This window comes from Atractosteus spatula, chromosome 14 (assembly GCF_055471065.1).
Source record: "Atractosteus spatula isolate fAtrSpa1 chromosome 14, fAtrSpa1.hap1, whole genome shotgun sequence".
NCBI classification, from domain to species: domain Eukaryota; kingdom Metazoa; phylum Chordata; class Actinopteri; order Semionotiformes; family Lepisosteidae; genus Atractosteus; species Atractosteus spatula.
The window spans coordinates 32,300,707-32,439,583 of NC_142719.1; the positions used below are offsets into that span (position 1 = coordinate 32,300,707).

General features: G+C 36.5%; 1 protein-coding gene across 2 annotated transcripts; it reads left to right on the forward strand.

The window, feature by feature from the left end:
• The first annotated feature begins 36,543 nt into the window (after positions 1–36,543).
• gria1a (glutamate receptor, ionotropic, AMPA 1a) lies at positions 36,544–119,684 on the forward strand. 2 transcript variants are annotated; one of them, XM_088931994.1, is made up of 16 exons: positions 36,544–36,871; positions 37,113–37,247; positions 53,454–53,693; positions 64,248–64,432; positions 67,454–67,507; positions 77,775–77,933; positions 78,671–78,838; positions 80,200–80,304; positions 81,227–81,337; positions 84,802–85,008; positions 88,225–88,634; positions 105,101–105,299; positions 107,601–107,848; positions 110,120–110,234; positions 112,769–112,903; positions 114,397–119,684. In XM_088931994.1, exons 1-16 carry the CDS (start codon positions 36,790–36,792, stop codon positions 114,562–114,564), a joined length of 2,721 nt encoding a protein of 906 aa, XP_088788120.1. In that variant the 5' UTR covers positions 36,544–36,789; the 3' UTR covers positions 114,565–119,684. The 2 variants fall into 2 exon arrangements, with proteins under 2 accessions (XP_088788120.1, XP_088788121.1); XM_088931995.1 differs by lacking the exon at positions 110,120–110,234 and adding an exon at positions 110,788–110,902.
• Positions 119,685–138,877: the final 19,193 nt, after the last annotated feature.

The window sequence follows — 138,877 nt, forward strand, 5'->3', positions numbered from 1 at the left end:
ACTTAAAGAAATCAAGACCAAAACTCCTCTATAAAAAACACTATTTTTCCCATCCACCTCAGAGGCAGACTTATTAACAGGACAACCACGGCAGGCTCCTCCAGTAGCCATAATCCATAAGGTTAAAAATCAAAAAGGTCTTTTCCTGTGGACGGAAAAGCCAAACTCTCAAATGAGAGCACGCCTGTGCTCTGGTAAACCAATAAACCATACTTGTTCAAAATTCTCATCGATTTTGCCAAAAATTGATGTTACCCAATCATTTCCACCATTTAGATATCAAGAATGTGTTACAACATTCCATGTAAATCAACCTTTTAGTGTTCAGACATTCTACATTTGTCATCCAGCGTTAACATGCCTCTGCTTACAAACAGAACCATGGGAGTTTTAATGGCCGAGTAGTCAGACCTTCAGTTTAATGTCTCATCCAAAGAATGGCACCTCCTACAATACAGTGTTTCCAGTCATCGTACTGGGTAATTCTGGTCCAGAGGCAAGAGTGCCACCTACTGGTCCACCAAGACCAATTATAGCAACAACCTGAGTTTCCTCAGAAGACGTGTACTATGTGCCTGACGCATTGAACGCCAAAGTGTTTATGTCTACTCAACATGGAACAGGAACAGGAACACAACCCATTAGCATTCACCATGTGTGCAGTGTAGTTGAGATTTGAGCCGATGGTGAAGCGAAGATGCCTGAATGAATACTTTATAAATAAGCACCTCTGCTGGAGATTTTTTATTATCCAGCTTATTAAAGCACAACATGCATTAAAATTAAATTTAAATGCACAGAAATGTTATTTAATACATAATTAATGAGGATATATGGATGAAATGGAAATTCATAAGAAGGAAAACTTACTGTGCTGTGGCCAGACAATATTAAAGCACTCTACTATATTATCATAAGCCTATCATAAGCCAAGCCAAAAACCTTGGTATTGTTTTGTAGAGGGCTTTAAATGGAAATGTAAGACTTTTACTGTGTAAAAAAGTCAGGAGTGAATACACAGATCTGACTCTATTCTGAGTGCATACAGAGACCTGAGTCATAAATCCTCTCCTCTTTCTTTCTCCATCTGGAAAGCACCACAAATAATTAAGAAGGTCTGTCACAGTCAGGGGTATCTCTGACACACAGTCAAAGAAAAAAACAAATAAATAAATGTCATCTTTGCATGACATGCTTTTATTTGTATTTATCCAATTTTGTGCCTCTGCTCTTACAGTTCATGACTATTTTAATTAGAGAAATATTGATAAAGACTGCACTCGTGTTGCTATGCAACAGTCTTCAGCTGGTTCTGATATGTGTGGAAAGAAGTACACACAAAGAAAAATTAAAAAGACAATTTGAATTGATTTAGACAATACAAGACACCATAACTTTTCTTTGTCAATATTCACAAGTCTTTTTATTAAAAAATAGTGGCACCACTACAGTGAAGATTATTTAGATTTACAGAAAATGAATCTCTTGCACCAATGACATTTACTTTTTTGTGTCAATATTAGGTCGGCATTCAGCCATTCATTCTCTCATTTCAGCATTCTGCAAAATGGACAGTTGGTAACCCCATAGCGCTTCAAGCTGGCAATGGTGATCAATAAAAGCTCGTTTACTTTCAAATGAATGCATTTATTCCTAAAGGCTTATTTGTCTTTAACAAAGAACAAACAAAACAAATACCCCGTTATGGATAAAGTTTTGGTGAAAATACGGAAATGCTCTTGGGAGTAAATAAGCTCCAGGGAAAGGAGGATTATGTAGATGGGTTACTGTTATTTTTATGTAGTGGTTCATCAATATTTTAAAAACATCTAAGTAATTGAATATGAATGTGCTTTTTTTCACATTTAGGGAAGAAAAGTTAAACTTGAACGAGCTGTCTCCACCAATGGCCGTCTATCCAATTCCAGTAACCCCTGTATCTTTAGAGGGCCACAACCAGTCAGAGTCGAAGCCACCAGACATTGGGCACAGGGTGGGGCTACACTCTGGGTGGTCTGCCAGTCTGCTATATGAGCACATACAGTATACACACACACAGACTCCTTGGGCACCCAGGCCAAAAAATCAAATCCAGGAACCAGGAGCTCTGAGCTCTGAGGGCCCTCACCCCCTTAAACGGTCGATCGAATGTAATTAGCTCTTCCTTTTCTTTCCAAATATACAGTACAGGTAAGTTTAAGAATGCAAACTACAACACTACTAGGATATGAATAAAATATTTGATGAGCTTTAATGGAGCAAAGTAAAAAGCACATTTTCCTCTTCACATTTAATAGCATAAATACTCTCACTGGAATAGCTGAAGCACTTTATGCTCTTAAAAATATTTTGGAAGATGAAGCCCATTCACTTTCTACACTCTCTTAACAGATATGATCGTGAATTGTATGTGTTGTAACGCTCACTTCTGACCTAAGCTATTGAGCTGCTGTAGCACCAGTCTTTTAGGAAAGCAAGCAAAAGCTTATCAGAATTGCCAAGAGGGACCACACATACAGTATAAAGAAGGGAAATTAAGTTCAGTGGATGCCTCTTTAGTCAGTGACACAACCAGCAAAAGGTGTTTATTCACAGTGCAGGCTGAGGTCTGTAGTTCAGGCATGAAATGTTCAAGCCTGGACTGTTACATTAAGTGGCTTAATGTGATTCTCCAATTGGCAAAATGCTGTGAGCTGAGCCTGTAAGGGTGGGGTTATCTTAATTCAGACAGAATAAAACCTGAATGTCTGTAAATGCAGGCCAGGTGATTTTACATGTTTGGGGTGCTGTTAGTCAGAGCCAAGTAGGGCTTACTGTTGCTGGAAATAATCAACACATCAGTGGAGATGGAGCCCAAAGCTATGACAATCCTTTTATCAATGTTAAGTTTGCTGTGGGCACTTCAGGCTTGCAGTGAAAAAGAAGTATTCAAGTTGACAAATAGTTCTGCATTAAAAGCTGGTTAAAGACAAGAATATTTTTTTAATCGTAGTGAACTGCTTCTTTTCTTAAGCTACATTAATCATTAAGCTATACTTTACTTCTAGTATAGTTAGAAAAGTAGTCAAATGAGCAGATTATGCAAATACATTAAGATCAGTACTGTACTGTAGATTCAAAGAATTGGCAGTCCAGAGTGTGTAAGGACAGAGTGTTACATGCTGGTAGCACAAATATAAATTACTGGATAAATAAAACAGGGAAAACATTGAACTTGAAGAATTTACCTATAACAAAAGTATTAGATGTTAATATTTGCACATAATTTAAACTTTCTACATCTTCCTGAGAAAAGAAGAATTATAGTCTAAGGAACCTATCATTTCCAAACTATGAGACTGTAAAAAAAAAACAAGAATAATTGACAATTTCAGATAGAAAAAGACAGTTACAGAACTGTTACAGGATACATGTTTGTCACTTATGGAGTTTTGCATTGCTGCACATACTGTACTGGAGAGATCAAATCATCATTGTCTCGTTCCTTTTTGAAGTTTATTTTGAAACAAATCTGTACTTTTGCCAGGGAAAAAACATTCTTTTATTCTGAAAACAGGAGTTTAACAAGGATTTTTTTTTTCAAACAAACCTCAAACTCATCACGAATTGCAGCATCACAAATTATCCATTGCATTATTGTATGCATTATGCATCGGTCGGCAACTGCAGCACACCCTGATGTGCTGCTAACCAATGTACTTCCACTTCTGGCAAATCTGTTTTCATCTATCGACATGACCAGGCTCAGTTTATTTCTATCCCACACTTTTTGAGCACAGATGCCCATTTACAGTACCAAGTCCAGCTTTCATTTTTCTCAGGAATTGCGTTTGATTGCATTTGATTTCGTCAGTGACGGACAGTTAGCCATGAAAGTGCTTTCCGTCAGATGTTGGTACAGTACGTGTTTTTTTCGTGCTTAGTGTGTCATAAATCACAGTAAAAGAAAGTAAAAAATAAATACCTCAAGTACTGATGCTGACTTTTAACTTTAAGATGCTTAATTAGTTAGTTTGGTATAAATAGTAGCTTAAACAGAATAAAAGCACCTTATGGTATTTGCCGTATTTTCTTGAATAAGCTAGAATGCAAGCTGCAAAGGAACCCATGAAGGTTAATGTGAAGCTGAAAAGTGGAAAGACAACTATTTGGAGCTATGGAACGTCTTCATGTGTGTATTTATTTTTGTTAGTTTCTTTAAAAACATAATATTGAATTATTGGAAAATGACGTACTATTGGACAAGTAAGCCATTGCAAGATAATAGAAGGCAAGGCCTAGTTTCCGAGTTTCTGTATTCTGTGTGTCTAAGGATGCAGGAGAGGTAAATGAAGTCCGATGAAGCTGAGCCATTTTGAATGCCCATCATGCACATGTGACATACCTTTACATATGTACTGTATATGATGTGAACTGTCAAATTTTGAAAGTCTGTACATACAATTAAAAGCTCTTATTAGAGTATTACGGTATTATTTTCAAAGCAAACAATATATTCAAAGCATTATTCTTCAGCATCAGAACTTTGTTAACTTTCAGTACTCTAAAATATTGGCTCCAACAGTACTGATGTCTTTCTGATGTTATTGAACAGAAGATGGGGTGACAGTCAAGTTCTAGTCTCACACTTCTGCTTCCCTGCGCATAAAAGCTCCCTGACTGAACACCACTCCCCAGCTGAACACAGATCACTGGCTGAACACAGCTCCCTGACTGAACGCGGCTCACTGGCTGAACTGCTCCCTGACAGAACACAGCTCCCATGCTGAACACAGCTCCCCAAATGAACACAGCTTCCAGGCTGAACACAGCTCCCCAAATGAACATGCCACCCAGGCTGAACACAACTCCCTGACTGAACAGCACACCTCCACAGAGACAAACAACAACTTTGCCTAGCACAAGTATCACAAGAAAAAAATGCCTTGTGACATACAGCAGGACAGCCTTTTGACAATGTGTAAAGCTGAATAGATTTGTGTGTTATCTTGTTTTCGAGAACGCAGTCCTCCACTTTTTGCAATATCACAGATGGCTTGTTGTGAAAGCATTTGGACTTATAAATATAGCCACCCTTCATATGATTCAAGTGCACAATCACTGCCTAATGAATAATGTTCTGAAACCCTCAATATAGTAGGTAGATAAGACTACTTTGACTACATTAGTATCCAATGACTACTACACTCTGCTCTGTGGAATTCCTTCCTTACTGTGATCAGTGGTTCCTTCCCCCCTGATGACCTAGTTTATTGGAGATTAGGAGGGAAATGGGATGATTTCACCCCTCTTCTCCTCCTCTTCCTCTTTTCTGGAAGATTAGTAGTTTTTCAGTCAGTATGTTAGCAACCACTGCATGAATATTAAACTGCAATTAATATGATCAGACCTTAAACATGGCTATAATCATATGAGAGATTCTAAAGTAGGTAAGGGATTCAATTCTGTGACCATCTACAGTAGGCTGTATAAAGCCCCGTTTAATTAATGCCAATCAAAAAAGCTTTACGTGAGTTGTTCTCTTTCACACTGGCTGAAAGACTTAACGTCAAGGTGCTTATAATAATCTGAGGACATATAAAAGTTGCCTTAATCTAAAATGTCTTTGGAGAATTTCTCCTTTTATGTCTTAGGAAGCAGCAAAGGAAATGCCACTGAAATGAGGCCTGTAATTTCTATGTGGTAATTATACTGTCAGCACTCTTGTGAGAGTGGATACAAATAACACGATTCTGCTTCAGTGAGTTTTTTTCTTTACGGTGAGTACCTGTCTGTGCACAATACAAGCAGGACCACGAGCAGTTGTGTGTAGATTAAATGAAGCATTACCTGTAGTACATTTATTCATTTCTGCATAGCTCTTAACCATGAAGGGTGTTCTAATTTTGTAACAGGAAAAAATGGTTGAAAAGGTCATGTTTGAAGTTCTTCCATAGGTTTTCCATCATTAAAGAGCAGTAGTTTTACAAGATCTCTGACTTCACTTGAGCCTGACATCTTAATTTATTTTTAAATCTAAAATACAAAATGGAAAAACAAAATGTGAGGGATGTACATTTACTGTATATGAATATATAAGATAAGATCACTTTATTGGGCATATATTGTACAATTTCTTATATTAGGAATTTGTCATTTCGCATGCCCCAGCTTGCTCTCCATGAGACACACAGACAGGGAGAGAAGCTTGGGGTCAGAGAGCAGGGTCAGATCACCTGGAGCAATTGGGGTTAAGGGCCTTGCTCAGGGGCCCAATGGAGTAGGATTCCTCTACTGGCCACAGGATATGAACTGGCAACCTTCCAGCCACAGGCACAGATCCTTAGCCACAGAGCCACCGCATATACTGTATGTGCTTCTGATTACACATTCTCAAATACAATTGGCAATTATATAAGGTGATCTTGTTTTTCCTAAATGAATTTCACAAAAGGAATGGGATGTTTTTATTCACCCTGCAATGAACCACTCCGTTAATAAAGTTGACAGATCTCTGTGCTGCAAACCACTGTTTAACTTTCTCAATATCGTTAATTATCCTTAAACACACCATGCTTTTCTTAATCCTTTTTATAGTTCTTCTAACAGTCTTATTGTTTTTGCTCAATATTAATCAAATTCATGTCATTTAAATCTATTGATAATCACATTTGTATTTCCTCTGTGCCTCCTAAAGTTTACAATTAACATTGCTTTAATTTTTCCCCATAAAATAAAAAAGTACAATAACATAAAATACCTTATTGGCAGCTGGTTGGTAGTTTCACCTTCTTTGACAGATGTTGTTTAAATGAATGAATGAACTAATAACCAGAATGTAAAATGTTTGACTACAGCTGGTATGTCTGTACTAGTATGTACAGTTTTAATTAGGCATTTAACTAAAAATAAGACATATACATTTTTACACAGCACCTGAATCTTTGTACCATTGTAGTCATTGAAAAGTGGAATTTAATGGTTAACTTATGAAAGATGATGAAATGTTAATGCGCTTATAAGGTGTTTATAGTAAAGAGGCAAACACATTTTTATGAAGCGGGTAAAAGTGTCGGATTTCAATCAAGGAAGGCACTATTAAGGCTTTATTCAGAACACTGTGTACAATGTCAATCACGGTGTTACAGAAGAGAACAACCAAACAGGCTAAAATAAAATAATTTCTTTAGTCTTAGACAAAGACCATGTTGGGTTTTAAAGGGAACTGCAACCCTGCTTCTATATTTTGAGGCTAGGAAGAATTGGCATTGATGAGTGCATTTCAAACCACAATGAAAAGTAAAATTTACACATAATAAGGTGTAAAACCTCCAAGGTACATCGCAAAATATACAAACATTTCCAGGTATGCGCAATGCCGTATTACCGTCATTGCGATTCGGAAAGAGGCAACAAAACTTCCAGTGTGGTGTCGCAGCCCTATTGCATTGTAAACAAGGAGGCTTGTGAATACATCTCTTTTAATCCAATAGAAATATTGCTCTTGATTTGGAGACGATTTTACCGATAAATTGAATTTTTACTTGTTAACTCATGTTGGAACATTTCTGCGGTGAAATGTCTACTGCACAACCTGTACTTATTCGCTCATATACTGTACATCCCAGTACATTAGTCATTACAGGGACTAGTGAACAGGAAGGGTCGGTTTTATGACACAATTCGCGCAAACTCTCACTCTTGCCCATGGTGAGACCAGCGGTGGGTGATAACATGGCAACCATACCATTGACATATGGCTTAATTAGTTTTGCGATACTGTCAATTAATTTATACTGAAATTTAATAACCGGTCTGAGAAATTGGGACTGCAGTTCCCCTTTGATTCAATTATATAAAGCCTTAATAAGGCAATGTCAAAGTCAGTCCAAAGGACTGCGTCAGAATGTACAGCATTTTATTTGGGATGGCAGGAAGGTGGCAGGGACACCTATGGGGGTGGCATTTTTAAATGATAAATCAAATCAAATCAAATCAAAGTTTATTTATCAAATGCACGACAATACAGCGTGCAGCAGTAGTTGCTGGCAATGAAATGTCTTTTGTGAGCGAGCTCACAAAAATCACAAAAATCACAAAAACGCAAAAATTACAAAATCACAAAATTGAGGTTACATCATTTGCTTTCTAAAATAAAATGTACTACTATTCCTCTCTGCATCATAATTTAATTATAATTAAAATAAAAGAACAAACACTCATATCAGAGGACTGTCATTTGGCCAATTATGGTTACCCATGGTCATGATGTCATCATAGCCCCGAGCAGCATGGGAACAGTCTGATGGCGACACTGACCATTTATAATCTCGTCTACATGGACACACTTTCTTTAGTTGGTAAATTTAAGACAATATGGGATTTTAGGTCATGGCTAAAACGGGGGAGGGGGCAGCTGGGGTGACAAAGCCATATTTAGGTGTGACAACTGCCACCCTGTGTCCCCCTCTGGCTACGCCACTGATCTACAGTTAAATCAGAAACCAGAGAGCTCAAGTGGAAACTAAGAGGAAGTCGACTGAATAAATAAGAGGCACTTCTTTCCACAAAATGTTGTTGGAGTTGGGATCATGTTGCTGGAGCTGATATCCTGGTTTCTTTCAAGAAACAACTTGACGAGAGTCTTAGATCAACAAGTTTTAATAGCAACAAAGTAAGACACATTATGATTGTCTGACCTCCTTAGATCATATATTTTTAGGAGCTGTATGTTGTGCCTTAAATTTAAAATGTCATGGCTGAATGGGGATAGATAGACAGACAGGCAGGAAGGCTAATTTTTTATTGTTATATTATTCTATATTGCAGCTATATAGCATTTAATTTTCACAGAGAATCATCCCTTGCTGTTTGATATTTAACCATTAAGAAGACTGATTATCACATTTCAGTTCTTAGTAATGCTAAAAACCATTGTAGATAATGTGTTTTTTTTCCCCCCTAAATCCCGTAATGGTATAATTAAAGAATATGGGGTTTCAGCTTCAGGGGTAATTGTCAGAAATACATTACCAGGCTAATAGACAGTGAGCAGTCAGAGTCAGAAATTCAGGAATGTGAAAGTGCATCAGTGAGCCAGTTCTGCAAAAGACTCCAGCAGATCCAAGTACATTCTGTATTCATATTGAGCAGAGCAATCTATTCGCAATTGTTAGGCAATATCCCATCATGCCAGTTAATGACATCCCTTTTCGTTCAGTGCCGTAATGAATGTATCTGGCATTCCTGTACAAAACAGTCCCCAGCTACAAGTTTAACTTTTTTTAAATTGCTTAGTGGGGAAATGAAATTTAGTACAGACCCACAAGTACAGCCCAGATTCATGGCAATAACGATCAAAGGTGCTGTTAAAAGGCAATGAACGTATAAAGTGCTAATATAATGCTACCAAAGTGTGCATTTTAACCGCACAGTTCAATGTGCAACTTTCAAGATTTTTTTCAGCTGAAATGTGACATTTGAGACGTATGCTTTCACAAAGTGTTTTTTTTTAATTAATTAAATAACAAAGAAACACAAGCTGAGTTCAATCACTTACTGTACTGTACAATACATGGTGATATGGATACAGGAAGTAGTTATTTATTCAGGTTACATATCAGTATTTCTTTTTCATTTATTAGAAACAGAAATGATTGATATCAGTCCCTTTAGCTTATCAATTCATTAATTTCATCCCCAAAATACTACAGTGGTGCACTGTTGTGTTGCAGTCTGTTTATAAAACTGAAGAGCATGACACCAGCCCCCTAGAGTGCTGAAATCTGTAATGGCTTCAAATCGGAATGCAGTTTCCATAGAAACCAAATAAAAGCAATTAAATGTAGTGCAGGAAAGAGCTGATGAGCCATAATACTAGAATGGCCCTTGAAATACCAAGTGAAAGTGGCTCTTTTTTCCTCTTTACTACATTTACAAATTTCCAAAACTTTAAACAGAATATTGGCATCAGTATCCCATTGCTTTAGCATGTGTTGTCTTATTTAACTTCCTCTTTGTTTCAGGAGTCTTACTTAATTCCTTACAAACTTGTTCTCACAGAAATTGTTAAACCGACCCAACTATCCTTAAAATGAATAATAAGTGTGGAATAATTGTGCCCATTATGTAAAGACCATTAAAAGGTATTTGTATAATTCTACTGTTTCAAAACTTATCTTTTCTACAGGTGGTGAGGTGGTTTTGCTTGAAACCGCATATCAAAGCATTTAATTCATTCATACACTGTAAATTCTCTTCATATACTAGCTAAGCATAAAGGAATTTTTGGAAATAATTTGGCTTCCTAAATGAATTAGTTTTCACTTACCTTAAAAGACCGTATTTATGCAAGTCTTTAATTTCCATTGCATATATTCAGCTCACCTGTGATCATTATTTAATTGATTCAATTATATATTTTCAGATTACAGGCATTTGCATCAAATACATTGTATTAGAGATACATTCCCATCCAATAATGCTGAAAAGTAGACATGCTCACCTATACAGCAAATGTTTCAGTCACTTTTTTTATTTTAGTGAGTTATGACAATGAAGGGGTTTTAACAACTCTTATCAATGTCCTTAAGTACTGATAATATTCACATGTTCATTTGTATGCAATTGTCTCCTGTAGCTAGTCAATAAAACTTGTACAGTCTCTGATGCTTGGTGTGCATGCTCTTTTGATCAAAATTAAGTCTCATCTAATTAGAATTTTTTAATAAAAGGGGCGTCAGGTTTGGACACAGACACAAAAATTAACATTCTAAAATATTTAAACAAATCTTGTTTTACTCATTGAGCTACTGTATCTGACAGAAAATGTACCAACCTCTGGATATACTGTACAGTATTTTACCACTTTTGTATAGTGTGCACACAGCACATAAAAGTAATGAAAAAGTAATATTTTCCTCTTGGTGATATCAGTCATCAAAGTCTGACTTTCTCTCTCAGCTTTCTTCACTATATCTGGTATTCATTTATTAAAGTAATTTTCTCCTGTAGTCTGTTCCCTTGGACTTCACAACATCTGAGCAACATTACAGCAAATGACATTCATATGGCTGCCTTTATTACTGACTTTTTCCTCATTCATCTGAAAAAAAGGCAAAGAGACCCCTCTTTAACAGATGGCCCTGTCTCAATGTGTTTACAACACGAGCCTAAACTGATAATAGATTAACTCTGTTGGCAATTAAGAACCTATCCATAGGCGATTCAAAGTGATATTTAATAGCAAAAGAGATACATTTGCATCTAATAATGCATGAAATTTGCAAAGGCAATGTGAACAATGTGTGTTCAATTAACACATCTCAATGTAGAATAAAGAAATTAAATTAAATATGGATGCTAACAACGAGAAGTTGTTGTATGTAACTGCTTTTTTTAATTTAAACAGATATTTATGTAATATATTTTCCTATGTACAATATGTGATGTTAGCTGGTGTACTGGGGTCACACACTGTCTCATAAAGGAAACATGGATGGAATTATGAAATTAGTAGATGAATTCCTACACCCTGGATTGGTAAGGTTGCCAGATAAAGGCACATGTGGCATATAGTGGTGATTAGTATCAATGATAATAAACTTTATTTGTATATAGTGCCTTTAAAAGTGGCTTCTCAAAGCGCTTTAAAGAACAACAGTAAAATAAAACAAAAATACATAAAATATACACGTTTAATATACACAATGAAAGGAGACAGTAGAAGGTGGTACAGAATACAGTAGGAGCAAAGAGGCACACAGAACCAGTTAAATAAAAGCCCTGTAAAACAAGAAATTACACTATTACACCACAGGCAGGACGAGTCTAAATTTATCTGGGCTTTAATTTTGTAACAGCTCACTTTAAAGTCTCAAGGAGTAAATTTCGTCGCAAGAAGAAAATCCTGCGCTAACTGATCTGCACTGCCGGTGTAAGTGGGTTCGGTTTGGCAGAAAGCACTTTGCTCTGGGTGCTTCATGTTGTTTCTGGGACCATTAAAGACCAGCATCGGGAGAGGCAGTCGTAGCAGCGCCAGTACTCAGTTGCCTTAAGAGTTCATCCCCTGTTAGATGATGTTATCTTTGTAAAAAACACACACACACACACAGCATCTGTGTGTAATGCCTGAAGACAATTGTGCTTCCAAGCAGAGGTTTGTAATATTTCAGTTGCTATCACCAAAGCTCTGTCACCATGAAGGATACTGCAGATGAGTAACTACCATTTGTGGACAAACAGTCTTTCTGTCGATGAATATACAAGTGCTTTGTACTGTGCATATATATAGCAATACATTTAGAACACTATTTCCTTTTTCACTGACAGCACACTCTATGGAGGTACAAACATGATTCACGCAACAGATTAATCCTTCTTAGATACCCTCTGTGCCCACCCACGTCCTCTTTCACAGAGTCTTGATTTTGTTAGCTATGAGACCTGTGCTGTTGCAAGTTATTGATTATTCCTGATATCAGCCTATCAAAGCAATAGAAGGCTTCTGCTAATCACACTTCAGTCACAATAAAGGCAATCTGAAGAATAATACCTTCATCACAATTGTATTGTTTGCCCTCATTTTGACACTGCTAAATGTGCTGTTTTATAACCTGCACATTCCTACCTTCTAAATTAAATTCTGATATTGGTACCTTTCTTTGACAGGCATTTTATTTTTTTCTTGAAAAATAAGTTTTGCGGTATGATCCTGGCAAAAGCAGTGTGCATAATAAAAGCTTTTTTTTTAAATAAAAAGGAAAGATATTCTGAGAACGCTTTACATTCAGGAAGGAACGGAAAGGCAGGGGATTGTAAAACGTATGCTAGTACTAAAAACCTTATGTAGTGGTCTTCAAAAATGCAGCTTCTTCTTATTAACTCCAAAAAACACAGTGGAAATTTTACATTTTTATAAACATCTTTGTCTTTCTAATTGGACCTAAAGCGTTGTAATGACAAGAGGACTGCCACCAGGGGCCGACAAAACAGCGTCTCCACATTACAAGATTCTAATATTTTTAAAACAATGTCGTTTTTATTTTTATTTAATTATTTTCAGCATGCACTTTCCTTCTTGATGAAAATATAATGGAAGAAGAACCAAAAAAGTAATACAACTGATAATGTAAACCAAATATACTGTATACCAATGTGTTAATTTACTTAACAAGAGTAAGTAAATTAGCAAGAGTAAAACTAAATTACACATGAAAAGCTTGAATAAACACAGTCCCTAAGCAACTTTTTGAAGTTTTGTTGCAGAATATCTCATGGATTTGAGCAATGAGTACAGGGCATAGTTATATTGTCGTGCAATACAAAGCTTTTTCACGCATTGTATGGTGAATGTGTATTGTGTTTAGACAGGGTAGGGTCAGACGTCAATAAAAGAACCAAGTATCCTTTCTGCACTTTTGATTGCTTGTGTTATCAACATAATGAGGCCAGGATGCTTCCTTGAACTTGTGAATTTCACATGTTTTGAGGAGTGTTTTATGTGGTAAGTTCCCTAAGCTGTCACCCAGAACAGTACAGTATATCTGCTGTTCTGCTGCACATCTTATTATTTTACCTCTATACATGAACATATTTAAGTTCAATAATGTGTCCTATAGACTAGGGTAAATACTATTACTATATAATATAATACTATGAACTGTGGACTTTGTATTCACAATATTCCTGGATATTCCAAACACATGTCAAAGTGTGTGTGTGGGGAATCAGGTCAAACTAATAATTGCAATTTAACAATTTCAATGTATTCTGTATATTCAGTGATTCTTACGAGACATAATGATGGGAATAGAAGCCAGGCCAGCATACAAGATAAGCACACAAGCACACATACCGTAAATAATTAGCCTTATTTGAAACTAACATGTAATGTTCAGGGAGGCACACAGGCAGGCAAGTAGTATTTAGCATTGCTGTCTTGCAGCTGTGTGGCCCTGGGTTCAGTTCTGGACCTACCTGTAAGCTGTTATCTGTTGTCTGTGTGAAGTTTGTATCATCTCCTCATGTTCGTATGGGGTGCTCCAGTTTCCTCCCAGAGGCCTCAAGACCTACTGGTAGGTTAACTGGCTTCTGGGAAAAGTGGTCCGGGTGTGAGTGTGCGTTTGTGTCTGTGATGGACTGGCATCCTGTCCAAGGTGTACCCTAATTCCACCCGTTGCTTGCCTGAATTGGATGAAGAAGCTAAAAAATGCACACACGCATGGATGGATGTAGTGTTCAGACATGTAAACCTTCCACAAAAAAGTTGAATTAAAAAGGCATGAATTATGTATTGCAAATTGTATGGCACAGGGCCTTTTCTTTGTAAATGGAAAGTTCTCTAGTAACTTACTGTCACGCCCTCTGCAGCCAGAGGGCGCTCCTTCTCTGTCCTGTCCCTAGTTTCCGGTCTGCTGTCCTTCCTGTCCCTCTCCTTCCCTTGGGCTATATATTTCCAGGTCTTGCACTCTGTCCTCGCTCAGCATTGACGTTCGGATGTCCTGAGACCCGCCTAGCACCGCCTAGCGTCCGCTCCCTGAGGGCATAGGTTTCTATACGGCATTCCTGAACTCTTTGCACTATGAGCCCGGGCCTTTTCCCGTCTCGCCGCTACGCATATGGGTCTTTTTCCGCTCTCCTGCTCCCCACGGTTAGTCCCTTTGGACATCCGTGACACTTACCAAGTAAAGGTAGAAGAAGTGAGAAGAAGTTCAGGAAGAAGTGGGAGTTTATTTGCAATGATACAACTTCATAGCACCTTCAAGTGCTTCCAGCAGTTTGCTTTCTTGTGCACAGCAGTCACTTTTGATAACAGAAAACAATTTCGCTTGGAAAGATGAAATGCAATTGCACTGTATAGCACAGGTCTACTCATCTCTTCAGTCAGGCAGCAGATGAATTCTCCAGTGGGGTGGGGTCGCACAGCCTGCTTATATACAGTCCAGATCATTTGGCTTCATGTTTAGAGCTCTTTAGGTGCCAAGTGGGTGAGAGTAAAGATTTTCAGTGCATCTTTAATATGTTGCAAACTGGTGATTTGTTTAATATACATTATATCATTACACACATTTAAAATAAGATATCAATATAACTACCTAGATTCATACAACAATGAAATGAGTCTCTAATCAACAAAAAACAAAAAAAAATCATTTATCTACAGATAAATCCTGCCTGATGGTGTCATGAAGAAAATATGTATTTGTCAGTGAAAGCCCCTCCTGTCTGTGTTCCACCACAGCCTACACCATGAACCCTATACCAGTTATCCTAGAGCCTTTTATGAACATGTCTGAAAAACTGAATTGTATTAGTACTGGCTTTAGATTTATTAAGGCTTTACTATTAATATGTAATACATAAGTATGTGTGTTTTTATATGTACTGTCTCAGAGAGGGCAGGTTAAGAAAATACTTCTTTAGCTAAAGGTTATATGGCTACTATACTGTATGTTAGCATAAAGACTACTTTATACTAACATGTAGTCTAAGGTTATTAGCCACAGACTACGCCACCTGGTGGCAGGTAATGGGACCCCAGACTACAGAAGGGACTCTCTATTAGATGACTAGATTTAGCCTTTAGCCTTTCGTGTAAGCAAGAACTTTAATACATTCACCTTTGTTTAGACTTTAAACACGTCTTAATGCATTGAAATATTAAAACGAACATCAAAACTATAGAACCAGCTGGTCAGCCCATGTTCCTCTCTCCTCAAAAAGAAATGTCTCACATTTCCCACAAACAATATAAGACAGGATCCCTGCCAAGCAGAACAGTATCTCTGTCTTCAGAAAAAAAAAAACTTTTGCATGCTACAAAAAATATAACACTGAGGACAAAATCTCTCTCCCTCTCTCCACTTATACACCTGGGATCCACAGAAAACAAGCCAGCGAAAAAAACGTTTACAGGGGAGTTAGAACAATGCAAGTGAGACTCACCTCAAGCCTTTCCTTATTTCACATTTCAGCTGAGACATTGCATATATTTGCAGCCTGTTCCCACATTCGCATAGGTGACTATTCAGACATGTTTCTGTGCTTTTCACTATCAAATTATTTAAAACCCACACTGAGCACCTGTGCCACGCTGTTGTCAGCAACTCTCCGTCCTCTGTCTCCTTTTATTCCTTCCTTTCCTCTGCACACTAGAAGTGTATATATACAGTACACTATTATACTGTATGTTTCTATTCATATACTGTATAATATATTCACCTACAGTAAATGAAGGCTGATTACATCAGAACATCTGAACAGAGAGGACCACTCCTGAGTTTTAATGGAATGCAAAATATAGTGTGACCATCTGACATGGTCATGTTGAACAATTCCCATCAATTGACCATTAAATGAATTTCATCTATAGCTTTATTTCCTACTAACTACCTTTCCATGCATTGGATATCAGGTGTTATTCCTGGTAAGGGCTGCAGTTGTCCAAATTACATTTTACTATTCTAGGTCACAGAACACAGATTAGGATTACACCCTAGATGTGACACCAGTCTGATTACAGTGTACTCACACATACTGAAAAATTCAAAATCCTTGATTAATCAACCTAGACATATTTTGAAGGTAGAAGAAAATTGGACCACATGGATACAGGATGCAGACTCACACATAAGGCACCTGTGATGGAACAAGCTCAGGCTTAGTTAAAGCCTCTTCCTTCAACTGAAGTAAATTGGACACCCCTGGTCTGATTGACTGATTGGACTCCTGGGGATTGGAATTCCATTGGCAGATAAGTGATCATCTGATTGGCCCTGTGCTTAACTGGGACATTCTTTAGGAGTAACAGCAGTCACTGTAACAGCCATCAGGTGCAGAGAGCAGAGAGCAGAGAGCAGAGAGCAGAGAGCAGAGAGCAGAGAGCAGAGAGCAGAGAGCAGAGAGCAGAGAGCAGAGAGCAGAGAGCAGAGAGCAGAGAGCAGAGAGCAGAGAGCAGAGAGCAGAGAGCAGAGAGCTGCATCTAAACTCCTGCAGGTCAGGGAGGGTGAGTGTGTTACTTGTATTCTGAATTGTAGAGAATCTAGATTGTATGGAACTATTTATCTCCTGTGTTTTAACATCAGCCAGCCAGCCAGCCAGCCAGCCATCTGGCTATCCTAAATCCAGTTTAGGCTTGAGGAAATTGGAACCCTTGCAAGGATTTTGGTATGGGTGGGGTTTGGTCAAGAAAGGTGGATCAGTGTTTGTTATGCTTTCCTCAGTGGAATAGAGGACAGAGGAATTGTGAGAAGAGGAGTTGAAGATGTTTTGGAAATTTATATTTCTGTGAAGGACTAGTTTTTGGGACTGAGTAGGCTTCCCCAAAAGGGGACCAGTGGTACATCTTAAGATCCCAGAGGGGTTCTGCAAGCTAACTGTGTTGGATCACTGAAACTCCAACTATTAAAGTGAATGATATGCTGCCTCAGAGCTACGGTTGGTGGGCTGGGGGTCAATACCCATCATGGCACCCCATTCCAGAATCAAACCCTGAACTCAAGAATTGTGAGGCAGTAGTGCTGACCCCCCGTCCCACTATGTCAGTCACTGACTGCGCATTTGATATTTATGTGCTCAGGCAAAGCAAGTTACATTTTTCTTATGTCAAGTAAAAGTAAAGCACACATAAATCACACAAATAGTCTGTATTACAGTGGTGTTCACTGTGCTTCAATAATGAAATTTTGTGCACTGTCAAGAATGTATTACCAGGAGAAATTAAATATTTGGCAAGTCTAAGTTTTCTGAAGAACTGCTGTAAAATGCTTTGTACTCCCAGAAATTGAATAACATTAAAATAATTGTTTCCATTCCACTTATTGCTATATAAATATTCTGGAAACTCTGCATTCTGCCATTTGTTAAATTGCTGTATCAAGTTTTTCAAAACTCGTATTTTATAGCCTTATTGGAAAGCATAACTGTCGTCATACCTTTAGATATTTAGAAGCTGAAAGGTACTGTATGTTAAAATAATTCCCTAATGTGATACTTGCATTTAAAAAACATAAAATAAAATCTCAGCTTAGTTTTTCTGTCCTTTTTTTGACAGTTTTTTTTCTCTGTACTTCAGAAGTGAGATAAGAAAACCGGAGAATGTGGTATCCTCTAAAATTTATGCTGTTTTCGAACGAGGACAGAGCTTATGTGCCAAGCAGAGGAATGACACGTTTTAAATGAAAAGTCGTTCTCAATTTGACTTATCGGGTTGCATAAAGGATTAAAAAAATAAGCCAGTTCTATAGGTTACTGCAGTTCAGCCATTAACTGTGCTGAATTACAAATTTATCATTATCCAATAATTTAATTAAAAACATAAAAGTATGTAGTAGATGTATATGCATTTTAAAATTTATTTTATTGTTTTCACTTACTGTACATTCCATTATGGGCACAAGATGAGTTTGTCTCTAAAGAAACACTTTTGCAGTTTTTATTCCATACTTTATCATTTTTTTATCATTGCCATCAGTTTGAATGCATTTGTAATCAAGGTGTGGTTTGATATATACTGTATGTATAATCTCATGTACTTCTGAAGTATATGAGATATCTGAAAACACAAGCAGTGGATACATGGAGACAAAACAAAAGTTATAACAAAAGTTCAGGAGGGATGACAAGAGCCAAGTTCAATCAGCCTCAGTTGTCAGTATTTCACAATCAGTCCTGACACCATTTCCTCACCTATAGTATACGCTATAAATACCGTACGTGATCCTCCTTCTCTCCTCGCATACGTCATTCTGCATCCCAACTCCACCCCATCTCCACTCTGTAGCTGCCTCCCGGTCACTCCTCACTCTGCATGGGGGTCCAAGACTCCTTGTCCCCTGGCCAGGAGGTGAGCCCTCAGCCGAGTGGGTTCGGACACATTGTATTGTGACTAAAACACTCCATAGGCCTTTCAGTATGCTTAATTCTTGGGTGTTTGTTAATCCTAGAGAATTAGTACTGCGGTATGTGAGTGCTGTAGACATTACGTCTGAAACTCTGATCGGTGGGCACAAAAGTACTTTGTTGGGCCGTTTGTCGAACTAGACTCAGCACTGTTTTCTGCAAGAGCTGTTGAACAACACTTGGAGGACAGTGTGTCTGTCTTTCCTGCACTTTTAAGTCTAACTTGTATGAAAAGTTTCAGGTTTGATTTTTGCTCCTGTCTGAATTTGTAGAGCAAATAAAGAGAACAATATTCCCCTAAAGAAAAATAAACAACAATACATTACAGGAGGAGCAACTTTAGGAAGCTTCACAAAATGAGAGATGAGCTACAGTGACAAAAAAGACCCTACATAAAATTTAATTAAACTGAAGATCCCTTGCACTTTCATGAAAGAGCCGCAGGGTGTGCCATTGAGAGAAAAGGACCACAGGGGTTTTTACAGTCACATCACCATAGTAACAACAGGAACATACTGTATAAAGGCTGCCTTATGAAGTACATACTGTACAGTACTCACTTTAGAGAAAACTAAGCTAACATCAATGTTTATGAAAGTCCATAGGTCTTTTCAATGCTAAAAGTATGTGCAAATCAGAAACCCGATTCCATTAAATGAGTGTTTAAAAACGTATTTAGCTATTACAGACCTGTTTCATCTTGTATGGACATTTCATGGCCTGTCTGCTCTCTCGCTGGTATTTTTTTCTTGTAAAAATAGCTTTAGAAGCTCACTTGAAGGAAAGCATGTGGTTATGTTATAGTATTTTAGCATTTAAAATTTTTCATTAAATATATTTAATGAAACTCTTTAGAGACATATACAGTATTATACTTTTGTAAGTATTCTATGTTTTGAATTTTTTGTCTTTCATACGATTCCAGCTCTAATGTCAAAAGGGGGAAGAACGCCCTTTTAAACTATCCATTGCCTGAACAAACTGTGGTTTGTGGTCGTTTTGTGTTTTTGTTGGGTTTGGGTGTGTTATATTTTGAACTGGACTTCCAAACCACATAAAAATGTATTCCCTCACTTTGGAAAGGTACAGCTCTCAGATACCATGTGATTGTTTTCACCTGCTTCAGGAGGTTAAAAAATAAAAGTGCAACTAAAACAGAAATATTCAAGCCAAAAATAAGATGTAATGGTTATTTGATAAAACACCCAACAAAGAACCAAGCTCAAGTTTGGAATTACTGTAAACCAAAGTCAAAAGTTTCACTCCTGCACTGATTTAAGGAAATCTGTGGGAGTATGAGAATGTACTTATGATAAAAAATTGGCTGAATTAAATACGCCCACACATTGCTCTGTGCGTTCTGTACTTCTATCCCCACAACACCTGAATGTGTAATGTTCTTAATATGGAGTTTCAGCGTTTCTGTTCTGTATTTGAAGCAACCCAGCATTTCATGTGGAATACCAGAGGAGTTGGTTTTGTGTTATCACCATGCCTGTGTACGTCTGAGTAGTAGACCCGATTCTGAACAACATACAGTATGAGCTGACTGCTATGAGTAATGTAGAGGATGAATTAAAATATTTAATTTGAGCTTTATCATTTATTCTAAATGGTCTTCATCAATGTAATTTCAAATGCAGTATGAGCAAACGTGAGACTCCATTCACACTTGAAGATGGACAAAGGTTTTGTTTATTTGATTATACAGGGCTCAGCATTAGCTAGTGACTTGCTTACTACTTGGGCTTTAAGTTTTTTGCTCATAGTCATTTCCAAATTTATTTCTAAATATTCCGACAAATATCACTTAAAAAGAGTACAAAATCTATTAAACTCTGTTGAGTTTCATATAAGATCAAATGCTTTGATCATAAGGCATTTTAATACTGTATGTATTACGTATACTGTAGCTGCACTGATGTACAGTATATTCATTTCATAAATATCTGCGTGGCCTGATCACAAGACATATCTCATACAAATGTACTGTGATGTGCAGTATTCAGACAGTTAACAGCCACTGCAGCTGTCCTGCAAGTGACATTGTGGAGAAACTCAGGAGGCCATTGTACAGGAGTGAGTGCTGAAGTACTGTACAGCACAAACAGTTTCATATTGGACATTTGCAACGGGAGGCACTCAGTGTTAACTAGTGTCTTCCGAATCTCTCCATTCATTTACTGATTGATTCCTTCCACACGCCCTTGAATTTGACTCTTCAAGCACCTTCCCCACCCCGTAAATGCTCTCGCATATTCTTTCTTTTATCGGCATCTCCTCCTTCAGTTTGACCCCTGTATCCCCTGCTTTTCTCCCCCACCTGAAGCAGACTCCACATTCAAAATGCTTTTCTTATTCCTTTTTTCTTCAGAGCACGGAATTAACCTCTGCTTCTGCCTTCGTTACCCACAGTACATGTTCTTAGTGGGAAGAGGTTACAGAATGGCAGAGCCGTAAAAGGCAGGTGTGAAAGAGCTCAAACAGAACGTTTCCCTTTTTGTTGAACGCAGTGAGAAAAGCACCGTGGCTGTATCACTGGACTGACAATTTATTACCAAAAAAGAAACTAGATTAAAATATTTCACTGGACAAAATCTATAACAACTTCCATAGATTTTCCTGCTGGTTCTATTGATCTTACACTGTCAGGAAATCTTTTTTTTTTCCCTTCAACAGAGATGGCATTGAGAATAACACAAAAAAAAACATTCAGAGGAACAAAATGATGTTAGAAGGCACTTCCATGAATAATAAACAGCATGAATGTACTGCCAAAATCACACATATGACATGGGTGTCAAGTGGATATAAAATGCAGGAGTAAGTAAGAGGCAATTGACTTCCTTGTGGAAGCATGATGTTCTGAAATTGCTATTACAATTCTTCTTTTCAACTAGTAACATACAGGATTCTGTCGAACAGCTTATGCCTCCCACAAACAGAATAATGATCATAACATTGATTTACTTCTACTTTGTTGAAAGACAGCATAAATGCATCTGATGAGACTTTCAGCCAGAATCTATTATTTTAGTTCATAGTGTTCTTTGCAGCTTTATGATATGTAAAGTAATTATTGCGCATATGTTGTGAACACATTACTACATTACAGGAAGCTGGAAAAAGTTGCCGGTAGTTTGAAACGCATCTTACGTTGTGAAAGTAGCACTTAGCCCCTGTAATGGAATGCTTAGATGCCCAGCTGAGCCTTTGTTTGGTATTTGTCCAAAGAATCATTACATTTTATGTTGGCTTCTTAAAACCCATTCATATTTCCGTCTAGATTGCAGTTTATTAATTAAATCCTGAAGCAGCTGAACAAAACCAGTTAATTGATAGCTGTCCATTTCCATAGCAAGTACATTTTATGTGGTTTGGAAAGATAGTTAATAATTTATCAAAAACCAAAGTCACAAAACCATAACCACCTCTACCCACTGTAGGGACATAAAAAAATATCAGAGCTTACAGTATAGTCCTTTTTGCCCAGGGAATGCATGCTTAAAAGGGGGTTATTCCTCTTTTTCACATTAAAGAATTAGAGTGGGATTCCTTTGCATATTTTAGAGTGAAGAATCTTCAAAGTGTTCTCTTAATTCATTTGCATTTAGAGTGCTAATGACGGTGCCTAACCCACAGTTCCTTGCTACTCCCACACTCATCTTAAACAGATTCATGCAGTACAGGAACTCTATTTTCTTTTCACTTCCTATGGGTACCACTATTTTATCAACACAATTCAGAGTTTGAAAGAGCCTCTTGAATACCAGCAGAGTTACTTTCTCACACTGAATTTCAATAGCACTGGGCTTTGGTTAATTGGAATGAACATAAAGGACATCTCTCTTTAATAATGAACGTGGTTGTGGGAGGTGCAGGTTCAGTGAGATTGTAATTCATAAAATATGTATTTTCAAGGCAAGATACTATGTACTTTTTACCTTCTGTAACTTATATACAGTATATGTTTAAATTTGACCCAATGTATTAACCATTTTGTTTTCCTGCTGCTTTTATTATCTACATAAAGCCTTTGGACTCTATGCTGAGGAGAGTGAATACAGGAAGAGTTTTCTCTCTTCCGTTGCTATAGTTGCATTTCACTCATACAAAAGACTCGTCTGCATGAGTCAGTTCAAATTCAGGAGAACTTGCAACAAGATGGGAGACAAACAAGTGCTGATTATCTGCAGGGAAAGTGTCCCTTGGATTTCTTTCTTTTAACCCAAAAAACTGAATGTAGATAAGCAGGTGCCAAACAGTAAGACATCGTTTTATGACCCCAAAATTATTTTTTTTCATACAGTATTTGTGGGATTTATACCATAGAAGAACTTATAATCTCCCATTCATTTTCGGAGTATGAGGAATAAGAAATTATAAGCAAATCTTTACACTGCTGCATAAGTCACGGTACACCCAGTGCCCTGCATTTATTTATTATGATATTTCCCCTGCAATTTCTTCGTTATAAATATTTGTGTCACATTATTTTCTGGCAAAATTGCAAATGAATATAAAGGGAATGATGTATTTCTGTTCTTTATAATCATTGTGGTACATTTCAAGGGAAAATGGAAAGGACTCTCAAGATTATGTACAGTGCAATGTCCCCTTGATTCATTCATACACGTGTAAGAAGAGGAACAATTAACAGCAAAAACAGTAGCAATAATGTTATACTGTCATCATAACAACACTGCAGTGAGAAAATCCATATTTGTTTTATATAATTAACCGCATTCCAGAAACCAAGGGGGATTTACAAGGGTAAATCCAAAACTAATAATATGACATCTAAAGTACGCACTGGCATCTTTAGGACACAAAGTGTCTATGACAAGGCCTCAAAGTCACCTGTATTTATGTACCATTGATATCTGGGTTGCAAGAAAGAAGCCTTTTCTGGGGACAAATCACAAAAAGAGGCACGTAAAACATGCCAGACATTTGAATGACAATAGGAACGATATCTTATGGTCGGATGAAATGCAAATTGAGCCTTTTGGACACGTTGATGTATGTTAGGATTAAGCTCATGTTGAGAAAACACTCAGGTCCACTGTGAAGTTTTGTGAGGACGTGTATTTTCTTGTTTTTGTTTCTCTACAGGGCCTGGAGCCCTTGTCAAGATAATGGAAATCGTTAACTCCAATATGATCTAGGACATTTTGGCCAGACATGAGATTCTTTCTGCCAAGACGATCAAGCTCTGCTGAAATTGAACATTTAAGCTTGACAACGTCCCAGATCATACAGTACCTCCAGATCAGCAAACAAATACTGAACTGCAAGCCAAATGAATGTTCCTGACTGGCCGTCTTAATATTCAGACCACAGCTCAGTTGAATCACTGCAATCCAAGTTCAGGATGACCGTTTACAAGTGAAAAACTGTCTGAAGGAGTAATTCTGCATGGAAGAATGTTCCTAAATTTTCTTTCTGAAGTGCCAGAACAGGCGGCACCTACTCAGTGTCATCCCTGCCAGAGAAGGGCTTACAAAATGCGTAATTAGCGAATGCATGTGGCCCTCATGCTTAAGAACTTAAATTATTAATGAGAATTACTTTGACTTTGCTCTGCGCTGTACTAATAAGATTCCTGTACAACATTTTTAAATACGAAATATTATCCAATCTGTAAATCTTTCTGTTATTTGATATTTGATAGTCTTTTAACTAACCCCTTAAATCTTTATTACATGTTTTATTTCCTTTCGTGCTTCATTTTACTTTCAGAATTGTAAGAGCCTTTTATGATCTGTAAAATACGTACAGTATATATTAAAATTCCTATCACATGAGCATGCATAAAATGGGAGGGGGTTGTTTGAGCAGAACTTTTGAAAAAGAGTTTAATTGGAATAGCCCTCTGTCGAATAGAGGAATCACAACAGGCATGTCGGAATCATGAAAGAAGGATCTCGTGCTTCGTCTGAATTGGAAGGATTCTTAGTTTCACCATCCTACATTACACTGTAATCACATAACAGCAGTCATTTCCTGCTTTTCTTTTGTGTGTTAGTGGCTTGATGTCTACTGACCTGTCAAAGACGCATGAGCATGCTGAGGTGAACCTGAACAGAGGCAAAAAAAAAAAGATCGATAACTTGCCATGTAGCTTAAACTGCAGCTGATCACTTCAGGAACAGTGCAGAGTAGCTCAGGATATGCATACCAGCAGGTAGAATATTGATCTGTTGTATTCCTGTGTGACTACAACAGCAAATGCTGGAATTCAGCCACAAAAACCTTTTTGCTTGACATTGGTATTTTCACAGAAAATGTTCATATTATGAAATACTCTGTTATATAAAGTCTAGGCTGTCATTGTTAATACTGAAAAAATCAAGAGTGTCTCCTACATTTTTGGCTAACCGTATATGAATTCAACATCCATTCTTAACTTTTTCTTTCTGAAAGACGATTCTCAAAACCTTTCCTTCATTTTGCCTTCACAGAGGTTGAGATGCTATTTTGTATTGCTTTGGATCCCCGCAATCCTGTCTTCATGACATTTTAAGTCATTCATTTTCCTGTTTCACATTCTACTATTTCCTGGTTCAGCACAAGTGCAGAATTTCCTGTGCTTCTTTTGCTCTCATATGGTGTAACTCCCAAGAGAATCATTTTCTGTAAACTCTGTAATGATGTGAAAAGTCCTAATCTGAGGTTACAATTCCGTTTTCGGATGTATGCCTGAGTTTTTACATTTTTATTTTATTGCAATACGTTGAGCAACGTCAATCTGGTCACCTGATATGTGAGGGCTCCCTTCTGGCTTTTGGCCTTTTCAAAATCAGAATTCCTGAACCCAGGCTGCAACGTTGCCTAGGTTACATGTATAAATATTGAAAGAAAGATGGGTGGATTGATCGTTCACTAGTACGTTTGGGACATTCAGGCATTTGGTGAACACAGAAGTTATTCACTGCAAAAGCTTAGGCAAACAACAGTCAAGCAGAAAAGGAGAAAGTGGTTGCAATGCCTCAAGGCACTGACTTCATGGTTGACTGATCCAGGTTGTACTAAGTCTGGGGTAAGAAACGGGATATGCTCATTTAAAAAATGCATGTAGTTGGAAAGATGGTATTTGGTCTCTGCAGTGGTGATGGTCTGTAATGGTGTTTGCTTCATTCATTACCAACAGATGTATTGGCACGGAAAAAGGAGGTGGCCCATGAGGCTTGTGCTTGTGCAAATGTTGCAGAAATAGTATGGTTGACTGAGGTACTGAAATGTCAATCAATTTGAGCCAGTCGAACAAGGCCAAGAAATCAAGTCATGAAACTAAAAATCATCCTTTCAAACAGGGAGATGGAAAGTAAAAGTGGTACTTGCATACTGTACTGTACATTCACTATGCAATACACTTTAATATTTGTTCATATTATGAAAGATATAATTATTATAGATTTATCTCACTCCTAAATCTCGAGGTGGTACTGTATACCGAATAGCAATAACAACTTTAATTATTATATATTATCATTTTTTATTATTGTTATTATTTATTGTTGTTGTTGTTCAGGCTGATGATGTTCTTTAAACTTAACACGCAGAATAGCTGCTGTGTAACCAAGTCAGAAATTGGTTCTGGCACTGCAGAATGAAAAGAATTCTCAAGACTTCTTTTGCCCCTGCTGTGGTTTAAAGATGTGTGATGTTTACTGTGCACTGCAGATGACTTTGGTCTCCAGAAACATGTGTGGGGGCACTGTGGTAGCATAATGACATAAATAGGACACAGCTTCTATCTAAAAGTAAAATTTCTGCTGACATCTTATTTCTTTTTGCTCAGGATGTTGGTAATCATTCAATTTTATATCACAGTTCATCAAACATTACCTTGGTTGGTGTCTCATGTCACCGTGTTTTTAAGCTTAGTGCCATCTCTTGTCATTTGCTAAAACATGCAAGTTACTGACTTCTAGAGGGGTCTGCAATCAGTTCTTTACTTTCTAATGTCACTCTGCCTTTGTGCTTTATATTACAAAGATTACATCAGACTGGAAAGCTATCGAGATTATGATGTTCCTTTATACAAGAAATAACAAGAATTCTCCATCGTTGTTGAAAAGCAAGCATTGTATCCACATTAAACAAGTAATATATTGATTTTGCAGGTACAGATTTTCCCAGATGTACATTATGTACTGTATGACAAACATATCTGGCTAAGTAATGCAAAAAGACTGCTAACTGATATTCTTCTGCAGTTTTCAGGATTGGATTATTCAAATCAATATTGTGATTATATTTAATAATAAAAATGGCATTGACTTTAAAAATGTGCAGTACTTGCCCTGTGCTGTAGAAATCTGGCCCATTGCTATTTAACTGCAGCACTAAAGAATCAGAACAGTTTTTACTTAATCCCATCAAAAGCGAACCATAAAAGAAAATGCATAGTTCTGTGCCCCAGGTGTTTAGAAGTGTCACGAAATCTACTATTCTACTATTGATTGAGCCAGGCCATGCATTTGACAAAGTTCAGACATTCAAAACCTTAGCCTTGGGTGCATCTGGAAAAAGACTTCCAAATTTGTACGTTATGTTAATAAAGATTGAAAATCCAGATGTGGTGTAGAAATCCTTTTTGTTGCCATTATATTTTGTCTGCATCAAATGAAATCATATTAGCTTTGATATTTTAATGAGATTAAGAGGAAATCCCCAGGAAAAAAAAAGAATTACAACATAAGAATTTCTTTAGGCTGTTTTTCTATTCTTTTCAATTTCTTTGTTACTGTCTATGCAGTCTTATTATCCATTTTTGCCAGCTACAGTACACTTCCCCTCAATACAGCAGCTCTCCAACAATCAGGAATTATCTTGGTTATCCTGATGATAATGTGTTGTATTTCCTGCTGTGTCCAAAGGATTTCTGCAAAGGACAAAACTGTACAAAACGCTGGGAAAAGCAGGACAATGTCTTCTTATCTTTTAACTGTATCTGTTGTCTGCTCTGTAAAGATTTAAGATAAAGTATCTAATCACAGGCATCGGTTCTCTCCCATTCCCTGAAAGGCTTTAATTCCTCCTATAAAGATGATGAATCACGTTTTATTGGTGTAGTCAGAATTGGCTTCTACAACAAATACCCTTTTTACGGCCTTAGATTATTTGGAGATTTAGAATTCCTATTGCCGCCTGTTAAGAAGGTTTCTGCAGGACAATCTCAGAAATCAATGGTTATGATAAGAAATAATAACTTTTTATACCTTCTCATTTGTCTCAAATGAGCACTGATGATCTCAGCACTGATGTTCAAAAAATTAGATTTTCAAAAAGTTTTTGCTCTTTAAGGTTTTATACTCCATACAAGCACAAATAACAGATCAGCAAAGGTCTATGTCATCTTTCTTACACTGATGTTTTTTTTTTTGTAGTCAGATCTTATCCGGAGACATTAATATCTTACCTTGATATGTACATTTTTCTGTCACAGGTCAGAGTTACAGTAGCTATGCCACACCGATAAGCCCTGATAATGGCAAAGCAACTGTCTGTGGCTACTAACTGTGACTTTGTATGTGCAAATGCAAAGATTAAGAAGCTGTAAGACAGTCCTGTAATATTGTGACTGGATAAAGAACTAAGTACATTTCATACTCCTAATATATCGATAGACCTAAAATCTTATTTCCACACCCAACCTCTATTACTGTACCTAGAGTGATGGCACTTCTGTTGCAATGGTGATTCATTTCACAGTACAACTATGTGAAAGGTCATGATTCATGCTGGGAAATGGGTTGCTTGATACCTGTGTGTATCAGGTCCCACTATAAGCTGGTAGAGTGCCAGTAGAGGACCTAGACACATAAACCCCCATTACCAAGGTTAAAAAATGGACCAGTGCTGAGGTCGATTTCTGGAGTTATCAACCTTCCCAGCCCAGCCTTGGCCCACAGCCTGATGTCCTTCAATTTTCCATGGTGATTGAAACTGTATCCTTGCCGGCTGATGCTGTAGTTACACTTTGATAGAGCTTTTTTGTGCATTTGTACACTTTTGATTTATGGTTTCAATCTCTTTCAGGTCCCTTGCATCTTGATTTTTTTTTTTACACTGTTGTAGCTGCTTTAATGCAGCGTGTATTTTATCTCTGGCTTCAGTCGCTCCCTGACAAAGTCTCTGGCCTGCTATGCAAAATTTACCTTGGTAATAAATATCTTCTCTGTTGTACTTTCATGATATTACCAATGTTACAAGTAGAGGTGCTTGCCGTTTTAACGGTTTAGATTGGGCGCTCAGTCTAAAAAAGAGCACAAACAAAGATCGAAAATGGAAATGAAATTGATGCATCCTCCACATTTCCAAAACATGAAAGCCAAGTGTAGGGTGCGTCATATTCTTCACACCTTGTAACTCTTAGCGGAATAAAAATGATAGCATGACAAATATATGTGAAATGGACTTCTGAATTAAAGCCTTAAAAAAAGAGGTAAAATATCATGGAAAGGTCTCCATTTGTGGAGATAATGTTACACTCAAAAAAGCTGCTTCCAATCCACTATTCATGATAACATAAATGGCTTCAATTAAATGAAAATTAATACATTTGTTGATTTTAAAGCGAGATTTCTGTGGTTTGTTAGGAATGCCTGTTCTTAAGTATAATCATGATGAAATTGCTGTCTCCACCATTTATTCTCAACTGAAAAGCTTGCTGGTCTGGCACTAGTTTAGTATAGAGTCCATCAATCAGTATTACTATAGATGTGCTTTGAACACCTATGATTCCCTAGTGGAGGCAGTGAATTGAAAATGCAATTATGCAGTGAGCACGCAAGTGAGGCCAAACAGTGCGAAACTGCTTCCAAAGATTAGACACCTGATCTCTAGGAGGAATTGGTAAAAATATAGTTTGTGTTCTCCAGTCACAAAATCTCATGACTAAAATATGAGTTTTTAAGAAGTAAATGTGCATATTAGGATGAAATTCTACTGCTTCTTAAGGCTGAATAAGGTGACTTTGTTTAAAGTATTCATAAACTAATATTTAAAGGGAAGGGGTAGAGTTAGGAGAGTTAAGAGTTTAAAATGTGGAATTTGGAATGTACAGAAAAGCAATGATTTTGAAAGTTTAGGAGTTATATTTGATCATTTCTAACTAATATACTTTATGTAACATTAAAAATAGTAATATTGCGTGACTGAATAATCTGTGACTTCTTCTCTGGATATTATATTTCTTTTAAACTGGTGCATTATTTGATGGTAATGAATTGGTAAGGGAGTGGGATATTCTTTCTCTCAGAATCATTACTGTGTTGAACCACAAAGGAAATAGAGGAAAAATAATTACTTTCGACTAGGGCGCAATGAAAATGAAACAGTTGTAAGTGCAGATGGGAACCAAATCCGGTGAAAGACAATAGACTTGCGAAATCTTACCCTAAAATTGTCAGCATACTGTACACCAAAGGCTTTGTTGAAATTGAAAAGCAAATCAACAACAGAGAAATGGATTGTGTTTTTTTAATAAAATATTTTGTAATAATGCAGAATCTGATAAACAGAGACAAATCCAATAATGAAATACATTACCTATATTACAGAAATGTAAAATGTTTGTATTTTTCTGATATTCCATCCATTTTTAACTGCTTCTTTCAATTCAGGGTCACAAGGAGCCACAGCCTAACAACAGCAACAAAAACAATCGAGGAAACACCCTAAACAAGATGTCAATCCATCACAGGACACACATACTCACACTAGAACCAATTTTCCCAGAAGACCATAATTTCCCAGAATTAACCTCCCAGTAGATCTTTTCACTGTGGGAGAAAAGCCACACAAACACAGGGAGAACGTGCAAACTCCATATAGACAGCATCCCAAATCCAGAATTAAACCCAGGGCCCCAGTGTTGCAAGGTGAACCACTGCACCAACATGCCACCCTTCTGATACTCCGTTTTAGTTTATTATTCTTTCTTAATGACTTTAGAGAAATTCAGCATGAATAGGCTTTTACTTTATGGCATTTTCCTGAATAGGCCAAGACACCCTGCAGGATCTGTGGTTGCTGTGCTTGGCTATTCAAGAGTCACACTGCCAGATCTATCCAGCCCCATTACCTGCAGTCACCATGAAGACTCAGAGCAGCCACTGGGAACTCACCAAGCAGCCTGGAACTGAGGCAGCATTCCTCGGCATTCACCCTGTACAGCAGGCACAGGCTGTGTGCATCACCCGAGTGCTCCTATACGATACCGCTAAATCTAATGTTACATTGACAAATTTAAAAACAAACATTTCTGGTTTATGTACAGTATATAAAAGTGTGTTCACATTTTATTATATAATACCTCACATATTGGTATAAAACATACTTAAGTGGTATTATTCTTCAAAACATCATATGTGCTGCAAAACACTTCAGCTTTGGGAAGAAGATTTCTTTTCAACTGACATTCAGCCATGTTTGTAAACTGTAACAATTCACGATTTTCTTTTTCAAACTCCAGAGGTCTTACTGCTAATTTAGCTTTTGTTCCTTCCACTGCATATTCTCCATTTCTTTCTGTTTGCAATGTTTTTTCCTATACAATCAATCTGCTGCACTCGTTTAAAGCTTTCAAAGCTAGTAGATGTATTTGTGACAAAGGCAGACTTGAAATCACCCTTTTCTCTTCTGGAAACCTAATTGTATTTCTTTTGTAAGACTCACACTTGCTCATATCATTCCTAAAACCCAGACTCTGTTTTCTGTAATGTCTTCGGTGTGTTTAAGGAGAATTCATGCAGATATGAAGCATTTCAGTATCAGGGTAAAACAAAATAACAAAATATAAAATATAAAATTAGCAATGTGTGCTGTATGTACTTTTAGGCAGTGGAGAATTATCTGCACTGCGTTTAGCCAAAAGGTGGAAAATACAGTATCTCTGGTCCAGAAATTACTGCTTACTTTGATCATACAGCACATCATTAAATGACAACCATGTCCTTGACCTTTAAAGACTGTGGTGTGAATAATAAATTAGTTACAGTATTCCTGAGAGATGTTGGTCCTGGAATCAATACCTGCCTGGCGTGCCTTCTGGGTGGAGTTTGCATGTTCCTTCTCTACGGGTCCACCAGTTTCCTCCCTTCCTCCAACAAATATGACAAAAGCAGACTTGATAACACCTTTTTCTATTCTAGAAATCTGCTTCCATGCTTAGCCTTTTGTAAGACTAATACTTGCTTATATTATTCCTTGTAGCAGAGACAGGGCAGAGAAGTCAAGCATCTATTTTCTATAATGCCATCCAGGTTGATCGAAGTATTGAGTTTGTGTGTGAGACCTGTGAACTATGCAGGACATGGACTTCCTTGCTCTCTATACTTCCAGGATAGGCACTGTGCTGCTCTGATTCTTACCAGGTTAAGCTGCTTCCTGATATTTGATAGAAGGATTGATATTACAGAGTGTTATATCTGGTTTCCACCTGTAGCCTTTTAATACTGTTCTTATACGATGTTAATATTGGCATTAAACATATTTTTTAATAGATTATTAATGTAAATGTGTTTTGTACAGCTTGTATTTGCTGTGTTCTGAATCTGCTCCAATGCCATGTGGACATTTAACTTTTAGGAACAAGTAATAGGTTTATTCCATGCTGAAAAAAAGAAGAAAGAAAACACAACATTTCGGCCGTGGAGCCTTCTTCAGGTGTGAGGTGCTTTGCAGCCTATGCATGCTGACGCAGCTACCCACCTGAACACTTAACTTTTAGGTCCCGGTTACTTTTTAGGCTTTTTGTCATAATTCTGTTTAAGCTAAATTCCATGTAAGTTTTAATCGTCAGAAAAAAAAGATTTAATAATACTTTTTTTTTTGCTCAAAACAATTAATAAAAAACACATTATAGTTCAAGCCTGAAAAATGAATTGTCAAGTGTCTGATAAATGAGCTTATCCTTAATCCTTAGTGAATCGAAGTATTATAGTTAAGGATTTAGAACTTTATTCTAACAAATAACTGGAGCAATAAATGAATAATAGCCTGGATTGTAATCATCCATGTGTAGAAGTCAAATGTGTTACATAACCTTATACTGTAATTACAATAATAATCAAATAAAAAATGTATGAAATTCCTGTGGTATAAAAAGATATAAGTCCAGATTGGATACAGTAGGTACAGGTACAGATAAATTCAGAGACTACTTTGTTTTTTTAACTTAGTTTTTTAGTTTATTTAATTATTATTATCACTAAAATTATATTAATATTTGATTTTTAAACTAAACAATTTTATCTGAGGCTCTGTTGTTAATACTCAAAACTTGCTTGCTTAAACTGGACACTTATGGGACAAGAAGTTAAATGTGAGCAGAAACTACAAAGAAATGTCCAAAACTAAAATACATTGAGTGCATACTGTAAGTATTCACCCTCCTGAATTAATATTTGGTGGATATACCTCTGGCAGCAACTACAGCTGTGAGTGTTTCTGGATCTACCAGCTTTGCTCATCCAAATGGCACAAATTGTCCCCCTTCTACTTTGCAAGCCTGCTCAAACTCTGTGAAACTGGTTTGGCGATCACTGCTGGACGGCGATTCTTAAGTTTGCTGCCGATTTTCTGTTGGATTCAAGTCAGACTGAATCACGAGGACATTCACTTTCTTCTTGTTACGCCACTCCACTTTAGCCCGGGTTTGTGTTTTGGGTCTGTGTTCTGCTGAAAATTGAATTTTCAATCAATAAATCATCTTATTTGCTACAGTTCCCTTTGCAATACTTTGCCACATGATGCTTCACAGACTTCTATAGCAGTTAACAATATAATAACAATTGACCATTGGGCGTGGAGGTGAGGCAAAACTAAAACTATCAAAAAAGACCTCTGGGCCTCGCAGGCCCAACAGTTTCTCTCATACCATGTCATGGTACAATAATTATAATAGATTGTGATTCAGTTTTGTCTTGTTATTTCTTTAACAGACATAATCGGGGTTTCCTCCATTATTTGCCTTTACTTTCCTCTATAGTTTTCCCCCTCAATCTTGACAAGCTTCCCAGTCCTAGCAGGGGAGAATCAGCCCCATAACGCAATGCTGCCACCACCACGCTTGACAGTAGGGGTGGTGTTGACTGGTTGACTCAGAGAGCTGGGATCATGCTACAGTAGATGTAACACCTTGCAGTTAGATCAAAAAGTTCCAATGTTGCCTTTAGCTACATGTTTGCAGTGTCACTTTAATGTCACATTCCGATATTTTACACAGTTGTTCTCAGCAAAGAAGAAAACTGTAGGTACACTTTCACACATGGTAATCAGGTACAGCTTTGCGTTGAAAAGACCATTTTTACCTAATCATTTCTCGAGGGCTGCTGTTCTTTCATGTGAGTGTTACTTCAGACTTCATCTTAAAAGGCTAAGGTCTACAGTAGTTCAGATTCACTCAAAAGCTATATTTTGTGTCTGAGGGCTATTTTTCTCCTTACTAGACCAATTAGTGACTGTACTACTAACACTTCATTGTCAGATACCAGAACATTACCTTTCCATCCAAAACAGACCTAGAGCTGTGGGGTTTCTCTGTCTCATTCTTTCTTTTCAGTCAGTTCAGGCAGAGAACATTTGTCCTATATTAATGTGACAATGGAAATTTCCTTTATATCATTAATAAAAAACAGAACAAAACCCATAAAAGCAGATAGGAGGTACACTATTTGCATGACAGTAGAATTAAATGGACACTTTCCTGAGATATTAAGAATGGAAACACCAGCTTTGTAAGTCATATTGTGTATCAGTGTTTGTTTTTTTTTTGCTGTACAAGCAAAATCACATGAGTAAAATGGAAATATCAATGTTGCTATACCTCGTGTTTTACAGAATTGAATTATTCTTCTTAAATAATTTAGGTCAAAATGGTAGGTAATACCAAATACATCCATACTGCAGAGAAATTATATGCAACTGCCTCCTATACTCATTTAAACTCAAATTTTTAATCAATGTAATTACTTCATTATGCAAGCTTCTCTGTCCTCTTGACATGAATACACAGTGACAGTGTAGACTGGGATAGACTGGGAATATTTAAAGGTGCTATTATTACAGTATACTGTATGTGTGTTCATATTTTCTTATTGTAAGATACATGTATTTACCATGCATTACTTGGATATACAGTATTTAGTACATTTGCTATGCTAACTAATTCAAATGACACATCTTTACATCTCTCTTTAAATATTAATTTCATGTGTGGAGTTTACTGGTGGTGGGGATTTAATCCATCAACTCTCAGGATTCTCCCTTTACTCAAAGCCTCACAGCAAAGAACCAGATAAACAGGCCCAGTCAGCCAAAGTCCAGTCATGTGCCAAGCCCAAAGGGGTTATGTCGCCATAAAAAATATCATATACATTTTTCCACAATTGTCATTTATTCATGGCAGTTTTTGTATATACTGTATCTTAACCCCTTGTCTTATGCGGATTTCTGAGGTAAAGTCATGTTTTGAAAACTTTGTTTCTTAACTAGGGTCTTGCTTTGCAGCTGTGAGAGAGAGAACTGGATAAAGGGAGTCTACAACAATTTATTCAGTTTACCCATCCATTTTCTAATCACTTTATCCAATACAGGGTCATGGGGGAATTCAAGCAAAATCTAAAAAGCAGCACTCACAGACTCAAGTTTAATTGTTAAAAGACTATTGTATGGCATAAATATTTCATGGCAAAAACCCAGGGTGTAAAACATGTGAGTGGTAGATTTATTGAATAATTGATTTGAAGCCTAATGTGACCTTAAAGAACAAAGAGCAATATTGTGCCTTTTCTGGTAAACATTTCAAACCAATGGCACGGAAAATCACAGTTATAAGACAGAGGCAGGAGAAAGTGTGGGGGCTGTGAATTTACTGGGTCTTTCTAACATGGACAAGCAGTGAACAGATCCTGCTCAATGAATATTCATTTAATTATTATTTGCATGATCTATTGACCTGAGAACAACAGTCATCCGAAAATGACTAAAAATAACTTGAAATATTACTTGAATATGACTAAAATGACTTGAAATAACACTTATTTAAAGACCCTTTAGCACAAAGCTGAAGCACCTGCTTTGCTGTTTAATTTTTGAAGCGTCGACCTTTTTGTTTAATCTTTGAATCCCCGACATTCCTTTTTGTCCCCTCACTAGAGATACAATGTGATGACGATGACTACTGCTCTTGCCATAACCAGCTGTGACAGCAGTACACTACAGTTGCTGATTCCATCATCACCATCATTATCAGGAGTAACTCCAAAGCCAACCTTTGCCGAGCAAGATATTAACTCAACTTCCTCCTTCAGGGCCATGTGGTTACCTCAATCAAAATTCACTCCAGTCTAATTTAAACTTTGCCTTTCCGGTGTTCTCTTGACCAATACGAAAATTTGCTTGAGTGACAGCTCTTTGATGCAATTCCCGAGGGGAAAAAAAGACGACTACAGTCATTCATATTGCAAATGGTATGGTCTGCAGGGGTTAACACACTGTGTTCTCGTCGTCGAACAGCTTGTTAGCATATACTGTGCTGTGGCATTTCTTACAGGATTATTTTAACAGAGATGTCACAGAAAGTTACAGACGGCAAAAGATTGTTGATGAAGGAAAAACAATCGTGAAGGGATCTCCCACCTGTAAATAATAGACACCCACGATCCTCTCTCCCTCTGGGAATCGCAGTTAGGGCTCCCAGCCACGGCTCTTAGTAGCCAAGGATATTAGCATTAACTGCTCACCGAGAGTGAAGAGGGTTTCACTGAGAGCTCAGCTAATCCTGCTGTCATTTGCTGTTTAGGCAGCATTGTAAGTACACCGAGACCCGAAGAGCGAAAAAAAGAGATCTATCTATGGTTGGAATTCAGCTTTTTCTTCGCCAATGCAAAAGGAAATATGCAGCGCAGTTTTACTCTCTTCTACACCAGCTTTCTGGGGGTGTGTTTAGGTTCAAGTTTTCCAAGTAATATCAATATAGGTGAGTAAAGAAATGGTGATGACGGATTTTAAAATCTTTGTTTTTTCTTTATTGGAAGTGGTATTGATGCCTATGCCGTTTTTACTTTTTGACTAATTAGGCAGGCTTAGGAGAACACAGTAAATGTTTATATTTGTTACGAGTAATGAAAAACGGGCTATTCCAAATTAGTTCGAAGTTATCGATATCGAGTTTTTTTTTCTCTCTTGTAACATTTTGTATTTTCCTTTTTGTTATTCAGGGGGATTATTTCCCACAAATTCACACGAATATGAAGTGTTTCGATTTGCACTATCGCATCATCAAGACATCCCCAAACTGGTACCCCAGGTGGATATGGTGCATATTGGGAATAGCTTTGCAATGACATACGCTTGTAAGTATAACTGCTTGACGAGATGCGTCAAGTTGGTAAATGCTACAACTCGTTGTCTAAGCTGTTTTGTTTGTTTTAATCGGAGTGGCCAACAGGTCTTGAATTGTTTTTTAAATGACGATTTATTATAACATACAGCCGACCAAGAATTGCGATTGATCTCTCCTTTTGGTTTTTGGTAGGGAATGCAGTGCTTTGGGTCTGTGAATCTACAGTACCTGCGTGTGATGGTAGTGTTTGAAAAACTGCATTTCTGAAATTATAAATCTTACAGACATGGGTGTTCAAACAACCACAAGCCTAAGTGTTATCAAAGGCTCGTGTATTTATTTCCAGTGCGAAGTAGATATTTTAATAGAGATTGTTAGTAAATTGAGCTAAAATGTATCCTTTGTTACAGTCAAGCAGTATACTGTATGACTCTATACCTACAGTACTGTATGTTTGAAAGACCTCGGGAGCTGGCTCGAATAAAAATGCGTTATTTTTTTCTTTGGGCAAACTGATCAGCAACGAATCGTAATTGTCTGTAGATTGGCATGCAATTTGCTTCCGCTTCTGACGGCTATTTTATTACTGTTCTAGCACTTAGCTATGATTCCCTTTGTACCAGAACAATCATTTCGACACTGAAGCGCATTGCTGATCTGAAATACAGTATTGCAGTCTTAATACTGTATTGCAGTCTGCCCACGATATCTTCCTGCCTTCGGTTATTACTGTGGCACCCTAAAATTCACCTTTTTATGTTTGGCGTACTACATTCAGCCTTATTTTTTTAATGTTACTTGCTGTATGTTCCTTTGTGTGACACGTTGTTAAAAAGCGAATGTGATGCCCCAGTGGCAGCGAAAGTGGGCAACGTGTATTGTTCATGGTAAGGAAGACCGATCAATGAATTCATACTGTTAGAAGCTTTCGGGTCTTAACATAGCCATCGGTTTCGAATAGGTTCTCATCAGTCATATGCTAAAATGCGTTTGGCTTCTGCCACAAAGTGGAAATAGCGGTTTTCATACAGTATATAATGTTGGTGTAGTTTCGTTGCCGTACTACACTCTTGCACGAACAAGAGGAGATGAATTTGTATACAGGCTGCACTTGAAACGTGATCAAGCGGGGATTTTAAGTCTCCCTTTTCTTGTCTTCAGTTACAATGAAGTGACTAATATTACCTACTTTATATATCCAAAGAATGTACAAGTATCTTGGCTCTTGTATGTATGTTATGTAATAAGAAATGGCTACGTCTACACTAAATGCAACACGTACTGTATGGTTAATTGATTGAAAGATTTAAAACTGATTAAATCTTCTAGACAGACAGTTGTAACCCCTGTAATGGACTTCCCAGCTAATATTATTGCTATTCCACTTGGCTATCTTCCTTAAAGAGAAGATGGAATTGTTCAATATACTCACTGTAACGGCATCATTTTTAAATATAATTGTTGAAGCACTTAAGCACAGTGCATACTGTACAGTATTTGTCTTATTTGTCAATGCATTGTACTAGTCAGCAAGCACGGTCTTTACATACTTTCCTTAAGGCTTAGTGTGGTAATGTTTTCCAAAGTAAAGCCTCTATCTCCATTACCTGCACTCTTAATACAGGTCAGCAAAGAGATAAACTGAAACAGAGTACCTGTTGTAGCATAGACTTACTGTGCTGCTTTATTAACTTAAATGCGTGCAGTTAATACTCATGCAAAATATTCTACTGTGTAGTGTAGTGTCTATGCAATTTCACTGAAGAAATGTGCTCATGAAAAGAGATAATGCTTACAACGTCCGTCTGATTTGTTAGCTTCTAGAATCAAAGGCTTTGCAATGTGGTGCAGGCTGATTCTGTGTGTGATTCAACACTAGGTTGTTAGATTCTATTACCTGGATACACACACTGAGAATCCTTAGAAACTGCAAGTACCGATGTCGTGAAATTCAAAAGTGACTGCAGTCAATGATGGATGCATAATGAAAAGTGACGTGTTTGTGTTATGCAGTAACACTGCATTCCGTACAAACTTGTGTTTCGGCCGTAGAATGAAGCCTTTCAAGCCAGTGTAAGAAAACGGATAAATCTTATCACCTCATTTCACTGAATTGTCACTGCATTAATATTTTAAATCTTTATTGCACTTACAGTTAGTACCCAATCGAATAGAATACTATGTGAACAACAGAGTAGAGGGTAATACTACATGATACATGATCTCAAGATTTTCATTCAGGAATTTAAGTAGGACATCAAGAATATTAGGATTTTTAATTCCCTATATGATTTCAGAACTAAATTAAGCTGAGTTCTGCTTTTTTAGCTTAATCCAAAGATGCATTAAAATAAAATATGTGCAAAGTACTACAGTATCAAGACATACAGTATGAGGAAAACTGCTTCCAATAATTGTAAGTAAACTAATCATTTAGTCTAATCCTGCGATCCTCAGAATCTGTCATGATGTGTCAGAACAATATGAGGGAGTTCACAAAGACATACCTCCCACTTACCTGCTCTGTAGTAACAAATTACTCAGATTTCTAGTCCAATAATCTAGATACAATGATAATAATTAAATTAAAATGCAAATTTGTGTAACCTCACCAGTGATTCTATACGGTGCATCTTTCCATTTGAGTCTAATACAGACTTTCTTAAGAAGAACGATCCGGTGTTATTTCCGACTCTGTCAGATTTGATTGAATTAACATTGCAGGATTTGTTGTTTATTAATGTATTGTAAAAATACAATATGCTGTGGCTTATACTGAAAGATGTGCAGCAATACTTAAACACCAATGTCTTTCTGGGAAGACGTTTATGAACCATGCTGTAGTGATTTAACACCATACAAACAGTAGTTTTTGCATTTCAAAGCCATTCAAGTATTTTTTCTACTGTTTTTGAGTTAAAGTTGTCCATTTCGTGCTGTGAATTTATTACTGATGGATGTGATTTTTATTTACCCAGTACAGCCTACTCTGTGTGTTTCAATTTCTTTGCTTCTTGTTCATGTTTACAAATTATAGGATGATTAAAACCATCACAAAATGTCACTGTCAAAATTCATTGGATAGGTTTGTAATTGATAGTCACCAATATGGCCCTTAAGAATTTTGGTAGCAAGTTGCATGCGCTTAAATAGTTGAAAGAACTAGTTTTAATTACTGAAATAATCATTTATTTTGATTAAAAGGTCTCTGGCAACCATTCTACATATTAATTTCTAAATATTTGTTTTTGCTTGAATTTGTGTACTTTGTTCATGTGAAAGCAGCTCTGTTTGTGGGTGTTATACCATTAGATGGCAATATTGGTTGCTGAAATGAAATTGCAGACAGTAGAATGGAAATCTGTTGCTTTTCACTGACTGTATGAGAAGAAATTGGCACTACATACACCTACGATGGGATGCCCATGGAGGTTTATATCATTATGATTTGTTCATGTACTGGTATATGTGTTTGTTTATAGTAAGTTGCACTCAAGTGCCAATTACTGAGCCTGCTTTTGAGAAATACAAGAACTTAAGGGAACTAAAATAACATCTGCAGAAAAATAATAAAATGTAAATGTAGTATTGAATAAAATATTAATTCAAAATCTGTGTTTTGATTCAAACAAGAGGTTTGTGGACTGTTCTAATATATTTAATGAAGAGTTTAATTTTAAACCTTCCACTTCATGGAAAATACACTGAACGGATTACTCCATGATTATTATAAGTTTGGATGTTGAAACGGTTCAGTGCTCTTGCATTTGTTATGCTGCATTGTACTCTCATGACTTAATAAAAGAGCAATATCTTGCCTGTTATTTAGCTGGTTGTCTTAAAAATGAGCTTAAATAATCTTTAAGCTGCCATCAGGTAATTATCTCCTGGAACGAGGAATTGATTGATCAGGTTACAGGGAAAGCAGTTTGCGGAGATAAATGGTAAAGATAGTATGTACACGTGTGCTACTGTGAATATTATGTTGCTTTTGCAGTTATGTTACATTTTAGTAACAGAGTATTCACTGAAATTAAGTCTTTATTAAGAACACTTTCAAAATGTAAAGTGTCATGGGATATGACATAGGATAATCACTTTGAGCTTAATTTTCTAAGGCAATAGATTTGCTCACAAAGTGATCCCCTAAATGAGATGAGGATGAGTGAATACAGTATAAGGCTTTTGAAGAATTATTAGACGGGTTGCATTTTCAGAGGTTAAAGATATGAATAGAGTTATTTCTGTAAGTTATTGTTTATGTGCTTAATACTGATGTCACAATTATTTTTTAGAACTAGGTCTCAGTAGGTTGATGTCTAGCCTCAGCTTTAATTTTTCATAGAGGACAGTTAGGATGCAGAATTGAAAATACAGAAAAAATAATTGTTTTAATGACTTGTTTTATTGAAAGGGACGTAGTTCCTCAGCATTAAACTAGTTTCTTCCATTAAAGAACAGGTACACTGTTAAAAGAGTCAGAGTCTTTGCTAAGAATGCGAGGAATGTATACAGGAAGAACCATACACTTAAGATTGGAAGAGACTCGTTCCTACCTTTAAAAAGTATGAACGTACTTACTCCTGCAGTACCAATGCTGTGCCATAATATTCTATCATTAAAGTGATGCAACTGGAATTTGAATGAGCCCCACATACCTGTATTTAACTTCTAAATTTAGCTCCTCAATAGTAAAAGTGTTCAGAAAACACTATACAAGCACCATGATGATATCCGTTTCAACAGAGAATTGCTCGATATGCTTTTATGATGTCCTAGTCTAGTTTTGGCATATTAGACATGGCTGAGCACTACAGGACATTTCCCTTGATTGGAATTGCTTTTCAAACCCCTGCAAGTGTAATACAACTACTAACAGGAAACCTGAAGGCTCATTTAAACCATGTGTGCACGAGTGTGTATACAGTACTTTCTGTTTGTCAGAAATCTTGAGGAAAATATATTTGCTATTTTTTTCCTGCTATATTTGCTGTAATCCAAAAAATAAACCTTCTCAAAAGAGTTTTAAAAATAATTATTTGTGAAGTCAAATAAGAAGTGTGTGCCATTGAAAAAGAAGCAAGAGACTGTTCTAAATAGAAATCACTCTGAACTTGATCCTTCCCTGTTAGGTTTTATTAAATTTTTTGCTTTCTAAACTTACATTACTTACATCTCTTTACATTCACCACTAAATGGAGATAGCATGGTAGCTTTTAAGTAAACACGAATATCAGTTACAATATCCTCAAGCACAGAAATTACATTAACATAATCTACTATTGAACATAATTAAAAAGAAGGGGAAAATACGTTGTTACAGTCAGCAATTGAATGATTTCCAGCTTACTTTTCTCTTGATATGCAAGTAAAACAAAAAAGAAATCTTAATACAATTGTGTTGCGTTTCTGGCTTTTAAACATATGCCGTGTGCTGTCAGGAGATAGTTGCCTTAGTAATATGGTAGATCATTGGTCTCTAACACGGAAACAAACATCACTAACCTTGTCTTAGTGTTTTCTATTCCAATTCACAATTTAATTGTTAATGGAAGAGCTACTGTACAGTATACTGTATGTAGGAACACAAAACAGTCATTCTACCCTTTTCACAATGTAACAGATACAGTTTTGTGGGGGGAAAGAGCAGTGTAGTTTTTCTTTTGAATATTTTTTTCCCATACAAACTGTATTTTGTACTTCTGCCTACTTCTGTCCTTTCTATACATTTCCTTTGTGGATCCCACAATACTACATTTACTTTATGCCATGTCTGTGCCTATTATAATAAATACATTAGTTGAACAAAAATAATGCTTAAATTTGAATAACCTTCGATTATCTTGGGTATTATGTTTATTTTCGTTGTACTTTCAAGTGGTTTAAAAAGTGTTAGAGACCCATAGTTACTAGGACTGTACAGCTGGAAATCAACAAAAGCCATTTAGTGTACCTGAAGTAAATTTAGCCCCTAAACACTTGGTTTATTTTTGATATGCCTTGAACTGACAGCACTCTGGTGAAGTGAAGCTAGACTAATCATGACAATCAGCCTGGATCAGGACTAATAATATGCAGTGATTAATGAAATGAATTCTACAGGGGAGGTCGTTGCATTCGTCTTTCATCACTGGGAGGTCTCTTTAGGATCAGGTCAGAAGTGATCTGAGTTTTAAATTACAGTGTTGATGATGAACAGTGCATCACCACTGAAAAAAACTGAACCGAAAACAGGGTGGACTTCATTGAAAGCTAGGACCTACTGTTTATTCAATATGGTGGTCATTGTGTGCAGAGTTCCCGGAATGACCAAAAGCCTGAATTACTTTGGAACATTTGCACGGTATCTTGTAGTTTATTGGAAAAGCATAACTGATGTCTTCATGTTGATTGTTACATAACATGGGGCAGAGAGTTCTCTTTTATACCACGAATATAGTTAATAATCTAGTACTGTATATTATGCAATTTACAAAATCTGTTTATCTTTTTCCCTTCTCTTTTAAAACTGTTTTATATTTTTATCGTATATTATACAGTGGCCTTTTTGGGCAGGTGAAGCTTGTGATCATTTTTGCTGGCGTGCAGATTTGTGCATGTTTTTTGTCATCCTGCTTAATAGAAAGCATTTAATCTATTATTTATTATCTTATACTGTAGCTAAAACCATTAGTCTCTGGAGTTTGATTTATAAATATTTATTACAGTCCTGGGTAAAGACATTATATTTAAAATTATTTTTCAGCGTGAGGGAATTGACAGCATTTAGTGAGAGCAAGACAGGTTTCCTGGAGAGAAGCTAGCTTTTAAATATTGATATTGTGCTGTGAAAAGGTGTGTGAATGATATGTTTCAGCAGGGATTAATTTAGCATTGGGAATGGAGGAAAAAATAAAGAATTTACCAACCACAGCACTCTTCACTGACCATAGACAATAGGCTTTTTTTCCACACTGCAAATTAAAGTATACTGTATATGATACAACAGGTTACTGTTCTGGATACAGAAATCTCCCAACTATTTAAGCTTACATATCACTAAGATATAATCTTAGATGTAATGACAAGATGTAATCTTCTTGTGGTCTTTGTTTTGTCCCTGATGAGCATTATTATACATCACTACACCACAGAATATTCCAAAATGCTACAAAGGGACTGTTTGAATGGCAGTAGATATTTTTTGATCGCTCTTAAGGTAGGATTTGAGCACAGGGAGTGAAAGTTGTCATGGAACTTCAAGGGCATCATTTAGCTTTTCGAGTATTAGTGGAGCACTACATTAATGACAGAGGCATTATTCATTTTCGTGACATTCTGAATGTATACAGTCTAAGTTGACAGCAATTTTTTTGACATTTCTAATTTATCCCAGGGATGCCATATAGAGACGTAGCGATTAGTCTGTCAAGTGATTAATAAGATGATAATTAGAGTGGTGGTCGGTGTGTGAGTCTGAGGGGGGGATCTGTGCCAGCTAGCCCAGAGCTTATTTTCAGATAATTAGCAGGCCTTGGAACATTGTAAGAAACAACTAATTGTCAGTGTGCTTGCTGTTGTTGGATAGCCACATTTTAGATGAGCTATGGTTTAAAGCGTACAGTATTGAATGGGGAGTAAAACTAAATACACCAAGTATGAAGACAAAGATATCTGATTTATGCACCTTGTATCTGAAATAAATTATGGTTCATCAGTGCTGTTGAATTAATTTCAAAATTCACGTACAGTACTTCACATACAGTACTGTTTCTTTTATACTAAATTGCTGTGTTATGTGAATACTGACAATACTTGTTGCATTTTAGTTCCTTCATACTGTATATACCTGTAGCATGTAAGTAGTACAGTATATATCTTCATACATTTGTATGTATCTGTGTATGCTATACATACTGTAGATTCAGAATCTAAAGAAATATTCCTGTAAAGCCTTGCACAGCATATTTGTAGTACAATTCAGTGTACAGATTTTGGTTGATAGTTTTTGTCGTTAAAATCACTTTCTAATTCATTTTTCATGGCTTAATACACTGTGATGCCCACGTACTGCTTCACTTCAATGATGAAAACTGATTAGGGCAGAAGTGATGAGGTGATTGTCAAGCCTGGTGAAAATCGATAAATAAAAACACAGGAACAAAGATGTATTCTCTGCCTGAAGAGAGCAATGCCTGATATATTGGAGAAACTTCTCAGGGTAGGCTAGCCAGCACTGGGGCCAAGTCATCTTTAGTGATGAATCCAGGTCTGTGTGTAAAGCATCCTGCTGGATACCAACGGGTATGCTGCAGACATGAAGAACGGTATAGTGTGGAGTTCTGGACTCTACCGACCTTGTCGTTGTAGTGATTCATAGCAGCCTAACTACATGGTGCTACTGTACATTTATCCAGTCCTGGGATCTCACTTCCTGTCCTTCCTACAGGCCCAGGTACAGTACAACACCATTCCAGCAGGACCCCACATGTCCTCACGCAGCTCATGTAGCAACGGCTTCTGTTCAAGATGAGAATGCCCTGTTCATCAGAGCCCTGTTGAGCACGAGCTTGACGCTTGATTGTCTGGGCTCTATGAGAGGAATGGGACACAATCCTGCAAGAGAGAATCTGCAGCTTAATGCAAAGCATGTACAGCATTGCAGATGCACAGACTGGTACTGTTCCCAGCTATGGCCACACATGCTACTCTCCTGTAACCTCCTCAACAGTAGACACCCTGTTGATGATAAATGTTAATCAGCATAATGAATTTACCTTCATTTAATGTCATGTCTATGCAATAAAATGTCAGTGCTGATAATAACATTGTGAATTTGTTGCAGTAATAAGTGATAATTAATAATTTACTTCTGATGCTCAATATGGACAGTTCATACAGTAGATCGAACAGTAGCGTGCAAATAGACTGAAAAAGAAAAGGAGGTATTTGTGTTGTACACAAGGTTTAACCAATTAGATGTCATCTGTTGCAGGACGTTTCTGGGAAAATGTAACCACAATTTAGTGAGCTAGTTCTGTCTAGATAAACTGCTGAAATGTCTGTTCTTGTCTATCTGTACTGTAATAATTATATCTGGAGTAAAATCTGATGGAGAAAACACATTCACTGTTTCTCTGCCTGATTGTTCTTCTACAGCCATCTTCATGTAGAGCCACCTTCAGTATTATTCTCCTCTTTCAGTTAAAATAAATTTGCCAAAGGAATTTTTCCTTTAATGAATTACTGAGGGACATGGGCACCAAAGTACAGCTTCACAGTACAGCTTCTTATTGCCTGTAATGGACTAGATGTACAGCATTACTTTGATGACAGAGACATGAGAGCCGTACACTGGCAAAATAAAAGTTAATTGTTATTAGTGCATGAATATATTACTTATATTATATATTGGTTTCCAATTGGAAATCAGGCAATTGAGATCGGGCTCATTTGTCATGTGATATCATGCAGTGATAGGCAAGAAGCAATTTGGAATGTACAGTATGTTTTCGAGCTTCTGTACATACAGGATTATTACATGATGGAGGACTTGTGTCTTGTTGTAGAGGCGCTGGACTAAAACATTGCAAAGTTGACTGCCTAAGACTGTGAATTACGTGACTAATTACCAATACATGTAAATACAACATTGTTCTGTGGTAAAGGAGTCACAATTTTTAAAATATTATTAAGGAATGTTTTTTTTAACAGTTTTCTCACCTTCCCCAAATAAGAAATGGAAAATATTTTTTTCTCATTAATCATGACATGTTTTGGTTGTCAGGACTACCTTTGCGGTGCCATCCACCTGAGTCTTTGAATTTCTTCACTCTGCAAATTTTAGCAGTTGAGATTATTTATTGGAAATCTTCAGGTGCTGATTTGTCTCAGAAATCTACTGACCTTTGGCTGTTAAGCACCTATCATTTGGGTGAAATGAAAAACAAAGTTTCTCAGGTTTTTTTTTCCATGGATTGTGTCAGGTCTAATTTTCATGTCCTCTATTCACATAGGTCTTGGAACACACACCACAAGTTAAAAAAACAAAACAAATGGAGTGCAGTTCTGTTTATTTGTACGGTTCACAATGGGAAATGGATAAATAAGCAGGAAACCAGTATTCAATGAGAATAAAAGGGTATTTTGCTATAAGGGCAGAAAATATCCAGGTGGATTGAAACTGAGAGATAATGGGGCACAAAGCAGAGACACAACGACAGGAAGACGGCTGCTACAGGCTTAAGAGACTCACCAGGGCCCTCTCCAGACGCTGCAGGGGCATCCAAAGGTTTCAAGTCCCTTGTCAAACTGGCTTAATTTAGCCTTGGACATCTTGTAAGCAAATCTCCATCTGTTATTGAGCTCCGGTTCAACCCAAATTATTAATAAACATGAAACGTTGGGCTCTTAAAGCAGAAAAAATTAAACACATTGTAGGAGTAAGTTGAGTGCATCACTGCTCCATTCAGTGATCGACAGGACATTCTATAATATCATTTTAACTGTGCCAGTAAGTTCAAGGGTGTTTCCTTTGTTTCTGCCCGATACTGAGCAGGGCTCACTGAGGATATTGGTAGGATTTCGGATGGAAGTGGGGAGGGAGCCTACACAGTTGTTCCATTTGGCTTTTGGCGTATTAATACCTCCTTTTGGGTTGAAAGAAGAAATAGTTCTGTACTGTATATTATGATTGCTCAAAACAGATCCTCTTCTGGTCCTTAGTCAGCAGCTACAGTAAGTCAGTTTGGGGACTGATTTGCATACAATTAATGCATGTTCTGCTATCTTGTCTAAGACAGAAACTATAAGTTTGCTATACGTTTTCTCATTGACTGGTTTATTTCAAGTAACTTGCAGTGAACTTGTGAGAACATTGTAGATAATATGAACATTCTCGAAGGCAGCTTTTTCTAGGCATAAATTGCTGAAAAAACCTTTAATCAGGCTTTCATACTTTTTTCATTAAGCTTCAGTTTGATAATTTTGCTGCACAGAAACTCACTATCACTGAACTGATAACCATGACTGCCATGATTTCAGGACTTGCTCTGAGGTGTTTTTTCATCAGTTTAATCTTTAGTTGGCCAGCAAGGTCATAGAGATTAGGCTTGCCAACAAAGAGTGGAAAATAACACTTTTATCACTTTGTCCGCTTATAATATATGTATCCTTTTCAATTTTGTACATAAATCGCACCACAGAACCTTTAATTCAATGTATGAATCTCTGATGTGGAAAATGATAGGTCTTTACACTACCTTTTGTCAACAAAATGGAGGTAATTCATAAAAACAGACATCCATATCACCCTGTTAAACCACCATGAAGGAATTTACCGCATTTATAAATCCTTTGCCACTATAACATGACAGTCATGTTGTACTAACAAGTTTAAAGTGCCAAAAGCTTATCTGTATGTGTTAGGACAGTCAGTAGAGGTCAGTATGAAAATAAGTAAGTGTCCAAGTCTGACTACTATGCTCATTGTAAACTGTTGTGGAAATGGCATTTAAAATTGAAATTAATTGTGAAAAGAAGGCAACAATAATGAAATTCTGCACTCTGTAATTTCTTATTCTGAGAGGGGAGTTAGTGGAAAAGGAACAAAAACGCATTTGTTATGATCCGTGTTGAGATAGTCACAGCTGGTCTACACATGATTTGTAATACAGTAGGTGAGTGAAATGGGTATTAATGTTGAAGCGTCATACTTCTCCTTACTCACTACATGGACATATACAGTAGGAGATTAGGTGTTTCTTTTGGAAACTGTATTTTTGCACTTTTGTTGGCATTCACAATGTGTGCAAAAAACAACTTAGCAGCATATTATGGTAATGGAGTGGTAAACTGTTTCATTTTGTGGCCAAAATAGAATTAATTTCAGTTATGTGAATAGAAGTAATTTCAGTTATTTTAAAATATTTTTCAATTGCAGTAGGACTTTGTAAGAAAGGTTCTGAACAAGAGGGTTCTGTTGTAACAAGATTCTGCTCCTCTAGCTTGTTTTATTGTTATCAGTTAAGTGATTCCAGGATCTCATTCACATATTTCCTATAAAGAAGGAAACACATTGTAGGAAACATTGCTGTAACTGAAATAGAAAGAGTTATTTTACTGTGCATAAAACTAGACAGGAATACAGGCTACAGAAGATAATCTGGGCTTTTTAACAGACTTGGACTCTTTATGAAAGTTAAAGTCAGTATTCTGAGGTTATAATGATAGGTAATGTTAGAAAATAATGATCAATCAAATGGAAAATGGACAAATGTAGCTAATTGTCAAATTAATAAAAAATGTGTAGTTCACGAGGAATGACAAACACCCAAAGCGAAATTGTGGCTTAACCCGCTTGGCTGAGGGCTGGCCTCCTGGCCCGAGGACAAGAAGACCAGGACCCCCATGCAGGGTGACCAAGGGGCAGCTGCAGAGGTGGAGAAGGGGTGGAGGTGGGATGCAAGAGAGAGATAGGGATCTCGTAGGTATTTATAGCATTTGGGAGAGGTATGGATTGTCGGCGCGATTGCTAATTACTGACAGCTGAGTCCGATTGACCTTGGTTGTTGTCATCCCTCCCGAACTTTTGTTATAAACTCCATAAAAAGGCCTTGGAAAAATGTTATGGCTAAAACCAACAGAAATGTAAAATCTTATCTAAAAATTGTCAATAGAATAAATTCCAGAATGTAATTGCACACATTACTGCAATGATCAGTAAACAAATAAGGACAATTTTCCCATCACAGGATCTGCACAAACTGTAAAAGCTTTTTTTAAATCTGATAAGGACCGTCTCTTGACTGGGAAATCTGTGTTTTGAGTCAGAATTCGAAAGACAAATAATCATTTTGTGGTTTTAAACTACAGCCTAACAAAATAGGTATTGGAAGTTCAGATAACCCCCCCTTTTGACAATCTTATCTAACTATCTCAGTCAAGTGGTTTTGTACCTACAATATATGTCATCAACAGAAATGTTATTTGTGGGTAGCCGTAGAAACTTGGAGTTCTATTTTGTCTTATTGGATCTTTTCTTTTCAGCAGTAATATCAACACATCTCTGCATTCTCTACTTTATTTATTGGAATTGTTAGATCAATAAATATTTTTGCATGGAGGAAGACGGTCTAATGCACATGTGAGCCCAAGCATGTTATGTGTATTTAGTCGAATGCTCCATTAAATGCGATCTTTTTCCTTGGCTGACCCGAAGTCCCACTGCGGATCCAGTTCAGACACCATGAAATGGACTGAGCATAGTCTTTGTTGATTCAAAACCCCCGAACAATATGTTAAATAATGCAATATGGTTCCCATGGGCAGCTGGATTCTCAAGGGGGTATGCAGGCAATTTAGAATGTGAAATACAGTCCGCAGTTGAGTTTAGTGTTCTGTGTAATATGCAAATGACTTCAGTTCATGAAACAGATTAGCTTACATCAGCATGCATCAGGAAAATGACTTTAAAGACCACCTGGGGTCTAGGAAAATTCCCAAGGATTCATATTTATAAAATCAGAAATTGACAACCTTTGTCTCTGTATAAATATTTTAAATTTATAGTACAGGAACATAAGGACACACAGGCGAAGGCAGAATTTCATTGAAAGCGGGATTTCAAATCTCTGCACCCCAAAATCATTCCACACTTTGTGACACATCAGTCTACTATATAGTATGTTTGAAGAAGCCCCAAGAAAAAAAAACAGTGAAGAAGTGAAAAATCTATTCCTGACTATGCTAAATGCAGTTGTCTAAACTAAAACAAACACCTATTATGTTATACATCATCCTGACAGCAGGTAGGATTTAACATCTTCGCAGATTGGGTTCATTGTTGTAATTGCTTGTTTCACAGTTTTAAGTTTGATTAATTCACTTTCTTCTTGAGTAATTTAATTGCACTGAAAGCCCTAATCAGAACTGTTTTTCTATCCTGAGTATCGTATTATACCATCGGTCATTTTATATTGACGCTGGAAGTTATTTCAGTATTAACTCAATTAGTCTCAGAGGCAATGCTACACTAGATGAACTATTGGATTTGACATTGCACAGAAAAAGAGGTAAACTGTAAATTAGTCTTAGTTTGCGATTGGACGTGATATCCCTGGCACAAGAAATATCACAGATACAAACGTTTCTCGATACACAATCAGAACATTTAACAGGAATTCCAGTAGGCTTGAAAGTGAGTCAGTATCACGCAGAGAAAGTAAATGGCTGGCGCAGTCATGTTGGTACAGGATGCTCCTCTCAGAGATCAGCTCAGAAACGGAAATGGTAAGGGAGAATAATATTGCCAAGAAAGACAGCTGTTGCTGAAATCATTTACTGTTGGACTGCAGAAATTGCATAGTTAGAGAGGCTTGTTGGCTCTGACCCCTGTGATCCAACACCAGAGAAAATGAAAAATCTTTGAGGCAGGACAACATAGATCGATCTGCATAAATGGTCTAATTGCTAATAAAAGGTGAAGCACCTCAGATTAAACACCGCTAGGCCTGGAGATTGATGCAATTTCTCTACTGCTGAAATCAGGTTAGCCTGATCAGTCGGCTGCACCTCACTCCATTTTAATGTTCTACACGGACAATCGGCGAACTGCTTGTGTCCTGAACTCCAGTCGAGCTCAGTGTTTGGATTATTTTCATCTGTCTGTCTTCCTCTCGCGGTATGAAAGTGCACTTCACACTGTGACTTGGGCAGAGGTCAGAGAACAGACTGGAATTTCAATCTGTTTAGTAAATACCCGGCCGCGAGTTCCACCGCAAAAACCAGGCGGAATGAAAAGGGCAAAGGAAATACCAGCACAAAATCACTAAAAAGGAAAAACAGATGGCAGACATTTTGGCTTTAAAGGAAGTTCCTGCTCTTAAATACAGCAGAGTGGACCATCAAAAAATCATTGCAGTGTGAGATCCAGCCGCTAATAATAACCTCAATTAAGCATCTGAAAGCAAAATTTAGTTGCGTTGATTAACCTTTGTTTACACATCTTTTAGAAAACTTGTGTTTTCTCTGAATTAGAAATTTGCTCTAGTATTACTACAATTATAATTTTGATGAAGACGATTTTACCACAGAAAACAAAGAATACAGTACATTGTTAGCCCTAAATAAACATATTTGTGTTTTTGCTTTATTCTGGTTTTGATCAAGATGTTATTAATGTACAGTACCAGCATTATGACTAACTTTCATTAGCAATTTTCCAATTTCTGTTGAGACAATTCTACAATTTCTCTTCAGAAATTCTACAGACTTTGGAGACTTTTATAAAAAAAAGAAACACAATATTGGAATGACATTATAGGAAATGTATAAATTAATAATAATAACAAAAACATCATAAATAATGCCATGAAATTATAAAACACTGGAATAGTTCTGAAGTAAAATATCCTGTTTAATTATACTGTAGCTAATGAACAACAATAAATTAAATTTGTGATGAACAATCACAATGTGACTGAAAAAATTCTCAAGATTATAGGTTGTGTTCTGCTTATTCTGCTATATCATTAAGAGTCAATGACAATTGCATTGCACCTGTGTTTTTCTTCTTCCCTCCTAAAGTGTGAATAACACAGAAAAGACCCATCACTATGTCAGCTTAAGCTGGCATTTAAATTTAAGAAGTTATAGCAATGAAAATGACTGCATGAGAAAGACACTATTTCTGTTCAATTACGCCTGTCAGACCACTTAAACCATTAGCCAGTTAGTGCTGTACTGTATTTATTTCTTCCCTGCTCTAGTGCAATTTCAGTTCCTCAGCTGGAGTGTAAAAATAAAAATAGATCATTTGGTTTATATTTTCGTTGAAATATTATTTCTGGATTTGAAGCTTTTTTTTTATTTTTCAGTGTTACTTAAATTATATTTTGGAAGTTTGCTTGCCCCAGAATTTTAATGGACAAATTCACCCAGCTAATCCATAGAGAATGTCAGTGTTCTACTGATGTTACGCTGTATGAAACGCCATAAATGCGTGGACAAACTAGGTCCATTTCGAATAGAAAAATGTTGTTTTCAAATTTTAAAATAATTAATTCAAACATGCACTGGGTGTTTCTTTTTTGTAGGAAATCCTGATTAGCAATAGTCCTAAATGAACAGTATGGATTTCAACTTTAGGTTTCACAGACCCTAGTTAACGTTTTTCACTGCATATTTATAGGTTGAATGTTTTCTAATCATCTAATAACCTCTCTCTTTTTTTTTGCAGTTTGTTCACAGTTTTCTAAAGGAGTCTATGCCATCATTGGTTTGTATGACAAAAAGACTGTAAACATGCTGATGTCTTTTTGTGGGGCTCTCCATGTTTGCTTTGTGACCCCGAGCTTTCCCATTGAAACCTCGAACCAGTTCGTCATACAGCTGCGGCCGGAGTTACAGGATGCTCTTGTCAGCGTAATCGACCACTACAAATGGACGAAATTTGTATACATATACAGCTCAGATTCAGGTAAGAACAGCGGTTTTATTATCAGGCACTGCCTTTGTTTCATGTGGTTAAAATCCCTTATCCTTGCCTTCATCTGGAAGGAATCAAATATTTTTTCATGGTACTATATGAATATGGTGGGAATATTTGTCCTTTATTCTTAACAGCCATTTGTCAATTCTTAGTATAAGATGACAGACAGAATAACATAATTCTGAATTCAGTAATTCTGCCTGCTTTGCTTATACAGTCTTTCCCTTAATGGTCTATGCCTATAGGCTATTTTCCTAAAGGCATGTTTCTTGATCTGGTCAGGTGCACCTGAGGTGTAATAAATGCCAACTCCCTACAATTTGCCCTCCATTTTTTAAAGTACTTGAGCTTGCTAGAGTAATCTAAAATAGCTGTTTTCTTACTATGTTGTCCTTTCTTTTCTAATTTTATCTTGTTGAGAACACGTTTTTTACAGTTACACGCTAAGCACTTTTGTATAGAAGTGACTGATTTTTTGAAAAGCATACTTTTCAGATCCAAAACTATGTGTTTCCATGTTTCAGGAACTCTGCATGAAAACACAGCAGACAGAATTCAAGAATCTAATACGCAATGTCATCTGGTATAGCCCTGTTGGAGTCATTATACATTTTTAGAATGACAATAGCAAATATCAGGCCATGGGGATAGACAAATGTAATTTCTTTTTGAACAAAGGAAATTAGAACAGAGGATGGTACTGTATTTCACAGCTACAGCTTTGTCCAAACACTCGTTTCCTGCGATGACTCATATTTAGAATCTCCCTATATTTATTTCTCTGAATGTGAAACTTTGGTTAGAGATTCTTACAGAAATAGAACATGTGCATATTTTGCATTGCTTGCAAATGCCATTTTGAGAATGAGATTATATTCATAATATATATAGTTTTCCTGTCCATTTCCGTTTGCTTCCAAACCTGTTCACCTGGTTAGTAGTGCTATAAAAAATGTGCTCTTCTATTAACTGTTTTTTTTTGTTAGATATAATAACTAAACCTGCTAAATTATGCATTATTCAGATTAAATTATTAGGTCAGTGAAACTAGGTTTCGAATTGTTGATTGTGAAGGAGATACAAACCTGTTTTCAACAGGAAGGGTACCCAGCTACAGAATCCTTGCCTCAATTTAGGTGGCCACTTTCCTACCTATTACACCGAGACGGAGCGAAATCGAGTTATTAGGCTGCCTTTGTTCATGTGTAGCGTAATGAATCTCTTAGACCCATCCCTAGGGATCAAAGGAAGATGGGAAAAAAACATACTTCATTGTTAGTTTTTCTCAGCTTATTTAGCCTTATTTATTGTGACTGTTAGCGGGGTTTTTTTTTTTCCCAGAGAAGCTGTGCTGATTCAGTTGCTGGTAGATGATGAATGATGAAAGCTGTTGCCTTAGCTTAGGAAGTGGCAAAGGTCGATATCCATGGAAGGAATGTTCAAGCGCATCAGTGGTAGGAGCAATCAATCTCCATAACCACTGCAATAAAATACAATATAGGATGAAGATCAAACGATGGCTCTGTAGGATGCTTCATCTCTTCGAAAGAAGAAACATTTTTTCTTCTGTTCCACTCCCTGTTAAATATTTGATATTTTATGAGAGTACATGTGCTGTAACAAAGATGTTTGGCATGTTTCTGACACATATTACAATGTTCGTCTTGTACATATTTTTAAAGACAGGGCAGTCCAGAATTATTATCCATTTTCTAGGTTGCTATCATGTGCCTAGTAAGCTAAAGCCAATAAAGTGCCTTAATTGAGGCTTATCACACCATCCATTCTATTTTTCCTGCTGTTGTCGAACTTGACTTTTCCCTCAGCCTGTAAAATAAGTTATTGTTTTATTATCTCCAGCAAACTAGTTTTCTTCAGGAGGGTCTGTGCACATCCTTAAAGGAGGGTGCTGCAAAGGACAGAATGCTGTATCCAGTTACAAATATTTTTTTTTAACAAAAACATTTCCAACAGTTTAATGTAGTATCAGAGAACCACAGGGTCTCATTCACTGAAAGGAATAATATGTTTTTCATGCAGTAAGCTTGCTGTGTATTCAATACCCCTCCAGTAATTACTAACAGCATCATTGCTAGCCTAGCACACGGATAAGAGACAGTGAAACAACACGTGGTTTCATTTTTGAGTAATTTACATGCGTCTACTAAAGGTGTTTTGCGTCTACTGTTCCAAGGAGATGAGAAAGACACAAAGGTTTTCACGAAAGTGTGCTAAAAACATTGTGTGCACTGTTAAACTGGAATGTACTGTGGCTGGTTAAGGCCCATCAATTCCTGATTAGCTCAAGACAGAGGTGCTATTGTAACCCAAAAAAACGAGCAGAAGAGCAGACTGACAATGGTTATGTTTTTGTCTCTTTTTATTTCTTTCTTGGTTATTTTCTAAGTTTATCTTAGGTATTGCTTTTATATATTGTGCTGTTGCTTGTATTTTATCTGAAAAAAGCAGAGAAAAGAACTCAGGAAGACATTATGGGCATAATGTAGGGAACAAAAGAAATAAATAGGGCACATATTCTTAGAATTAAATACCAATTTATTTTATAAAACATTTACCCTATGCATTTCATTTATGAAACAATCAACATATTCATGAAGTCAAATACCACTTTTGCATACAAACCATTTGATAAATGAGTAGGGTTAAAACTACAGTTCCAGATAAAAAACAAATACTGTGTTTAAATATAATAACATTTTCATTAGCGCAAATGAAGGTGGGATATGTATGAGTATGCTGTCCGTAAAATGTGCAAGGGTTTAAAAATTCAACGTGGATAAAGTAAATGAACATATCCTGCACTGACTTGCAATGAAAACCACAAGCATGAAAAGTGAATCATATTCCATTTAATCATTGTTATCTTACAAAATGGAAATGGAAGTAAAGATGTAACTCATCACTAAAAGAGCATTTGCTAAAAAAATGATCAGAGGGAATTTAAATGGAGCAAACAAAATATTTATAGGATTTTACTGATGTTTTTACTGATGACCAGTGGATATAAGTTCCATGAACAACTGTGTTCTCTGTTTTCACTGTGCGGCTGCACAAGATCATCACTTTCACACTACACACTATTGTACATGAAAGATTTAGTATTGATTCCTATTGCAGTATATGTGTACTGTACCTTGGTTGATGTCAGTGCATTGTGTAATCTTCAAACACAATACAACTGTCCACTGTACAGTATATCTGGCAAATCAGCAAATTCACAAAAGCAAGCTTCTGTATCATGTAGAGTGTTTCTCACCTTATGGATTTCTTAAATCTTTTCAATTTTAGCATTTACTATAAAAAGTCATTATTTTACAAGCTTAGGATTTATACACTAAACTTTAAAATCTGTGATTTTCTGTGCCTTTATATATATTATATATACTGTATATATAAATATACAGTATATATAATATAAATATATCTCAGTTCCTCATTTGGTTTTCAATCACAGTGTATAGGAAATACTCTTACTTTGTTAAAGCTTTGATGGTGCAAGCCATTATAAACCGAATAACCTTTTCTGGTGCTTTGGGAGAGTAGTGTTGTGTCTGGTAAAAGGAGCAGTGCTGTATTCAATACACTTCCTGATTTCCCAACTATATTTTACCTCCCATTGCCTTTGTATAATGTTGTAGTCTACAAACTGTATTTTCTGCATGGTCGTAATATAGAAATTACACCTTTAGCACATGTTACTGGTGCATTTCATGCTCTTTTTGAACACAGGAAAATTAATTTTATGTTTGTGTGTGTCTGTGCTTTACCATTTGGTAACAGTTCAAAATAACTACCCTTTAGTAACACAGCATCTTGTTTTTATGTTTTGGAGTTGGACCAATCGTTTGCTTAGTTAGCAAACTGCACTAATTGGTGGAATGTAAAATACCAAGGTACAGTACTTGAAGACCTTAAGAACATCCAAGAACTAAGAATTTTTAAGAACCAAGAACTACCCATTATTAAGCTTTGTGTAATTAGGGTAGACATTGAGACTACTAAAATACAGAAACTGTCAACTAACGTTTCCTCATTTGCTATAAAGCATGTCTAATCCTGAATTTGAACCACAGTTCTATGAGACTTTTTGTGACACATTTCAAACAGTCTTGTTGCACACTACTAACCCAGGGACATGTGCACCTCCTATGATGAGCTAGTGTGTCCATCGACTAATCATTAATTAGCATGGTGGAACCTTCCGGGGGAATTAGAGGGTCCCACATAAACATCTCAAAGTAGCATCTCCTTGCGTTTCAACAGTGTTCAGGCCTGTTGTCCTGGGAGAATGTCACCAGGAGAGAGTGCAGCAGGTTGGATGTTTGCTTGAGGTTTTGCAGCTTGAATCCCAGGATGTCTGTCAGAGACACGAGGCGAGTCTGACATCTAGCATGAAGCACGTGTTTGAAATAAAGAAGCTTCTAACATTGTTACTCTAATTTAATACTGCTGAACTGCCTCTGAGCTGTGCATATCTAAGTCTATAAGGCAGCCGCGTACCACAGGATTTTCAGTTCTGCCAACTAAAAATGCTTTGCAGTGTACAAGGTCATATGTTTTCTGCGACAGTAGTCACTGGGTTTTTAAAGCTGCTTTTGAAAACTGCAGGACTGGTTGCTCAGAGCCAGGGTTCTAAGACATCTTTATATGGCAGTTTCCTACAATAAGCATTTTCAGACCTGTCTTCAAATTTCAGTATCAGCAGTCACTTTGTGTTAGAGCCTTGTCGTTTATAGAGTATGTATAACTCTGTTGGGATGACAGGTTGTTTGTCAATCTGATGTTACTATGGTGCCAGCAAGATGGAAGATAGGTTGATTTATTAGTTTTCCTGTTTGTACCCTTTTTATTTGCATTCGTTGGCTTAACATGGAGTTATTGAATCATTTCTAAAGCATTTATGGTTAATGTTGGAGGCCAAAGGATAGCACACACAGAAGGTGTTACTGTAAAAGGAAGACATTACACAGGCGAATTGTGGGTCTTGCTGGGTTTAATAAGGAGAGCTATCAGTGTTCTCAATGTACATTAATGACAGCTGACCTGTCATTCAATGAGGTATTTAAAAAATAAAATGCAGAACGATCAAGGCCCACTCCACCCACCTCTTAAAAGAAAGCCCTGCAAAAATATGACCCTTGTATCCTTGAGAGCTTACATTATTTAAATTGTATCCAGTATTACATTTAGTAGATGTGCATTAATTACAATAATATCAAGTTCACAGAAATAATAATTGCTTTGCGATAATATCTGCAAATCCTTTCTCCCCATGGTATAACCATAAAAATGGGGATGTATTTTTGTTGCATTTTAAATTTTTGGCAAAGGCTGTTTTCATTTCTGCTACCGGTGTCCCTGTTTTATTTCAATACATAGGAGTCTGATTTGGAAAGCAAAATCTATTGTTATCCTTAAGAGTTTTGTCTAATACTGTGTTCTGAAGAATTAGGGCTATCCTTGGGTTGTACATGTACATACAGTAAAATGACAATGGAATACCAACAGAATATAGTCATTAATGGCATGGGAATTTTAAGAATCAGGCTTTAACCCACTTTCTGTTCAGGAATTTAAACAGCGAATATTTTACTTACCAACCTTGTGCTCTGCACAAGGATAGTTTTTTTTTCTTCTTTTAAGAATTTAATATTAAATACACAGAAAGTAACAGAAAAGTTACTGAACACATTCCATTGGTTTTACATAGCTCACAAATTGTAGTGTTGTCTGAACTACATGAATATACATTGGTCATAAGGAACAAGTAATAGGCTTATTCCATGCTGAATAGAGAAGAAAGAAAACACATCGTTTCGGCCTCGGAGCCTTGTTCGGGTGTTAGGGTGTTCTTACTTGATCCTAAGCATGCTGACGCAGCTACAGCACCCACCTGAACGACATTGGTCATATGACAGATTTGAGAAGTACCAGTACCACCTCATTCAATACCATAAAATTGCCTTCAAAGGTGCTGTAATTTATGGCTCATTTTCTAAATAAGGGCAGATGGGATAGGTGGGACAGCCAAATGACTCTTTGTAATATACTGTATACACAGTAGGTTTCGTTGTACACCAAAAGGTCAGCACTCAGGACCACAGCACAGCTCTGCAGGCAAGTCGGTTATGTGCACATAATTGCAAAGGGATAATTTGTATGTGAGTATAAATGCTTTTGAGTGTTGTGTTTCTTTATTCAAATATGAAAAACTCACTTCTATTATCATAAAGTCATCGTAATAATTCAAAGTATAAAATTACCCACGGCAAAAGATGTCAGTTTTTGTGAAAGGAGTCCTTTTCCTTTTTTTTCCCCATGTTGAGCCATGGATCTATGGATGAATATTCAGAAAGGGATCGCCTTCCACTCACCATTTATTAGGGCAGTGAACAGCAAACTTCTTATGACCTTAGAAGAAAGCTTGCAGGCGATGAATGGATTTTGAAGAGATGGAAGCAAAGGAAACACTAGTTCTGAAATAAAGACCCCCTGGGAGGTAAAAACAATAAAATACACAGAATACCTGACTGTTGCACAGGAGCCCTGGGCAGTCTTTTCAGTGGCAGGAGGTTAGGGCACACAGCATAATAACATTTAGACTTGCAAGAGGAGTGATGTCTAACCAAAAAACATTCCTTTTCATTCTGCTGCCGCGGTGATACAAAAACCCAGGCAAGGGACTAATTTCCTTTACCAAAACCATGCTGGTGCTGGATAAAGACATGCATTGAGTACTGTATATGAGATGACATGAGCTGCTTTCACATACTTACAGAATATATGGCAATTTTTCGATAAAATATGATGGCAATAAAGTGGAGAAGGCTGAAATCCTAATTTAGCAATTGAATTAGGTACCGTATGAGTTTAATAACCTGAATTTCAAAATTCCGTCACAGGTTTCCCGAAGATATACTGTAGCTTGAGCTTAGGTTCTTATTCTAGGAATAATAAAAATGAGTTATCATCATTTTCTTTTTTAAATTAAATTTACTGGTACTGTATATTAAATGTGAATAATGAACATTTATAATAGCCTTTTGTTGATTGATTTGCAACTGGTTGTTTAATAAACACCGTTATGCTAGCTGAACAGTATTTTTCATGCATAATACAAGCAAGTGTATTTATGGTCCTCCTCTTCCATCTTGTTTTTTGGATCTCTGTTTTCTCCTTTGTTTCTTGTTTCTGTGAGAACAAGTGGTGTAGAAAGCACCAAAATATGATAAAGATCATGAGTGAAAAGGGTCTTTTTTAAATATCAGGCTTTACTGCAGTAGAGGTGGAGCTCTTCCATAGAAGTCTTTTTTAAAGTTTTAGCTGACTTTATCTAGGACCTGCTTAGAGGGTAGTTGTGATGAAGATGAACACAGAACTGTTGTCATTTCCATTAAACCAAAAAATATTGTGGTACCCAACTGGACTGGGAAACAATTAAAGCCCAGCAATTCATATTAACCCAATTCAGCCTGAAACAGTGACACTTCCCTAAAATACATGAAACAGTCAGTATTAATGAGGTAATTAAAACATTTCTGGGAACAAACAAAGCTGTGGACATAATGGATTTCAATTGAGGCACTAAATTCACTTCATCACCTGAGAATTAATGAAGAATGAATGCCGGTAAGGTTTACTCTGCTTGCATTGGGGCGTAAATCTCTTTGAATATGTTTGGCAGAGAGGCAAACAATTATACCAGATGCGATAATGTTTATATAGTGGGTTAATGGCTTGGCATTTATTAGCAGAACCTCAAATGGCGAGGTTAAGTTCCCTCTTATTATAAAGACCTATCAATATGAACTGTATAGGTTCCATTACTAAGCTTCTTTCATACTTAGAAAATGCGTTGATCCATGTAATATAACCTGAATGAGATTTTGTTTGCGCTATAAATCTGTCTGCCAGGATCAATGGCTTCTAAGCAGCGCTCGTTTTCCTCTTTTATGCAGAGCCAGGCAAATCATTTAATGTTTTCTCTTCATGAATGTAAAAAGTAGCTTGAAGACATGCTTCACTTCTTGGTGGAAAAAGAAGACTTAATTATCTTTGCCTGTGCTAATGACTTGTAGAACTGACATGTTTAACCGAGTTAAAAGATATGTTTTGACTTGGAGCAATAGATTTTATTTTCTTTTTTTGAAGTCGTCGTTGATTTCATTTTCACTCCCATCCAATAAATGCTTTCACCGGCAGGAATATGTTTACAAGCCAGTACTTTGTGAACACAGTACTGTGTTTGTAGCGTTTCTTCCCAGCAGTAGGTAAATATGTCTATGTCACAGGGCCAGCCTGAAGCCACTGGGGGTTACGTCACCATAATAGTTTTATGTTACACCAAGACGCTGTTACACTCTTCAAGTTTCACGCACATAATGTACGTTTCTCATGATAAACCCACTATTATCAATGTACTTCACAGTTCATTTTTTGGCCTCCATTAGTTCACTGTCAATGGTTTCCTTCTATACAGTACATCTATACAGTACTCTTCTTCCTAAACAAAATACAATATTTAAAATATGGAAGTGGCGGGCTCCTTTTTGGAAAAAAATACAAGCGGTAAACATCCAAGCAAGGATTCCTTGAGTCCTTTCTGGCTCCTGAAAGTATTACGGCTGAGCTGCTTATTATCACAAAAGACGTTTCAGAGAATCAGTCATGATTTCTTGTCTGCATAGAGAGTAATTCCTAAATTAAATCTGGCACCATGGGCTTTTATAAAGGGCATTGTGCTACAATATATCTGAGCATGCAAAATTTACCAGTATTGTAACACTGCAATGAAAGGGCACAAAATACAAATAAGTAAACTGCAGCAGTTCTTGTTCAGTTTTAACAATATCATTTATTACCGTCAAGTCATTATTCTAAAATGGAACTTGTGTGAGGCATTTTAAGTGACTTTAATTATGTCAGTTGAAAAAAAGTAAGTATCCAGTCAAGATGTAGCGCTCGTAATTTTACCCAAAAGGGATTATATTTCAGGAAAACTTGCGCATTAAATGTTTTTTTTTTCCTATAAGTAATGCCATAACTTTCACTGGCGTAAGCAAAATGGGAAGCTTGCCTGTCAGTCCTTTGGCTTAGAAGAAGCATATTCACAGTTTAAAACGTTCTGAAAAACAGCCAAGATTTGTCTAAGCCTAAGCCTTTTTGACAGGTCTTTGATATATCATTTATAAAGAAATTATTACCATCTCATTACAGTAGAAGATACAGGTGTTTGTTTATGGAAACAGATGAATATTGCCATTGAATCAATGGCATTTTTACAAGTACAGTCACAAAACTGTAGCTCATTCACTTTGTATTACATTTACAGTAAATCAAAAACTGTTACAATTAAAGGTACAGTACATAAGCAGTAGGCATTGACTTCCTAAGATACTGTATATTGCACAGTACATCAGAGTCTTCACTTTCTCTTCTTAGTAGTGCTGTTTTTATAATTGGAATTATTTTTCAGTGTTCAGATAGTGTTAGCTTTTCCAACTGTTCTTCATGTACAGTTGTAAACATCTTTTAACTTAGAGTTACCTTGTTCTAAATTCCCGCAATGGTTGCAAGAGAAGTGTAGTCCCTATGTTGGTTGCTTGCAAGAGAACATGTAGCCCCTTCTGATCAAATTAGTGGTGACTAGAAGAGCTGGACTCTTGCCATTGACTGTGAAACAACCGAATGTTGAAGACCTCAGCTGTTCACTTTAGTCTACAGTATATCTCTTGTGGATGATTTGTGTTCGAAATTAGAAGGGAACTTTTCCTCTTTGTTTTTGTCATTGAGTTAAAGAATGGAAGTTCCAAATCTTTTTTGAGCCCTCAGTTCTTTGAAAATTTATTTTTATCCCGTTGAGTTGATAAACTGGTTACATGTAGTGTTAACTACTGTATTAACTAGTTTATTTCAGGCACCTGTAAAGTAGTGTACAGTTCAAAAGACCTATACCTGCTGTAGTTCCAGAATATGGAAGATCAGATAACATATATCTAAGAGTAAGTGTTGTTTACGTTGTGAAAAATAATCTGTATGCATGCAAAACAACATTGGGTGCTACACAAACAAGTGGACGTGGTAAGGAACGTTATTAGGCAGAGTCGAGATTGGAGGTAATTAGCAGGAAAACAAAGGAAACGGTTTGTCAAAGCTGAGGGTGGTGAGGAAATGTGGAAAAACAGATGAGGAGGCTCCACAATACCCCTACCTGTAATTGTAATGGATCACAATTTCAGCAATTCAAAAGCAAATGAAAAGTGATTGTATATAAAAACCTTGTGGCTTTATTTGACTATTTCTTTGCCCTTTTTATCGTAAAGTGAAGTGGAGATGGGATTTGCAAGGGACTTGTAATACTACATGCTGTGTTAAAAAAAAGTTTTTTAATTTATGAATTTCTATATTTTTTGAATGAATTTTGAATTTAAGATTTATGAATCTTAGTAAAATAAAAGTTAATGTGCTGCAGCCGTGCACATTTGTTTATGTCTGTCTCTTTTTTTTGTCTCTGTTGTTTAGGACTGACAGTGCTGCAGAAAGTTCTAGACACTGCGCCTGAAAAGAACTGGTTTGTTACCTCAGTGAACTTGGAAACTATGACAGAAGCTGCCTTTTTGAAAGTCTTTCAGGATCTGGACAAGAAAAAAGAGGGGCAGATTGTTATTGATTGTGAGACAGACAAGCTGAATTCCATACTGAAACTGGTAAATGTCATGTTTTGTATTCCTTACACTATCTTTATTCATGGAGCTTAGTATCACCACTTAACTTAATTACCCCCACTAAACAAAGTAATCTACATACTGTATCTGTGCATAGGACTTCCAGGTCAATTCTGTAGAGCGTCAGACAACTGCTCAAACCCTGGCTGTTTGCTTGGCTGCATTCGGTGATCCACTCAAATATTTTCAACCAAAAACAACACCAATTAAAACAAGTAAAAACGGAGACACTAATTGCTAATATGATCCAACTGAGAATTGTTTAACCCTAACCACCATAACCACATTTAAACAAATGCCGTTCTCATCTCTGCAGGGAGAGATTGGTTTGGGCATTGCCAGAAATAACATAATTTACTAAACAGATCTCTGTGTGGCCCTGTCTTGCCCCCGATGCTTGCTGGGATACGCTCCGGCTCCCCCATAAGGAAATGGATAGATGGTTCTCTGTGTGGCACGAAAAATGATTGCACACTGTGAAACACTTTACCAGATACTTAATAAAACTGAGAAGTTCCGATTGCAATGAAGCTCATCTGCAATTATACAGTAATTTAAGTGAACAGCTTTAAAGCACATGTTCCTCTCATTAGTGTTAACCTCCCTTTAATCTGTACTACTTACCAGCAATGAAGAGTTAAGTTATGTTAAATATATTTAAACAATTATGAGCAGCTCCTTCAAATGAAAAAGATGATCTGAAATGTAATGTCATTTCAAATTTCACAATTTCCTGCACACTGCAAGAGACAATGCTCTGGAGCTTTAGCTGCTTTTGAAACTACCCTTGCTTTCCTGCTGCTGCAGCTGAACTCAGTGTAGCTGGTAAGCAAGCAGACTTTCAAAAGCATACAGTATGAACTTAGTAAAACAGTGCATTGCATGAATAATTGAAAAAAAAGAGTCTTTAAGATATTCAATGAACAAAATTGTGATGGTGATGATTTTTCGTTTTTAGTTATGTTCTGGAGTTTGGCATGTGATGTGGTACACAGAGACACCAGGCTACCTCTCTTTGTGCAGCTCTGCCCCTCCCGGGATTCAATCAATGTAGTCTGGAATATGTTAGAGCTGCACCGACCACACCACGCCCCTGTCCAGGCAGCAGTGAAATCCCCCTAAGCGAAAAGGCTGGGTCTCCTGCCACAGATTCAGTGTCTCCCAGGTTACTACGATATTACATCTCCTTAACTTGCTTAAAAACCCATTAAATGGGAAATCCATTCAAAAACATTTTAAAAAAAATCAACAGCTATTTTAAAACGTTCTCTGCAATCTGGTGAATTTATGATACAATTTCTTTAATGTCAAACTAATAAATGCTGATCAAAAAAGTTGAAATCATGCTGAATACTGAGTCATCAGCAGTTGAAAATGTCATTATATGAAGGCTTGTTTGATGTTTAGTTCTTTTCTACATATCTTCCTGGCCCTAGGGTTAACCCTGAGACATTAGGGCATTTGGAATATATTTAATTATGACTCATCTTGTTTTTTTGCTCAAAAAACTTCTGTTGTACAGAATACATTTCTTTGGTAGAACATATTTCACATACAGGTCAATTCCCCCTTCCCCCTTAATTGTTACTGATTTGTTACTCAGATTCAACAATTAAAAATGTCTAAGGATAATAGCCTGGATACATGAGATATGCGAGAAATCAGAAAATAATAATAGTAGTAAAAATTATAATTATGCCTTTAGAATCACACTTGCCAAACAATCATATCAGTGCTCTTCTTATTATGTGAAGATCATTTTTTTATATTTAATAGTATTAGAATTCAAAACATAAATTACAATTTAGAAATGTATATTGTTTTCATATTTTTAGGAATTGGTAGGGTAATTTGAAAGGCAATTTAATACAGTGAAAAAGTCAATTTTCTCAAATTGGTTTAGAGTTAGAAATGAGAAAATTAGATTACTACTGTTCAATGTGAATGATATCATTGAACCTGTTTGAAGCTTATGGCCTACTTACCACATCAGAAGAAAAAAGCCCAGTGAAACTTTGTGGAGTGTGTGTTAAGCCATAAAGCCAAAATCTTTTCAGTTTCAATGAAAGATCAGATTCGGTGGAGAAAAAAGATTTTGCAGGGTTCTTTTTGTGTTAAATGTTAGTTTTATCCTGTACAGTACACAACATGTTACTCTTTTATCATTTTCTAAATACTACATATCCCCAGTGTCCCTGGATATAATTAATTCATTCTCTGGTTAATTAGTAAATGTGTGAGCAAATATGTGGAGTTGTGACTAAGACCTGTAATGCTTGATCATTTCCTGTCCTGTTTGCGCTGTTGAGTTTACAATCTCTTTACTGTATGTCTTTTGCCAAAATGGCTGAGTGTGCTGACAGCCCTGACTGTTGCATTTACTGTACCTGTCATTACTTCTTAAGATTATCCCATGCTGTAATGCCTGCTTAACTTAAATTATGGACTCTAGTCCATATGATGAATACAGTATATCAAACACATCACACTTACTTATTCAACATTTGACTAACCAGAAAACCAAAGTAAATGCTCTATTTACACAAAATAATAGATAACACATTTCAGAGTGTTTTCAAATTAATTTGTTAAAATGATCTCCTGGAATTCAAAAGAGCTGTCTTTGTCATTGAGTAATGACCACAAAAATCTGAGGACACAGTCTTGGGGTCTTTATCTAATCAGTAGTTACAGGTACATACCGGAGAGTGGCTTGTTAAACATTCGAATGTGTCAGACAAGCTGTTCAGTCTAGGTTGTGATTCCATACCAATTGATTAGAGTGCAGTTTTATAACAGGTAATATAAACCCATCTGAAGACCAAAGGATATTGTGGATGATGAAGTGACACACGCATGGTGATGAATATATTGGTAAACATAGCAATTGAGCAGTTGTACTCAATCTGTTTATATCCAGTATACTGATTTAAATGTTAAGTAAGGACTTTTACAATTAGAGAAACACATACAGTACATGTGACTTTGTGCTCTGTTTTGCAGATTGCCAGCCACGGAAAGAATGTGAAAAGTTATCATTACATACTAGCCAACCTGGTAAGGAACTGTTTTTATTTCCATTCTGCTCATCAATACTGTACTGTATATGATGAGCACTTTTCCATGCTTTCTTTAGCATCTCCAGCTAAAGAAAGAGCATGCAATAAAGTTGAAAGAAATAATTGAAAAATTGAAAATATAACATAGGGACAAGCAGTTATTACTACTTAATTAGGTGTTGCTTCTGACCAACAACTGTAAAACTAGTTAATATAAGTAATTTATAAGTATTGATATTTAACAGGTATCTCCTTGTCCTGCAATGGTCATACTGTGTTGCACTGGATTCACACTGGCACTTCATTAACATGACATGATGAAACATTGATTGATTGATTGATTGATTGGTGTGCTTGTGAATTAACATTTTAAGTTTTGACAACTAATGTGTAGAAGACAAAATTTAAAAAACAAAAAAAGTTTTATTAAATCAAATATGCATATACTGTATGTTTAAATAACTTGTATGTAAAATAACATTTTCACAGGTCACGCATATGTGAGCAAGATGCTTGTATTAAACTGTATACTAAGATAATAGTGTTTGAGTCTTACTCATATGGATTGAATTTCCAAGTAGTATTTTTATTTGAAAAACTTTATTTTTTTATTGGAAGTACCTTTAATAACAGGAAGATGTTAGGTGCAATTAGGCATCTAAGCTTTACAGTTGTTGTAATTTCGTTTAAAGAGAAAAAATATGGTGAAAACATCATGACATGACATTTCAAGGTGTCATGCAGGTTGTGTCAAAGCTTTTGACTCCTATCTTTCCTGGATTAAGTCTGATTAGTGGTTTGTGTCAGAACTCAACAAATAATGTATTTACATCAATAAAATGTATGCAATCAGCAGTTGGAATGCAGTGATTAATGTGAATGCAATCAGTGTGCGAGAAAAACACAGCTGGAAGAAAATATCAGTATGCAAAAGAAGTACAGAGGTTGTATCAAAACAAGATTAAACATTTTCTGAAATCTGAGAGCGGGGATAAATTCTTAATTATTTTTGCTAAATCATTACTGTGTCAATAAGCTAAACAATTAAGGCATATTAAAGTACATAAGGTAATCTTATGTTGAATGTGCTGATAGTAGGCTCTGGTATACATTTCAATTTAGTACTGTATGAGAGCAACTGGTTTTTTAATGGCTGACATAAAATAAGCCATTTTTAAACATGAAGTACAGTATATGGGTTATAAAGATGCTTATTTGCTTGCTGTGATACTTTTTATAATTCAGTAATATATAAAATGTGTGTCATAAAAAGGTTTTTATTTTGGACATATACAGTACACAATACTAGGCCTTTGAGTCTTATGATTGCTTGTTTCTATAGTAACCCGTTCAATCCACTGCACTGAACTGTACTGGCAGCAAGACAGCAGAATATACTGAGCGACTCTGTCTGTTATCCTTGTTGAGTCTATAGAGAACTAGAATTGAAAGGTATAACGGAGAAGAATACTTAATAATGGAAAGAAGGAAATGCAGTAAAATTACTTTCTATCGACAGCCCAGATCCTCTTACAGTATGTATTTGTTCAGAAATCAAATATATGCTAATGTCACTGAGTTACAGTATAAGTGCTTTGTAACTGTACTAAGATCATGTTTTTTGCTAGTTTTTTGGAAAACAAAAGGAAGTGAAGTGTAAGTGGTCTTGGGTACAATTTTGGTCCCTTAAGGTCAGGTATGGCATTTCTTAAAATATACTGTACCTTGCATAGAAAAACAAGATATATCACTTTGATCTGCAAAGAAATCCACAAAGGTAATAGAAAGGAAACATGTCTTTGTTCTGTTCGAATGCTGTGACATAAGGGTGAGCCTGCAGGAAGTGAGGTCACAGGACACAGCACTGTGCAATCAGGTTGTAATCAGTCCTAGACAGTCCTGCTCATCAGTGTGTCTACAATGAATTGGAGTGTCTAAACTATAATACTTGGGTCTCATCATTGGCCCTGGAGTGGTGTCTTAACTCATGATGTCTTCTAGGTCTTGATAGACTGTCTTGAGGTCCTGTGATTGACAGACTACAAGGTCTTCTGAAGGTTACAAATCACTGGCTGTGAGCACCCTAAGCGACAATTTCATAAAGGCTTTTTTTAGGCATATAGGTTTTCTTTCCTTGTTTTCGCCATGCTTGACATTCAACAGGTAAAGTCACCCCACCACAAATTAGCTTTGTGTACAAATAAGATGATTTTATGATTATGCAACAGTTAAAGTCACTCAAGTGTAGAACAGGCAGGCATGAATAATGAAGTGAACAACAAAATGTAAAAAAATTAATGAGTATCCAAAAACCTTACAGTTTATTTCTTTAAAAAGAACGTTTGCATAAAGTGATACATTTGATTTTAATGTGAAGGTTTAATGTTCTAAATGAGCAGAATGGTCTTCTCTCATCTGTAACCTTTCTCTTGTTCTTCTGACATAAATAAATCTGACCCCTGTGATATTTTCCCTTGACAAATGGATGTGAAGATTGTGCATTTTTAATGTCCATGCCATGCCGACCTACAGCACTGTAAAACTGTTACCAATCTTGACTGGAAGCACATAAAAAAACAATATCTTTGCAAGATTCACTAGGGTTCTGGGCTGATTTTCCCTGTGTTGCCCTTAGAAGAGTGACACGTGATGATTAGAGTACCATTCTGGTGGTCCTGAGGAACTATGTGAGGCTGGGATGGGGGTTTTGTGCAGGTCTTCACTGGATCAGAGATGTGGCTGGGAAGATTATACCCTGTTACAGTCAAAAATGTACTCCAGAATAAAGAGTAAATCTCTTCTCCACTCCCAAGTTTTTCACATCTATTTTATCGCATAGCCTTTAATCATAAAGTAATATTTGCAAAATATGAAAGTGAAAGTGATTTTTTTTTTTTGCTCCTACGCAGTTGTAAGTCTGTGATCTGGTGAGCAGATGTTTCAGCTTATTATGCTGAGTCCGATATACACTTCACAGCCCCATAGGGACACTCTTCTGACACGAGTTGATATTCATCAGTGCTCATCCTTGTGGCAAACATACACAGAATTACTGTGGCAGCTGCAGTGAATGCAGCCTGTGGCATCACACCTGTGCAACTGCCCCACACTGCAGTATAAACAGATATTTTAAGAATCTTCATTTGTCTTTTTTTCGAGACTTTTAAGCGATTATGAAAAACATGAGACAGATTTTATTGCTGTACTCCGTTATGTTTAGAGTTTCACATGTTCGGGGACACTCTCACACTCTGGGCTAGTCACACTCACTGTAGTCATCAGGTTCAGGGATGGTGAAAAAGTTGAGTTGTCTGTGTTCTGGCTTGGGAGATGAACAGTGGACTAGAAGGACTAGATCTTGCAGAAAGTAACCGTTGCTGTGTAAGGCGTTGTACACACAAGTAAACAACTTTTGCCGTCTCAAATTCCCAAAAAAGCCTGTGTTACCTATTTACTTCATTTTGTTGTCTAAGATGGGAAATGTTCTTTGCAAGGAAGGTAACACAATACAAAACACATTTAACACAACATGGAGACTTTAAAAAATAGGAGACATACATGTACGATGAGATAAATAAAATAATCAATTGTCCAAATTAAGCAGGTTAACAGTCATGGAAATAAAAGATAGCTTAGATCTATTGCACTTGAATCTAGGCCATCTTAATCGACACCCAGATGGAAAGAGCTTGAAATCACTGTGCAAGGGGTACTTTCTTTTTGATGTATTTGTCTGAAACCTGTAGCTATTGCGCACCAGTTGTTTTGCTGGCTACCATCACAGATCTGCTCCGTCTGCTTTTATAGCATTTATTAAGGTTACCACAGGGAATGAATGGACAGATGGACAGTAAATCCAGCTGGATTAACAAAAAACAAACAAAAGTTCCCAGTGTTTTTGCATTACCTGCTCAAGCAAAGAAGATATACAAATATAGAACATGTTAATGTCCGTGAAGCCGGTGGGGGATAGATATGATGAAGGGGTGAAAGTGTCATACATCATCTGATGCGGTGATTTCCAAGTCTTATTCTCCATTCTGAGAAGCAATTGCTCAGCCAGATCATTACATAATTTTTATTTGACCTGAACGTGACTCTGGCTTGACTTGACCCTTCTAGGTGGTACTTCGGAGCATTGTCATGTACTGTATACATTGGAAGTTGAAAGACCCTGGTGCTTGTTTTACTTCCTGACTAATTGCTTGTGACACCTGACTAAGCAGTCTCTTGCAAAAGGTGATAGTTCGAGTCTGTTGGGTATGAAGGTGGCACTGCTTCCAGCAATACACCTGCCCTGTTACAGTACAATCACTGCAGGAAATGTTGGTGGGGAGAGATGTGTAAATATATAGAGGCTTGTCAAGATTGTTCTTTCAAGAAAATAGTTCACTATATTAGGCAAAATGTCCAACTTAATATCTAATAACACTAGCTGTAAACCTGCATTCTTATGCTCAAAACATGGGATTCATCAAAGTGTATGTCTTGTATGTTATTAAAAAAATAAAAAGCAATTCACTATTCATATTTAGCCCAGTATATGTAAAATACAGTTTACCCTTAAATGTTATAAACAATAATATTGTGGCATCGAAGAATAAAGACCAGTTCTTACTGTATGTTTATATTCTGGAGTTTGTGATGTCTGCCAAATATTCAAATGTTTGTTTTGATCTGAAACAACATCCTCCGTTTTGAACAATATGATACAGTTTTGGTATTTCATTTTTCAAAGCAATGTGACAAACGACAATCAAGCACTGTCACTGTATTGTAACATTTTTGGTGGCTTGTCAGAGTAATTTAGGTACAGCATTATTCAAAAGCAGTTTTATTTCTTAATTTTAAATTAGTTATGAATTGTTCACTATAAAAGAAACAGCTTTTTCGAACATTCAGGCAATCAAAATCATGTTGTTTCATGTACACCTGCTAATCTATCTTTCTGTCTTATTCCTCGGTAACTCTCTTCAGTTCTTTGCTTTTTGTAATAAAATATGTTAAGCTGGTCCAATTACACCAATAATGAGCTAATTAAGGTAGTTACTGTAAGTGCCCAGCTTGGTTAAAAAAAATCATGAACACACCCGCCCTCCAATACCAGAGCTCGGGACCCATGATTTAAACTTTTATCTCCAAAACTATTGAATTTGATTTTATACCGAGAAGCACCACCAGAAGTTGAAATGTTTTGACAGCTTATTCATGTATGAGATGCTCTATTCCTGTGAAAAGAAGTGAAAAAAGTGAAAGCAGTTTTTTTTAATTCCGTGAAGCACTGAATTCCGGTGCACTACCATGAGTGCGTGTGGCTGTATCAGGATGATGTAATACTGTATGAGTTGGAAGCAGTTCCCAACTGTTTTTGTGTATTTGATAAATCACCATAAATCTTCTTAACAGCCATCTTCTAGTAATATAATGTACTTTTCTTAGATGACTAAAAGCATATTGTACAGTATATTTTACAATAACGGAAATAGATTGCATATATACAGTAAGTATGCAATTTCTAAGGAATATAGAGAGAATTTTAGGAACAAATCCGGATTATGTTTTTTCTACACATGAAATTTGTGTATGGCAGACATTTCCTTTATGAATTTAGTAGAAACCTTACTAGAAGAACGTACTGCAGCTTCAGATTTGCAGTTGTTGTGGTGGAGTAAGCTTTGAGCCCTTAGTTAGCGTTTTACCTGACTAAATACTGTAAACCCAGCCAATTTACTGTTCTATTTAATTTAGTTCTAAAAATGTGCCGTCAGAGAAAACAATATGCATGCTTTTTACTTGAAAACAAGGTTTGTGGTGGTTCTTTGTTCGGCAGCTCCTTAGATCAAAACCAAATGAGCTAGAAAGCCTGCAAATGAGAGGAAGGCATTCAGCCTTTTTTGTGTTCTTACAGTATGTTCTCTGTTTTTCCTCCTCCGTAGTAAGCAATTGAGTGAGGCACATTTTTATCTTTCTTCAGAGGTCTAGACTTATGCACTTTCCACTAGAAGAATAAATGAGACATGAAAGCCCTTTAAATTGTGTTTTCTTTAACACAATATTCACTTATTGCAAGGAATATAGATTTGAATGCAAGGAGGACCCAAGGGAATTAATGGTGGTATGTGGGACGTCAATAACACACAGACAGCCTAAATTCCTGTTGATCAACTGCGGATAATAATCCTCATCTTAATCTCCCACTTTATTACTAATTTAACGCACTTGTGGCCTCTCTATTAAACATTCCTTAAAAAGAAGGCTGTGATATCATGTTTATACCTACTGTACATAATGTGTCCTGGGCCTCATTTATATTGATATACTGTATACTGTAAATGGACTACTTCTTTATGCACATGATGTGTGAATAATAAACTGGGGCTCCTAAGTGTCTCAACTAATGCAAGTGCTCATTCAGTTGCTGTTTGGAGTGTGGGTTCGTGAGATATGGGGATGAACGTACAGTGCACTGCTACCTGGCCAGGTGAAGCCTCCACCTGCTGATGCCTCCCTTCCCACCCCTGGTTCAGCTGGCCAGCACTGTTGAGCCTGACAAACAAACACACTACCACGCAGCCCTCCTCTCCAGCACATCTGGTGAACCTCTGTATGCAACTATTGCTCATTGAGTGGCCACAAGGCTACAGGTCTGCTGAGCCCATGGCTACTGGGATCCCCCTCCAGAGCTCTCTCTCTCCCATTCCTTCCTTGCATGCTGCAGTCTAGATGCAGACTGAAATGCTTTTCTTCCTGGCTGTTGAGTATCCTCCTCCCTATTAGTCCAGGAGAGCCGTCAGTTCAACACAGAGCCTATCCTATCTGCCCCTCTCTCTCATGTGGAATCTCACTCCCTCTGGATGACAATTACTCAGTTAGACCAGGTGTGTCCCGTTGTAACCTGGCTTGTCCCCTTAAAGGGTGGCAGAGCCCCTCTGACTCCTTCACGGGGTCATATTGCCAAACACACCTGGCTGGGCACTGCCAGGGCTGCATGAGCTATATTGGGCTAAGTACCGAGAATGTAGTGGCGAGGTGATTTAGTTAACAATGTGAAATGAAAAGGTTTTAAAATTACAGTGCTTACAGTAATTGGCATGCCTGTTTAGTAGTTTGAAACTGTATGCAGTAGAGGCAGTTCATGAATGGTTTAATAAGAATAAAGACAATGCACAGAAGAAAGAAAAAGCCTGAGTTGTTTTGGTATGTTTTGTAGGGAGGCATAGCTATAAAAGAGTCCATTTTCACATCAAACCTGAGGAATTTTAGTACATATTTTATATTATATTAAAGAACCTTACTTTTCACTACTTAGATTTGGAATGCATAGCTATTTATCTCATATCACATTTGATTTTGTGGAAAAAACACAATTATACTATATTGTTGTTGTGTGATATTAATAAGGCAATTAAAATCTAATTTTGTTAATTAGCTAGTAGTTAAAACATTAAATATAGGGTGACTGGGGCACATTTGTGCTATGTAGCAGCTGAACTCTTGTTATTTTGTGCATTTCTGTATGATATTCATTTTAAAATAAGACTATTTTAAGATGAGGTACAACCAGTCACCACAGATATTATGAGTAAAATACAGTAACTACTTTATTGTTCAGTGTACCCCGATTTTTTTTAATCTCTGAACTATAACAATCTAAGATGGGGATTCAAATTTCAATCTAATAATCTCTCAAAAATCCTGATGAAAGCTGCTCCGATTTCTTTTTCAAACATATAAAGTACAAAACCTAATCCAATTTGGGTGTAACAATCCCATTGCCCAAAGTTTGAAAGTGCATTGTAGGATGTAGCTCCATAGCAAAGCATGGATTTAAGAGGTTTTAATGGCAATGCACTGTAGTATAATGATGCTTATTTGCTATTGTGGAGACCTTCACAAAACTAGCCCAGTTTAGAATGTAAAAGCTGTGGAAATCATGTTTCACATTAGTCTTGAGAATAGTGTGAAGGCATAGTGAAAGGTAGCACTCCATAATTATGTATTATTTGGTAAATTCAGTATGTGTATCACTGGCTGTGGTTTCAGTGAAGTTCCTAAATGCTGTTATTAAATCCCCAACAACTACAAAATGGGAAAGCATTTCCTGCAACAGTGTTTCACTAAACTGTTAACAGGACATTTTGCTAGAATCTGCAATTTAAGGAAATCTGTGGACATCTCTGATTGCCTATATGAATTACAGAGAAGAATGCTTCACAGTTAGACAGGACTGCAACCTAGTGGCAGTCCATAAATACACAGCACATTAAAATGAAACAAATCTCTGAGATTGCTCATTTATATTTACATTCAGTCTCCAACGTGTCTTAGATTTAATTGATTTTTACAAAGTAATTCTTAACTGTTAATCTGCTGTGAGGGCAATGTTATAGATGAAGGTTTTGCCAGTCAACTAAATGTAAGGTTTTCAAATAGTTACCTGCATTTTATGTGTTTTCTACAAGAGTATGCCGTATCTTGTATGTATGAGTATACTTCATTTCTGTATTGTTTCTGAATTTGGCAGATGTTAAATGTGTAGCCTGCAGGTGTTTTTAGAAGAGTTCATATTGTTCATATTCTCTTTGAAACATGCTTGCTCGTGCCTCTTGCATTCTTTGAAAATCAACAATATCACTTGTGTTGCATTATCTCCGATGCTCTCAAAGTCCGAGCAAGAAGTCCTACTGTATGTGCACTGGCCATAAGGCTCAGGTGGCAAGGGAACAAAGGAGATGGGAGGTCTCTTAAAGTCAACAAGGAAAGCACACAAAACAAATCCGGAGAATGTGATAGCAGAAGGCCATACAGAGCTTCAGGAGACACTAGGAGTGAAGACAGTTGGTGTAAGGAAAAAAACATGTAGAATAGAAAAAGTAAAAGAGAAAATAACATCTTTGGAGAATAAAGTCAAATCCTTTCAAACATCTGGTTTAATTTTTAAATTTTTAAACATGTTTTGGTTTAACTCGCAACCTTCCTCCCACATTACATTTCTCACAAATCCCTGTCAGCGAGTTCACTGTGCAATCTGTCCTGTAGAGAGTGTGTGGGGTGAAGATTGAAATGGGATCATTAGTCTGCCTTCGCCTATTGATGAGCAAGCAGCAGTGGGGAATAATCTACTTACACCCCCGGCTGTGCAGGCCTCAAATTTAGCAATACATCGCAGCTTTAGGCTAGTGAGAACTCACTAGGATTCATTAGGATGCAAAGCAGTAGCATCTTGAAGGATTACACAGACAGAGCTTATATGATATATACGCAAGAACAGCATAACTTACCAATGTGTGAAAGATTATCTAGTTAAGACAGTATATTGGATAGGATGACACATAACTTCATCTCCAGTTAATGTATCTTGTATACAAAAGAGCAAACATGAAACATATGAAACATTCAGGCAAAGGTAAGATTATAGATACAAGGGATTGTATATTTTAGTGAAAGATGGATGGATTTGATTACTTATTGGCATTAGCTACAGCAAAACCAGACATTGTAAGGATAGTCACATTGACTAAATACAGGGTGCTTCTGGAAATGAGCATTCTTTTTTTTTTTAGTTTTGTTAAAAGGGGCTGTTAGCAAAAACATAGATCTGTGCTGATCACAACAGACAAAAGCTTTTGAAGGCGATAATATTTGAAAACTTAATCTCAGAAATTTTAAGAACCGTTAGGTAGCATTTTCAAGGTACTATGTCAAAATGCTGCTCTTTTTAAATTCCACACAGCATTTGTCCTTGTTTTCTGAGTGTTCATCTTAAGAATGCTGAACTGATATCGCTATTGATTCCAAAATGCTTCAGGGAATTAACTGCAATTATGTCTCAGTGGAGGTGTTGTACTCAGCACAGCAATGCATCCCACACAGAAAAGAAGTTCTGATGGCCTGGGGTTCTTTGCTGAAATTTCATGAACACTTTGTTTATACATTTCCCTATCAAATGCATTTTGCAATGATCTATAGAGGAATTTGTCAAACAGGTGGTGGGGGCAGCTTATGTCATTCTCATGTTGGCATTACAGAAGCGATGTTAACAGTAGCTGGGTTATGGAAAAGTGCAAATTTCATAGCTGAAAAAAAAATGAGTCTGTGCTGCCAAAAATGAGCTTTGTGAACTGCGACAAAGCATTGACATGTGTAAAATCTCTTTGGATTGCTTACATACATTTTTCCATTGGACAAAAAATAACTTTCTTCAAGGTAACTCTTTTTTTAAGTTTAATGTGTCCATGTTTATCTTCCTTTTTCGTGTTACACAGGGATTTCTGGATATCGATCTGACTGAATTCAGAAATGGAGGAGCCAATGTGACTGGCTTTCAGCTGGTGAACTACACAGACCAAAATGTCAGCAGAATCGTTCAGCAATGGATGGATTTTGATAGCAAAGATACAAAGAGTCCCAAGAAAAGGCTGAAGGCAAGGAGGAGTTCTGTGACCTTTTCAGTGTGAACAAAGCCTGTGGGGAAAAGTCCATAAGAGAGTGTTGTTACCCATCAGCCAGCTGGTCCTGCTCTTTGACAAGGAACAAGCAACGTGCTGACATTATTCTGCTTTGCGAAAGTGTTCTTCAAATCTTTTCATAGAGGACTACATATATACCATTTCTTTTCTGAAACAGCATTTCTAAAAAAAGAACACAAAAATTAATTGATTAATAAAGGTTATAAGGATACGATTTAGAGTTTTTTTTATTCAGTATTGAAAGTAAAATGCAGCAAATCATACAACATGTATGATCTCCCAAGTAGTAGCCAAAAAGGAACCCTTAATAATACATTTTTAATTATATCAGTTTTATTTTTAAGATAATACTATAATGTATCATGTATGTCTTTACATTCTTAAATATATTCATTTTTATTCTTGTTTTAAGTGGAATTGAGCAATCTCAGTGTTTCCATGTGCTAGAAGTGGAAATTATTTGTACAGTACAGTGAAATTATAATGGTTTTTTTTTAACAAGCTGTGACTACTGTATATTTTACATGTCATCTTGGATAACAATGTCAAGTAAGTACATAATAGCAAATAACTAACCCCCAGCAAACTCAGGGCCTCTTCCTCAAGACACCTGGCATAAATTGATTTATATCATGTTCTATTTATTGATATTTATTCATCTTTATCATTGTCCAACACATGGTGTTTTACAGTACACAGGGGCTCTTACGTATGATGGTGTGAGTGTCATGTCAGCTGCCTTTCAAAACCTGCGGAAGCAGCGGATTGATATTTCTCGGAGAGGGAACGCTGGTGACTGTCTAGCCAATCCCCCGGCTCCATGGGGACAAGGGATTGACATCCAGCGAGCACTGCAACAGGTAGAGGCACCTCCTCACTGTTTCACTGTCTCACTGTCTCACTGCTGAAAGACGCGAATGTCTTCCACTCCCCCTGCCATCCATTTGCTTACTGCTTCATCCAGTTCAGGGTGGTGGGGGAGCCGGGGCCTGTCTTGGCAAGCTTGGCAGGGTACATCCTGGACGCCAGTCCATCGCAGGACGCAGATTCAGACATTCACCAGCACATTCCTGCCAGTACGGCTGTGGACTGTGGGAGGACACTAGACCACTCGGAGGAAACCCTCAAGAGCACAGCAAGAACAGACAAATTCCATACAGACAGCCCCCCCCCCAAGGTCTGGAATTGAACCCAGGGCCCCAGGATGGCAGAGGCTGCCCATTGCTTGCTGGGATGGGCTCCGGCTCCCTGAATTGGAGAAAGTGGTTCTGGAAATGGATGGATGCATGGAAATGTGAAACGTTTTTTCACAGAACGTGTGTCAATAGTGACAAATAACATTTATAATAACATTATAATAATAATTCCTTACACTTATATAGCGTTTCTCCACAATCCACTCAAAGCGCTTATTATCAGCTCTTATTGACAATATTAATGGAAATGGGACAAATGAAGTGCCCATTTGCCTGGGATAGCAACACATGCTCTGGAAAACCTCTGGTACAGTAGTTGAGACCTGAAATATTTCATTAAAAAGACTGCAATATACAGTATATAACTACAGAATAATTCCAGAATACTGGAACAGATTCAGAGTTGCCCTCTAATTCTGAAAGACTTTGTTCCCAAAGCAATGCACTAAATGCATTAAAGTGTGAATCAAAGTGAATTTGTGTCAGCTTTGCCTTTTCCCTACAAGACCTCCCACAGTCGTACTGACCCAGTGTAACCTTTTACAAAGGCAAATGGCTATACTTTCATGTCGAAATATTCACAATGCAAAATGAAGGATTTTCATTCTGTTTCGCTGGCTATTTTTAGTGATGTTTTCTCATTTGGAATTATTAATGTGGAGCAAAATGGTGGTGTGAGCGATTCCAGTCTGGGGCACCTCCTGTGTTCTCTCCAGGTGCTTTAGTTTATTCCAACAGTCCAAAGACACACCATCCAAGTTAATTAGCAACTCTAAATTACCCTGTGTGAGCCATGCGATGGATTAATGTCTTGTCTGCTACAGGACTTGGGTTTCCATTGTGCTGAAATGCACTGATATCCCATCTAGAATCTTACCAATCCCATCCTATAGCAGGATATGTACAGTACTTGAAACAATCCTCACCAGGAAATGGGGGGGTGGACTGTGATTCTATTCATCGGCTGTTTTAATGCACAGACAAGAAATGTGAATAGTAGTCTTGTATTCCGCCTCTAATTGCAGGTTAGACTAGAGGGCATGACTGGACACGTTCAGTTCAATGAGAAAGGGCGTCGCACTAATTATACCGTTGGTGTAATGGAACTAGGACCAAATCGACCCAAGAAAGTAAGTATTGAAACCATGGTGGCAGTATTTTTATTCCTAAGCTTTCATTGACAAGGGAGATATTGGGCTCTAAAGCATATCCTGTGCACACTAAAGAATTCAGTAAAGGAAAAGAAATAAAGCTGTATATCTTGCATAATTTCAAATTTACATGTACACTGTAAGTAAGTAGAATGTTACATTACCCTGAGAGTGCTTTTATGGGCCAAAAGCTTTATAGTACTGCTCTGTCTGTAATGTGGGTGAAATACCCAAAAGATTTCTGATAATGCTTGGCTTGTACAGTATCTACCAAAGGGCTTTGTTGGATCAGTTGCTTCACTAATGGCTGAGAGTCACTCAGCACTGGTCTTGCGGGAGTTGTTTCCTGGGCTGCCAAAGATGCTCACTTGAAATGTCAAAGCTGTTTGTGCCATTGCAGAAGGGTTTGAGTGGTGTGTGTGATTGAAGCATGCGTACTGGTGACGAATTAATGCTTTGTTGTGAAGTGACTGGATATGGAACACTTACAAAATCAGAATTCGGTGGCTAGCTGTAAATACAGTATGTGGTGTGCAAATGTGGAAAGCAGATGTTTTTATATGGAGGTGAACATGAACTAGTAGTAGTATGATGAGTAATGGTACTAAAAGATATATATATATGCAAATATAACTCTGCAATTATATGGAAAGTAATAATCATCTATTCATTATCAGTGTCAGGATGACCCATAGCCTATCACAGAAGTATAGGTATCATATACTGTAGGATGTCGGTCCATCTCAGCATAAACTAATAATATACAGTGCAGTCAGATATGTAGATCATATCATGATTTCTACTGTAAAAGTAGATCCTGAATATTTTAGCAATCTTATCATAAATGGACTAAAGAGAAGTTTAATTACAAGCAAGCTGGTTCCTGTTTTTCTGTCTGCAGGTTGGTTACTGGAATGAAGATGAAGGTTATGTGAGCACAGCTTCATATTCCCACGCGGGAAATGATACTACAGGGTTGCAAAACAGGACTTATATAGTGACTACAATTCTGGTAAGTTTTTATCAGGATATGCATTTGCCATTTGGGGTAATATTCTAAAAGTGAAGCTTTAAAAACACATGCATCCAAAAACACGATAAAAAAACCAAAATGTTACTAGTCCATTCTTCTTAATTGTTAATTCTGGATTCTTTTGGTTTGCTGCAAAGTTTTAGGTTTAACAGTACTTGTCACGAACAGTTCTTTCCGGGCCCTATGCGGATGACACGATCCAGAATAGTGAAGACACAAGGGGAAAAATGGTCATGCAGGAAAAGGGTCTGGAGACGGGGGGGCGTGTCCATGCAGTGCAGGTGTCCAGGGGAAGTGAATCCAGGCGAACAATCCATGTAGGAAATCCAAAAGAGTAATCCGAGACAAAGGGTAGAGTCCAAGGCCAGGGGATCCATCCAGGGAGTTAAAACACAAACCGGGTTGGAACCGGCGAGGGGAACCAGGAACTAGGAACAGAAAGTTAAAAGCATAACGGAGCCAGACGCAGCAAGACCCCGGGCTCTCATGATGTGGAAATCAATGAGGAACCAGGAGTGAGGTCCGCGTCTGGCTTTTAAGGGGGAACGGGAATAGGGAACAGGTGCAGACAATGGGAGGGAACGAGGAAGGGCTGGAGCTCCCTTAAGAGGAGGGGTTAGCGATCGTGACAGTACTGTGCTGCTACGTTAACTGATTGTAAAATTAACCTATGATACTTAAAACTAATGAGATTGTACTGAGGAATACATTAATATTACTGTATATTCTTTCATGTAAGGCTCTAACTTATCAATGTACTCATATTTTAAAAAGTTAGATTAGTATATTCTTAATGAAGAAGTATAATAATAATACACTTCCATTTTTTAAATGTTTTATGTATATACAATTGGCAATAATTAGCTATACGTCCCAGAAATACAGTATGCTACACTGTATTATTAAATACCTAAAAGTACCTATTTGTTTTCCTACTATATTTTGAAACATATGTTCTGTATACAGTATATTTTATATTCCTAAGGGATTAAACAAAATTTAGAGTTGTTATTACCACATTCAAATGTTTCTAAAGGTCAGGTGGACATTTTGTTTTAAATAAAAACTTCTACTGCCCACTCCTGTTATGAAGGAATGTGAAAAGCTTATTGTTGGCGTTTTTAACCCAGTCATAGTCAGCAGCTGTGGTTCACTCAGTGCCATGAAATGTGCCCACTGATTTAATGATGTTGCTTGTCTGCAGTTGCAGTGTGCTTCTTTCAGGAACAGAATGACCTGCATGCTTAGAATCAAAACAGGTGCGAAAACTATTGGAAAGAAGCAAATGTTATCATTGCTCAGAAATCTAACCCCAAGTAATCTTCATTGCTGTTAACCTGTGGTCTCTTTTGAAAGGTCAAAAAGATTTTGTGACTGTTGCTTGATCCAACATTATTCTTTTCTTCCGGTATTTGGTAATGAGCTATAAATGATTGTAGATATGTATGAGTTCACATAAATGGGGACCGGTGGTACTGTTCATGAACCAGTTATTGTCATGGCCTTGTAAGTACTCATTTCTTTTCCAAATACGTTTTTCGTAAGATACAGGATTCTACAGCGCTTGGTGTGAGCCCTTCTGTGGAGAAATCTACCTTATTGAATGTCTGTCGATAGAAGTAACCTAATACTAAAGCATCGCAGGATATTTGCTCCCCTCTGTCCTTGTGAACTCTCACAGGGTAAAAAATAAATAAATCAGCACATCTTGAGGTCGGCAGCAGTGTGTGTTGATGGGCTATGAAGTACCCCTGCAGTAACTGAAGTGGCAGGTGTTCTTCATATCACCATTAAATTTCAGCGATTTCTCCATTGGGATCCTATTTAGAGCTGGCTTGCCTGGGGATAGATATTGAGCTCGTGCCTGTAGTAGTGACCTTTTCTGCAGCTTCATAGTCCTCTTGCCGCTGAGCGCAAGCAAGAGTTTCCATCGACTGCAAAGCCTGATGCTATATTTGAAGCAATAAAAAGCGACATTTTCTAATAAAAAAATAAAACAAAGAAGCCTTCTACTACTTTTGATCTTCAGCCATTGATGCATTGAATCTGTGTGACTGATGAAACAAAGGAGGTTCTTCTACAATTTGAATTGAACATACAGTTACAAGTGTGAATCTTGTGTTACTGGATCATCAGCACTGCATTCTGTTCTTTTTTACTGAACAGTTACCAAATCGATGTCTGCCCTGGTGAAGGGGAAAGGCGGGTGGGGGTAAGGGTTTGGGAAAGACATATATTTTATTGGCTAAATAGAATTTTCCGAGAGGAAGGTATTTGAATGCCCATTGCTTCTGAGATAGGCTGTGTCTTGCCAAGACAGATTAAATAACTTACTTACTAATAGATACAATCGTGTGATTACATCTGTGTGATGTAGTGGGAGTTGTCCTTGGTTTTAATTGTTAAGTGGAAACCTGTAGTATGAGGCACAGGTGGTCTGAGTGGATCTTTTTACTCGGAGGCAGTGGCATTCCACATGAGGGAAATGAAGTCAAGATAGACTCTACATGGAATTAGCCTCTTTTCTGCGCTGATTAAAAGGCTTCTTAGACCATTTAGGAGGAAGAGGGTTTCAGTCAACATCTAGTCTCCAGGCTGGAAGGAGAGAGAGTTGAGAGATTCAGGGGACTGGCTTACAAGACCAGGACTGGCTTACAAGCCTGTGGGGACTCAGCAAGCTGAGAAGGCTTCAGAAAGATACAGCTTACGCTATCCTGAGGGATGTCATAGGTTTGGGACAGATGGGCTGCATGGCAGTTCCCTTACCAGCCATGATGGAAAGATTGCAGTGTTTCTTCACCTCACAGCAGAGATTGGAATTTAGATAGCAAATATCATCAGAGTCTTGAGTCCTCTCCTGTGCCTCAAGAGCAGCAGATGGATGGGCCATCTCCAAGAGAAAGGAAAGAGAAGATGTGCTTTGTATAGAGAGGTGTCTCTGGCCAAACAGGATTAGACAGGAGAGTTATTGAAGCTGGTAATGAAGAGCTACTGAAAGATCAGAATGGTCTGCTAACTATGTGAAAGGAGTCTTGAAGAGAAAGAATGTGTAATAGTTTTAGAATTAGTGAGAACATTTAGAAAGAGAACGGGGTGACACAGAGGTAGTCTAGTTGAATGCCCAAGTGCAGAAGAAGAGACATGAATCAAGACAGATGCGTGGGAGTTGAGACTCCAGTGGAGACTACTGAAAGGCGGTTAATGAGTAAGAATTAGGATCCTGAAGGGGCTCCAAAAGAATATATAGGAGGAGGGACAGGCCACTTAAAATTGTAAGATGGCATGCTGGCAGTGCATTTGAAATAACATGAAATAATCATCCCAAGATGTCCACTGTCAACAGATATCAAGAGAGAGAACTCAAACAAAGGCAAGATTTACTCCCATAAATGTTCTCATTATTTTGTATGTTTTCATTTTATCTGTCTTTCTCTTTTGCTTAGGAATCTCCATATGTAATGCTGAAGAAAAACCATGACCAGTTAACAGGCAATGAGAAGTATGAAGGCTACTGTGTTGAGCTGGCAGCTGAAATTGCGAAACATGTTGGGTACAGGTACAAACTGGAGATTGTATCAGATGGAAAATATGGAGCAAGAGACCCGGAAACAAAAATGTGGAATGGAATGGTGGGAGAGTTAGTCTATGGTGTAAGTGTCTTCTTTTATTCTGTGTAACTTTACTTCAGGCGGATTTATTTGACAAGAATTCAGTTTCTTGCTGCTGTACAGAATGAGGAGTCGAGATCCTACAGGATTCTGTCCATACTATAAGCAGGTCACATTTGTATGTCTGTGCTGCTAGGATTGTGTTAATGCTTAAGGAGTTTGATACCTGACATTATCATTTTACTGTTTTTGTGTCAGCATTTATATTGAAAATTTATCATGACCCTTTAATCTGTGTTTTTGTTGTTCACATTTTATTGGTTTGAAATCTGTTTAAAATAAGTAAACCTGGTTATCTTTGCTGGTGTTACGTTAGTGAACCAGTATAACAAAATACTGTATAAAGAATTTCACACATTTTTGGTATTGATTGCAATACCATTGAAGTAACAAGCCTTAATTTTCATACAGTGTGTTAGAAATCCTTGTTTTAAAGGCTTGGCAATTTAGCTTTAAACAAAGAAGATGGATGTACAGTGAGAATACATATTCCGAACAGCAAGGGTCTTTCTAATTAAATGGCATGGAATATTTTTAGTATGACTGTGCAACACAGTCCAGGGAAATGAAGAATACTTTTGAAGATAAAAATTTAATTTTTGATTGCCGTCTACAAAGCAGAGCTTAAAAAATTTGCAGGAGCTCTTTGCTACAGTATATCCTACCGTATATATGAAATGATATTAATAACATAATTAAACCCAAATTTAATTGAACACAGATCATTTCCACGAGCAATTGAATTATCTCCCATGCATGCAAGATATATAGTGGGGAAATAAAGCTTCTGAAAGATCAAGGGAAAACAAGGAAAAAAACCCAGAAGAGGATTTTGTGTTGATTAGAAATCTATTCTGGTTTTTCAAAAAAATGTTCACCAAAAAGGAAGTCCTGAATGTCCTTGATGAAATATATTTAGAGAACAAATCCACTGTGCCTGTCAGATATCTCACAGCTGAACTGCGGACAAGTTGAAACATGTCAAAATCTTAAAACACTTGTGTTGATAAAAGACCTTCCTATAGTCATGTAGAGATTGCAGTATGTGAAAATATATGTCAAACATTATTAGAATAGCCTTTGTGTGGTGTAACTAAGTCCAGAGTTTGTCAGCAAATGTTAATGTTAAGAAAAAGTACATTGGTCACAAATTCTGCACTAATATCAAGGTTTCGCAACGCCGACATTGAATAACATTGATATATTTTGTGTATAGCAGATAATGAAAAACTGTTAATCCCTGAAACAACATGATGTATAATATTAAAAGGCTAATGTAATATAAAATGTGCTGTATACAGTATATGGATTGTACAAAATGTTGCTCATGCACACTCTTTCAAAGCTACCTGTACAAATCACATTCAAGCCTGCATCTGTTTGCTATTCGGGACTGGGTATGGGCACAAGTATGGGGACAGAATTAGTAGAGGATCATCTGAGCATGACTGGGATGTGGTAGTAGCCTGGTTGTCTTGGCTCTCTGGCAAACAGCGACTCCTGAGACTCCCCGGGCACCTGCGGTCTTGCAGTGAAGGCAGTGAGAGAGGCGCCAGTCCTCCAGTTGGCACAAACTGCCCGATCTCTGGTCAAGCACAGCAGAGGCTGCATTGCATCAAAAGATGAATGGCCCTCTGAGAGGGCAAGGCAGAAAAGCATTTCTGTCCGTGCTTCTTCTCCTCTTCCCCTTTATAGCTTTTTGTAAAGGAACAGTTGGCTATTGTAAGTTAGACGCAAAAAGAATAAATAAATGGACCGAATAAAGCTAAAAAAAAATTAAAAATCATAATAAATACAGATAACAAAAACAGATAAGCAGATAGGCATATATAGCATATAGAAGTCATTAACATTGAAGGAAACAGATTGATTTCAGAAATGATGTATTACAATAAGTGCCATAATTCCAAAACATGCATAAAAAAAGTATAATGATATGAATGTAGCCAATGAAGTGTAAACATGATCAAGTGGAAATTCTCAGATTTCTTTGGAAGCACATCCACTTCTCCTTTTTATTTTACAATAACTCCATCGTTCTTGTAGATAGCATTCATGTTTCAATTTCATGTTTGATGGAAGCAGGCATTCAAAGGCAGGATATACTGAATACTGACTCATTCAGTCAGCTCAATGCCATTGATGTTCATTTTGTAAATCATTCATTCTGTTTCAGTGATCATTACGCTTTAATATTTTATTTGGAAAATATTGAAATACTTATAGATTACTAGCTCAGATGCTGCATGCTCATGTCTGATTAGTAAAAATACTAATTTTTCCTGTGTTTTGCAAAGCGTAGTCACTATGGGAACATTCTCTTAGCTATGACAGATGACCTTTATAATCTTACACATTTTGCATATTAGAAGGGCAGTTAAACTAGAAATTAAAATTCTTAGTCTTTGCAGTTGCAATAAATTAATAATTAAATAAAACATTACTTTGACAACACTGCTACTATGAATATAAAAAAACACTTCAAATAATGAAGTATTCAAAAACAAAATATAAATATCAACAATGCAAACATCATAACATGTATTATCTAGACCCTGTCTGACTTCAGTGAATTGAGAGGGGACATTAAATGTCTGTATTAATGTGCTATATAAATGTATAAACAAAGCTTTTGGTTGTTTTTTTAATTTTGCCTAAAATATGAAATGTATTTGTCAACATGAAGATCAGTGTTTATTTTTATTTCATTTCTTAAATATAATAAGTCTTAGAACAAAGAATATTAAAGTAAAATATACAGTGGTGGGGAATGATTGAAAGGACCATATTACTTTTTCAGAATTTCTATCAATTACAATTTTGATAGTTTGCACAGCTATTATTAATGTAAAGTAGTTAAAATTACAGGACTTCAGAAAAAAAATCAATCTGTAGTATAGGATGTTCATACCGCATACATTTTTCCAAGTGGGTTAGAATTTTAGTGGGATTTGAAGCATTTGTCCACAGCTGTAATTGGTCATATTTCGTATTTTACCACAAAGTTGTTATTCAAATTGTTTCCAGAGAACAGAATCTCAGCAGGAAATGAAATGATCAATGCACATATTGTTAATGCTGATATACTTTCTGTTACTTGCTGTGCTGTTATATTCACAACTTTCAAGTTTGCTGAGTACTGAGCACCTACAATACATGTGACTTTGTTGACAGTTCTGATTTTGTTTTGCCCTCCAGAAAGCAGATGTGGCTGTGGCGCCCCTGACGATTACATTAGTCAGGGAAGAGGTCATCGACTTCTCCAAGCCTTTCATGAGCCTGGGCATTTCAATCATGATCAAGAAGCCTCAGAAATCCAAGCCTGGAGTATTTTCGTTCCTGGATCCCTTGGCCTATGAGATCTGGATGTGTATTGTGTTCGCCTACATTGGTGTCAGCGTTGTGCTCTTCCTGGTGAGCCGGTTTAGCCCGTATGAGTGGCATGCGGAAGACTTTGAAGATGGACAGGAGCCGCCACAACAACAACAGCAACAGCACCAACAACAGCAGCAGCAGAATCAGGAGCAAACCAACGAGTTTGGGATTTTTAACAGTCTCTGGTTCTCCCTGGGGGCCTTTATGCAGCAAGGATGCGATATTTCTCCAAGGTTGGTTTCCACCCCTAGTACCTTTAACTTTGTGCATTTACGGTCTCAGACTGATGCCATGGTGCATATATTTCTGTTTTTTATTTGTTTTCTTGTTTGTTTTTTCCCATACCTGTTTTCTGTTGTCTTTTTTCTGTCTCAGAAGCCATACTGAATGAGAGCTTAAGAATCTCAAACTATTCAATCAGAGTTTTCCATTATTTATGTTGGGTAAACACAAAGAAATGCATGAATGATGGAAAATTACTTTGTTGATGCATTTCTACAGAAAGTGTATATACACCATGCCGAGGCCATAAAATGCATCGAGTTGGTGTAGCTGTTACCCCCTTGGTGGGGTACCGTGTTTTTGCTGCATATTCCCATTTTACGGTCAACGGTCCATGTGTATATACTGTATATCTCTTCACCTTGGCATACAGATTGATGAGGACAGCAGAACATAATGGCAATGCATGCTTTTCTTTGACCACAATTATTTTTTGTGAGGTTACAAACAGCAACCATTTCCTTCTGAACTATACAATGGATGCTCAGATTTTCCCCCTCAAATGTCAATAAGTTAGAAATTGTGAAGGTGCAAGAGAGTAAATTCTTCCTCACTTTACTAATAGATTCACTTTTTGAATCTTTGAATCATCAGATGACTTGATATCAGATAACTCCCCCCTGAAACAGTAATGCACATAAAGTAACCGTTTGGAATCCAGAGTATATTATAGTGGGAGATCTTGCTATATTTTCTTTTGTTTTTTAACACAAGATAATTGGTTTCTTTCATTGTTTTGAGAGGTACCTTGGCATTTATTTATCCCATTCAATAAATAAGGATAAATAAATATGTTCTGCAGGAATTTTGAATAAATTTATTGCCTTCTTTGAGTTTAAAAGTATTTTTTTCTTATTCGAATTCTTAATACCAACCATGATAAGTTTAAACATTCAAGGTCTGCTTGTGATAATTGTGCATCTGCTTTCTTTTGAAAAGAATAGTTGTCTTAGTGTTCTCCTGCTGACAAAGATAATTGTTCAACCATCTGCTGGATATATGAATATACTTAAAGACGAATCAACTAAAACACAAAATCACAAACTAAACAGGCTCAAGTATTGATGGTGAATATCAACTGAAAAAATCTGCTTGAGGGACTAATGAGGTATAATGCTTATCAATTAAGTGAAAAGAACCTCACCTTCTTTAATTTAACAGATTTTAGTGATTGAATTTGTAAATTCACTCAGCTGGAGGTGACTTTCAAAGGACATCACATGATGGAAAGCAAAATGAAAATGTGGAACCCTGTGGAGATCAGGGAGGGTCCTGGGGGGTCAGTGACTCTCCTTCAAGTTCAGCTCTTAATGATATAAACCAGCTCATTATTTCCTTAATTGCACAAATTTACCAACTTCTTACAGCTCTTCTTGTGCATTAAAAACCCAAGGTAACCTGCAGACAACTCCAGCCTTCTAGGACCAGGACTGAGCACCCCTGCCTAAGTCTAATTGAGCAATGATCTGTTAATCTACTGTGTAATTATAAAATATACCATAATAAAATGGGACAATTCTATCCATTTTTCAATCAGAAGGTAGAGCTTAAAGGTTACAGGCCAAAGATTAACATAAAAAAAACAGAAACCAAAAGAGTAAGAGATGTGACAGGTTTAAATGACCACTGCAGTTTCTTCTCCTTGAGCACTTGTAAATCAACTGATTCATAATTAAAATAATAAACAGTCTGATTTACAATTTTGCTGTTTGCTCTCAATAAGGGCTTAACTTCCACAGTACACAACATCTGGTTTTCCTGTCACCAGCCCCTCCTCCTAGTCATTGGCCAGCAGTAGTGTGAGGGTGGAGTGCAGGCGTAGTTCTGTGCTCTGCATTTCACTGACCATCTGAAGTAACCATCTGGGAAGATTTGTTTGTTTATTTGCAGATTAATCATTACTGCACTTTAATTAAACACATGGCCTGGGATATATAGAGGAACCAAAATTAGAAAGAAGATAAAATGCCCATTGTGTTATTTTACAGGTGGCCTTTCAAAATTTTGAACCAGAATGATAAAAAATGGTATTTCGTATTGATTTTGTTAGATTGCTTTTATCTGTTCAACATTGTTAGCTTGTGAAGAATTTAACAGTTGGAAGAATCACGTAAATCTGGAAATACTATAAATTATTCGGAGTTAGGACAAAAGGAGACAAAATTCTGCTTTGTTACTTAAGAGGAAAGCTTTGGTCATCCATTTTTGTTATTTGGCATTTAATTATAAACAAAATAGGTTACATTAATAATGCTCACCCTTCTTGATTAATAGCTTGAATTTGTAATTCTGTGCATTATTATACAAAGTTATCAAGCTATTCATAATTTACATAACATTGCCTTACAAGAAAATAAGATAATGAAATGTAAGTAAGGAACAAATTAAAAGGACAAATTCAGTGCTCAGGTTTGCCGCACCTGTCATAGTCCTGTCAGCAGTGAGAGTATCATTAATTAAGCCAGAAATGAAGCTGGTGTAGCAAGGGAATTTGCATTGCTGTTTTATTATTTTATATCTTTTGTTTTCCTCTCAAATATTCTCTCCTCTGGGCAGCACGGTGGTTGACATTGCTGCCTCAGTGGGCTGGGGTGCTGGGTTGAATTTCTGAGCCTGCTGTCTGCATGGAGTTTGTATGTTCACCCCATGTTCTCCTGGGGTTTCCTTCAAGCGCTCCAGTTGCTTCCCACAGTACGAAAAAAATCATACTGGTGGGTTAATTGGAAAACAGGCCCCGGTGTGAGTGTGCGCGTGTCCAGTGTGTACCCTGCCTTGTGCCCTGCTCCCCTGCAGCTGAAATCGATGAAATGGTTAGAAAATGGATGGATGCATAAATAAGTCGTTTTCATTATAGAGCTGTTTTATCTTGTAGATTTATATATATTTAGCAGTTCATTGCTCTGTAAGCCACTGCGTATATAGTTTTATTTAATTGCATTAGTTTTATCAGAATAGATATTTCAACATCTTACAAAATAAAAATACTAACTTTATACACTTTTTATTGAAGGGGGCTTTCGTTGCTGGTGCTCAATGTTATACTTTTTAAGTGGAATATTGGTTATTAGCCAATTATTAGCCTGATCTGTCGATGAACTGAAGAGGGAAAATTTTACCTGCAAAGACGAGAAAATGAGAAAAATAATGAGAAAAAAGACTCCATTGTCTCCATTGTTTTGTGGTAAAAATGCTATACCTGCTCAGTTCATTATTTTGGAATATAATTAAATCGTGGTTTTATAAACAGGATTTACCCTCTGAAGATATGGTTGTGTTAAGTGCTATCAGAATTACATTATGCATTTTAAAAAACTGCAAGTCAGAACAAACACATAGAGCCAGGGACCAATAGATTATATATTAGATAGAATCTATTACAATACTGCACAGCGCATATTTTTAAGACATTTGTAAGAATTGCACATTATAAATTCTCCCAAATAATGCATGTACAGTTCAACAATATGATTAAAATTAAAATTTAATTTAAACGATTTTGTCAATAGATGTGATTGAAAAAACTAAAAAGGGTACAGTTTTTATAGTTTTTAAATGGATAAATGTCAACAATGCACTATTGGCTATTATTCTTGTGTTGTACGTTTTTCAACTTAATTTAACTGAAGTGTTAAATTAGTGATACAGTAGGTTCTTGAGAACTCTGTTCCCCTTTGCTTGATCGGTTTCCATTGCATTATAAAAAGGAAAAAGAATGACCATATTAACATATTGGAAGCTTTTTAAAAAAGACTTTCCAAGCGTCCCGTTAGTGTGAAAAATAAATTATTTATTTATTTTTTATTTATAAAAAAGGTACATTAATGAGCTACAGTGGCATAATGGTTGAAGTATGATGTTGAATAAAATTCAAATCACATAGGTAGATACTATTGTGTTTTCTGATAGACTCATAAATGTAAAAGAAATGTCATGAATTGTCGACCTATTTGGGGTTCATTTGTGCATCTACAGAATGTCTCAGATATGCTTTGGTGTCCTCTTCCTCCTTCCTTATAAACTTCTCCAGTCATCGTGGAGGAGAAAGATATCTAAGTGGTTTCATCGTACTAAATTGTATTTACAGACTGTACTCCGCTTTAGCAACAAGACACAGACTTATATTATCCACGGTATTCTGAAAGACCACATCTAATTAACATTAACACTTGTGAACAGTGTAGGGTGTGTTCTAACGATCTTGAAAAGATGAGTGATATGTTCTGCAGTAGTGATTAGCCTTTAGCTCTTTTGTCAAAATCTAATACTGCTTTCTCTGAACTACTCTAAGAAATGGTCCACATTGTCACTTGCACTGCCACCTGTCAACTAGACAGTAAAAAGCATACAATTACTGGAACTCTTCATCACCTGTAAGACAAAAAGTGGTACATTGTTTCCAGATTTTATCATTTGTAATGCATTTATCTACTTATTACATTTATGCTACTTGTATTTCCCATGCTAAATATTCAAGCTGATAATCTCCGCGCAGCTAAATGTAAGGAGGTATCCAAGTGCTCGACCATAATGCTATGCTAGTGAGCAAAAAGGCACATTGCAAAGCTAATGCCCTACCCCTTTATTACACTTCTGGGCAGGTAAATTAAAGACATATTTTCTTCAGTCTTTTTCCTAGACTAGTTAAATATTTGTAACGAGAGCCGGTCTGAAGTGTAGATCAGGACCCTATGCAGACGTTATAATCCGGAAGTAAGTGGAGAAGGACAACAGGAAAGAGACGTAGAGGATCAGGACGGATTGACAGACGGGGGCGTGATGACGGTGATCCAGTGCTCGGGGGCGTGGCCAAGGCTAACTGATCCAGACAGTCCAAGGGGGAAATCCAGGGCGCAGTAATCCATCCAAGACGAGACAAACAAGGTTAAGATCCAGAACAGGGACAGGGAATAAAACCAGGGTAACTAGGCCAGGCGCTCCGAGCCCCAGACTCAGATGGTCAGGACGCCTATGCCATCGGGTCTCTCCTGGACTTCCAGGCGACCATCTCCCAATGCTGACCCAGGCATAGCGGGAGCTCCCGCCATAAATAAAGACGGACAAACAGGGGACAGGTGCATGAAATCAACTAAAATACGAAAGGGTTGGAGCGCCCATAAGAGGAGGCATGAGGATCGTGACAATATTATGGCAAGGATATAACTTTTAAGGGAGACAGCATAACAGAAAAAAGTGCAAAGTGTGAGCTTTGGCTGCACATTCTGTAAACTCAAAAGTATAATCTATCCGTAAAATGAAGTATCCGAATGCAAGAGAATGCTCTTCCTGTAAATCTCAGGAAGGGCCTATCCACTCTTTTATCCACTCCTCGATGCCTTTCAAACAGCCTTACTTAAAGCATTTTATCTCAGACACATTACATGGTTTAGCAAAGTCTCTGTTACTGACCTTTTAAGTAGAATGGTTGCTTTAAATGTATCCCCGACCTACAATCTTATTAGCCTTCGGGACTCCAGTGCATCCAAGAAAGTGCAAATTTAAATAGATGCAGAAGCTATGCAATATTTTGTTGGAAGATAATGTGGTTCCCAAAGGTTACGTTCCCAGCAAACTCACTGACTTTTGCTTTAGCGTGTTTGTTGTTTTTGCAGACATCTTAATTGGCAATTTGATTTTCATTTTCTCTGGTTAATCAACTGGCACACAACAATGTATGCATAGTTGTGATTTGTCTGTTCATAAGTAAAATACACATTTTTCTGTTACTGTGGGGTCATAAATAATTTTAAGAACTTATAGTTGTAATTACAGAGTGATGACTTTGCTTTCATAAATTATACTGACCTTAGTAAGAATTGTGACTAGAGAGTAATCCTTTTTAGATTTCTGAATAACCACTATTATGGACTCTTTGGAGTGTGATTTATTGTTTCTGTACACACGATTGAGGATACAGTATGTGTGTCCAGTGAGTTTCATGTCAAGTGATTGGCCAGGTCCTGTGCCTGTTATAATTTTTCTTTTTGATTATTTTATATAAGTTAAAATAATCTAATAATTTGTGAGCCGTTTTTAAGAGTGCTGTATTAATGTGCAAGCAAGGCACATTTGAAAGCATGTTTTCAATATTTTGAAATAACAGCTCAAATGAAGATATTAATTTAAGATATTAAGAAATATTGTCTAAATTTGGGTATATCATGCAGCTTTATCTCTTCTGGGTTGGTTTAGAAAGATGACAGTAGAATGTAGTTATGTTTCTGCGATTTGCTTGTCTGCTGTGTGAAACACTAATGAGATGAAATACAGTACCAACATGGTGGAGGGGAGATCAAGTATATGGAGGGCATTCACTCCCAGCCCTGAGTTGTCCTGTTTATCTAAAATACAACAGTGAAGCACATTGAACCACATTATTATATAAACTGCATTCAACTGAATACTGCCTTCAACAGTCCAGGAGATACCAATTGCAAATGGTAAAGTACAAACTGTGCTTAGCTGCAGTCTTAGTTCTTTTTTGTACAGGTGCCAAAATATTTTGTATTAGCATTTACTATGTACAGTTGAACTGTTGTGTTTTTATGATTTTACAGTATGTGTTAGTATTAGGAAATACTGAGACCTGAATACTTGAATGAATGCTTTTATTCCCCTTTGTGAGATGAAAATACAGTACTTTCACATAGCCACGTAGACTGGATTGATCTGTTATCACATGGCTTCCCTTGTCTATGGCTTATACTGTATATGCAGAAGTAATTTTGAGAAAAACATTATTTAAACTTGAGACATTTTACATTAAGAAGTGATTTTGTATAATTACAAAATAGACTCACCCAGTGGGGGTTTTACTTCAGCTAAATAAACATTATAGTTGGGCTTAAGCAAGGCCTGAAGAAATGTTAATCATGTTTCCTTAAAATGATATGGAAAAAAAATTGCTTGTAGTGGAGAGATGTGCTTCAGGCAAGCATTGTTGTCTTACTCAGTCGTGAAGACAACCAGCTCTCCTACAGCTAAGGTCTGTCAAATCTGCTCTAGAGTCAAAGATGACTAGTTGCTGTTTTCACCCTTAACTAGAAGGCATTGGGTTCCTAGAGGGAGAAGGTGACCCTGCTATGTAGACTGGGAGATTCAATTTACTTTGCTCGAGATTATATTTCATTTTGACTGTGGTGTGTGAATGCAAAAAGCAACTACATTAATTGGACGTTTTTTATTTGAAGGGTAACAGTAAATAATTTCTTAGAATGTTTTTTTTTTGCTGCTGTTCTGTCTGTCAAAGTAGGAAAGCTCTAGTTATTTTTGCTGTTGTCTGTAGGGAAATATTGAATAAGACAGGGCTGTTTGTTAGCATCGCTATTTAGGTATTTATGTATGCCAGTAAATAAATTAATTTGTGTTGCGACCCTCCCCAGGAAAAGTGGATTGAAAATGGGTAGATAGATATAAATAGTTCATTTTTATATTCCCGCTATTCCTCCTAATAATGTGATTGTGCACAATGTGGCCCATCTGAGCATCAAATGTATCACATAACCTTGATATCAATTTAATGGATTTTAGGATTTTAATTTACATTTTTAAATTTGTTCTTTTTTTAGTTTTTTATTCTGTTTTACTGTATCATGCATTCTGTATGATTGACAAAACTGTGAAATAAGCAGTATTCTATTTTTTAAGATTTTTAAAGAGTGTTCTGGCAAAATTCACTCTATTTGCTCCTTTATGCAAATATATCTTACTTAATTAAATATCTTGTATACACCTTTCTACATCTTTGTTATCAAAACAGCAGTAGCATCTCAGCAATAGCCTGAAATGTAGTGAAAAATTCATTTTTGATAGAAATTACCATGTTTTTTAATTTCATGTTCTTGCTTTGATATGTAGCCCACAGAATAAATTCACCCACATGTCATAGAGAGCACACAAAGGAGCTGAATAACAAGAACGCCTGGTGATAAACCTTTCTATTTGGTGAGGAGCACATGCTACTATGGCAACACGAGAAGTTATGAGTAATTTTCTCAAGATGAAAAGGGAAGAGCACTAAAGCCACCGCTTCAAATATGACAGGATTGCAAAAGAAGTTCATATCGCACGCTAAAATATTAAATGGTACTTGGCTGACCCACATTAGGAAAAAATGACATCATTAGAAGTGCTAAATATCATCTTTTCCTGAGCTTTCAAAAATGTACCCTCAATGGTAGTTTCACCTTATGCCTCAGTATTCACCAGAAGTGCTGTAATGATCAAAGTCTTCTCATAATACAAATGTGTATTAGTAAAAACGCCACATAGCATAGCTCTAGTGCCAATCATAATCATCTATTTTATGTACAGTATAGTTGAACTGTCACATGAAATACCAATATTATATTAGCCCTATTGCTTTTGGCACTGTGCATAGCATAGAAATGTCTAAAAATGCATGGAATAAGAAAGAAATACGTATGTAAAAATGTCATCTCCTCTTTAAAGCGGGCAATTATCAACCTTTGCCTGGGGCATCATTTGGTGGAGATGGCATTAGCATAATTACTTGTTTCTTCATGAGCGGAATGTAAATACTGACCTTTTTGTAAGCAACAGAACAATTTGTACGATTTTGAATCTTAAAAAAAAGATATAACCGCAATCCAATTATTTTATCTATACAGTATCAACATTCGATGTTAACACATGCTGAGCTGACTTACTATTGATGATTTCTGGGCAAAATGACATTATTTTTGATGCTTTTTGTTTTGCATTTGTCTCACTTTTTTTTAAACATTTTCAGTCTCATATTATTTTTTATGCATGACATGTGCTGCAGCATACAGACCTTCTTATTACAAATGAAATCCTAATTTAATTTAGAACTGAATTTAGTAAATATGGGAGACTCACCAGTACCTGCTTGAAAAAAGGCTACAGATGGTATGTACTGCTGAAGCAAAACATCTAGGACCAAAACAATAGTTCAATAGTAAACTTACTGAACTTCTTAATAAATCTGTCTGGCTTAGTCCCTGATGGAACAATTATAAACGAACACAATTGGATGCACTAGCTTTTGCCTCTTTGTTAGCCTGACACTTTACATTTCTGCAAATTAAATTTGCAGTCCCCCATCCCATATAAAATAAGCCAAAGGGGCACTGCTACTGTAGATACAGTAAGTTAGGTATACTTTACAAGGTCTACTTTAACATGGCGTGATGTTAATAATGTCTGTCTCTTATATTATTTCAGCACTGTTTCTTCTTTCTCCTTTTATGTATGTCTCTAAGACACTGCTGGAGCTACTTTTCTGAGATACCCTCAATACCCCCATCAGTAATTCTCAATATTTTGGCCCAAAAACCTCAGCTATTGCTTGTAGCTTTAAACCAAGTCCATCAATCTCACTTTATTTCATATAGTGCTCTTCAAAGAAGAAATCTTTCAGAAAGTGTTACACATTAAAACAATTCCAGTTTTCAAAAAAAAAAACTTAAAAAATAAATTCATTACATGAAAAGAACAGCAAATTGGGAATACACTGGAGCTGTATTCCCCAAAACAGAAATGGCTCAGAAAAATGCAAATCCTATGCCATTTTTGGATACCCATCAAATAGATCTGTCTAGCTATAAGCCTAATTTAAGTCTTCAGATACCACTGATTACAAAAAAATTGTTAACAGTTTTCTCCATCTGGAGAAATGAATGATTTTGAAATTAAGTACATGGCGCAGATTCTGCTGCTGCATCTCATCTCCTTGTTCTTTTTCTGCTCTCGACAAGCAGTTCGTTGATAATTGCATTGACTGATGGGTGGAAAACGCTGTTGTGCATATTTAAAACCCGTTATCAAGTACAGATACAGGGAGATAGTGCATTTGTAAAGCAAATCATTGAATTTAGTTGTTTTATTTATATATTTTCACGTATCATTTGTGGTGGCTTGGAAAAGAGACAAAGACAAGTATTCAGACACATACAGCACAGGTTTTTCTTAAAGCTGATAAAGAATTTCCTCTCCGTGTTGCCATTTTTATGTATCAGGATATTACAAAAGTGTTTCAGGTACAGTATGTCCGTGAATTTTATGTAGTGACTGATATGACTACGTGAATTCAATGCATAATTGAAAGGAATATTTTTATAGCAGTCAAATAGAGGAAAAGATAATGTCGCTTTTTACATAAATTATCGTAACCAAAAACTGATTAAAAATGAGTACAGTATGAAAATCCTCTTTGGCTATGTATCTCTCTTTTCTTACTTTTTAAATTACTAATTTGGAGTAATGTCGCACTTAATGCCTAATTTTTCACACTTAGTACAATTGTTAAATTAGCATATTGTATTAAACATGATAATCTGGGGTAATACAATATAATTAAGATGCTGACTTTGTGCCTCTCAAAACATTCAGATTTTTATGTCAGTTTTTTTTACTATGAATTGCTAAAAAATGTGCCACAGTTCTTGAAAAGAATAATATTCATTCAAACCAAAGTTGTATTATTGACAAGTGGTTTGACAAAACATATAATATAGAGAATAAGACTTTGAAACATTAATTTAATTTAGCCCTGGACATAACAAGTGAACGTAAGTAGATTTATTTGGATACCGGAAGGTTCTTTTGCCTTTTGTGTTTATTTTTAATTTGAAATTGTTGTAACCCATAAGACACTTTTTAGCTATATGTCATTTGGGTTTGAATCAAAACACAACCTTTTCACAGATTTACTTAATTAATTGCCTGCTACTTTTCCGCTGTCATAGTTTAAGACATGTACACTTTGTTGGAAATTTTCAGACTGAGCCTGGCCTTTTTTATTGGCATATGAGATCATCCTTAGAACAGGACATAACTCCTTTCCCTGCAGGTGTTAAGGTCTCTTTATATGTCCATATAAACTTAAAGAAAGACATTTATCCGGTTAAGATTATGTTTAATAAGTAGATAACATCTCAGGAGGTATCAAAGGTCTGCAGACACTGGAGCTATGCACTCCAGCTTCAGAGACTTGATAAATATGTAGTTACTGGAATTATTTGCACTGTACTGTATGTATGAATATGCTTGCATGGCCATTAATGACTACTGTATTTAAATAACTATGTTCTTTACTCTTGTCACTTCAGAGGGGATTGGCTGTGCTTAAAGAGGGTTCTGAAAATTTGTGGGTGAATTTCAATGTATTGCAATGTACTGATCAACTTTTAGTCAGAATACTGAAGTTGTCAGTTGAGCTGTTATGCTGAAACTGATCTGAATAATAATTAAGTACTCAACACAATCATCTGCTAATTATAAAATGTTCCCTAATAAAGAGGAACAGTCTTAGTCAACTGACAATTAATGCAATGATTGACAACTCTTAGCTGTAATAGACTGAAACATTTTCACACAATTCAGGCTTGACCCTGGGTTTTCAGGAAGTATTTTCAGATGTATCACTATTTTGACTGTATAAATAGGAATACATAAATAATAAATCTTTGCTGGCATGTGTAGAGTGTAGGCCCTATAGTTTTTCTGAGATTTATCATGTGGTGCATTAGGTTAGTGCCTGGTTTCTTATGGTGTGTTGCAAGAGTTTGATTTGATCTAACTCTGCAAATTAAAAAAACTTGTATTGCGTGAGAGAGAGCTAGAGAGAAGCAATAGTAAGTAAATAAAGTTTGCATTCTATTTAATGTATTGCAACTAAGGAAAACAACTTTTATTGTTTTTAAGTTTTGGTAAGGGGGTAGATTCTTTTACTGTTATTTCATACTCGCTTCTTTTCCAGGGAGTCTGGAGTATTTTTTTTTTTACTTGTGCAAAACAGTGGCTTTGCATTTTCACAGAGCTTGTTTCTGGGGTGGGGTAGCGAATGTCTTTTTTTTTCTTTCCTCTGCATTTGAAATGGTAGTATGTAAATTTCAAGACCTTGAAATATGATCATTGTAATCATAAATGTGTGCTTGTAAGAAATATAATATCCTATAAAATATTCTTTTTAGGGCAACAGATTCCATTGCAAAATCCTTTATAACCTGCAATATATTAACACAGAGCTAATACCTTGGTAATAACTGACCATCCACTTATTAATAACATGGTTATTAACAAATGTACGCTTATTTTCTATTTTAAAAAATGCTTTACTGATAGCTGTTTCATTGTAAATAACTGTTTTTCTTACATATTCATAAAGTGTGATTTGCACTATATTAGTTAGCCAATATCTCTAATAAAGTAGCAGTTAAATACAGTATCTACATGAGCCAACCTTAATTCTTAGGGTAAAGAATGTAAGAAAAGGAAGTTGTAAACACCCTTTTATATTAACAGGCTTCTCTTTTCTCAAGTACTGAAAAATGCTTTCTGCACACTGCTCCCATCTCTTGAAGGAATAATACAGCAGGCACACCACAATGGGCTGGAGGCCGTCTGAGGACAGGACCATTCTTCCTAAAGCTTCCTTTGTTTGTAGCATATCAGATCTGACACACAGAAGCTCAAAGGCTCTGATTAAGAGAAGATGTACCTTGACACCCATTTTAATGATGTGATGTATTGTCATAGCAACGGCACAGCTAGGCCTTTAATGTATGACTTTTCTGCTTATGATTCTTTTGGAGATGTAATTATTTATTTCTCCCCTTCCTGAATACACACGCTTTGTGCAGACAATGCGTTTTGCTTCACAGGATCCCCCGTGATCACACTGGTGTAGCATCTTAAAATATCAAAAAGGAAAAAAAAACTGCAAAGCAGAAGCTGGAAGAATTGTATCCAGGGGCAAATGCAATCATTCCAGCCCTTGTACACACCACACAAGGATTTACAAAAAGAAATAATATATATTAAACTCTTGCCTGTATACTCATCCGGGGATTGAAATATTCACCAATTCATCATTATTTTCTGTGGGAAAATATGAAGTCTTACGTTTTGATCCGAGAAGCGTCAGGGAAGTGTCATTAGGGTTTTTGCACAGTCTAACTTCTGTTTCCATCTGTGACAGTTAAAAGGCTAATGTTACAGCATATTAGCAGAAATGGGACCGAAACTGATTCATTTATACAAAAGAAACTTCATTCTAACTTCATTTACAATTATGTAATTGATACCATAAACAATAGGGATGATAAATGGATATTCACCCAGTCACAACTGTTTACTTTTTCTTACACTGCTTGTAGCTTATTGATTTTTATCATTTTCAAAGAAATGTCAAGCCCGGTTCTTGAAAAACAAATCAACGACGACAGTATGCCACTGTATTTTTAGATTTTAAGTTGCTGTTACCCACCCTACTAAATATGGTATCAGTTTATTTTCTTTATATGCCCTCTAGTCTTATTTTTTAGATGAAATCTGTGTGATTTTATGTCCCTGCAGATCACAAAAGAAATCAAGCAAATCCACAGGAAAAGCTTCAGAATCTTTCATTACAAGGCAATTCTAAAATGCTCATAGCTTCCGTAATGAAGTATAAGAAATTATAAAACACAAAAACACAATGTGTGTTTCATGTACATGGTAATAGTTGATAAAGACTCCCTTCAGCATTAATATTGGTAAGGTTTTTGGAAAAAACCTTTGAGGAAACCTACTGTATGCTGATTAAGACTTTTCAGTTTTTGCATCTGCTGCTTTTATCATTGAGCTTTACTAAACAGGCCATTACAATCTGACATTAATGCAAATTTCTCAAAACAATCTAAAGAAATGCTTTACATTGCTCTTGTTTTGCGTTCTCTTGAATATTTAGAATTTGCTGATATTTTTAATACATTAAATTATTTTAAAACAGAGCACTCCTAATTTTCAGGGACAAGTCCTGTAACTGAAGACATAAAAATCTGAGTTTGTTACTGGTTTGCAATCAAATTATTAATGAAGATACTGTATAAAAAGTGGCTCTACAGAACCACAAATCGTACTGTTTAGTGACAGGAAGACATGTTTAAATGTTAATAAAAATAATATCTTGTTTAAATTATACAGAAATGGATTGTACAATATGTTAGAAGAGTACTCACCCACCTGAATATAATTGAATATATTGTATGCAGTATATTGTTAACTGAGCACTTATATGAATGAGGTAAACCTAATGTCTATGAGGGAAGGTGGTCTTTCTTCACTCTTACTATTAATTTGGGTAGTAGTTTGTTTTCACTGCTCCAGGTTATGCTGGGCTGTTCTGTTCACCAGTATGATGCAAAGATGATTCATTACAACGTTCGGTGGATTTCAGCAATTAAGAATATTAATTTAAAAATAAATTGTATATTTTTGTTATGTTATTAAACATTCAAAATGCCAAGCATAATGATCCCCTTCGAGACAAGTTAACAGCTTGAAGGAAGCCCCAACGTGTAAATGGTATAGAGAGTCCCTTGTTAAAATTATTACAGCCTTTGTCTCATTATTACTGACTTGGTTCTTAATTCACACAGCTGGGGTATGGCTTGCATTTTAAAAATAATGTGCAAAAAATAGTTACTTGACCAAGAGAAAGAGAAAGGTCTTGTTGTGATGAAACTGTTTTTTTATTTCTGAATACAATCATATCATTGCCAAAAAAAAGGGGTTTGCATAAAATTCCCAAACTTAGTTTGCAATTGTTTTCTTTGTTAAGGAAATGTTAGGATGGTTCTGGTGCAGAATGGTTTGTATTTAAGTGTGTAGTTGCTGTGGCTCATTTTCTCCATTTTTTTCCTCAGCAATTTGAAATGTCAGATTCATTACTTCACATCTGCTCTGCAATCCATGTGTAACACTCTTGGAATGAAGATCCATGAACGTGTCTCACGGAACAGAACCTATGGCAATTAATTACAGTTTTAAAAAGGAAACAAAAACAAATAATCAGTCCAGGTGGAACCTGGCTATATATGGTCAAATAGATCATTTTCACTGTAGAACATTAGATTTTGTTCAAACTAAAAGTGCGGAAATTTGGAAACGATATTTCTGATGTCTAATTTATGAAGAGATTAGTTTTTTTTCCCTTAAGTTCCTAAAAAGTAATAATATATTTTAAAGAGAATTATACTTTTCCCACCTACCACTTCCTTTAAGTGTAAGCAAGTTCTAACATGTGGGAGACTCTAAACACACTACACGGGAATTTTATTGTGGTGTCGGTTAATATACTTACTTTATTAGGAAGGAAATAATATACCTATTTTTTGTGAATTTCAGATATGCATTTCACTTCTGAGTTGTTGTTTTTTTCAATTTTTCATATATCTGGTCCTTCTTGTTTAAGGGACTACTCTTAAATAGATAGCTCATCTTAAATGGATGGCTCATCAAATGTTCTGGTACAAACATTCTTCACTAAATTTATGGTTAGAATCATCCATGGTCTGATTATTCTTCTTAAAAAAAGTGTTTTCCACAATGTAATACCTCCTTTTCCTGCCATTTCTTTTGATAGATTTGTATTTTTTTCATAGACCCTACCCTCGAAATACAGTATTTAACTCATCTGAACACTTAGCCAATTTGCAAACTTGTTTGCAGAGAATGCTATTCTCTCTGGTTACCTTGCAAGCGTCATTGTCATGTGCTGTACTGTATTGTTACTTAATTCTTTCTATTTAATAATGAAAGAGGCTGACATCTATTTTTCCTCAATTTCCTCATCAAGAATTTCCTCAGTTCTTCTAAGCTTTTGTTGTGATGTGCCGGTAAATGTCTAGCTCAGAATCTTGAGCATTAGCTGTTCAATGGTTTTGAAGGTTTGCAAGTTCTGAGCTTCTCCTCTCTCACCAATTCATATCAATCAATGTCATTCATCGCAAAGAAGAATGAGTCAAAGTCAAATAAAAGTAGGGAGGAGGTCATCTGAAGCTTGTTTTACTTTGTACAGAACTCCAACATAAGAAAAATGCGAGGGATATTTTTCAAGTGGGCTTTCCAGAAAAGCTTCATCAGCTGAAGTATTATTTATGGCTGACAAGGTTAAGGTATTCAGACTTGTGATTGTTTTTTTACATATGGTTATAGAGGGTTAGGTCCCGACCAGCTCTGTTGGTAGAGCCTGAGACTCATAATCCCAGGGAAGTGGGTTTGTGTCACACGTTGACCCGCCAGGTCCTCCATGTTGGAGGGTGGGCACAAGGCTAACAACCCTCTCCTGTAAAAAATGTTACGGTAACAGCAAGAGGATGTTGCTGCCCCTACATGCCAGAAGCCATAACGGCCAAACATCCATCCATAGAGGGTTAGGTAGTAAAATCTAAATAGGAAATAATAATTAATTTTTACATGGGCATTGAAAATATTTTTCATAGGTTAGTAGAAACTGGAAACAAATTAAACTTATGGCACCAACATAAATTGCCAAAAACGTATCTGTCCAGCATTGCTGTTGCACATGGCAAAGGAATGTGAAAGATTTTCACCATACGTAGCACTTCAGTACTTCATCAGATCTTGTTTAACTCCTACGTTCTGTGTTCAGATCTCTCTCGGGCCGCATTGTTGGAGGTGTGTGGTGGTTCTTCACCTTGATCATAATCTCGTCCTACACCGCAAACCTGGCTGCCTTTCTGACTGTGGAGAGGATGGTCTCCCCCATTGAGAGTGCGGAAGATCTGGCCAAGCAGACGGAGATCGCTTATGGAACTCTGGACGCTGGATCAACAAAGGAGTTCTTCCGGGTAAGGTCTTCAGGAATCTTTACAGAAGCTACTGCCTTCTTAAGGAGAAGTTTTCAACAGCGTTGTACCATGTCCTTCCTGTAACAGGATTGTGCTGTTTTCAAGGATCTTGCTTTTCAGAAAAATGAGAACAGGTAATGCCTTTTCTGTCCGTCCCTGATTCCAAGACAGTTTGCAATATACTGTATCAATGAAAGGAACAGCTTGAGTTTTGTGGCAGCTTTTTAATGATTCTGCAAGAAATTCTGAAACTTTTTCATTTTGTGTGTAGTGAAAAGAAACATAAGGCTAAATAGTATTCACACAGAAATGTATTAAAGAAAGAAATATAATTCCTTTATTAAAAATGGTTCCTATTCTAGCTCTAAACAGCAATATTTAATAAAATAATGAATTAATAGTGCACAATGCACGGGAGTAGGCACTTCATTTCCCATAATACAAGAACAGCTTCTATCCCACTGCGTACTACGCTTTGTATAAGCAAAAGACAAAAGATGGACCCTATGCGGGAGACTAGAAAACAAGAAGCTAAAAACCAGGAAGCCAAGATCCATAGCCAAAAGAGTATCAAGTCCAAAAAAACAGGAAGTCAATCCAAAAGACCAATCCGAAAACAAGATCCAAAAACCAAAGTCGAGTAAACAAACCAGACGTCTAGAAAATCCAGGAAGATAGCAAACTGCTCTGAAGTGTCTCATGTGAGGTTCAACCCAATACCGAGGAAAGGTAGAAGCAGACAGGTGAGTTTAAAATAGGGGGGGGGGGGCGTGGTTATGGCTTAACGAGATCTGTTTAACCCACGCCTCCCCAGAGAGGGTGGAAAACGCAGAGAGCGTGAAGGGGCCCTCTGGTGACTGGAAGCCGGAACTGTAGCACTGCGGTGTGCATTCTCAACAGCTCACTGCAGTGCCTCAATACACATCTGCACTATGTACTTTTTGCATGGTCTACCATGTTTTTTTTCCTCTACAAATTTTTCTGCCAGTCTCTGACAACAAATGAGACTGTGTGGACTTGTTTCAGCCAGCAATTTTGCAAACCTTTAAATGGAAATTCAAAATCATTATTTTTTTGATCTTTAGTTGCAGTTCCAGGACAACATTTCCTGAACTTCAACACTGTTCACTGTAGACTTTGGTAATGATACTGAACTACTTTGCTTTGGTCTTTTGCTGCATTATTTATCTGTAGGTAGTTCTGAAACATTCATGCCTGAAGATCTTACACAGGCAGTTCACAGGTGCCAAGGTGCAAGCCTGCGTGGAAGAAAGGAAAATGCGATTTGTGTTTGTGTGGACTTCTGCAGCAAGTAGTGTGGTTGCCATGGAATTCTGCAACCAAATAAGAAGCCTGCACTAATTTCTAGACCTGGAATACTGGAGTGCCTGAGTTTTACATTTAATGTATTATTTCACAGCTGAGCACAATCACGGCTAATGTTTTTGTAACACACCAGGGTAACTTTCTGCCCTTAGCAATTGGTGCAACAAAACGTAATAGACCATTCTCGCATATACAGTATATTATCTACAGTATAATCTGTTTCTCTAACAAGGATCAACGTAGTTTCTAGTCCTTTTTCAGGGAATTCTAACTGTAAGAGTAAAAAAGGTAATTATTCTGGCTAATGAGTCTATGCATACAGTATGTAGTAAGATGTAATAATGAAAGAAAGTCCCCAGACAGATCATATTATAGCAAAAGTATGGTATAAAGCTGGATAAAGTTGCAATGAAGCAGCTTTCATTGCATGCTTGCATCATGAAAATCTGCATACAACACTGGACTTTAATTTGATCTTATGAATTATACAGTATTACATCTTAGTTTGGAAGGGTTTTAAAGAGTTTTAAAGTGGATTTAAAGTTGTCTGCAAAATACAGACAGGACTCACTGTAATTTATCAAATGACTATTCGTGTACTTTAGATGACAACGTTTTCGTCATAAAAAAGAATAAGTACTAGGAAACATTTTTTGAATTTCTCCTCAGGAAATCTAGCTTCAGAAAAAAAAATGACAGGCAAAATTCAATTAAGTCGTCACCCCTAATAACGAAGCTGTAAAATAAATGGATAATTGTGTGAAATTAGGGGTTTAAATTTGAGGTTGTATGAGGAGGCGAAGGCTACTCATTGTGTTTTAACCAGTAATAATTGGTATTATTCATGCGAAAGAAGTGTGCAAAGAAATCGCAGCTGCAGCAGGATATGGGATGTTCCGTGAATTCTGCCATGTGGCGCTCATTCTTTCAGTCCCTTTCCGCTTAATCACCCTTTCCTTTTGATTGCCCCATCAGAGATCCAAAATAGCCGTTTTTGAAAAGATGTGGTCATACATGAAATCAGCCGATCCGTCGGTTTTTGTGAAGACGACTGATGAGGGTGTCTTCAGAGTACGGAAATCAAAAGGGAAATATGCCTACCTGTTAGAGTCGACCATGAACGAGTACATCGAGCAGCGGAGACCCTGTGACACCATGAAGGTGGGAGGAAACCTGGATTCAAAAGGATATGGGATTGCAACACCGAAGGGATCCCCTTTAAGGTAGGTGTCAGTGTTCTGTCCCACTACTGCAGTGTATATTGTCACAGAGTAACCTGCTTTTGCTAGAGTGTAATATTTCTTTAGTCAGTTTTTTCTTCTACAGAAATAAGAACCTAAGTTGCACCTCCAAGGTGATATTCAAAGCTTTTTATGCACAGGGCAAAATCCTTCCTTCCATCCTTTTTCCTAACGCTTGCCCCTGGTGAGGGTGCAAAGGCAGAGTTTTTTCGTAGAGTGAACTGTAATAGTTTAAACGTGCAAATTTAATAGAAAAAAGAATAGAAAAATGGCAAAGGAGAACAAAATGGCTTTTGCTATCTATCTGTCAGTCGGTCTTATTTAGGCATAATATGGTTAGCTTTTATGTCAAAACATCCTGAAAGTCTTGCACAGGGATAAAAAGCTTTGAAGGTTGTCTTGTTGGTTTTATTTCTGTAACTGAATGCCAAGGGTGTATCCATTTACATTGGCCGGACTGAAAAACCACTGCCAAAGTAAAAGTGGATTTTGACTAATTGAATGATATAACTATTGTTTGAAGGAATTGTAAGAAATGTTGTATCACATCATGTTTTTTACATGACTAAGGAGTCATGTCTCTATACTTTTTAGTTACCCATCTTGCAAATACAGCACCTTCATATTTTATGATCATTGAAGTTCTTCAAATAAGGGTGAATTCTTAATCACCTGATAATTGACTGATTTAATTTGCCCATCTTTAATAATGAACGAAAGCTGCCTTGGGAACCACAAATGAAAAAGATATGTTAAAATACGAGTCATATGACAAAACATCTATTAGGAGAAGAGGCTGTTTCTTGTTATAGCCGTATATGACTGAATTCAAACAGACTACTGTGGACAGCATTCACATTGACTTTAATACTATGCTTATACCACAGCCCGAATAATCATTGAAAGAGCTGTATTTTTTATGTGAATGACATTTGAATGTCTTGAGTAGCCATTCAGGAAAATGGCTAACGAGTGTTAATGTATTGTTAATTCTATTTTATCTTAGGACTCAAATGAGAACAACTCAAAATTTGGGTCTAAGATGTTTCAAGTATTTTAAGAAGAAGAATGATACAAGGTGCATTATATAATTGTTAGGCTTAAGAGGAAAGGGGTCTCCTTTGTTTTTTTCCAATTAAATATATTTTTCAAGTGTTGCGGTATTCTAGATAGAAATCTATGAATACTGTATGTGTTGTTAATATCCAAGATGATGCTCCTGCTCACACTATCAGAGTTACTTCTGAGAAACTGACATCTGACTAGACAGTCTTTGAGAACTCCTTGTGCATACAATTCGCACACATACACAGCCCTACATATATTAAGTACATAATATATAGGATTTGGGGGGGATTTTGACTTTTAGTTGCAAAAGATTGAAAAACTATTTAAAGTTATATGAAGATAAGATATTTTAAAAGGGTAGTTACGATTGTTTTGGCAAGAGTGGGTGTTTCTTTCTTTCTTAGCCATTTTTAACATGTTTTTTTTTGTTTTCGTATCGCATTCATACTTCTGTTGGTTTGCAGAACTCATCTCACCAGAGCACTGCCGCCTCAGAAACTCCCATTCGTTTTTCGAAAACTGAATTCAGATTCGGTCTTCATCGTCCATGCCCTCTCTCCGACTTCTTTCTTTCTAAGTATTCTGGGATAAGAAAGAATTCAGGATTTTTGTCACGGAAAGCGTCCCGCAGGGGCAGAGCAGGAAAGGGAAGGGGCGATCATTCGATAATGCTTTTGATCCGGTGGTTTATTTCGGCACGATTTCCTCTTCGACCGCGCATGAGTGCTTAATAATCGTTGGGAGCACGGGGGACAGAAGCATGACGTATTGAAGTCTTCCGTAATAATGTCTAATGTTCACCACCTGCGCAGATCCATGCTGAACTCACGGGTGTTGAACAGGAAAATCCCTAGATGTCCCAATGAGTTATTCCCCATTCATGCAGGAACTGAAAGGAAACAATGCTTCAGGGGGCATCACTGAATCAGAAGCATTACCGATATCTGCCCTTCCTTCCGAGCATGCCGACTGCGTGTCTTGCCTGGCAAACTCTTTGTCATGGTTTGGAAAAGCATTATTTTCCACCTTACTCTACTTCCTCATGAGAACACGCCTTTGCATTCTACTAATGACCTCAACTTACCAACCAGTCACCAGTGTTGCAAATCTGAACAGTCTGTTTTCATAGCACTGTGTTGCGCTGGACACTCTCGGTACTGACCAGTATTATTTTATCATTTCAAGAAACCCAGTAAACCTGGCAGTGTTAAAACTGAACGAGCAGGGGCTCTTGGACAAATTGAAAAACAAATGGTGGTACGACAAAGGAGAGTGCGGCAGCGGGGGAGGTGATTCCAAGGTCAGCCTCAGTATGAGTATACCAGCGGGTAACGACAAAGTGGAGGGTAACCAGCAAGTGGAGGAGGCAAACGCTTGGATGATGCATTGACCAGACACAGTGTTTCTGGGCCAAGGGAGCACTGGATTATCATGGCTAGACCCTGACAGAGATTTTTTTGGGGGGGAGTAAAACTTTTGGAGTACGCTATAGTTGCCTCCAACATCCTGTTTCATCAACAGTGATGGCGGAGCTACCATGGTCTTTTTGTGTTTCAGCATTTGCTATCCCATGAGCTTTGTTCACGGGAGAGAGAGAGTTGGAGGGGAGGGGGGAGAACGTCCTGCATTACCAAGCATTTGCCGTTGCTCGTTACCCAAAGTGATATTGTAATACACATCTCGCAGTAGGGAGAAAGACAAAGGCTAGATGGAGTATTAAAGCATATCACTTTGAAACTGCAGTTTCAAAATATGATTGCGATATTATATATATATATGGGTGTATGTTTGACATGTACTGAATAACATAAAATAACATTATCAATGTTATTTATGTTATTTCCCTGGTGAAGAATCCCTGTAAACCTAGCGGTATTGAAACTCAGTGAGCAAGCCGTCTTAGACAAGCTGAAAAACAAATGGTGGTACGATAAAGGGGAATGTGGAAGCAAGGACTCCGGAAGAAAGGTTAGTCCACAAGTTGGTCGTACTTAACAAAAACAACCACAGCAACAACAACAAAATGAAATTAACAGGCTCACTTCAGAAGCCCTGGTCACATTTCTGCAAATTTCTTTCCCTCCAACCTGTAATTTATTCCTGCTCGTTTTTAAAAGAAATAATATATCAAACAACTTGCAAAGGACAAACGTTAAAAAACAGAACCCTTAACCTTGTCAACTAGGACTGTCAAGTATAACCAGTGATGTAGCTAACATCAGCTAAACATGTAGCTAAAGGTCAAATCCCTATTATATTCTGCCTAATTACGCAGAGTGCAGGGCAAGTTTTTAAATTGTTTTAAAAACACATCTGAAGTCCTTTCAAAGCTTGTTAAATTATCTATAAGAGGTTCTAATTAACATAAGCAATTATAAGCACTTTCCTTCTCTGTGTTAGTCAATCAGAAAATTTTCCTTACATGAGTACGTTCTGTTTTTTTACCTTCTGATTTCAGTAATTCTGTGTAGAAAAAAGCCATCAGAAATTAATGCAGTTTATTAAACTTTAAACATGTTTATGCGAATTAAAAATAAATAATTCTCTTATCTACTTTATAGCCAGATAAATATCAGATGAATAAACAATTATCTCTTAGACTGCATACTCGTATGAACATATAACAAATATTCTAAGCTCCTTGTCAAATAGTTTTAGTGAAAAAGCTGTGCCTTATCCTTATCATTAATTAAAAATGACATAAGGCTAAAAAGCAAAATTCTTCTAAAGTGGAAAGAACATCTTGAACATCAGTAACTTACTGTATGTACTAACTGTAAGTTAGCAAGTGTCGCTGGTTATATTTTAACACTAAATTTAATTCTGGAACATATATCCTACAGCCTTTCAAAACAATATGTCAGTAATACAGGGATTACATTCATCAATGAAATTTAAAGTTTAATTCCATAATTTGGTGAAAAAAGAAATAAATTTCAGTGTGGAGTGAAATACATTGATATTATATAGCCTTACTTAGTTCAGTAATTTACAGATTATTAATTCATTTACTGTAACCCTCTTTTGTCAAAGCATTTGATTTGCATGCTTTAGAGCTCACCCCATAAAATGACCTTTAGACAAGGTCATTGAACAAAAATACATAAGACTGACTACCTTCTCTTCTTTGTGATATCTTACAAATAATGTAACAATGAGGATGGATAGCAAAGGAGTAAGCTCTAACCATTTACTCATTCATTAAAATATTCTTAAAACAAAAACTCTGAAAAAGATTATCAGTTGGTTTTCTATTCCTTCCCACATGATATTAACCAGTAAAACTGGATTAAATGCACAATTTTAAATTAAATTAAAATGGAACCATATGATATATGGCCATTTAAAAAAACAATTTGTAACAGATACATTTTTACTGAACTTGATAGATTGAAGGCTTATGACATGAAGAGAATACTCTAGTCAGATAAATCCCCTCACAGATGGAAATGGGAATATTACACTGTTGGACAAAGGGCCTGTAATTTGAGCATGTCTGCGCATGTCTTATTTCTCTATACACAATTATAAAGTTTTAGGTAAGCTTGGAGAACATGTTAGAATATGCCTATTAACTACTGTTTTCTTACCTACAAACTGTCTTTTTTGTTAAAAAGATAGAGAAATGGGCTAGATTATATTTTTTACTGCCTATGTCTACTTATTTAATTGTTTTCTTAATTAAAAAGCTAGTATTACAAGGTATGCAGTGTATATTGTAAATGTACTGCATATTTATTTAGGCATTTGCAAGCAACCTCTATCATGAAGATTTATTTTTCATCAGACATAATGCCTTCTTCGTGTTTCTTATGCTATTTCTTTGTCTTTTAGGACAAGACAAGTGCACTGAGCCTTAGTAATGTGGCTGGGGTCTTCTACATCCTGATTGGCGGGCTTGGATTGGCCATGCTCGTCGCCTTGGTTGAATTCTGTTACAAGTCGAGAACTGAGTCAAGACGAATGAAGGTGGCAAAGAATACACAGGCTTTTAACTCCACTTCATTAGAGAACACAGGCTCTAATGCTACCTATAAAGAACGTTACAACGTATATGGGATGGAAAGTGTTAAGATATAGGGGTAGGAATGATTGTCCTGTGGTGCGTCATTCTTGACATCAACGCAAGCAGTGGGATACTCCCAGTTTTGTTGCATTTTTTCTGTGTTGTCTGTCCACAGAGTGGCCATTAGGTCGATCTCTTGACCTGTGTATCTTTCTGACCATAGGTAACACCAGTTAGGTGCAGATCAAATACTTTTTTTTTACCTAAATCAAACATTATGTTTTATGCTTTTTTTAAACTTTCAAATCATTTTTGAAACCAGATACTAGTAAGCAATAATCATTAACAAAGAGAGGAATTCCAGTCTAAAACTGTTCATTTCGGTTTCCGACATTTCGGAATGAATTTGATCTTTTGTTCTGTTGGCCATTTTTGTTTTGTTCTGCATTTTCCTCAAAAGTTTTGTGCCGTGACAGTTTACATGTGGCTAATGCCAACTTTCACACATACTCTCACTTTTTATGTACTTTATGTTCTTGAAATATTCAATAATTTTGCTACACTCACAGAACAAACTTTAAAAAACTAACAATTTGGTGTAAATTAGTTAATTACCTCGTGACTCCCAGTATAGATGATTTTCAGAAAAGTACTCTGGTGTCCTTTGACAAAAGTCGTTTATAACAAGGCTAGGTAACTCCTGTCCTCAGTTGCTACAGTCTTTAGATGTACTTTCATTCAGCATTGGATTAAGACCGAGAACTGATGTGTCTTCTTTCATCCACTATTTCAAACATCTAAGATGGAATGAAAACCAGAAACAAACACAGAACTCCGGGACTGGAGCTGCCTACCCCTGTTTCATAAACTGCAAGTGCACAACAGAATATGGGGATTGTTAACTCCCATTTCAAGCCCACAGGCTTTCATTAACGCCAGCTGCCTGTAGATGGAGAGATAGGCGAGAAGGTTTGCTGTTTATACTGTTCAGTGTTATTTCCTCCCCTGCTTCACACTGATAAATAGTAATATGGTATTCCTCTCAGTCCCAGCCTTGTCAACCAGATCAGTTGATAACACATTATACTATTAGAAAGCGAATGGTTTTTCATTTGCTGAAAACACGCCTGTCGATATTTTATTTGGACAAAATTGTTTTCTAAGACATCCTGAATTTATTTATTTTTTTCAAACTAAACATCCCTAAAGGGCAGATAGTGCACACTAGGGGTACAGCAGGTCGGTGCAGATGTGAACAGAGCGTTTTTTGTGATTAATTGAAGAGCTGGCTTGATTTTTTAAAAACCCCATCCATCCGCCCATTTTCAAACATGCTTAAATCCCAGAATAGAATGCAGCTGGTTATCAGACTCGTAATCAGGTTTGCTGTAAGTTGCTAGAAAAGACAAAAGGCATATGCATCTGATTGTGTTTATTGTGTTTTTTGCCCTGTCAGCAATCCATTAATGACGCCATGAGGACTTCCACATTAACCAGAATGAGTGGCAATGGGAGTGGAGGAGAAAATGGAAGAATAGTGACCCATGACTTCCCTAAATCCATGCAGACTCTGCCCTGCATGAGCCATGCTGCTGGCTTGGGACTGAGTGCCACTGGGATGTAATGGAATCAGCCACGCCCATGGGAATTCGCTTTCTGGAAAACATACTGCCAAAAGGACAATGAACTAACTACTAAAATTTGAAAAAAAAATACTTTTCTTAAAGAAATTCTTTAAAAAAATGATCATGAGCTGCAATAAAGGAGACAACGGGACTCTGTAAAAGTGTAGATTTATGTAAGGAAAAGGAACCCATCTGACAGTGACACTTGCGCTGTGCCAGTTATATTGACTCATTTACTTCAAGTCTTGGTGTGCAATATTTTGGTTATCGGTGTTCGGCAATGTCGTCTGCCTTATGAAATAGTTTTTTGTTAAGATTATGAAAATCCCACGCACACAAAACTGTTCGACCCTCTCCCCTGCCCCAAACAAAATCCACCACCCTCTGCATTCCTTGTTGCTCTAGTCATTGTGATCTTCCTTCAAACCATCAAGCAAGTAATTTCCTTTACTTTATTTTTGTATGTGAAAACAAACATAGGGACTGTGTTGGATGGCAGCAGTGCACTGTACTGCAATATGTCACTGAAAACTCAGAATGATAGGTAGCCTGAAAAAGAAGAAGGGAATTTACATTTTCCTGGTAAAAAAACTAACCTTTTCACAAAGTGGTATCAGATTAACTCACTCCACAATTTAACACATGTTCAATTAAAGTTTTTAAAGGACACAATAGCCAGTGAGATTAATTATCCCACAGAATTAAGTTTAAATGTTTATGCTGTCTTTGTTGCACAATTATGGACATTTTATGAAAGATGCATTAAATCAGTATTTTGTATAATTCTACAACATTGCCATGTCTCTTGCTACAGAAGCAAAGAACATAAATAGTGCCTAAGAAACAGCACTCAGTGTTATTGAACACACCTGAGACAGATCGTAAAGCCTTTACTTGCCTCATGAACAGAAGAATAGACAAATATATCCCAGCTGTTTTCTAATTAGCTCTGTGCTACTTCTCAGACTTTGCATGGGTCAGAAAAGGAATGAGATTACTGAGATTAGGTTTACTATATCCTACTACAAGTGAAACAGACCTGTTTTCCTGAGTCTTAAGCTCCTGTCAAGTTCTGTGTGTATTAAAACAGCATAAGTTTGGAAAACAAAACACAAGAAGACTCTCTAGGTCAAATGTTTGCAGGAAAACTGTGGCATAAGGAAGATCATTTTCAATTTTTTTGACTGAGAGGTAAGTAACTCTTTTTTTTCCTATCTGTTGATAAAACATTAGAGGGCTGCATTCAATATTTTCTTAAACTGATATTTTTCAGCTAGTCACTATTTGTGGCATTTGTACTTTATGCTTTGTGTGAAAATCAGCACAAAACAGGCTATAGACCTATAGTAGATGAACTGCTTTTGTTTTAAAGACCTTGCAAGATAAAGGAAGTGTCAGAAAAAGTGGTCAGATTAGCAAACACAAGATAGTATCTAGACAGGAAATATACACAGCTACAATTTCTAGCACTTCAATTATTTTACAGTATAATATTATCAGTAGTTGTATGTTATTCCAAATGTTCTCCGCTTCTGCATTAAGCAAAAACAGTGTGGTCAATGGAGTGCAAAGTATTTGATGGAGGGCTAGGAAATATTTGGTTGCATAGTGACAGATATATTGTTCACAATAAGTAGTGGTGTTCTCTGGTTGTAAACAGTCTGCAGTTGTTCTTCCAGCTGAACAACTGGAACTCTTGACATCAGCATTATACTGGACACAGATTTGCTTTTGTTTTCACTTCTGCCTGAAGTTAACTATTCATCTAGTCACCTTTTTTTCTCCTATTACTATTAGTTGTAATGGAAAATAAAAAATGCTACATTTATATGATGCAGTCAGGGTTATTGGGAAGATGTGATGGATGGAAAACCAAATAAAAAGATTTTGCTGCAATACCGTGATAATCAGTGGCATTATTCAAGGAAGTGACGTCCGTTTGACAACAACAAGTCTACATTTGGGTTGTAAAGTGCATGAGCAACAAAGATTGAAGGAAGAGTTTGTATATTCGCCAATTAATAGCTGATTATTGAAAGAATCAGCAGTATGCACAAAACAAACAAATATTTTCAAACTTTTTTGGTTTATATCTTTCCAGCACTGAGAATGTGCAGTCAGATATGACATTTTGAATCTAGTTTTCTTCAAATAAAGTTGAGATGCCTTTATGCTAGCCTTGCATTTGCTTCTATTTGAAGGTTATTTCTTACAGAGCGATAGCATTTGTGGAAAGAATAATATAAATATAGCGTTTTAAATCAAGATTTGTTCTTCAATTAACTAAAGGGTCATTTGTCAATAATTTCAGAAATTGTAATGTGAGTGTGAAAACAAAGATCTTTACAATGCAAAGCTGTATGTGTTCATTAGGCTTTCCTAAGCAAATACAGTATTTACAACATTTTTCATGTTTTTGTATATAATTTTTTTTTCTACAATTTCTAACAAGGATGAGTTTTTTTTTAATTGATTGAACCATTATTAAAATAGAAAACAATGATGAAATATGTTGATAAGAATACTTTGCAATAAAAGAGTGTTTTATCAACGTTATGGTACCAGCTCCAACATTCCCGTTGTCAGGATTGTATTAAATACACAAGTGCTAAATGCTGTCGATTAGATAAAAGGTGGAGGAGGGATTAATAATAGGATTCCTGACCTGTTACAAGGCTTAATGTCTGGATGATTCTATTACACATTGGACAAAGTGAATTATAAAATTATAATAGCCAACAAGGTCATAGGAGATGGCAAGATTGTGTACAGGTTAGCATTGTTGCCTTGCAGTGCTGAGTTTGAGATCTGGTCCTGGTGTGCTGTCAGTATGGTGTTTGTATGGAGTGTTTATGTGGGTTTCCTTCCACAGTCTAAAGACCTACAGGTAGGTTAGTTGGCGTTTGGGGAATATTGGCCCTAGACGTGAGTGTGTGTCTGTGTCTGTGTGTGCCCTGTGATGTACGTGTTTCCTGTCCAGGACGTACCACAGCCACAGCCAAGTAGAGAGGCCACAAAATGTGAAGAAAAGTAAAAATCAGTCATTTAGTGAGTCTGTAGATCCCATGGCTGGTTCAGTTTTTATTAAAGCTTAATTCAGAATACTAAATGACTTGTTTGGCGGATTTATCGTCAATGCAATCCCTAAGGATAATTCATTGTGGAACACTGATGAATAGGGTATTTATGGATATTCATTTACAGACGTCAAATAATAAACCAAGTTTGTGTGCATTGGGCTAATCCTTCATTTCTACTTTAATGTTTATAGAAGTACGTGGCTCAGGAAGTTGTGCCCTGTATGTCTACTTTAGGTCTACCTGCAATCAGACTGTTTGCCTTCATTGTGCCCAAGGAGGTTTTGTTTTAATTCACCACTTCTTTGCCTTTATACTGTAGATTGACTATAAAGTCAGCAAATTCTTGTACAACATAGAGGTCAAAGTAAAGATCCACTTCCTCTCTGGGGGGGAAAAAAATGCTTGATGCATTGCAGCATCACAAAGAGTGAGGCCTGCCTGCAGATTGGCAGGCATTGAGTCATCGAAGCATCCTCAGTGCAGACTACCTCTAATTAGTCTAAACCATGGCAACTGTTGCTAAGCAACTCATTTTTTTCCCCATCTGATGAAAATAAGAATCCCATCAAATGCAAAGACATTAGCATTTCAAAAAACAAGCTTATAGACCATTTTGACAGTAGAGTATTATTTCTTTTTTGAGAGCTGCTTTATTGGGTTAAAAGGATGTAATGCTGGCGTGATTTTAGAAACCAATTTAAACTTGGGTCTTGATGTCTTCTTTAAGGCAATATTTACATTGATACTTTCACAGCTTCTTTAATAAATGTGTAGGAGAGTTTGAGTTCTACAAATCTCATTTTGAATTTTTTGTTATATTGTAAAAAATGTAATCCTATGTGTATTTCTTCTGTACATTTGAAGGAAAAAACTGTATTAAATTAGTACGATAAAGTGGACACAAGGAGTTGGTTGGAGGAAAAATTGCATTGGTTGCTGTTGAATTTTGTGAAATTCTAGGGAAATCCATTTTTGAAACATAATGTACAGATTGTACATTATAACAATGTAAAATTACAGATATGTTTTAGTAAATGTTTCTCTGTTTACGTTTAGGTAGTGAGAAGCATATACAGTAGTCAGGTTTTTGACTAGGAGAAGCAAAATCATAAAAAAGTAAAAAATCATACTAGTGCCAATATAATGATAAATCCTTCAGAAAATTAACCTTTCAAGAAACCATGTTTTTATGGACAGATTTCAATAACTGGTTTTAGGGTAAGATTAAGGAATAGAAGTAACGGGAAAAGAGAAGAAGTACGTTACCTTCTTAGGAAATTACAAAACATTTACGTTTACAAAATGGAAATTTTCCTGGGATTTTCAATGTACAGTATGAATATCATGAACATGGTTTTGCCCTGCTTTTGCTGTTTGGTCTGTTTTACAGTATTTAGAAAGCTGCGTTTAAAAAAAAATGCTAATTTTAAGGCAATCCGGTGAGAGACATTTCATGCAGTGCACTGTGAAAATGTTATCCATCCAACATAATCGCATGTTATTGGGACAAAGCTGTGGATAATGAAGGTCTTTTCCTTCTCATGAATAATGTGGCATAGCTTAAAAGGGATAGCCCTTCAAGAAGGAAATGCATTATTCAACTTGAAATACAAATAACTTTTTTATATTAATAGATTTGTAAAAAATATACACATTAACATTTTTAATGTACTGTATGCTGATGTTCACATTTCTGTTAGACAAATCAAGACACGAATGCAATGAGTGCTATATAAATAGATTGTGTGCCCATTGCTTTAACCAGTTAGTTGGATTTGAGTTTGATCTCTTGCTGATTTTTGTGGCATTTAAGGGAACCTGTTGAATACGGTTCTTTTTTGTTCATTTCTACACTGTAATTTGTTTTCTTAAAAAATTTTTAACTTCAAGAATATGGTCATCTAAAGTGTTCACCTTGGCTTCACCATAGCGTCAAGTATTATAGACCATGACAGCAAGGTGTGACCTGAGGTTATGTCTGGTGAGGGAAAAGAAGAAAAAAACAATGTTCATAAATAAATTAAACTTTTTCTAACCAATGGTCTTTTGAGTTTGGAATATCATTTTGCTGCCATTTTGTTCAAAGACATTAGTCAGGAGGGCTCTTTTTTTTCTTTTGTTGAAATGTGGGTTGTGTGTGAGACAGAGTGTTTCCCTGTGTGTATGAAATTATTACATCTGTGAACTGAAGAGGGTAATTGTTTTAAGATTGCCTCTGGGTTTTTAAATCCCTAGCTAGAGGCTACAGTAGATAGAGCTGTTTTGTGGGGCGTTATCAAGTGCATCTAATCTCATTTAACAGCCATTGAGCGCAAACTAGGCCATTTTTTTTCGCAGAGCCTCATTTAATACATAAGTGCATAATGTGACTTTATTTAAATGCATCTCTTTCAGTTGTAGAAAACTTTCCTGTTTTTTTAATCATTAAGAAATCTTAACGTTTTGGAGACTGTGAGGAGGAGAGGTAACTGGATCCTACCACATGTGAAGAGGTTTCGCAGATCAAACCTGTAACTATTCTACAGTGTGATACTGCTGATGATGAATATCAAGTTTGTTTGAGGGTGATCTGTGGCATGGTGGTCTCTCATTCCCCTGTGGATGTCTATTGCAAAAACCTAAAAAGCTTGAAGGTTACTTTCATCAACATTTGTTTTAAAAGGAAAAAAAGGTGCCTTGACTCCTCTTTGTTTCAATTAATTCTAAGTGGCACTGTTTTCAAATTGTGAACTGTGACTTTCACCAAATGAAGAGCAACTGAGACCATTGAGGTTAACAGTGGCCTGTTGAAGCGTCTGTTGGCAGAATTACCCTTTCTAAAGTTCTATTGAAAAGCGTGTTCTTTTCGTTCATCTTAGAACATGCAAAAGATTAATGTCAGTAGTGTCAAAAATGATCAATTCATTTCATATCTCTATATTAGATGATTGTTATTGTTTTGACATTTTGAATAAAGTTTTTCATATTAACTTCCCTGATTCTTATGGTTTGTTTGTTGCCTTTCTGAATTAAACCTTGTAAAAGAAGAAACATAATCTCACAAAGCAAGTTAGGTCTATTCGTGCATGAAGTGTGTTTCTTCCAAATCTTTTTTTTTTTTTAAAGAGTCATTTAGAACCTCATGAAATCACTTTTCTCCTGTGGCTTCTTAGTATAGTTTTGTTGTTTTCAATGTACTGTATGGCTACACAGTCGTCTTTTTTCCCATTGATTAAAAATGGAGTGATTATTTCTTAAAGCTTCTTGTTAATAATTTTGCCCACTTCTGCCAGGTATTCAAAATGCATTAAAGAATGATTAAATAACCTTTATTCAAAATGTTAATTAATATACACTAAACCAATGCTCCCCTTGGGCTCATTGATATACAGTACGAGTGTAAGGAAGTCAGCACAAGAAGCTTCAGGCCATTCAGTATATGAATATGATATGTAATATTTTTCTTTCCCTCTTCAAACAAATGTTATACAATGGGTAAATAACTAAAAAAACATTCAACAGTAACTGAAAAATAAAATATATATGCAAAAAGAAGACAACTGTGACATTTATACCAGTGTAAGTCTTCTAAATATCCTTATGTGTCACAAGAAACCAACTTTAAAGACCTGTCAGTCAAGGCAACTTTCTTAAGGTTGAGGAAACTATTCAAAAAGAGCAGATATTAATAATATTCAGCCAAAGTGATAAGAGTTGGCTCTGCTTGAATTTTGGTTGCTTTTATTTTACAAAAAGCTCCTGGGGAAAGCTGACCCTGGTGTGAGTGTGTGCTCTGTGATGGACTGGCGTCCTATCCAGAGTGTATCCCCCCCCTTGTGCTCAGCGTAGTCTCCCACTCCTGCTGACCTGAATTGGATGCAGTGGTTAGAAAATGGATGGATTATTTCACAAAAATACGCCTTAAGATGTACACTATTAGCACAGTATTGCACAGAACATACTTTAGTGTCTTCCTCAGGCAGTGATGGGGGCACCAAGCGGGTAAGCAGTGGGGCTGGTGATGTCTGCCCCAGGAGAGCATGCAGGGATAGGTAGGAATTTGTGTGGGATGGGGGGCGGGTGGCTTGGGGAACAGAGGTTTGTTACATGGTATGCAAGTATACGCATGTGGCTGTCCCATGTTTCCCTGTCTGGGTCTGTGACCCCAGGTTCTCACCCTGATGTACCTGGCTTCTGTCAGTCGGGACCCCCACCTCCACTTGTACTGTATATACAATGTGTCATAGATGTTATCTCGGCATTTATTACACTTCATGGCATTGCATCAAGACTAAATTCCAAAAACCTCCTACAAGCAGGCGGTACTGCCTGTGGTGAAATCTTAATTAAGAACTTAATTTTATTCCACCATTTTCTTTCTATCTGCTTTGGGATTTGCAACACAGCACTGTCCATTCTCATTTGGCTCCAGTAGCATGGTACAATTGGGATGTTGGAACCAGTAGTATTGTGCACATCTGAGACGTTTCTAGAAAATGCACCTGTTAGTACTTGCAAGGCTGTGAGCTCCATTCAATGTGCAATTAAAAGGGCAGAATACCAGAAGAGCTAAAAAGGCTTCAGTCCAACATTGTCCAACATTAGCTACAGTAGTAAGAAACATGAAAGAATATTACAGTAGGTTGCATTCCAGTTTAGGGACTGCAAATATGTTTATAAATTGTTACAGTATAAAGTTAATATTGGTGTATCCATTGAAGAAGAAACTAGCTGAATTTTGAAACTGCAATCCAGACTGTAGCTCCAAAGCATGATAATTATATGATCTAAACCATCCTGTCCAATGTTGTGGCATCTCCAGAGCAGAACCCATCGACTCTGCATATCCTGCACTTTCAGGTCTTGTCATTTGTTTTGGTGCATACCATTATACAATTAATAATTCATCGCAGTTAGATGGTCCTTTTCACCCCCAATAACATCGGGCTTCACTTACAAGACATGACCCACTTCATCCTCCACTGGAAGTGCAGCACCCACATGAGTGACACATGGCCACCACAGTGCACCAATAGTCCCGCGACACAGTAGATCAATTAATACAGGATAATAGGTTTTGTTTTTTCATGCCAGATCTTCATTATAATAAAGCATTTACTTTTGACTTTGCAAAAAACTTTCTGACTTTTGTTAAAAACCATGCAATTAATCATTAGTAGTACTATTAATCTGTTACAGGTTATATACTGTAGTACATGTATAGAATATGCAGTCCAATTAATTAGATCTGTAATGCTTAATATGAATCAACCAGAAAGGTATTTAAGTAAATCACTGTAATTATTGTTTATGATTTGACTATAGTTGGCTTTCAATTTCTATTTAAGCTTTTACTGCATACTGTGTGTCAGGTTATGGGGATTGTAGCAAAAAAGATACTGTTTCACTGAATCACATCATCTAGCTCTCTAAAGCCACTGAGAAGCAACTGCTTTAATCAGATGTTGTGTGATTAACTTTAAAGAGGTCATCTAATGGGATGCATACTACCAATTAAAACAATCTACTGATTTCACCTTTAACCAATAAAGCAGTAATTAAGAATAAGTAAACAGAAGAAATAAGGTTTTTTGCAAACTCTTGCTCTTTCCTGAGCCTACTGAAGAAAGCATCAATTTTTCCAGTTCTTAGTGTTTGCAAATTATTCAGGGGAACTAGGAATTATTTGTTTTTCAATAATAGCTATAAAGATTAATGGATGAGTTTGGGCCCATGAGCAATAACGGTAAACATAAAGGCCAAAAATAAATGAGCAGACATTAAAAGTACATTACATTCAATTGAGGCCTTGCTTTTGGCATTAAGAAAATGTCAGTTTATCAAGATTTACCCTGATGTTTTAGCTTCTTGATGAAACATCTTGAATCATCCACTATGTTTCTTCCTGTTTTCATCTATTATAAAATAACATAGTTCTAGAAAACTGATGTTGAGGATTTTGCTCTTCAGAAATCACAAATTCCAAAACTGATCTGCTTTTATTATCATAGAAAAGGAAAGTAATTTTCAAAAACTGGATAGGTAAAAAATATGACTGTGGCAAATTAAATATGGACTTGTTTTTTTGTGAAAGTGGTTCTGCTGATGTGACGCATCACCAGCTGTCTCACCAAGGATCAAGCAGTCACCACAGTGGCCAAAGACCTTTTCAGATTATTCAAAAGGCCAACAAACTTCAAAAACCAGTTAGGATTTGATGACATTACATGCAAGCTGTGCATTTAATTGCTTACCCTTGACAGCTGAATCAATCTTTTATGTTAACTTGCTTCACATTCCTGTCTACTATAAAATATAATACAAAATATACATATTCTCTGCATCACAATTATTTTTTTAACCTTTTCGCCCTCTCTTGATAATGTATGCTCTCTGATCTCGCAGAAAGCACTGATCCAGGGTTGAGACTAAAATGGGTCTTGCGAACGTCAGCAGTCTATACAAAGACCTGTTGAAAGATAGTTAAAAGACGTTTCAGGTTTTTTTGGTTTGGTTCTTCAAAAGTCTTTGTATTTAAACCATGAATATTTTACATGCTATGTGCATGTGTCTATCAATAACCTTGTGCACTTCAGCACGAAATCGTGCTGCTTAATTAGCAGCTTATTTATATTTGGCTTTGAAAACCTCAACAAACATGTTTTTTTAAAAGCAGCTAATGGATAATCCATTATATCCTCCAGCCAAGCTGTAGCTATGCTGTCAAACCACAGCATCTACAAGCGTCTGATCTATAACCAGCACTTCCTGCAGAAAGAAGAAAATAAGCTATGAAAAGCTTTGTCGGAGGTGATCACAGGAAAAGTATATCTGCCGTTTCATTTTTGTTCACATTCAACTTTGATAAGAATTTGTTGCTAAACCAACAATTTTCCTTCCCTGACTGCATAAAGTAAAATAAAAAAACAACTGTTCTGCTATACCTTCATCCAGTGAAATCAGGGGTCTAGCAGCATTCAGAAACACTTTCATCCTCTCCAGAGGAACATAGGCTTAGGCATACATTGCTGAATATGTTGAGTGCCTTTCAGTCAGTTCAGTAGAGAATGGATGATGTTTAAGGCAGCGGATTATCCAATAACACTCAGTATTTACTAGTGTTTCACATTAAGTTAATCGGTGGAAATCAAGTGTCAGACAATAGTGCTCGTCGGTACGGGGAATCCCACACTCTGAAATCAGTTCGACATGTGTGGATAAGAATGTGTGTATATATATATAAGGCATTTAGGAATGCTGTGGGGGTGGGTGACTCCAAGGCCAAATATTGTGGTGCGAACGCCACCTGCCTGAAAGTCTGTAGGTGCTCTGGCTGGTTAAAAAAAAAAGTTTCCCCAGTCTTGCAAGGTGGTTTTAAGCCTACTGGCATAAAGTAACATGATCAGAACAGATCTTTTTATCAACGCCGTAATGCACAAGAAAGTAAAAATGGACACGGATACATTCTGCTTTTGCAATTTGAGGAGGGTGTTATACACCCACTAGAATCACCAATTGCAATTTGAACAGGAAAGCCGCATTCTCAGAAGGAACTTGTATCGTACCTTTGCCATTGGTTGAGAAGGGCCTGCAATTTAGCTGGGAATTGTTTTCTAAGCCATTTATCATTAACACCTAAACATTGCTGTCTTTTGAGAATTAGAAAGAGGGGAAAAAAAAGAGATTTTTAATAACACCCTCCTGCACTGGTGTCCCCCGTTAAATCAATAGCAAACAGCACTTGAAACCTCACTGACGGTGCTGCTGACACAGGGTGATAAGTACAGAAACTACCAAATCACTAAAGGTGCAGAGCATGACTGATGAGAACAACACCAACTTGGGTCACACACAAAGTATGATCAACTGTGTTGTTGCAACCCATTCAGGTTTCATGTAAATTTAAATCCTATTTCTGGAGTGACACGGTATCACAAGATTTAAATATTCTATATACTGTACTATTTCAATTTCTAAATCCCCACACTTCAGGCTGTTCTTGGAAACAAATAGACCTGCAAGCAAATCTGAATGCTTCCAAGCAAATTTCCCCATCATGAAATAAAATAATAAAATGATGCATCAGTAAGATTGTTATAGCTGTAGCGAAAGAATAATATACAAATGCTTTAACACAGAAATGCTTCCTTTATTTAACACTTTATATTGAGGCAATATCGATGCACATTGTTTTAAAAAAAATTGTTTGTGTTAGTGGCAATTGCCATTTTCTGATTCATTCCGCCAGTGCATCTAATCAAACTGGCTTCAGCTTCAGGAATGAAATGATGTACAGGATGCCCACTGAGAAATGTGCCTGCTTATAAACAAGGACACTAACCGAGTCTTCACACAAACGAACTGCAGTATTGTACTCAGTGCTCTAATTGTGGCAGAACTGGGAAATTGGTTGAGAGGGGCCTGTAATTTAGTTAAGAATTGTTTTCTAAACCATGTATCATTAACACCTAAACACTGCTGTGTTTTGAGAATTAGAAAGAGAAAGGCCAGCCTTGGAAAAGAAAAGGTGGCTCTTTATACCGACTAGTGAAACGCATTTAATAACACCCTGCCCTCCTGGACTGGTGTCCCCAGTTAAATGGGTTCCATTTGCTGAAAGAGGTATTGTCTGTTACAAGTGGTGATCCCTTTGGGAAATACCAGTATGTGTATTCCCCTGTGGAAAAAAGCGTATTATTCCCCTATGGAAATATCGTCCCACATTTTCACAAATGGTTGTTTACTTTTTTCAAAGGCTACATTGCTTCAATTTAATGAGCACCAGAGGGCAATACCAAGACGGTTTTGAAAGGTTTACATACAGTTTGCATGGCTCAAGCCATCATCTTGAGTGGTGCAGAGTACATGTTTAACCACAAATGAAATGAATTGCAAACGACTTTTTCAGCATTATTCCCTAGCTGGTGCTTTACACCTGGTATAGGCCTCTGATGAATTGACACTTTCCAAAGTTTCAAAGCAATACACTAATCGGATGCAAGAATGGAGTCCATGTGTGTTTGAAATTTATTACATGAACTGATAAAACAAGAATTGTAGGAATGGGATTAAATCTGAGGATTTAATGGAACGCAGGTGCAGTTTGTGAGGAATTACAGGCTTTATTAATGTTAAGTCAAAATCTAATACCATTGAGCGGGGCCACCTGTGTGTGAACTGACTGTCAAGATTATTTCCTTTCCTGTCAGTTTCAGTATTGCCACCTGGGATAAGTCTTACTGAGATGCAGTAATATCTTGCATGTGCAGCCTTGACTGGAGCATCACGCTAAAGGCCTTTAATCGAATTCAGAGCTCACCATCTCTTCCAATGTTCCCCACAGCATCTGCTGTGCAGATTGGTGGAGGATACCGAGAGAGAAATTGAAGAGCAAAGCACTTCAAGCAAAAGTATGCTAATCATATTGACACTACCAGACACAAGTGGCAATATAAAGATACAATGAAGGTCTAAACTGAATGCAGACTAATTTTACTTTATTTTAAAATTGTAGCGGAAAGTGGAAATGACAGAGAATGTTTACAATAGTAATTAGGTACAGTGAACGGGAAACTCATTCACTCAGAAAGGAGGCACTGGAGTGTAATGTTGCTACATTATTTTTTCTATCTGGAAAGACCTGATTGGAAATAAGCTTTAGTTTAAAGCATTTTCTTTATAATTCCCACTATAAAAAGGGCTTAAAGACTAAGTTATTTGCTACAAAGTAAAAACTTTAATTCACGAGTGATTTTGAAATGTATTCAAGCTTTGGGAACACATCATGAAGGTTAGATATGTGGGGTTGTTCAGTTTTTCAGCGCTCAGGCAATTCTCAGAAAACCATGGCTTCCACAATTTTCATCTAGCATTTGTACAACAGCTTCTCTCATTTCTAAAGTTGTAGCTACAGTATCTTCTTTTCTCCAATTTTCTATTTTATCCTCTAGTCCTGATCAAAAAATATAAGTTTGAAGTCTGTAATTTGCAGTAAAGTAAAAATAAATTGCTACATTTCTCCAAGTCAAGTCAATTCTACCTAGAATTGGTTTCCATTTCTGTCTTCTGGTATTCTGTGAGAGGTCTCTGGCTATGTATACTTCAGCACTCAGATAACTTTATCATCCATACACAGTCTTTGACAGTAGGTGATGTTAAGGAAGATTTAAACGCTTTAAGTTTAACCTTCAAACAACAGGTGCAGTACATAGAAGACATTGTTCCTTGTATGTATTTACCTATTTTTTTCTATTAATTTCTATATTCTGAATTAAAACTATTATAAATATATTACTGATTGCTTTTTTAGTTAATGCCTTCCAGCAGTTAGTAAACACACAACTATATAAAGAAACTTTCTTGTTCAAATATGTCCAATGTTTATTTATCAGACACTCATCCAGTTCTTTGAAAATCATGGCTTCTACAATATTCATCTAGCTGAAGACCTCAGTCAATGGTGAAGGACTGTAACTTAGGAACATTTGACAAACATTACCTTATTTCTCAAGTCCAGGTGCAGCTACAGTATCTTCTTTTCTCCAATTCCCACTTTTATCCCCTAGTCCTGGTCAAAAGATGCTTTCCAGCACTTCGTGAATCCTCATTCCAGAAACTAATTCAAATATGTAATGTCCAATATGAATGCATAAAGCAAAAAGAAATGCATAGTTCCCCCTCTGTAATCACCCAAGTCTACCTCTTGGAACAATGTTAGAATTGCTGTCTGAGCTATTTAATTAGCTTAAGTTATTTCGAACATGGTGAATATCCAAATCAGACCTTTTCATTTGAATTAATATGGTTTCTTACTTCTCAATACATATATATACAGACATGAAATAGAAGTAACCTCACAATGATATTAGTTTAATGTTTAATTGTTTCATGTATCATCTGAAATAGAATCGATTGTTTAGTAAAGTTATTATAAAGGATGAGTATTAAAATCAGTATTAATTATTCACTATGTCAAAAAAACATAAACATAAAACATAAAAACAAAATAAAATTGCATCTTACTGATTTCTGCAGGTTTTGCTATTTTCAATTTCATGTTCAAGCATGCTGTTCTTTGTTGACTGTCAAATCAAGCTGCCTTCCTGGTTATTAAGAGTGACAGAATAAATTGATTTATCTGACTGGTGGAAAAGAGTAAGGAGTTCTACAGTAAGAAAACGAATATTGTAACCATACCATATTTCCATCTAAGAGTGACTGTAAATTAGGCTTGATCTTTTATGTAAGCCTATGTAGCTTGCTCCATAAAATATTTTACCTAATCAGAAATCTTTTTTGAATACAAAGCTGAACATTTTACATGATTAAGGTTCAACTCATCAGCTTCTGTTAAAAGCCTGGCTGTCTGTCTTTGACACATGGCACAAAAGGAACTTGTTCACTCTGCATGTTGCCTGTTTATGCAATGAAGAGCTATTTAAAAAGCTTCAGAGACATGTAAAGATTCAACATTTAATTAACAGACAATATGTTATTTTTAAATGAGGGTGAGGAATAAACAAGGAACAAAATAAATCATAATTGTTGAAATGATTTGTTTGATTAGATTACGAGCAGTCACTCACATATATACTTATAATTAATAACTTTTTTGTTTGTATTCTCTGTGCAGGATGAAGAAACTGTTGTGAAAGCAGATATTTTTGGTAAAGCATGCATCATTTATTGTGCATTTTTTTTAAATACGGGATGACAAATCTCTTTAGCACACCTGAAGTATATCTGAATTAAACCCAAACACTCTATTTATATTAAAAGGAAGTCGGCATATTCTACTACATACTGTAGATCTTTCAAAGCACTTTTTTTATTCTGTATTTTATCTTTTGTGGCTTTCTTAAAATTAATCTTTTCTTCCTCCTTTTTGTGCATATGTCTTATAATAAGTTACTAAGACCTGTTTTTATATTGGCTTCCTGTCCATTACAAGCATCATGAATAAGATTCATTTCCTTCTGGAAGGGCTTATAAACCATATTGGGTTTTATCATGCTAACATCTCCCTTGTGTTGTCAGAAGCAAATATTCCTGTGTCATATCTGCCCACCCAGGGTCAATAAATATTCATGACCTGGGTAAATAAATATTAATGACCTGTAGTTTTACCAGATGTTTCTGTGTAGAAGAGTTTAAAACTGGGAAGAAAGAAAATACAGCTTGTAAATGTAAAAGGGGAGTTAGGGATTTGACCTTGCATTTGCCTCATTCTCTGTTATGAAAATTATAGGTCATTCATATACATTATTGCTCAAGGTTGTGACAATCATCCAATTTTCTGGAACTTCAGAGTCCGACATTGCTTAATTTCTGTTGACATTCATTGGAATAGTCAATGACACAATCCCTGGGCTTTGTACAATATAGCCAATCTGTGTCTTCAGAAGAGATTCATTTTATTTTTGCTTTCAGTGTTGGGATAAATATGCTCGTTTTGTGCCATCCTAGTTAACAAACAAATAGCAGTGGTTTTGAAATTCATTTTTCAAGGTTTTTTTATGTAAATACAGTACATACTAGTTCTATCGCATGCAAATTATTCTGTTAGTTATGATTTTCAGTCTAGCTAAAGCTACTGTATATTTTAGCCCTAAAACTTAGTTTCATTGGCCTTGGGCTATCTGACATATGAAATCACAGTGTTGTACCAACACCCTGTTTTCATAGTAGGCAAAATAATATACATTACAATAATTGTGCCAGTTTTCATCTTCTCACTAGGCCTATAAACACAGCTGACATTACGATCTTTCAAAACCTTGAACCAGAACAAATCTGATGTAAATTGCAGGTGAATCTTTCAGACCTACACAACATAAACAATTGAAAAAATATATACCACAAGTGCAACTTGAATTCTGTGGATAGTTAGAAAAAAGGGTAGCAAAAGGTAAATTTATAAAGCTCTTCCAACAGTAAAATTAGTTTTGCAACACTGTCAGTTGAACAAAATACCATTTCACTTCGAAAGATGAGAAGAAGTTTTTCTTTCTTTGTGTGTTGCAACCATCTCTTATATATTTATGCATAATCTGATGAGGTCTCTTGTTTCTATGAAACTCAATGATATGGTGAAAAGTACAGTATATCAAGGACTGAGCATGTCATTTAAAACTTTTAGAGATTTGGCATTGAATATTAAATTAGAACTCTCTGATATTCGCTTATTCTCTGTAAATATAGTTTGACACTTTGCACTCAATTCAATATCTGTTCACGTTATACAAAATGGCAAAATCTGTAAATCACCCTGCTTCGTAATGCAGTGGACAAATGGATAGACAAGGCATTTTTACATGACGCAATCTTATGATACTTAAGCACGGTTTTGAATTCTGTAAAACATTGTAATGAAAGAACATTTTCTTAAGGCATTGTTAATGTTGATATTTTGAATTTACCTTCTAAATCATACAGCCATTTTTAGGAAATGGAGCAAAGGTTTGAACGAAAAATGTATTTTCCCCTCTGTTTTTATCCACTGCCTATAACCCTTTGATTTGATTCTCATTAGACTGGAAGAAAGATGAACAGCGCAGAAAAGGTGGCAAGTGTGGTTGGGGTTATCTGATTAGCCCAGAGCACCAGAGAGGAAGAGTAAAATCTTTGCTACAGCGAAATGCAAATGCATCAACACGTGAAGTCCATCTGCCCTGTATCTGCCCTGCATGCGCCTGTGTCCTCTTCATCTGCACACGTTATGTAGTTATTGCTCTTAAGTAAAAGGAGATTTGGGTTTTCATCATTGTTATTAAATAACACCCAGTGCAATGTGGCAGATGTATTGTTGAAAGTATTTGAAATGTATAGCCATAGCAGAACAGCTGAAAGAAATGGATCACATTTAAAGAATGAAAATAAGATTAATAGAATTACTCTTTTGCACCCTTATAAGACTTCAGCACAAATATAATCTTTTTAATTAATTTATTTGTATATTCCACAGTGTACTCAAGACAAACCCATTGATCATTGTACACAAGATTGGAAGTATCACACGTCCTGGTAATAGGGCTGATGTACTATTTATGTTCCAGTGTAAAGGTAGTCTGAAAGTCAAAAGGCTTAACAGGAGGGAAAAAATAATCCAGTCTCAAGAGAAAAATAATAAATGCAGGCTTTTTAAAGTGCATCCAAGATTGGATTATAGAGTGTGAACTAGCAGAACCAAATAGACATGCCTTTTCTTTGTTTTTTTTAAACAATACCGTTGTGCGACACAATGTGTCTTAAGTATTTTGTTCTCTTTTGAAACAGATAAAAAAAACATGGGGTAAAGGGTTGTAAGTTAGGAGGTTTTTTTACTGCACCAAATAGTATTAATTAGTAGTCTAAGGTTATGCTAAATGCTCAGTAGTTCCGAAGTAATTTGTGTAGAGAAATTTAAAGAGGTTCCTAAAAGTCATCTTAACGATTGCTTTGTGACTATTTCGCATTGTCTTGATATGCTATTAGATGATGAGGTAGGAATTAGGAATCTTTCTTAGAAATGGGAGCACCATTCTGTTAAGAGCATAGGTCTGGGTTGTTTTTTTACTTCTGATCTTCTAAATAAACTTCTTTTATGATACAAAAACTGTATGTAGCACCACTGTCATCTTTTAATACCCCTCCACAGCCACAGGGCACATTTTAAACTGGATCATGTTCTGTCCTACTAGTTTTCTGTACTTTCACAAGCCTATAATGTGGCTACCTGTCTTTGCACAGGATCATATGGTATTTTACCATTACCAAGCACAGGGGCAAAAAATCCAGACCAGAGCCACTGCAACTCATCCAGCCAGGGTTCATCCTGATCTTTGAAGTTTTAAGCAAACTAGAGAGCAAGTATGCGCCCAGATGGAATAATGGGAAAAACACATAAAACCCTGAAGAGTACTCAGGAGTGAGTTGTGTTTGCCTATTTCGCTTGTTTGTGAGTGAATCGCTCAGTGACCCAAGAATTGTAATTTCTTGAAAGATCCTGGGGATTCAGCTTCAGCCGTAAAGGTTAACAAGTGGGTTCTACACTTTCAAGACTCTCTATGTAAAGAAATAAATCACATTTATGCTTTCAGGACTCCTGGCCTTAATTTCGGCTTTTCAGTAGGTTCTTATATTGCTGTTAATCTTAACCCTAATCTTAAAGATGCCCCCTGGGCAGACTTGATTAATGCCTTGTACTGTAGGATTTTAAGTACCTTCTTGCAATGTGTTGCATGCAGCATTATGGTCTGCTCCCAGCCTTTTATTCACAACCTGTTACTGATTACAGAGCAGAAAGTGAATAAGATAATACCAGTAGATTGCAGTTTTACTGAAACACTAACAGAATCTAACTTTATAACCCTAGAATCTTCTTAAGAACTTTACTCTGAGGGACTATATGGGGGATTTGTGTTTCAAATGAAAACCTCTCCTGAGTAGTCTTTCTCATGCCTAGAGCAAAGGTCAGCTTGCTCAGCTTCTCATAACCTAAATCAGATTGTTCAACCAATTATTGAGTTAGTTGGACCAATTTATTCCCTTTCCCAGCTCCTCAGCTGCTCCTGTAGGTCTCTGTATGAGATGTAGTGAACACAGTAAAGACACCAGTTCTCTGGTGACGAGATTGCCTTAGCCTAGACCAATACAATTCCTTCTGGGTCTATTGTGAGTACAGTTTAATGGTACTCCTGAAGCTTTACAAAAGCATAGCAGAATTCAAAGAACTGACCAATCTTTCTAATATCTATTACAAGCTAGTGGAGAAAATGTAACTTGAGGACTTGCTGCCAGTGATTACCCAATAATTTAAGTGACTTAAAACATGAGAGGTTATAAATTAAATGGGCCACTCATTATATTCTTCCCATTTGATTGTTAGTGGCTTAATGATCTAATAGCTCCATTTAAACTATGTCTTAAAGGATATAATCTTCTACAACTCGAAAGTTGGTCACAGTCTTCAACAGTTCTCTCCAGAAAAAAAATCGTAGTCTTGTGTTCCAAATGCTCCTTAACATTATTTCCACATGTGTCCTCAGGTCCTTGTGTTTTTATTGATTTTTCAGAAGCTCCAAGGGTTGACCTTGTCAATGTCTTTCAGAGAATTTTGAATACCGCAATCAAATCTCCATGTTATAGTCCTGTTATCCACATAATGTATTCTTTGTCTAATAATATTTAAGTGTATTCCGTTTCCTTTCAAAGTTTATGTGAGTATGAATAGCCATTTTGTGTTTCTGTCGTGTAGCAAGTCACTGACTTTCAAATAAAATCCAAACTTTTTTTGAAGAAATTGTTGTGGTGATAAGCTTCATTTAGACCATAAATGATAAAGATTAATAACAAAACGTAAAGCCTTAAGATAAGATTAATATGCCAACATTTATTATTCCCTTAGTCTGTTTTATGATAGTTAATTCCATCAGTATATAAAGTTATATATTTTAATAATCTCATATAAATTAGCTTTCTTTTAGAACAGTGATTACAATCAATAATTAAGTAACCCGCGGTAAGCTGTAGGAAACACACAGGGCTGAATTTATTACTTTTTAGCTGACACACCAAAGAATTAGCACAGAAGCCCCTGCCTTCTAAGTTAAGTTCTTAAAAAGTAATTGATTTATTTGTGCATGCTCTGTGGACAAACAAGATCCCTTGGTTCATTATACAACAGCAAAACTCTGGATCTTTAACATTGGGTCTGGTTTCTGATTTGTAGACTTATTGCATCAGCTGCATTTCAAAATATGTAAACATTTTGAGAACATAAGGTGGTTTGTATTGATGTTGCATTGTGCCCTTCTAAAAGCTCATGTACAGTAAAATACTAAAGACGCTGGTTTTTACATTACAAAGCATCTGTAGGAGCAATGGGAATATTCCAGGAAAGATCCTAAACTTGACCTTAGAGGACAAATGTATTGTTAGCATAAGACTTAAGAGGATCAATTGGCGATATTCTGTAAAATTAGTTACAACAACTAAGATACCGGAAATTGTATTACCAGAAATATGAATGGTGATATTGAAATGATTATGTTTATAGGTTAATTTCTGATAAGGAAATTAATAGCTGAAAAGGATGCAGTCTAATGTAAAGGTATACTGTATCCTATTCTCAAAAATTCAAATTTTGTACCACTTTATAAAAGACTTGAATAAATTATATTTTAGGTGGAGTTTTTTTAATGAAAGTAATTGGTTTAATTATATTAACTAATAAATTAAGTATATAAATTTTCAAGGGGGGCTGAGGAAAAATAAAGCTAAATGAAAGCTTACCTTGGGTGGTAATTAAACACAGTCAAAGAGTATGTTTAACAAATTGTTAGGAGAGAGTACTACAGCAAACCAAAAAATTAAGGTAGCCTAAATTTTAGTTTTGAGGTGTTGAAGTTGTGTGTGGCTTCTGTTGTTGAAAATGTGTTGCATATTATTAACAGCATTGTAGTCTCGGGATGAAAACAATTAGTTTCAAAAACCCTCATTCGTAAATCTTTCATAATATGTTTTTCAACTAACCTTTTTGTCGTACTGCTATCAAACTATTTTAAGAAAGAACAAAAATATGCAAGCAGAATTTCGTAGTCTTTCTAAGTTAATAAATTAAGAAAACAACGCTAGAACTTCAACAGCAGTTTTGGTTAAAAGTGGTTGCAAATCCACCTACTTGAATGCAGCTCAAATTTAATTACTCCCACTGTAAATCTGGCATTTGTATTATAATTAGTTTTCACTATATAACACACCTTTGCTTTTTTTTTCTAGTCTGTCAAATGCCAGAACTTTAAAGAAATTTAAAATTCAAAAGCACCCAGTGAACCATTAAAATGTAATGCAAATTGATTGCCTTCCAAGAGGAATTGTAGCTCTGAGTGATGTTTCATTGTGATTTTTTTTAAGACATGGCATTTTTGATGATTATTTTAATCCCCACCAAGGACCTCACAGCTTGAACCTTGTGTTATCGCTCCTTCACAGTCATTCTCTCATTAATAGGCAATCACCGGCCACCAACTTTAATAAATGTGAAAGTGCCCCATAAAAATATTCTGCAATTACAGTTATACACTCAGACCTTCCAAAAAATGCTTTGTTTGCTAATATTACTTTGACGCTTTAACAGTTAACTGACTGCATTTTTTGGGGATTCCAAAAAATATTCTGAGATAATGTAAAGCGTTTCATTCAATCATTTGCTGCTCCCCTAAAGAACATAGATTTCTCATTATTTCAATATTTGCTCCCAAGTTGTTGTGCCAATATGTTTATGCAGTTGCTAGATTTCTTTCTGTTGAAATACGGCTTATGTCAGATTAACAGCTATACATTGCAAGGAGAGACCGTGTAAGAGCCATTTCTGGAAACCTTCAGAGACACTTTAAATTCTCTTGTCAGGGGCAGGAAATCTACTGGGTTTTGTATTTCAATGCAGCTGCCATGCTGAGCTTTTAAGTACAAACTTTTAGTTTTATTTATATTATATTCAACACACCAGGAGAGCAACTATTTTTTTTTACAGTGCTTCGGATCTATTTTTAATGATATTTCACTAATTCAGGAAACAATCTTGGGTAAAAGAAACAATCAAAGCATAGTTTTTTCATTAAACAAAATATGATGAAACTAGTCTGCAAAATCAAGAAAAAATGTCACAAAAGCCAAAAACAAACAAAACCCCTTGAAATGGACAATGGAAGTTTTCCTAGAGGTATTAGAAAGCCTAGATAGCAAATACAGCAAAGGTGTAACAAAAGGTGTTGGGCAACATAATGTTTGATAAACACTGAATTCATATCACGATGAGCTAAAATAAAATAAGCAAGATGTGTCTAGATTTTTTTGCTGTGCTACAAAAAGGACCTCAGAGGTTTATAATTCTTGGAATAAAAAGTGTTTTAACATTGAAAGATGTAACAACAAAGATTTGGAGGGAGATTTGTCAAAATCTTGAAAGTAGTTGACAAAGTCAAATCACTCCATGCTGCATCACGCATCTTGCGTCCCAGTACTGTACTGGGGCAGGTGGAGACAAGGTGGAGTTTTGTGGCTTCGCCATATTCCCCAGGGAGCAAAGATGAATGACCTGCCATCCTCAGTCAGCTGATCAATTGCTGGAAGACAAGTGGTTGGGTGGCATTTTAAACCAGGAAGCTGAGGCCTCCAGGTGGCCATTGGCTTCTGCTGGCTGGGAAACTAACAGAACATCTGTTATCCGCTGCACCAGAGGAAAAGGGAACAGAATTAAGGGACTGACCGATGACGAGCTCAGGGCTGAGAATTTTCACGAAGTGAGCAAAACGGCTTGGAGAGAGATTTTGAAAGAGTTTCAGGAGATGAACTTGTTTACAGCCAGTAAGCCACTTGCTTGCCTAGCTGTACTGTACTTTGGAGAGGGACTGAAAAAGTTTTGTTAGGAGCTCAAAGTAGAATTTAGGTTTTGTTTTGTGTTTGAATCTTGTTTTCTTTATACCATCAAGGAACCCTAGTTAATTTCACTGTATGGCTACATTTTGTGTGCCTGGTTTGCCTATTTAAAGATCTCTCTGAGAAATTCCATAGTATATTTATGAGTGAAAATATCAATGTGGCTCAGCATTCCAACAATATACAGTAGATCTCCTTTATATAAATTCTATCATAATTAGATAACACCTCATTCCTTTCATGCTGGTAATTCATCCACTGTTGAGCATTAACTGGGTTCCATCATTGGATATAGTGCTCTAATTATTGTTTTGTTTTCTATAAAGAAGAGTGTACTACATAGATTTCCTCAAAACTGTCTTTTGTAAAATATTACTACCATACATAAAAAGCACTACTGGATGCATTCATACCGCCTGTCATAAAAATACAAAATGCATAAAACATATTTACTGTCTTTGCAAAAAATCAAAAAGTGATGTAAAGAGAAAATTTGATCCTCATGTTCATCTATTATTCATAAAAAGCCCTGTGAGGTAGCCATAAATTATTTGTCTAGGGGATTTACTATTGTTTATATGTACTCCTTCAACTGTCAGACAAGGAAAGTTTTTTAAGCTGTAGGGTTTGTTCAGATAGCCTTCATCCATCAACAGTTTTCCAATTGTATATACATAATTTTCCTGAAATTAAATTTAAATGGTTTTCAAACACTAATAAGCACCAATAAATCATTTTAACTGATAAGCTGTTCACTCCCTATCTCATCACTTCTCTCCTGCATTTTTGTCAAGGACGATAGATCTGACTTTTTTAGCAAAATTCTCATTAATGAAATTAAAATCTGACTTAAGGCTGATTTCAAAAGAACTCTGTCATTTATTTATTTAAATTTCCAACAAAACTTTTTAATGCTTTATTCATAACTGTAATTGTTGTAAATCTTTCCTTTTAATATACTATAATGTATATTGCTCTGATTTAAGGTTAACAACTGGCTGGACAATGTACAGTGAATATGCAGATAGCTTAAGCGTGTGACCAATCAAATCAGCATTTACATAACCACCTCATCATACTGTGGATGAGAACTTAAAATTATTGAATGACAAAATAGGAGAGATTTTGAGCAATTGTAGCAAACAACACTGTAGGATGTAAAGGTTATGATTATTACTGTTATACATGACCAATAAATCATGATATTTTATAAGACATACTCAAAAATGAGGAATATTATTCATAGATCCCTACATGGGATATTTCATCTCACACTTAAAATTAGGGGTACCCCATGCGGAACCCCATTAAAAGTGCATTACTCACAGATTCTACAACTGTAAATGTATCAACCAATTCATTCAGTCTTCTGCTAGTACATATTCTACTCATATACAGTAACTGTATGGTTATGGAAATGATTGTTAGTACTCAATTTAAACACTACTTTAAAAAAATGGCATTTTAAGACCACCAACATGGATTGAGGAAGGAAAGATCTTGTTTAACCTGCAAAAATGTTTTTTTTCAACCAAGCAAGAATGTAATTGGATTTTTGACAGTAGATAAACTAAACTATAAGACATGATATATTCAGATTTCCAGACAGCTTTTAATAAGCTCCCTTGTAAAAGGTTTATTCTCAAACAAAAGTTCCAGGAATTCAAGGTAATGTACACACATGAGTAGAGAAGAGGAAGAGCATACCATTTTAAGGAGCGCAATCTCTGATTGGGCTGGTGTAAGCGGTGGTTTCACAGGAATACATTTTAGACTGCTTTATCTACTGTACGTCAGATTTTTAGATTCTGATATAGCTAGCAAACTGCATTTTCAG

Coding starts and splice junctions, on each gene's coding strand:
- gria1a (XM_088931994.1), top strand. CDS start 36,790: ATGCAGCGCAGTTTTACTCTCTTCTACACCAGCTTTCTGGGGGTGTGT. Junction 80,305..81,226: donor GACCAAATCGACCCAAGAAA/GTAAGTATTGAA, acceptor TTCTGTCTGCAG/GTTGGTTACTGGAATGAAGA. Junction 110,235..112,768: donor GCGGGGGAGGTGATTCCAAG/GTCAGCCTCAGT, acceptor TTTGTCTTTTAG/GACAAGACAAGTGCACTGAG.